Below are 144,179 nucleotides of genomic sequence, written 5' to 3' on the forward strand. Positions count from 1 at the left end.
AGGAACCAGGAGCTTCCTCAGGGTCTCCCATGCAGGTGCAGGGTCCCAAGCTCTTGGGCCGTCCTCAACTGTTTTCCCAGGCCACAGGAGGGGAGCTGGATGGGAAGCAGAGCCGCCGTGATTAACCAGTGCCCATCTGGGATCCCAGCAAGGCAAGGACTTTAGCTACTAGGCTACCATGCTGGGCTCTATTTGCATTTCGTTATAACTGATGATGCTGAGCTTCTTTTCACAAGCATATTGGCCATGTGTGGATCTTTGTCCATCTTCTGGTAACTGCAGTGAAATACTGGAGGCTGCGTACTTTACAGGAAAAGAGGCCTTTTTTTGAAGTAATGGAAGCACATTGCCACCATCTTCCTGAAGTTGCTGGCACTGGTGTGGGGATGACGCGCCCTGCTGCACTGCTGGCCCAGGGCCCTGGTGCACACGAAGGATGTGTCTTTTGTGGCAAGGCCTTGTGGACTGCTTTTCTGGGTTGTATCTGCTGGCAATCATTGGTGGGCAGCCAAGGGCAGTGAGCTGTTCCTAGTGTGAACATCTTCGCCACGGCATCTTCCTGTACTCAGCCGTGGGGGGAGGTGCTGCGGCTCTGTGACCGAGGGTGGAAACATTATAATTCTTGATTACATCGATTGCATTTGCATATTTATTTGAAAGAGTCACAGAGAGAGCAGACGCAGAGAGAATCTTAAGTCTGCTGCTTCACTCTGCTCAGGTCTACAGCAGATGGGACTAGAATAGGCCAGTCAGGCACCAGGACCTTGATGTGGGTCTCCCACACGAGCAGACAGTCCCTGCAACCCACACTTGTTAGCAAGTGGATCAGAAGTTAAAGATCCCAGGCAGTGTGATGGAGGAGGCAGATTTCCCAAGTGGTGGCTTAACCCTCTGTGCCACAGCATCTACCCTTTGCTTTGCTAAATTCAGAGTGAATCTCTTCTGAACAAAGGTTGGATTACATACCTTGTGTCACCCTCTGTGATTGGCCTGGAGATGTGGGAGCTACAAAGCGTGAAATCCTTGCCATGTGTAGGATGATCATCCAACTTGAAATTCCCCTCCGAGGGTAGCTGGGCAGGGACAGACAAGGTTTTAAATGCTGCTCTGTTGCGTTCCTCGGGCCTGGAATGGGCTGGTCACATGGTGCGCCCTTAGTGAGAATGTACTGAAGCAAGGCTCCAACGTGATCCTGCACACAGCACTGCAGCACCAGCATTTCCGTTTCCCAGGTGACGGACCCAAGGTGAGGAGAGGCAGCAGGGTTTGTTTCAGGTTATCCCTGATAGTTCTTGGTGAGACAGCCTGCTGCGTGAAGCACGTGCCAGCCCACCAGCTCTTTAGCATCACAGCCTTTTAGCGCAAGTAACATATTTCAGGTTCCTTTGTTGTTGTTAAATCATCCTCGGAGACCCAGCTTGGAGAGGTTTACTTTCCTAATGGGACGGGGCTGGACGGCTGTGCTTTCAGAGATGGGGGCTTGGAGTAGCAGAGAAAGCTCACTGGAGAGATTTATGCCAAGGAGTTACAGCGAGCTCAGTCATCCCGTCTGCCTAAGTGTGGCTAGAAAACAGGAAGGGGGAAAGCAGGGTATTGTGGCAGCGCACAGGCTTAATGGAATGTCAGGAACAGATGGGCCGCGCTGTCCTGGGAACTGTCAGCCGAGCAGCCAGAGGCGGCTGTGGAGGAAGCCCCGCACAGGCGCAGGTGAACTGCGGATGGCTGCCTGGGTTTCCTGTGCACTCGGAAAGGGTCATTAGGGAAGCTTCCAAAGGACCAGCAAAGGCCCCTTCTGACTCCTCTCGTGAGGCAGAAGCAAGTAGGGGCCAGGACGGCAGGGCGGGCACTTTCAGTGGCTTGGCTTTCATTGAACAGGTAGGTTGACTTTGGAATTTTAGGATTCTGACATGATCAATTATGCAGAGATGCACATCTCCTAAGCTCCGGCAGTGTCTACTCTGGGAAATGAGCTTGTCCACAGAACCCCAAAATAACGGGGACTCAGTGAACAGTGATGTTTCAGGGTGAACAGGGACACAAGAATCAAACATAAGGAAGGAAGGAGCAGCGTCTCGGCTCAGAAGGTTAAACTGCCACTTGCGTCGCCTGCATCGCATATTGGAGTTCTGTCCAGCTTCCTGCCGGTGTGTCTAAAGACCACTTAAGTACCTGGACCCATCTCACCCTATGTGGTTGAGCTGGAGGGAGTTTCTGGTCTAGCCCAGATCTGATTGTTGCAGGCATTTGAGGCAAATCTCTTTTTTCCTTCTCTGTTCTTCTGCCTTTCAAATAAACAAATCTTTTAATAAAATAGAAAAGGCAAGTTCTTGTCAAAAACCTTTTTGATTGAAAACTGTTATTTTGACTCTTCCAAGCAAGATTTGTTGGAAGACTAACGAATCGGTCTCCGCAAAGAGAAGCAATTCTGAATGTTGCCGATGAGCTCATTTGGAAAAGATGCCATTTTGTGGAAGCGTTGTATTTCCTCACGCTCATCAAGAGGCTGTCGCTGGGGAAGCTCTAAGTGGAGCAAAGGAAGATGCCGGCCGCTTCCACGGAGCTGAAAGCATGGCTGGGCTTTCCACTTTAGATAGTATTTAGGTAGTATTGTACAGGTCGCATTGCAGCCAAGCATCTGGATGCTGGATAAATCATGCATTTGAATTGCATGCCAAACTTGCTAGGGACCAAGAGCAGCCTGCTAGCCAGCAGCTGTGTGTTGAAGAGCAAACAGCTGCAGGAGGCAGAGGCAGGAACATCAGGCCACTCTCTGTGTGCCATGTTATGCTGGCAGCGTGGACCCTCTGCAGACTGGGAGTCGCTTGGCCAGCAGCTTTCTGCCAAGGCCTAATGGTGCCTTTCACGGCTGAAGTTGAAGTTGCGCCCTGCTTGTTCGTGTCTGATCACTCTGGTTTTACGTTATCCCACTGAGGGCTCTCCAATGGCAGCTGACTCTGCCTGGACAAGCCAGCATTTAGTCTAAAAGATCCCAGCACCAAGCGGGCAGGACCTGGTCTCAGAAGTCTCCTGGGCTTCAAACTTGTCTTTCTGTTTCCCAAGCCCAGATAGACCAAGGTTATTATCTGAAATGACTGTCACATCATTGTTACTTTTTTGCTTTCTGGTACTTTTTTAAATTTTAAAAATGTATGTAATGGGAACACATTTCATGTACTTCATGAGTAAAGTTTTTTTTTTTTTTCCTAAGATTTATTTATTTTTATTGGAAAGGCAGATACAGAGAGGAGGAGAAACAGAGATCTTGCTTCCATTGATTCGTTCCCCAAGTAGCCACAATGGCCAGAGCTGAGCCAATCTGAAGCCAGGAGCCAGGAGCTTCTTTCCAGGTCCATGTGGGTGTAGGGTCCCAAGGCTTTGGGCCATCCAATTCCCTGCTTTTCCAGGCCACAAGCAGGGAATTGGATGGGAAGTGGAGTAGACAGTACATGCCTACAAGCAAGGCAAGGATTTAGCCACTAGGCCTCATATATAATTTTAAGAGCATAATGATATATGCTAAGCTGGTTTCCAAAGTTAAACACACCATTAAAATGACTGCTGTAGTTTCTAACAGTTTGCAGTATCATGTCTAGAGTCCAGTGTAAAATTATGAAATTGACAAAATAACTTCCTGTAATGAGGTAGGACTATGGCTGGACTCGGGCTTCTAGCTGGTACTTGGGGTGCCATTCAGAGAAAGGTGCCCTGTGATTTCAGAGCCCACGGGTGTTTTCTGGTGGAAGAGCTGGTCCTCAGTGAGTGCCTTTAGCAGGGAGTACCCACTCTGGGATTGCTTATGGTGCCAGTAACTCACACATTTCCCATGAGATATGAAACATGGCTCTCTGGACAAGTTCACACAGCTCTGTAATCTTTTGAAAACAGAGATGTTCCATGACAGAAATGATTTCTTGGAGCCAGGCTTATGGTGTAAAGGTGAGTCCTGGCTGCTCCAGTCCAACTCCCTGCCAATGCACTTGAGAAAGTAGCAGAAGACGGCCCGAGTGCTTGGGCTCCCGCGCCCTTGTGGGAGACACAGCTGAAGTTCTGGGTCCTGGGCCTGGATGGTGGAGTCATTTGAGGAATGGAGCAGCAGATGGAAGGTATTTCTCTTACTCTCTCTTTTAAAGAATTAGCTTTTGAAAGAGATGACTTCTTCCTGTGTAACCGATGGAGATGCAGAGCTGCAGAAGTTTTTAGGGAGCTTGTGCGTCAGCCTGGGCACACACAGGTCCTTCCGAGCGAGGATCTGGGGAGCAGGCAGCCATGCAGGGCCTCATGACCCATTTGGGCCTCATTTATGCTGTGAGGGGATTAGGAGAGCTGTGTGCTGGGTGAGAGCCTCAGTGCGTGGAGTCTGCCGACACACTTGATCTTTTGTGCTATTGTGTAGACGTGTTCTGAGGATGTCATACTGGCTTCTCATGAGAACATGGGAGTATCAAGAGCCAGAAGTGGGCTACTGGGACGAAGAGAGACTCGAAAAGGCAAGGCAAGCTCAGGAGCAGATGGAAGCCACTCCTCCCTGGCCTGGAAGCAGGTGAGGGATGCCCTTAGTAGGATGCCTTCTGCCTTGGTCTGTCCCTTAAACTTCAGAAGCACTTGGGTGAGTTTAACCAAGATTCCTCTGTGTTCATTTTCGCTGGGGTCTCGTGCTAACACAGTTCTTGATGTTTTCTCCATGCGGTATTGAAACCTTTAGAACATCTATTTCATCTTGAGTCTTAAAACACGAAATTAGTTAATCATAGTCAACTTTGTAACAGTGACATTGAAATTAAGAAGTTAATGTAAAGTACCTTAAAGAAAACGGAAAGATTAGCCATGTGTTGTGTTTGCTTTACACTACTAAATGTCAAAGAAGAGTTCTCAAACATTCCAGATAAGAAAAAAAACAAGGCGTAAGTGTTGGGGAAACAGTTTGGTGTTACCTTAGCAAAGCTGAAAATATACTTGTCCTCATAGTTGTGCCCAGGGCCAGAAAGTTGGGTGATTTCTAGTGTGTAGGGATGGGTACAGGGGTGAAGACACATTGATTCTCTTGCTTCTGAGTGGGGGAGAGACAGAATCTTCCATTTCCTGGTTTACTTTCCAAATGGCCACACTATCAGGCTGAGGCTGGCTGAATGAAGCCAGGAGCCGAGCACTGCTCATCCTGCGGATTTGTTTGATTCAATCAGGAGTGGAGAGAGAGCACTACGTCCTAAACAGGCAGTACAAGAACAGAGTATATTTCACAGCACAGACCCCCACCAGAGCTGAAACGGGTGCCATTTTGTGTCAGGAGGCAAAGTCTCTGAGGAAGCACTGTGTATACATTAAGCTGGGAAAGAAGTCATTTCTGGCTCAGTACAACGCACAAACATGGCATACTACAGGTTCCATCCAAAACAGGTTCTGGTAGCCGCCAGACATAATTGCCAGCAGATCAAGAACTCCTCCAGTGGCACATTGGGCATCATTTTGTACAGTGTGGCAAAGGCTGTGAGACTGAAGGACAAAAGTGAGCTATGCATGCACGGAGCTGGAAACAAACTTACTACCAGCTCCATGCATTGCACTGGTTGCACAGACAATCATATGAATATGACTATGTATGAGTTAAAATAGGTCAGGTGGCTTTTCAGCCTAATGGCCAGCAGGTTCTAGCAAGATCAGTACCACCAACAGCCTGATATTTAGGACACCTAGGGTCTCCCTAATCCTGGGAACTGCTCATACTGGAAGTGGGAGAAAGGTTGTACAGACAATGGTGCAGCCACAGCACAGGATCACAGGAGGTGGAGAGCAGTGAACCAGGAGCAGGGGTATGGAGACTATAGGAAAAGCCTAGCACAAGAGCCCAGATCTGAAACTTGCTGGAGGGAGTGGCACAAGGGACTGCAAACAAAGAGCTGGTACCAAACACAGGAAGTAAAATCAAATTACAGACCTGTGGGTGACACAGCTTAGAAACCTGCCCCAAGGAGAAGAATCTACTGACCAGAAGAAGTACGATGACCAAGAGCAAAAGAAGAGACAGAGCACAGTGAATATTACTGAAGACTCCCCAGCAAAGGAGCAAAAGCCTTTGCCGACCTCAGAGATAACTGAGGAATATATTGAGGAAATGGGGGATACAGAATTCAAAACACTTGTTATAAAGCTTCTAATCAACACTGAGACACACATATGGGAGTTCAAGGAACTTAAGGAATATATCACACAAGAGAAATAGCAACACTGAAACAAAATCAAGTCGAATTATTGGAAATGAAGGATACAATAGAGCAAATTAAAAATTCAGCGGAGGGCCCGGTATTGCAGTCTAGCAGCTAAAATCCTCACCTTGCACAAATGGGGATCCCATATGGCACTGGTTCTAATCCTGGCAGCCCTGCTTCCCATGCAGCTCCCTGCTTGTGGCCAGGGAAATCAGCCTTGGGACCCTGCACCTGTGCATGGGAGACCCAGAAAAGACTCTAGGCTCCTGGCTTCAGATTGGCGCAGCTCCTACCATTGCACCTCCTTGAGGAGTGAATGAATGGATGGAAGATCTTCCTCTCTGTCTCTGCTCCTCTCTGTATATTTGATTTTACAATACAAAATATTTTTTAAAAAATTCAATGGAAAGTCTCAACAATAAAATAAACAAGGCAGAAGAAAGAATCTCAGATTGGATGACATTGCTTGCCACAACGGGAAAACCATGAAAGTGTTAGAAACAGAGCTGGGTCAAGCTAAAAAAAGTATTCAAAAATTAAAAGACATTATTGAAAGGCCAAATGTAAGAGTAATGGGAGTTAAAGAAGGCACATAAAGAGAAGCTGGATTTAAAAATGTATTTAATGAAATAATAATAAAAATGCATAATCTGGGGAAAGAATTGGGAAACAGAACACAGAAGGGGCATAAAACTCCCAACAGCATTGACCAAAAGTGATCTTCACCATGATAATCAAGCTCTCTTCAATTAAACATAAGGGAAAAATCCTGAAATGTTGCCATGAAGAGTTTGGCCTTGGCGGCTCTGGTGACAGTAGCCCTCCGCAGTGGTGGCGGCCTGCTTGCAGAGAGCACCTGAGCCAGGTCAGACCCAATGCCTGGGACCCAGCTCATGGGCACCGTTGCCACATGGTGAGAGTCCGAGGATTTGGGCCAGGCTCTGCCTGCTGGTCGCCCGGCGGCAAGCTCTAGGGTTTTTAGGGTATGTAATTGCTGCCTAGGGACAACCATGGATAAGGCCAATGTGAGTGTAGGTGAGCGATGAACCCTGTGTGACTTCCAGCGATGGGGTCACAGAACCTGTTGGCAGACATGGGGACTGAGACCTCGTGGCTTGGAGGGGAGAGGGAGTCCATAAGATCTATTTGGGCCAGATGATTTACCAGCCCACATGGGAGTTCTGAGATGTGCTGTTGGTGTAGAGCATCACTGACTGCCACACACCAGTCCACAGGAAAGCGATGGCTGGGGGGCTGTCTGGCAGGGCTAAGTACCATCTGGGGCTCTGGAGAACCTGGGTAATGTAGGATCGACTAGGCTAGGTCTTTGACCCTACTGAGCCATGTGTGAGCAGTGTCTGGGTATGGACAAGCCTTGGCTGGGCTGAAACATCCAACAGTAAGAACTGGAATGGGTTGAAGGCCAGTCAGGAAAGGCCACAGTTCCTGCCAGGACAGGTGGACACACAGTCCCTATAGGTGAGCACAAGAACCATGATAGGGATCAACCCAGACCAGGACAGAGAAAGATACCCACCAACATACATTCAGCATAGTTCAGGGCAGACCAGGCTGAACACATTCACATCACCTGTTGTCGAATCTGAGCACCAGAACAGAGTGTGGGTCTGGCCAGGCTTGGTGGCAACACATTTCAGTGTACATTAAGCCTGGGATTGGGTGCCTGCTGGACTGGCTAGGCTGTAACCCTCAGCAGTGTCAGCTTGAATTGCGGTGGGGCCGAGCTGAGCCAGGCTACAGCACACACTGGCAAATGCCAAGGTGATGTGGGCTGTACCAGACTGGGCCGCAGCACCCAATCAGCACACGTGAGAACCCAGCTAGTAGGAGGACTGTGGAGGACTCGTCTGTTGGACAGCCGCTCCCACTGGAGAGCGTGAGCTGGAATAGGGGCAGGCCAGACCAGGCAGGGCAACACCTGTGGTCCTTATGTGAGCTAGATTAGGGGAAAGCTAGGCTGGGCAGACTGTTCCTACTCATGCAAGCAAAAATTAGAGTGGGTGAGGGTTGATTGGGCTTTGCCACAGCGTCATCTGACAGATGCTGGCACAGGTGGCAAGTTCTGTCAAGTTCACCTACAGAACCACCTGAAGTGTGCAAGATCTGGGAGTGAGAGTGGACCCAGTAGGGAAATAGTGGGTACCTCCCTCTTGGGTTGTCACTCTCAATGGTGAGCACGAGAACCAGGACTGGGGCAGGCATGGCTAGACAGAGTGGCGCTCACCGGCACATGTGTGGGCTGGATAGTGGGGCTGGTTGGGTTGAATTAGGTTTCAATGTGCATTGAGATGTATGAGAGCTGAACGGGATGTGGGACAGACTGGACAAGTCTGCTGCATGCTGTAGAAATGGGAACCAGGGCAGGGGGCAGGCCTTGTTGGGGTTTTTGTGGGTCGCTCAGACTAGGCTGCAGCTCCCATTAGTGTACGTGAAGGCCAAATGTGTGATGGCAGGATCACACTGGACTGCAACACCCATCAGTTTGTGTAAAACACAGAGCTCGAGGCAGAACTGACTCAGCAATTGCAACGAGCATGTGCATATGCTGAATGGGGTGCTAGACTGTGTCGGACCCTGTATTGGCAAGCACACACAAGAATCAGGTCTGGGATCACTTCAGATGAAGTTTTTTTGGAGATCACCCCCAACTGCATCACTGGACTCAGAACCCAACCATGGAAAGAACTGCAGGTTCTAAGGTCTGATTGTGGAGTGCATGTGTCAGAGCTGGACTCCCTCAGTGGCTTAGATGGAGCAGGGAAGAGCATATCCAGGTGCACATGGAGGATACTGCAGGACATTGGAGTCTGTAGGACACCTGATACCGCAACAGAGGATGGAGGACAGAACAAGTTGATCAACTACCCCAGTCACCTGTTGGCAGTGAATAACTGGCCAAACAGAGACTCTAAGTTGGACTACATCAACCAGTGGATTATGGAGAGATTTCATTGTGCTTGGAGTGGCAAGATCAGCAGCAATTCAGAATTGTGGAACTATCAAAACCTCTTGAGCAGGACTCTCAGAGTATGCCCCACATCGGGGACCCTGGGGTGGTGTTGGGTAGCTGAACCAAGGGCACAGAGGTGTTTGGGAGGCTGGTGTGGCTTCTCTCCTCTTCTCCCCCTTCTCCCAGACACTGGAAGGGGAAAAAAAAGAGAGAGAATGTGGAAATGGTGATCTCACTCACCTTCCTGTAGCCCTTGACTCTTATCGCCTAATCCACTATGTAAAAGTCATCAAAAATAAAAATAATTTAAAAAGAAAGTAAAATGATTCTATCCTTCACAGAATGTATTACATGTCTAACAGAAGAAAGCCTGCAATGGACACTAAGACCAATGCCCTGCTCTTATAGGCTTTATTTATAAATCCTGGGCTGGAGATTGAAAAGTTTTGTCTAATGCTGCCACTCACTTACCATACCTTGTTAGGAAGGGGGTCTGTTGGGATGGTCAAGGCAAGCCTGAGTGGGTTTTGCCATTTAGGTCAAGGTGGTGAGGGGGCAAGTGGTATAATCCTGAGGACTGTTGTGGAATACTACCTCCAGCACACAAGGACTCTGCTGGACTTTGGGAACCATAGGGCCCTCAGCTACAGGCTGTTCCACTACTGTGAATCAAGCTTGCCTGACTGTCCCTGCCTTGTTTCAGCTCTGTAATGGGAAAGACGGTAGACAACAGCTGAGACCCTTCATTGAGCAGTGGTGAGGTGGTAGGGCTGCTGAGATCAGGGAAACGTTCAATCTGGAAAGGTGTGTTCTCGGTGCTTCTGGGAGGTGGAAGGACGTGTTTCTCGAGTTGACAGTCCTGTGCACTGCAGGAGGCTTCCCATTCCAAGCTTCCTTCCTTCTACTAACTGCTACTCTGATCAAACTGTGGTGATGACCAAGAACTGCTCCCATGTATGTAACACACCCTGCAGTCTGGTTTCCCCTCCCCCTGGCTTTCCAAACCTCTGGAAGCTCGTAACGGTCTGGCTCATGTCCCCATCAGGTCTTCACAGTTCCGCTTTAGTCCCAGTCTTGCAAAGAGGCAGCATTTCCTCAGTTTGATGCTCCGTATGAGGTCATGTTCCCAGCAGGCCTTGCTAAACTTTGTGCCATGGGTCTTATCCTGAGAATATACAAATAAACTTCTAAATTTCTGCTTTCCTTCTGCCTTATTTTCTTTTTCAATATGTATATTTTTAAAGATTTATTTTTATTGGAAAGGCAGATTTACAGAGAAGGAGAGACACAGAGAAGTCTTTCATTCTCTGGTTCACTCCCCAAGAAGCTGTAACAGCTGGAGCTCCTTAAGGTTCCCCCACACAGGTGCAGGATCCCAAGGTCTTGGGCCATTCCTGATGGCTTTCCCAGGCCACAGCAGGGAGCTGGATGGAAGCGGAGCAGCCACTGCCCATGTGGGATCCCGGTAGTTGCAGGGTGAGGATTTAGTCACTAGGCAATCATGCCAGGGCTCTCTTTTTGAATATTTTTATCTGAGGGGGAGAATTACAAACTCCGCAAATGGCTACAGCTGAGCTGGTCTGAAGCCAGGAGCCAGGAGCCTCTTTTGGGTTCATCACATGGGTGCAGGGGCCCAAGGACTTGAAACATCCTGACCTGCTTTCTCAGGCCACACACAGGAAGCTGGATGGGAAGTGGAGCAGCCAGGACATGAACTGGTGGCCATTTGGGATGCTAGCACCTCAGGCAGAGGATTAGCTTACTGTGATACACAACTGGCCTCCAGATCTGGGCTTCGAATGAGCTAACCTACAATAGGCCTGTTACTTCTGTCCTTGGCTAACCTTTAAGACAAGTCCCTTAAACTTTTGAGCTCTGGAGAGAATTCACACTTATTTGCAAGAAATGGTTGCAAAAGAAGACATTCTAAAGTATGGAAGAAAAAATCTTACAACTTCAGTTTTGGGAAATATTTTGTAATTTATATATAAAAATCTCAGTAAGAAACCATGTAAAATGACAAACATCCACCTTACATTAAGAGTAAAAAGAAAAACCCCACACACACATTGATTGCAAATTTTAATTATAAAACAAGATTATGAACAAAACATTTTAAAGTAATCTCAATTATTTGGCAACTTATCACATCATCGCAAGAGACAGATTTGTAAGAAAAGTTTAATCTTATGAAAAACTGAAGTTGGACAGTCTGCTCATATGGGAGTTAAAATATGTTTAAAAAAAGAAGCTGGCAATAAAGCCAGTTTCTATCCTGAAATAATTGTGTATCAAACAACATAAATCCTGAACCTGGACAGACAGGAGCGACTTTGTCGTCACTGACGCAGTACGGAGGGAACATGGAGAGAAGCATGGGAGCAGGACAAGGAGGGGGCGGACAGGGGACCCCGCTGCAGGCGACATGGCATCACGCCGCCTGGTCCAGGGCCCCTGCATCCACGGGGCTGGTGGGGATGGCACAGATGCAAGGATACTCTAAAAACAAGTTCCATTCTGAATGCAAAAGCAACAGGACCTCCCTAAGCTAAACTACTTTACTGGGCTACATGCGAGAGTTTCTGGATTTCCTGCCGGGTCACATTCAGATAGTTACAGGGCAGGCAGAGTCCTAAAAAAATTTCGACTAATGACTGCATAGCATTAAAACCCTTCTTTATTTAAAAAAAAGAGAACATAATAAAATAAAATAAACAGATACATAGTGAAGTTCACAGATAAGTTTTCTCTGTAAAATAAATAAAGTGTTCATTGATTAGCTTCATACATAGAGTAAAATACAACCTATTTTTACATGTTTATATACTATACAGATTATCGTAGGCAGCCTGGTGCCACAGGAGCTGCAAGGGCCTGTGTTAGTGATGTGTCACATTGGGAAATCCCAACTTTGAATGTTAAAATATACAACTACTTTGTTTGGAGTTCAGATACAAAGTAAACTTATTTTCCTTTATCTGAAATAAATGTACATGATCTCTTCTATGAACAGTAGTTTATAAAGCTGTTTGGAAACAAAACAAGGAAAAGCTCACACCTAGGAACTTACAGCACATGCACTTCCTTTTTCAGGTGGAGAAAAAAGCCCAAGGCCCTGGGGCCTGTCCCTTTCTCGTCAGGGCACGGGTGGCCTCTGAGGCCTGTCCCCTTCTTGCCAGTGGCCAGGATTATCGCTTCGCCTTCTTCACAGGGGCTTCCTCCACTCTCTGCTGGCCTCTGGTTCGGGCCCCAGGAGGGCTGACTTCTCTCTTGCGTTTCGTAGAGGGAGAGAGCTGTGTTTTTGATCTGCATTAATGAAAGTCAAGGTAAGTGAGGTTAGTTCCAACCAGCTGCTTCAAATAATTGGGGAGTTTCTTAGAAAACGGATGATCTGAGAATCCTCCAGAACCATTTCTGCAGGAACGCAGCTGAGCCCCATGGCTGACTTCTGCCAGTCTCACACAGGAACACAGAGTCGGGGAATATGGACACTTGCACCCCAGGTCCAGCTCCTCTAGGTGCTCATCTTGGTCAAGTAAACTTCCTGCTCTGGTTCCTAACTATTCTATGTGTGAAGTTAAGTCAACTGCTAGTCCTGCTGATACTGTCCAAAGTTAACTGCTATTTCTACCATGCTGACCAAACTGAAAACGTCAGTAAGAACACAGAGGGATTGCAACCTAGTGCAAAATCATGTTTTGCAGCACAGAATCAGAGAAAACAGTAGGCAGCGTTGGAAAGGGCATCAGGACATGAGGACAGCCTTCTGATCAACCTCCCAACTCCACCAAATCATGCTGCTGTTCGGTGCCTTCTGGCTGATGCTTTAAGACAGGGCGTGGGCATCTGCCTCCTGCAGTACCCTGGACCACAGGCCCGCCAAAGTACTGCTACTCTCACATACAGGATGTCTTTTTACATTTCTGTGCTTCAAAATATCAATTTTTGTCTTGCTTTTGCTTGTTTGTTTTGGCTTGGCATCACTCTATACCAGTCCTAGGATGAACTCCTTTAATCTTAAATTCCAGTTGCACAGTCACTCCTTCAGGAGCTGCAGCCTTTTGCATTTCAGAGCAAGCTCTCCTCTGAAACCCTAGGGTGCTTCAGTTCTTCATCCCAGCATTTACAATTGTCATTTACCCATGTGTCTTTTCAAACTTTAGGTTCCTGTATTTTAATCAATTAACTTATTTTAAAAGGTTTATTTATTGAAGTGGAAGGCAGAGTTTCAGAGAGACACAAAGAGGTCTTCCATCTACTGCTTCCCTTCCTGAATGGCTGCAATGGTCAGTGTAGGCCAGGCGACAGCCAAGAGCCTGGGACATCATGGACTCAAGCTCTTGGGCCATGTTCTGCCGTCTTTACAAACGCTTTAGCAGGGAAGCAGATCAGAAACGGAGCAGCAGGGTCTTGAACAAGTGCTCCCATTGGATCATGGCCTCGTAGGCAGTAGCTTAAGCCACTGAGCCTCACAGCATCAGCCCCTATAGCTGGCATTTTAAAACAATGTATTACTAGAACACAAGGGTTTGCCCTGACAGTACATGCCCCCAACACAGCAGTGATGGCTTACTCACCTGTGAGACCCTCTGCCCTCATTAGACCCTGGCTTTGGCGGTGGCCTTGGCCCGGCCTAGTTCTAGCAATCACAGGCATTTCAGGAAGAACCTGCATATGGGCGCTAACTTGCTTTCTGTCACACACACACACATCCACCCCTACTTCATAATATACCAAATCTGACTCATGCTGATTCTGTTTCTGTTACAGCAACAGCTATGTGATAAGCTGTTGTGCAAAGACATTCTTAACATGGTCTGCTGTCAGGAGGGTCTGATACACACATTTCTTCTCCACTAGAGAAGAGCTTTTCCAGGGTAACTGCTGAAATTAACTCATCTTTCCGATGGCACTGCCCAGAACAATGCCTAACATGTGGTACGTAAGCAGTAAGTGTTACAATTGAATGAAGACTTGGAAAATGAAAACTACAAGAGAAATAGAAATGTGATTTTACTGATACAAAGACATGCTCCACTTCTTGTTTCTCTCATGGCAGAAGCAAGCATCAGCTGTCTTGAATTGAGCTGCAGATAATGTGGTTTTCGGCAAACTGTTCTGAGAAGGCCCACACAGCAATGCCTGCTAACCACCTGCTGCTGGGAACGCCTGCAGACTCGCGTGTATCAGGAGGCGCGTGGCAGGCCACAGCCTTGGGCTGGCCTGCTTCTTCCTGGGGAGGGACACGACACATCCCAGTTGCTCACGTTCCCTGGAGTGTGGCCACCGGGAGTCTGTTGGACAAGCAGATTCACAACATGCACTTTCTAAGAGCCTCAAATGACTCCTCTTCATGCTCAGTTGCAAAGTCTGCACTCAGATCTTCCTAAAATGCTTCCTCTCACACATTAAATAAGAACACAGAGTACATTTGACCTAATAAGCAGTGAGTCAGGGAACTCAGAGTGCCCAGCACTGTGGCTTGCTTTCCTTTCTGTGACATGGAGCTGACAGTGCACCGCCGGCACGCTATAAAGATCAAAGCTGGACAGGCGATCAGAACACTGGCTGTACACAGTGAAGTCTCCTATTCTTGAATGCTATCATGTAGAAAGGAAGACTAGTTCTGATCTAAAGAAGAAACTTCTAGCTCACAGAGAGAAATAAAACTAATATACTTAAATCAACAGTATATTTCATTCCTAGCCACACGTGCAACAGGAGGGAGATGAGTAGGGGCAGAGGCAGGTGGGTGATGAAGCATGCTAAAGATTGTGGACACTAGGGAAGGGAAGGACCCGGATTGCTGAGCACTGATGGGGAGGGTGTTACCCTCCAGCACAGAAAAGGCAAGGTAGGACCCCGCACGCCCATGGGAGCAGTGAGAGCAACCGGCCGCACGGAAGGTGCAAGCTGGTGGTGTGCCTGAGAGGGCTTTGTTCACCCTTCACCCTATGCTCTCTGCAATGCTCTAGTTATGCCAGAAGTGAATCCTGGCTGCTATATGCTTTAGTGTGCTGCAATGACTGAACCAAGCATTCAGGCCTGTGACTGCTTAAGAACAGGCCTTGCCTTTAGTCTTGGTTTGAGAAGAGCTGGCAGATGGGGCTGCTGGGTGCTCCAAAGCAAGCCTGCAGTGTGGGCCCTGTCAGTGCAGCCCGTCCAGGCACCTTCAGCAACTCTTACTATTCCTCTTGGAAACCAATGCTCCCTGGAGACAGTTACTTAAGTGACAGAAGAATCTTAAAGGACATTAGGAAGAAAGCAATACCATACCAAAGAGTCTCAGCGGGGGTTAAACAGGACTTGGGGTGTACACAGGGATTTACCTTCCTAATGGGGGAGTCTTACTAACTTTTTTGCTGGTGAATAACTTCTGTTTTGCTAATTTTTGGTGATTTCTAGGATAAACTGTTTCTAGGTTGCCAAGTTTGGATGCTGCACGTGGCGAATGGCTCACTAGGATGCTTTCTGAAACAGGTTATAGAAACACTGGGCAGTGACAGCTGGAACCCTGCAGGCCCTGAGGCTCCTTGAGGGGAAGTCAGAGCAACTGAGGCCTAAACGCAGAAAAACGGTTGCTTTCTTTGACCCTGCTGAATGAGCAGCAACGAACTTGGCTTGCACAATTCTTTGTTTTTATTGTGCACATTTGATGACAATGGAGAAAAAGATGAATCTGTGAAAAACAGAAATACAGAAGCTGGTGACATAAAGATCCCAAAAGAGCTTATCAGAGTAGAATAGGGCACCAAGATCAATGAAAGTATAATTCAAAAGGCTAAATGTGAAGATCCCAGAAGTCACAGGAAATTAATTAAGAGTCAAAACTGTAAGAATAAGAGCGGTTCGGCTGGGGTATGGTTCAGATAGAGGACGCTGAGCGATCTGAATGCATATTAGCAGTATCCGGAGGATGAGGGAAGCCAGCCCTCCTCTGTTCTGATGTGGAGCTTCTGGCTCTGGGAGAGGCTACACTGAGAACTAACACGGGTGATGAGAGGGCTCCGAAGAGAAGACCTGCAAGACATCCTCCAAGATGTAAAGGAAAGTTACATGGAAGGTACCAGAAGCAGGACCGGAAGCAAGAGGAGCTGCCGGCATGGGGTACTTGCTTTTCCCAAGCAAAGGAGGAGACTTCTGAGGAGGTGGGTGGCTGTCCTTGTTACTAATGTCCATGTGAGTGTATGGACATGGTGCCACCACTGTGTGCCCATTTAACCCCGGGAGTGTGCAGTTAGGAAAACAAAGATAGCAGTGCATGGAACCAATCAAGTAATGCCAAGGAATCTAAGCCAAACAGAAGAGAATTCATTTGTAAATCCAAGTTCCCACGGCACCTAAAAGCAGAGCGCAAACACTCTGGGTGACTAAGGTGACTACAGAGCTACGTGAGCTAAACAGAATTTATTTTTACAGGATTATAGAAGGCAAAGTTGATGTCTATTTACTAAATTTATTGGAAAAGCAGAGTGAGGTTGACAGTGACAGTGTGAGAGAGCTTTGCCAAATGGTGGACACAACTGGGATGGGGTCAGGTAGAGCCAGAAGCCAGAATCCCACCAGGTCTCCCATGTGGGTGAGAGGAGCTCATGTACTTGAACCATCCCCTCCTGCATCCCAGGTGCATTAGCAGAGCGAAGGAGACAGCACTGATAAGGGATATGAGTGCCCCAAGGGGTGGCCTTCACAACTTTACACTGTAACGTCCAACCTGTGATAGCTATTGAAGGGCGCGAAAAGGCCTAAAGAGCCTTCTCCAAGTAGAATCCTGCTGTACTAGGTAAGAGGGAGGCGGCGGGACGTTAAGGATTTGCTGAACCTCAGTGATGGATGCTGACCTCCAGCACCCTATACTCTGATCAGCAGGAACCCTGACTCCGTGACATCTCTCTATCTCGGTTGCCTCATTAAACAATAGCATGAGGTACCTTATTTTTAGCTATGTGATCCTCTTCAGTCTTTCGGCTCTAAAATCTGATTCTCTGAGAAGTCAAACCATGGTACAGACAGCTAATGATGTACTATGTTTGGAGGAATTAGAAACAAGATGTCAGTATCTGGCACTGATGAGTTTTTGGCTTTGTTCATGTTAAGTCTGGTACTATTATTGATAGATTATTTCTGTTTTTTCATACAGTTCATATTTTGTTGTGACCTTCAATAGTCAATAATGCTTAAAAAAGATGGTTTTAAGTCTTGGGAGGGTATGTGAAACAAGGCACTATTATTGCGACATCATTACAGGTTACAAGGACTTGAAATAAATGTTATAGGACTTTTTGATTGATTTTTGATAATGACATAGATGACACCAGATTCACACCGTGTGAATTGCAACAAAGGCACATTTTGGCTTAGGAAGGGGTTATTAGCCATTAGAATGAACTGACATTGTCAAGACAAGCACAGAACACTTGTTGATGGGAGTGGGAGGACCCTGGCTGATGGGAGTGGAAGGACCCTGCCTGATGGGAGTGGGAGGACCCTGGCTGATGGAGTGGGAGGACCCTGGCTGATGGGAGTGGGAGGACCCTGGCTGATGGAGTGGGAGGACCCTGCCTGATGGAGTGGGAGGACCCTGCCTGATGGAGTGGGAGGACCCTGGCTGGTGGGAGTGGGAGGACCCTGGCTGGTGGGAGTGGAAGGACGCTGGCTGGTGGGAGTGGGAGGACCCTGGCTGATGGAGTGGGAGGACACTGCCTGATGGAGTGGGAGGACCCTGGCTGATGGGAGTGGGAGGACCCTGGCTGATGGAGTGGGAGGACCCTGGCTGGTGGGAGTGGGAGGACCCTGGCTGATGGAGTGGGAGGACCCTGGCTGGTGGGAGTGGGAGGACCCTGGCTGATGAAGTGGGAGGACCCTGGCTGATGGAGTGGGAGGACCCTGGCTGATGGAGTGGAAGGACCCTGGCTGGTGGGAGTGGGAGGACTCTGGCTGGTGGGAGTGGGAGGACCCTGGCTGATGGAGTGGGAGGACCCTGGCTGGTGGGAGTGGGAGGACCCTGGCTGGTGGGAGTGGGAGGACCCTGGCTGATGGAGTGGGAGGACCCTGGCTGATGGAGTGGGAGGACCCTGGCTGGTGGGAGTGGGAGGACCCTGGCTGATGGAGTGGGAGGACCCTGGCTGGTGGGAGTGGGAGGACCCTGGCTGATGGAGTGGGAGGACCCTGGCTGGTGGGAGTGGGAGGACCCTGGCTGATGGAGAGGGAGGACCCTGGCTGGTGGGAGTGGAAGGACCCTGCCTGATGGAGTGGGAGGACCCTGGCTGATGGAGTGGGAGGACCCTGGCTGATGGAGTGGGAGGACCCTGGCTGATGGAGTGGGAGGACCCTGGCTGGTGGGAGTGGGAGGACCTTGGCTGATGGAGTGGGAGGACCCTGGCTGGTGGGAGTGGGAGGACCCTGGCTGATGGAGTGGGAGGACCCTGGCTGATGGAGTGGGAGGACCCTGGCTGATAGAGTGGGAGGACCCTGGCTGATGGGAGAGGGTATGATGATGACCTGTGTTTGGGGCAGAGGATGGAAGTTGAGAAAATGGGAAAAAATACTTGTTTAAATAGAGTTGAACAGGCTTATTTCCTTTAGGACTTTCCAAGGCATTCTGAAATTCATTTGACCACAGCACTCTGAGACACAGTATCTGAGATAAAGCAGATATTTGAACATATTTGTAGGAGTGGGCATTTAGCTTGGCAGTTAAGATACCTGCGTGCCACTTTGGAGAATCTGGTTTGATTCCTGGATCTGGCTGCTGAACCCAGTTATTGAGTTCCTATACTCAAGAGACCTGGGCTGCGTTTCTAGCTTTCTAGCTCCTGGCTCTGCCCTGGCAAATTACACGTATTTGGTGGGGAATGTACCAGTAGATAGATGGTTGCTACCACTAATACATTTTTTAAAAGTTTTACACACACACACACACACGCACGTGCGCACACACACACAGAATGGATTCCACTAAACACACACTTAAAGTCTAGCAAGGACTTTGAAGTGACCCCCAAAGAAAGCACATTCTTCAAGAACCAGAAGGGCAGAAGGCCAACAGCCTGGACTTTCTGCTGTAGATAAAATCAAACAGCCTCCATATGGCACAGCCAACTTGGAGATCCCATGAAACCGGATGCTGCCTTCCGACAGAGAAGCCAGCGAGGCTCCATGGTGGCTCCGCGTGACCCCGTTACCTCTGGGCCTCAGATCTCGTGCTGGACCTGGTGGTAGCTCCTGAGGGCTCATCCTCTTCCTCCTCTTCCTCTTCCTCATCAGAGTCCTGATCTTTTTTGTCCTCAATTCCTTCAGAAACTGATTTCTGGCGTTTTCTTTCTGGCTCTGAAGAGTCTGTTGAAATAGAAACACCTGGATTGTACAATTCCAAAAGACGCTTCCCATAGACTGTCATAAAGTTTGGAACTTGGGATATTAGGGGCTTGGAGGCAGAAGAAGTGCTTTTGCACTTCCTTTTTGCTTCAGCACTTACAATTCACAACTGTTTAACTTAATCTCAAACACATTTGGGATAGTTTACTTATATAGTTCACAGCCAGCAATCATGAAAAATTCACATGTACTCAGAGAAGCATCTGGGATGTACCACTTCTGACATGGGATTAGAGCTATTTTACACATATTTATGTAGTATTAATACTAGCTGTACCCCACTGGGTTTGTCCTCACCCAGAGGAATACTGACTCTGTAATTAAGACTGTGCTAATGAAATACCCGCATCATCTGACAGCGTGAGCGACCGCTTGGGCTTTCTCCCCCTCCGACGGACACTCGCCGCTTTCTCTTCGCCATCATCCTACAAGGAATAAAATTGAAGATGAAAAGGTGGCCAATGAAGCAGTTATTAAAGTCATTTTCAAAGTATTTATCTTGATAAGGAAATTAACTTACAGTGCTTATATTTCTTTCATGGAGGTGAGCTGTCTCTTTACTGGACTCATCTTTAAGAAAAGAGAAGCCTGCATTAACACTTTATGGCTATATTAAACTGGAATAGTCTGGCTTGTAATCTGCCAATGTACTTATGCTGCTTAATGCCCTGTTGATCACTATTTTATATTAATCAAGCACACAGAATCAAACACCTAATAGAGAGTACATCAAGATGAAGGGCAAGGGTTTTTGTTTCAGAGTTGTAAAAAGCAAGCTACATGACTGGGGGCAACTGCTGAAATCCCACCAGTCTCATCTGTTTACCAGTAAGATGGGGGTGGGTGGTCTGTGCGGTCTGCTCGTTGGAATGTTCTGAACTCAGAACGAGGAGGAAAATGGCAGTGAACCCAAGATGAAGCAGGAAGTGCAGGGCAAGATGATTCTTGTTGTAAATTTCTCTATAACTTAAGTATTACAATCCCAGTTTATATTTGTAAAAATCAGGCTGGAGTAATTTGATTCATGAAATTTGTTCAAAATCACATAGCTAACAAGTAGAGCAACAGCTGGAATTTTTTCAACTTTGAACACTTATATCACTGCTAAGTAAAAAAATATTACAAGCCTGTCAGTAGGTTGTGTATATGTGTTTTGACATGTGTGCTTTTTGTGCGTGTGCAACTTGCTCATAAAAGGAAGGTTAGCGAAGCTACAGTTACGGAACTCAAAGCAGTTGTTGCCAGTGATGAACAGGGCAGCATCTGCCCTTTTCTCCAAGTCCAACACAGCAATCATAAGCATGAGCAGAATCGCATTCCCCTGCCTACAAATAACCTTTAATTTATCAAAATAGAAGTTGTAGTAAGATCACAATTAAGTGTGAAAAAAGTATATACTACACATTTACTTAACCTTGTTGATTTTTATAACATGATCATGTCAATTCACAGAAAACAGTTGTCACAGTCTTCTTTTAAAAAAGTTATTATGGGCCTGGTGCGAATGCATAGTGGTTAAGAAGTCTTCACCTTGCATGCACTGGGATCCCATATGGTCACCGGTTCTAATTCTGGCAGCCCTGCTTCCCATCTGGCTCCCTGCTTGTGGCCTGGGAAAGCTGTCAAGGACGACCCAATGACTTGGGACCCTGCACCTGTGTGGGAGACCCGGAAGAGCTCCTGGCTCCTGGCTTCAGACTGGCGCAGCACTGGCTATTGTTGCCACTTGGGGAGTGAATCACTGGACGGAAGATCTTCCTCTGTCTCTCCTCCTCTTTACATATGTGACTTTGCAATAAAAACAAATCTTTAAGAAAAGTTATTACTGCATATTTTTTATTTCTTTCAAGAATATTTATTTTGTTTACTTGAAAGAGCAACAGAGAACCTGAGACAGATCCAGATGTGTATCCTTCATCGGCTGGTTTACTCTTCAGACACCCACAGGAGCCAGGACCAGGCCAGTGGGCACACGAGCTGCCTCCTAGCACGCGCTAGCAGAAAGGGGGGCCGGAAGTGGGGGGGGGGTGCCAGGACTCAAATGGGACTCTGCCACGGGATGCAGATGTCCAGAGCGGTAACAATCTGCTGTGCCACACACTTGCCTTGTGCATCTGCATATGCATAAAACAACATGAATATTTATTTATTTGAAAGGCAGATGTACACACTGAAGGAGAAGGAGACAGATTTTCCATGTGCTGCTTCACTTCCCAAAAGGCTGCAATGGCCAGAGCTGAGCTGACCTGAAGGAAGTCAGGAGCCAAGAGCTTCCTCCGGGTCTTCCATGTGGGTGCAGGGGCCCAAGGACTTGAGCCACCTTTGGCTGCTTCCCCAGTCCAAAAGTAGAGGGCTGGTCCAGAAAAGAGAGCAGCCAGGAGTAGAATCAGTAGCCATATAAGATGCCAGCACCGCAGGCAAAGGAGTAGCTTGCTGAGCCACCGCCCGAGCCTCCCATGCCTATTTGTACTTATTAACTTATTGAGAAGCAGAGAGCGGGAGAGAGCAAGCAGGTGCACGTGCCTTCTCTCATCTGCCGGTCTGAGCCGCAAACGCCCACAACAGTCCATTGCCAGGACTGAAGCTACGAGGAAGGGCTCAATCCAGGCTCCCACGGGGATGACAAGGGCCACTAATCTGGACCACCACCTGTATCATGCGGTGTGCAAGGAAGTCGGAGCTGCAGCTAGCGTGAACCCAGGCACCCTGGCTGGGCATTTTAACCGCTGGCCAAATTCCTGCCCAAACATTCACCCTTTTTACTTACGCCAACCCTTTAAAAAGACCACCAATTGCAATTTTTGCTTTCATGTGAAAATTTTCAAATCATGAAATTTAGACACATGTAAAAAGTTGGGACAACGTGTGCGACAGGAACAAATAATTCGGAATGTGTCTACCTTTCTGCACCAGGACCCGTCATTATCAACACTTTGGAATACCTTTTCCTCTTTGGAATGATGACAAAACAATTCAAAACAACTTTACCTCTTGAGTCTTGTGCACAGGCTGCTTTCAAAATTACTACAGCCCTGAGAACAGCAGGCTCTTGAACTGAGCTTGTACCTTCCTTGTAACAGTTTTTAATTCCCGGTCAGTTTCTTTCCTAAGTGACGGTTCGGATCATGTGCAGGCCAGTTACTTCCTGGCACATCTCCACCATTTTGCTTTTTCTTGCCTTGCCTGCCTTCATGAAGGCTACTCAGACAGATTAAACCAGGAAATACACAGGTCACAGAAAAAGCTACGTGGTACAGTCTCTCCTGGCTGTCAAGGACCCTGCTGTTAGCTAGGAGGCCATTCATTTTAATGAGAAACAAAATCAAATTCTAACATCTTTTTGCAAAGCCAGTTTCCCTTACCTCTAACATCACACTTAGTGGAAAGCCGTGGGTCTCAAGGCCCAAGTTTCAATGCTTACCTGGGGGCATTGCTTTCAGTTTGCCACTAGGTGGAGATTGTTCTACCTAAGTTTAAACAAACAGGAAATGGAAGTCAGCAGTTTATCCCGCTGAAAGACAACCAGTAACATAAAGAAGGTTGAGCACCTCTATTTGCAATGTAAACAGAATGTCTGAGACCTGTGCCAAGCAGGCGTAAATGCCAAGGTCTCTGAACACATGGTCTTCCTCTGTGTTGGCGGAAGAACCCTGAAGGCGATGCAGCATGCCCGAGCACTGTTTAGGTCAGTGCATGCATCCGCGTGGTTCTCTGGTTTTGCCTTCTTTTTTTCTTTTAAAGATTTTATTTTTATTTTTATTGGAAAGGCAGATATGCAGAGAGGACAGAGAGGAGAGACAGAGAGGAAGATCTTCCGTCCAATGATTCACTCCCCAAGTGAGAGCACAACAGCGGATGCTATGCCGGTCCGAAGCCAGGAGCCTCTTCCGGGTCTCCCACACGGGTGCAGGGTCCCAAAGCTTTGGGCTGTCCTCGACTGCTTTCCCGGGCCACAGGCAGGGAGCTGGAAGGGAAGCAGGGCTGCCGGGATAGAACCGGTGCCCATATGGGATCCTGGGCGTGCAAGGCCACCGTGCCGGGCCCTGGTTTTGCCTTCTTACAAGTCTGTGAATGCATGAATCCACTGTAATCCACGAATCACAGATCTGGGAGAAAGTGTCAAAGCTGACACTCGAATCAGGGCAGGTGACATGCCTGTCCTCATTAGAATGCTGTTACTTAGATGCATGCTACAAAAACTGATACAATGATCTCACTGGACAGATACTCCAGAATCAAAGTAAAAGAATGCCCAAGAAATAAAACCAAAACCAAATAAAGTTATCCCTAGGGAGCGCTCTGCATTAAAAGCAAGGTATATTTTAGTATAAAAGCAATTTTATAGAAGGTGGTGAAGCATCTCAGAGGTCTTTACAAGAAAGTTACCATCTTAAAAATCACACAAGACAGGTCATCCAGGGCAACCACAGAGGGCGAGTCCCCAAGTAATTTTTATGTAATCCTATGAGTAAGGATAGAATCAGGCTCAAGAACTAATAGAATCAGTTTATCATTAATAATAATTAATCACTGATAAAATACTTAACTGGCTACTTAATGTTTGATTTAATCGAGTCTTCCAACACTCAAGTGGTTGAAAATATCATATTGTGTAGTATACCCTTTCCAGGTCAAGAATAAATATTTGAAGATAGCTCGGCTTTTACAATTACTTACAGGAACTATGCCAGTATCTGTCTTGGTGTCATCTTCTAGAAAAAGATTAAAAAAAAGAAGTTTAACTTAAAAAGTACTTGGAGAATTTCTTGCCTGTGAACTGAAAACACACCAAATACTTACTTGCTCTGAATGCTGTTTCTACAGGGTATTTGCGAGGTCTTCCTCTTTTTCTTTTAATAACTACTGGCTGATCTTCCTGGAGAGAAAATGGGAAAAAAGAAACAAACAATAAAAATCAGTAATTGCATCTTCTATCATACAAGTAATTTGTTTTCTCAAGATGAGAGATTCCTAACAAGCTCAAATCCCAGCTTTGTCACTTAGTAAATAAGTGACTGCAAGTTCTACATATTTCTCCCATTCAGAAATGCTGGTAACTCCTTCATGAATTCAAGAAGATAAGAAGAGCATGAGGCCATGAGGTGATGGACATGAGCGCTCAATGAGTCCTTCTTAATTTGGTAGGAAATAACATGTCCATTTCAGTTGGGATAAGTCTTAAGTTACATGTGACTAAATGTTATTCCTTATAAAGTAAGTAAAGGAGTCTACTGATTTTCTCATCATTAAAAACTGGCAAATGCAGCATGGTGAGCTATATACAGCCTGGCCAGTATACAGCCTGTGTCCCTCGAGTTACAGTGTCTGTGTTGGGCCACTGGTTCTCTGCCCCAAGCCTCCGCTGCTAATCTGAGTCAGGCTGGCTGTTGTGACAGCCTCCCTGGAAGCCACTCCCTTGCCTCAGGAAACTGTCCCCCGTCTTTCTGGCTGGACCCCATGTTTCTGACAGTCTGAGGTCCAATGCCCTGTGCTGGTGCCCGCACCGGCAGTGCTAAGACGTGAGTCGGAACCCGAGTGTGTCACTCATGCAGAGTTTTGGGTTGATCCTGTCTGGCCATATAAAGTAGGTCTCATTCAAATGTCTGAGGAAACCAAGATGAAGAGAGCAAAATTAATCATAATGACACTGATTAAATGCACTGTATGAAACGGTGCCTCACTGCACTAAATAAAGACTTCTAAGAATACTTCAGAAAAACTTCAAGCAATGGATTGAAACACAATTTAGTTTTAGTGCTTAAATTGTGGACAGATCAAAATGAAACAGTTCTTACCTCCTGAGATTTGAAGCTGTCCTCTTCATTCTGCTCTGTCCTTTCGCTGGCAGCTTCGCTATTGCTAAATTCATCTGCAAAGAAGGCAGAACTCCATGCACTGCCGCTCACCAGGCAGCCTCGCCCACAGGACTGCAGTCACAGCGCGCGCGCGCGCACACACACACACACACACACTCTCTCTCTCTCTCTCCACCGCAGGCTGATGAACCTGAAGTAAGTTAGCTGAGACTCGGCACAGTTTGAGTGGAGTAGGATCCAAATTACAAATGCTTCGGGCTCTAGCAATTAGAGGCACAAGGTACAAGGAAGGCAAAGCTGTGTCTGAGAGTGAAGCACGCCGAAGGCCGACCACTGGGGAGGCGGTCTCAGCTCTCAGGGTAACTGACTCACCCTTCTCCTCCACAGCCATTGAGCTCAGCGTCTCACAGCTCATCTGAGGGGATTCTTCTAGATCTCCAAAGTTCTCTTCCTATGGAAAAATTGAACAAAGCAAGGGGGTTTCTTTTACTCTTAATCTTGCCTCCAATTATTCTCCTCCAAATTTGTCTTTCTAGTTCAAAATCAATTCAAACTCAGTCATCTTTAATAAGCTTGCTGGAAACTGTTTTTGAAAAACAACTTCTGCAAATTCATTTAACCCAGCATCTGTCCTCTTGGCTCCCAACATGCTGATGGTGACCAGACAAGGGGAGGCCACTCTCAGGTCTTTGTATCGTGGGACTCCCAGACTCCCTGGAGCACGCTCACAGGATTTCAGGCAGCAGTGACACGGGAAATCCCAGCCCGCGACTGACACAGGATGTCGGGGCAAGCTCACTTGCAGTGAGGCCCCCAAACCTAATCCACTCATGTACATCTGAAAAGAGTTGCTTTTTTTGACTTTTACATAAAAGGCACATGTAAACACATTCTACATCATTTTGTTTTCACACCTCAATGGCTCATCTTATACCCAACTTGGTACAAGGTGAGAAAATGCAAGTTCAACCCATTCGGAAAAGCCCACTGCCTTATTTGACACTGACTGTGAAACTCCTGCTGTGATTTTTAAGCCAGAATCTTTTCATGTGCTGAGTGAGAGTGTGCGTGCTGGGGCGGTGGGGAGCAGGCAGGATTCCTGGTACCCTTCATTTCAGTCTTAGCATTTCATCACTTTTTTAGGCTGGGAAGCTGAGGCACTATTTGGAAGTTTTCAAACCACTGGAAAGCCTGCATTTCTGATTTTCACCTGGTTCTTTCGGAGCCAATATTCAGTCCCTTAAGCATTTAATCAGATCCTGATGACATGCAAGCAACTCACTTTTTATTCCCTGCTTTTATTTTTCCAGTTCTTGGTTTTTTCCATCTATCTAATTTTGGTCTTCTTTTAGTCTTGCCATATATAATTTAGAGAAATGACTTAATTGCTTTTATAAAATGATACATGCTTCTTACATAGAATCTGTAATAAGAATGATAAAATCATTCTCAGCTTACTATCCCCAAATCACTCTTGATATCAATGTTAAATGTGATATTAAATGATTGCATACAACATTCCATGCAAGCAAATATTCTTCTGTAACACTGAAAATCTTTTGATTTTTAAAATGAAACTAGGTAAGATAGAGTTTATTTCAATTTAACATTAAATATATGAAGCTGAAGGGAAAACGGAGACATTATAGTTCTTGGGCAAAAATGATCTCTGAATGAGTTGTAGTAATATAAGTCAGCTTATATATTTTTATAGCATGATTTAAATGCTTTGCGGGCTGGTACCAAAGCTCTACAGGTTAATCCTTCATCTACAAGTGTCAGCATTCCATAGCGGCGCTGGTTCCTGTTGCCACTGCTCCACTCACAATTCAGCTCCCTGCTAACGGCCTGAGCAGACACTAACTGAAGTCCTTGGTCCTGCACCCACATGGGAGATCTGGAAGAAGCTCCTGGCTCCTGGCTTAGGATGGTCTCAGCTCCGGCCTCTGCAGGCATTTGGGGAGTGAACCAGCAGATTCTTCCCTCCGTCTTTCCTTTTCTTTATAAATCTGCCTTTCTAATAAAACTTTTTTTTTTTTTAATTTTTGGAACAAGGTGGGAGAAATAAATTTGGAAGGCAAAAGCAGGTGATGGAGGAGAATACTAGTATAGAAAGACAAACAGAAATATTAGAGTACCAAGTCTCACAAATGGAAAAATCATTTAAAAAAAAGTATTTGGAGTATTTGGTAGGAACTTGGGAAATTTGGAAATATAATACAGAGTAAAAGAGATAGTAGGGGCAGAAATAAAAATCTGTAAGCTGCTTTTATGAGTCTTAAAACAAAAATAAGACCATGGGGAGCAGAAGTCAAGGGCGACAATTCTTGACTGCCTGTATTTTTTGGACAGGGCCTATACTATCACTAGCATGGCAGTGTGCCAATGTATGCTAGAAAGTGGTATGGTCACTGAATTCAAATATTCTGGGGCAAGTAAATTATTCATTTATTTATTTATAAGATTTACCTTAATTTGAAAGGTAGTGTTAAGAGAGGAGAGCCAGATATCTGCCATCACTGGCCGAGTCTGCCCAGTCTGAGGGTAGGAGCCGGGAGCCTCTCCCAATCTCCCACAGGGTGCAGGGGCCCAAGGACTTGGGCTGTCCTCCTCTTTTCCAGGCCATAAGCAGGGATCTGGATTGGGAATGAACCAGCTAGGATTCAAACTGGAACCCCGTGAGGTGCCAGTGCCAAGGGTGGAAGCCTAACATGTTAAACCATGGCACCTACTCCATGTTTATTTCTCAACGGATTTAAAAAATTTGAAATGCAGAATTACAGGGAGAGAGGAAGGCGAGGAGAGTTGGAGAGATGTTACATCCACTGGTTCACTCCCCAGAGGCCAAAAGGGCTTGCGGAGGTGCCTGGGGGAGGTCAGGAGCCTGGAACTCCATCTGGTTCACTCACGCAGGTGGCAAGGGTCTGAGTACTCGAGCTGTGTACCTCTGCTTTCCAAGGCACAACAGCAGGATGCCGGACTAACGCGGAGTAACCATTAACGGTAACTGGTGTTCATATGGGCTGCCAGCCTTGCAGGTGCTGTCCTACCCGCCACACCATGATGCTGGCCCCATAGTTCTATTTAGGATAAAGCACAGGACACTTCGGAAAAAATATAAAGAAATCTGAAGACATCAATATATTACTGAACAAAATCCTAGGTAAAGATTACTAATTTGGCTTTACACATTTGCTTTTGAGGAGAGAATAAGAGCTATATATCTTTTATAACAATGTGATTATCAGAGATATATCAAGTAAAAAACACAAAAAGGAAAAACATGCATCATAGTAAGTGTTCAGTTATTTCAACAGGTTACGTTCAAACTTAAGTTATTATATAGGAAAAAATACCTTTGTGTTTTGTGGGTTGCTTTCAGAACATTGCCTCTGTACTGCTTCCATTTTGGTAGAATCCAGGATATCTGAATTATCATCTGTAAATCAGTTTGAATAGAATCACAAAGAGATAAAACCAAAATGAAAAATGAAATGTAGTTTTATTTTAAGACAGTTTGATACTTATTGTTTAGGTTTGTCAGAGTGAAGCTGAAATATATCATAAATATACTTATCATTGTCATGTTATTGACACCAACAAAGTGGAAATTCTGCGGAAAGGGTTTGGCGCACACAGAGTTCCCAGAAATACTTTAATTTCCACTTTTTGTTTGAGTTATCACCTATAAAGTAGAGTTTAGTAACTGATACCACGACTCTGGACTCAGATTCACTTGGTGGAGGTAAAGTTACAATGCCCCAGAACCTTAATTTTCTGTTTGTATAATGGTGACAATATCTAACTCAGAATTATTGCTATGGGAGTATACGATAAAGAACATGTATTGCACCTAGATGCAATATGAACTGAAAAAACACATGATTATAAAGTATGCTTCCAACAAAACGTATTTGACTAGCAATTCTCTGTGTGCTCTCATTAAGTATTTATTGAGTTTCTAATTTATGCCAAGTATTAAAATTTGAAAGCCCTTGTACTGCCCACAGTGGCAGTTATTAGTCACATGTGTCTGTCTAAATCTAAGGTGGAAATGACATACAATTACAAACTCAATCTTTCTTTCCCACTGACCACTTTCACACACTGAACAATCACATGTGGTTAATAATTACTGTATTAGAAAAAATAAAACTACAGCCTTTCCATGACTGAAGAAAGCCTGTGGGATGGCACTGCCACACACCACAAGTCTCAGGCTAAGGCCAGAATAGCCGTCTCCACACTGACGGGCACGCCTCACCCGACCTGAGGCAGGCCACCTCCCAGGGGAGCCGGCACTGGGGCGAGTTCCAGAGTCTGGGTCTTCCAAAAGAAACAAGCTAGCTCCCAGAACAAGGTCCAGAAAAGATCCTAGATGTCAATTCAGTTGGAAACAAACCAGCCTCAAAAATGATGAAGTAAACAGTTACTATCCTTAAGAATCCTCTGTTACTGGCTTTTTGGGTGGGAAATAATTAAATTTTCAAATATGCCTTAAACATGTATATTCTAGATACCCAATTCATCTTCTGAAGGGGGATAATGCTTCTTTCGTTTTCTTTTCAGCATTTGCCTTTCTTCCTCTTCAACCTGGAATTAAGGATGAAGATATTAAAGGTGACAGAATCAGACCCAAAATTAATGAAAATGGGAGCACAGATTACTAGCTTCTAGTCTTTGGACAAAATGATACATAAATTTTAAATTAACATTTAAATTTTAAATTGATATATACATTTTAAACTCTACACTAACACTAGTAAGGCCCCTGGGTTTGCATTAGGTAAGATATTTGTATTTCTAACTTGAAAGCAAAGATCATAGAAAACACTCAATCTGTTTCTGTCTCTGTAACAATTCTGAAGCACATTTTTTAAAAAAAATAAAGAACGCTGCAATTTAATTGGTGTTTCACTACTTCCTTTGCTTTTGGGGCTAGCACAGCAGTGCAGCTGGCATTCCTGTGAGCACCAGTTCAGGCACAGGCTGTCCCACTCCTGATGCAGCCCCCAGCTCCAGTCCCTGGGGAGGCACTGGAGGATGATCCAAAAACTCAGGCCCCTGCTACCCAGGCCATCTGGCCCTGGCCACTGTGGTCACTGGTGGAGTGAGGCAGCAGTTGGAAGATTCTCTGTCTTTCCTTCTCTCTCTGCCTTTGAAATCAATCTTTAAAACAAACCAACAAAAAACCCCAAAATGAAACACAAACAAATGACTTTTTTTGTGGTTTATGAAACAGAGTATACAGAAAAACATTATTATTCATCACATGGATATTTTCAAATAACCCCAGAACCTGCAAAATTACCTAAACATCACAAAAGTAAAACATGCAGAACTCTTGATACATCCTTCTAATAATTTATATAAGGAAGTCAACTTTTTCTCAGACTTCTTGTGTACAGGTGAAAATGACATGGATAAAACATAAAAATGCCTCAATTTATTAGGATAATGTACCTCTTTAAGACTTGCTTCAACACTGTCACTTCTTACAACCTCGGTGTTGTCTTTTCTATCAAATATCTCTGAGAAGTAAATAAAAAAAATCTTAAATACAGATTTAAACATTCTTTCATTCCATGCTTGCTTTAGGATGTTTATGTGTGTCTGGGAAGGTGAGGATAACGGTCAGTAATTTCATTGGGTACCAGTAACAAGCCAGGGACTACAGTACTTAGTTCACAAAATGAACTTTGATGGGTTACTCTCAGTAACAATGTTATGTCAGCTTCATTTTATATGTAAATACATGGGATTTCGAGGAGGGAAGAACCACGGCCTGGGGCACCACACTAGACTTTACACAGCAGAATTTAAGGCCCTTTCTCTCAGCATATAAAAGAACATAGCATTAAGAAACACGCAAGGAAAAAAAATGAAACACTGAATTTCAGTCACTAGAGTAGCAAATATCCACACAGTTAACAAATATCAAACATGGCAGAAGGCCTGCTGTGATGGGCACAGAGCAACATGGGGACACTATGGTGTGATGGATAAGGCTGAAGAGATGAAAAAGCACTTTTAGAGACACAGGTGCCGGGAAACAGGTAACAGGAGATGCTGAGCAGCTCTCTCTGTAATTTGGAAAAGCTTCCAAAACTGACTATAATTACACAAATCTACAGGTCAAAATCTCAGAACATATGTAATGCGAAATTAGGGATCTCAAACAGGCAACATCTGCTGTATGTGTGAGCACCTGCATGTACCCAGTGCTGATATGCTGTGTGTGTGAGCACCTGCATGTACCCAGTGCAGATATGCTCTATGTGTGAGCACCTGCATGTACCCAGTGCAGATATGCTGTATGTGTGAGCACCTGCATGTACCCAGTGCAGATATGCTGTATGTGTGTGAGCACCTGCATGTACCCAGTGCAGATATGCTGTATGTGTGAGCACCTGCATGTACCCAGTGCAGATATGCTGTATGTGTGAGCACCTGCATGTGCCCAGTGCAGATATGCTGTATGTGTGAGCACCTGCATGTACCCAGTGCAGATATGCTGTATGTGTGAGCACCTGCATGTACCCAGTGCAGATATGCTGTATGTGTGAGCACCTGCATGTACCCAGTGCAGATATGCTGTATGTGTGTGAGCACCTGCATGTACCCAGTGCAGATATGCTGTATGTGTGAGCACCTGCATGTACGCAGTGCAGATATGCTGTATGTGTGAGCACCTGCATGTACGCAGTGCAGATATGCTGTATGTGTGTGAGCACCTGCATGTACGCAGTGCAGATATGCTGTGTGTATGTGAGCACCTGCATGTACGCAGTGCAGATATGCTGTGTGTGTGAGCACCTGCATGTACGCAGTGCAGATATGCTGTGTGTGTGAGCACCTGCCTGTACGCAGTGCAGATATGCTGTATGTGTGTGAGCACCTGCATGTGCCCAGTGCAGATATGCTGTATGTGTGAGCACCTGCATGTACCCAGTGCAGATATGCTGTATGTGTGAGCACCTGCATGTACCCAGTGCAGATATGCTGTATGTGTGTGAGCACCTGCATGTACGCAGTGCAGATATGCTGTATGTGTGAGCACCTGCATGTACCCAGTGCAGATATGCTGTATGTGTGTGAGCACCTGCATGTACGCAGTGCAGATATGCTGTATGTGTGTGAGCACCTGCATGTACCCAGTGCAGATATGCTGTATGCGTGTGAGCACCTGCATGTACCCAGTGCAGATATGCTGTATGTGTGAGCACCTGCATGTACGCAGTGCAGATATGCTGTATGTGTGAGCACCTGCATGTACCCAGTGCAGATATGCTGTATGCGTGTGAGCACCTGCATGTACCCAGTGCAGATATGCTGTGTGTATGTGAGCACCTGCATGTACCCAGTGCAGATATGCTGTATGTGTGTGAGCACCTGCATGTACGCAGTGCAGATATGCTGTATGTGTGAGCACCTGCATGTACCCAGTGCAGATATGCTGTATGTGAGCACCTGCATGTACCCAGTGCAGATATGCTCTATGTGTGAGCACCTGCATGTATCCAGTGCAGATATGCTGATGTGTGTGAGCACCTGCATGTACCCAGTGCAGATATGCTGTATGTGTGTGAGCACCTGCATGTACGCAGTGCAGATATGCTGTATGTGTGAGCACCTGCATGTACCCAGTGCAGATATGCTGTGTGTATGTGAGCACCTGCATGTACCCAGTGCAGATATGCTGTATGTGTGTGAGCACCTGCATGTACGCAGTGCAGATATGCTGTATGTGTGTGAGCACCTGCATGTACCCAGTGCAGATATGCTGTATGCGTGTGAGCACCTGCATGTACGCAGTGCAGATATGCTGTGTGAGCACCTGCATGTACCCAGTGCAGATATGCTCTATGTGTGAGCACCTGCATGTACCCAGTGCAGATATGCTCTATGTGTGAGCACCTGCATGTACCCAGTGCAGATATGCTGTATGTGTGTGAGCACCTGCATGTACCCAGTGCAGATATGCTGTATGTGTGAGCACCTGCATGTACCCAGTGCAGATATGCTGTATGTGTGAGCACCTGCATGTACCCAGTGCAGATATGCTGTGTGTATGTGAGCACCTGCATGTACCCAGTGCAGATATGCTGTATGTGTGTGAGCACCTGCATGTACGCAGTGCAGATATGCTGTATGTGTGTGAGCACCTGCATGTACCCAGTGCAGATATGCTGTATGCGTGTGAGCACCTGCATGTACGCAGTGCAGATATGCTGTGTGAGCACCTGCATGTACCCAGTGCAGATATGCTCTATGTGTGAGCACCTGCATGTACCCAGTGCAGATATGCTCTATGTGTGAGCACCTGCATGTACCCAGTGCAGATATGCTGTATGTGTGTGAGCACCTGCATGTACCCAGTGCAGATATGCTGTATGTGTGAGCACCTGCATGTACCCAGTGCAGATATGCTCTATGTGTGAGCACCTGTATGTACCCAGTGCAGATATGCTCTATGTGTGAGCACCTGCATGTATCCAGTGCAGATATGCTGTATGTGTGTGAGCACCTGCATGTACCCAGTGCAGATATGCTCTATGTGTGTGAGCACCTGCATGTACGCAGTGCAGATATGCTCTATGTGTGAGCACCTGCATGTACCCAGTGCAGATATGCTGTGTGTATGTGAGCACCTGCATGTATCCAGTGCAGATATGCTGTATGTGTGTGAGCACCTGCATGTACCCAGTTCAGATATGCTGTATGTGTGTGAGCACCTGCATGTACCCAGTGCAGATATGCTGTATGTGTGTGAGCACCTGCATGTACCCAGTGCAGATATGCTGTATGTGTGAGCACCTGCATGTACCCAGTGCAGATATGCTGTATGTGTGTGAGCACCTGCATGTACCCAGTGCAGATATGCTGTATGCGTGTGAGCACCTGCATGTACCCAGTGCAGATATGCTGTATGTGTGAGCACCTGCATGTACGCAGTGCAGATATGCTGTATGTGTGAGCACCTGCATGTACCCAGTGCAGATATGCTGTATGCGTGTGAGCACCTGCATGTACCCAGTGCAGATATGCTGTATGTGTGAGCACCTGCATGTACCCAGTGCAGATATGCTGTATGTGTGTGAGCACCTGCATGTACGCAGTGCAGATATGCTGTATGTGTGAGCACCTGCATGTACCCAGTGCAGATATGCTCTATGTGTGAGCACCTGCATGTACCCAGTGCAGATATGCTCTATGTGTGAGCACCTGCATGTATCCAGTGCAGATATGCTGATGTGTGTGAGCACCTGCATGTACCCAGTGCAGATATGCTGTATGTGTGTGAGCACCTGCATGTACGCAGTGCAGATATGCTGTATGTGTGAGCACCTGCATGTACCCAGTGCAGATATGCTGTGTGTATGTGAGCACCTGCATGTACCCAGTGCAGATATGCTGTATGTGTGTGAGCACCTGCATGTACCCAGTGCAGATATGCTGTGTGTATGTGAGCACCTGCATGTACGCAGTGCAGATATGCTGTATGTGTGAGCACCTGCATGTACCCAGTGCAGATATGCTGTGTGTGTGAGCACCTGCATGTACCCAGTGCAGATATGCTGTATGTGTGTGAGCACCTGCATGTACCCAGTGCAGATATGCTGTGTGTATGTGAGCACCTGCATGTACCGAGTGCTGATATGCTGTATGTGTGAGCACCTGCATGTACCCAGTGCAGATATGCTGTATGTGTGTGAGCACCTGCATGTACCCAGTGCAGATATGCTGTATGTGTGTGAGCACCTGCATGTACCCAGTGCAGATATGCTGTGTGTATGTGAGCACCTGCATGTACCCAGTGCAGATATGCTGTATGTGTGAGCACCTGCATGTACGCAGTGCAGATATGCTGTATGTGTGTGAGCACCTGCATGTACCCAGTGCAGATATGCTGTGTGTGTGAGCACCTGCATGTACCCAGTGCAGATATGCTCTATGTGTGAGCACCTGCATGTACCCAGTGCAGATATGCTGTATGTGTGAGCACCTGCATGTACCCAGTGCAGATATGCTCTATGTGTGTGAGCACCTGCCTGTACGCAGTGCAGATATGCTGTATGTGTGTGAGCACCTGCATGTACGCAGTGCAGATATGCTGTGTGTGTGAGCACCTGCATGTGCCCAGTGCAGATATGCTGTGTGTGTGAGCACCTGCATGTACCCAGTGCTGATATGCTGTATGTGTGTGAGCACCTGCATGTACCCAGTGCAGATATGCTCTATGTGTGAGCACCTGCATGTACGCAGTGCAGAATGGTACTTGCCTTTGTAGTGGTATAAATGACAAATGGCTTTCTGTTTGTCAACAGAATCACCCGGCATTGGTAATCTGCACTGGTTCTCTGCACTGAGACCCGGCCCACGTAAATGTGGTGATCCCAAGCTAGCATCTGGAGATGGCCCATCACAAGTGAAAAGGCGTGACAATTCTCTGTTGCAAACCACTGCAGACTATGCTGTTTTCTCACGGGACTGAGTCCACTTTAACGTTTCTAGCAAACCCTTAGTAGCTAGTTAAGGTAGAGAGCTGATAAGAAGCTGCATGGCTTCCAACAAGTCATCAAGTATGGGTCAGTTGCAATTTCATTATAGATGTCATAGTACTAATACTCACTTTGCTGGGTTATGATAGAAAATGTGTGAGTTAATTAGCACAGGGTCTGTTACACCAAAGGCACCAAATGGTTAATTATAGCTAATACTAGAATAAATGTCTTGAAATTGGTTAACTTACCTCCTTCGTTGCAAGATTTGCTGTGCATATCTTCATCTGCTCTTGGGTCTGAATTTTCGACCTAAATATACAACATGAAGGATTATTTCTGGATGACCTCACAAAAAGCTTAAATGCAGGGAAGAGGAACTGCTGTTTATAATCTGTACAGACGCTGAAGAAGAAGTGACTACACATTCTTTTTCATTTCATCTGGGGCTCACGGGGACCGGGCATCTTCCTTCTGAAAAAATTTTAGCTCAGCCTATTAACTTTACACTGTGTTGATTATTGTCTTTAAAATTATCTCCTAATATTCCAAGTCCTTGCTATAGAATTTTTCTTCTATTTGGAAAGGATGGCTGTGTTCATCTGGGGTGAAGGCAGCTGCTGCAGCATTCAAGGAGGGAGGTGGGACCAGCGCATGCCAGTTGCATCTGTAAAGCAGCCCACTTTCAAACCTCTCACGGTGAGTGGAGGGCAAGCCTAAACCGCGGAAGGTATGTGCTTCCAGTCATAAATGGGGTGGTTCAGTGAGAGAGATTAGCCCCACAGTTACCTAACAGTAAAGCCAAGTCCTACTGTTTTTTTCCAGGAAACCTTGGAAAGTCCATAGCTGGTTGTGATTTTTCAGGTATTTTACCAAACATTCACTACCAATGACAAACCAACATTTGACAATAGCAAAAATAAATAAGTAAATAAAAGTTACAGTGACTTACATTTAGTGACTCATCTTGTAGTGTAGCTGTTCAGAAACACAAAAATAAGACATAAGGAAAGAATATACTTCTGAATTTCAGAGAAATATATCTCAAGATTTTTCAGGGTAGCTAAATAATGTTACTTAACTGCGGCCTAGCTGCCTTTGTGAATTATAAAATTCTGACCAGTCTGTGTTCTGTCATAATACCAAAACAACGGGAATGCACAGTGTCTCCATTTCTACCCTGGTGGCGGCAGTCCATCCCATTGCTACAGTGATTTAACTACGCTGGTGATCTGGAACTTAGTGACGACCTGAAGACAACTGTTGAGCTGCAACGTGACATCAATGCCATCAAATGCAGTGCAGCCCCGTTCCCTCAAACAGCAAGGGTCTGTTTATGTTCTCTGGAAACCTGAAGTACAGGCTCTACTGTTTATGCTCAACAATGACAGAACACACATTTTTCTTTTAAACAACTTCCTTTTACGTAAGTAGATCTCTTATTGAACTGTACCTAAACAGAGAACAGTCTAAAATATAACTGTGGGAACAAAGCACTTCAGAGTCTAAAAACTGTTACTTTTTGACAATTAACAAATGAGAAATTAATAATTTATACTATGAAACACACATACGCATGCTCACTACTGTGCCTGTCCAGGTTTTGCATCGATTTGTCAACTTCAGGCTCACGTGTCGGCATCAATGACTTACCACCTTGCTGTGGCCTTTAGGAGGGCCTGAAGCATTTCCGCTGATTCCATGAAGGTCTCCAACTGCTGCCAACCTCCAACTTAGTCATGGGTCAGGAAGTATACATAATACTCCTTGAATCTGAACGTGCCACCTCTCTAGTCCTTTTCTTTCCCTTGTCTACCTAATGCACTTCTACTGATCCTTCATTATCAAAATTCAAAACTTGATATTGATATCCCAAATCACTTTTCAATAGAAATGCTTAGACAAGCACATGAAGTGATTCACACACACACGGCTATATCACGAGGAGTGCTAAACAGCTATGTCTCACTATATATTTCATTTTCTATAAACAAAGGAGAGAGAGAGCGCGAAATATTGGTTTAGCCAACACAAGCTTTCTCCTGTTTATCCAACAGACACCTTGTGATCCCCAGAGACATACACATCTCTTTCATTACAGTACCTTACTCATTTGCAGTCTGTCTTACTAAAGTGTATATTTTCACAGTACTCACAAGTATGTGACTTAAGAATGTTTGTCAAGAATCTAGCGAGGCAAGCTGCTACAGCACATATGACAGCTGCCTTCTTGGTCCTTTGTCCACAAGACTACACTGTGGTCAGGGACATAACGTGGTTCTAAAAACAGAGACTTTGAATTAATTTAAGTAAACCTGCAACAACATTCCTCTTGTCACAGTATTTTTTTCAGAGTGGACATATCAATCCAAGTTTAATCAGAGTAGGTCTTGGGATTTTTGGCCAGAAATGATAGGATGGAATTATTTTCCTACAAGCCACGAATGAAAAAGGAATGAAAAAGGAATGAACTATGTGTGAAAATGATGAAGAAACTGAGTTTCTGGAGCTGGTATTGTGGGCAGAGGGTTAATGCTACTTGCAACAACACCCCATTTAACTGCTGTTTTGAGGCTCAGCTATTTCACTTCTGGTCCGGTTTCCTACAATGTACTGGGGAAACCAGTGATAAATTGCCCAAGTGTTCAGACGCCCAACACCCACACGGGCAGCCTGGATGCAGTTCTCAGCTCCTGCCTTTGGCCTGGCCCACCGGGCTGTGGCAGCCACTTGGGGAATGAACCAGTGGATACAAGTTCTCTCCCTCTGTAACTGATTTTCAAATAAACAGACAGCGCTTAGGGGAGGAAAAAAGATAATTAGTTTCTACAAATTAAGAAATTCCCCTTTAAGCAAATATATATAGATTTTGTTATCAGCAAACAAAATCATTTTTATTGTTCTACATGACTTGCATGAATATTTTAGTTTCATATAAAAGACAAAAAGAGCAGGCTTAAAATTGGTCACAAACTTAAAATCTTCTGGTACTACCTTTGTTAATGAATGAATCAGAAGAAAGTAAAGCATAAAGACCAGAATACAAGCTAGGAACAATTTTCCACCATTGTATTTATTCCCATTTCCATTTTCTTAACCCAGTGATACAGTGTTGTGCATTTCAATCAAGAGATGTGCAGGTCAGACTCCCATCGTGTCAACAGCACTACTGGTCTGGCATCTGGTACAGAGGCTAAGCCACAACTTGGAACATCTGCATCCCTATCAGATCACAGGGGTCAAGTCCTACTTCTACTTTGAGTCTACCTTCCTGCTGATGTGTAATCGAGGAGGAAGGAGGTCAGGAGGCTGGGTCCTGGTCAGCAATGTGACAGAAGATTTGAGAAACTTGCCTGCTTTCAGTGATAGTAGCTACATTTTATAAAACAAAATTTAGTGAAAAATGACATTGTTTTATATTTTTGCAAATTATCTTGTAAGAAATAATGCTAACTCAGCGGATTACACATATTGAGTTAATACTGTTTTATTTTCTTATTTAGTAAATGTCAATAGGTACAATTCATCAAGCAAAAGCTTTTAAGACATGATGTGGTCCTGAGAAGAAAAAGTTTGAGAGCTATAGCTTAAATTCATTTTGAAATTGAGGCTTTTCTTAAAAGAAAAGCTGTCAATGAGAAATGCTGCATTCAGAAACTGAGGGGTGGTTACAGCTAAGAGAAATTTCAGTGCAGCTGATGGGCCAAAGTCTGAGTCCAAGGGCTAAGAATGAACAGGTGCAGGTGGACACGGGACGTGGACCAGCATGGCCTTTCTGAAGACAGCCATGGCAGTAGCTGGGAACTGGGATACCGAACGTCTGCTCTCAGCTTGCTCTGCCATTACTCTTTGGAGACATCAGATTCAATCACCTGACATAAAACTGACTGGTATTTAATCAGAAAAAGTATACACAATTCTATTTAGAAATTAAGAGACAGATTCATATGTTCTGTTTTAATATGAATCAGCTCTCGGTTTTAAGAGGTAATGTAAGGTAAAGTGCATTTCAGTAAAACTAACGTGACTAATCACCGAAGGAGCTTACCTATTCCACTTCCTTCTTCCTTGTGGGGACTTCCTCCTGGAGTTAGATTATCGTGGCTTTTCTCTTCTTCTGAAGGCATAAATGTCTAAAAAAAATCCAAAGCAGCATAAAGTTAATGAAGCTTCTATAAAAACTAAAAAAGAAAACTGAATCAAATCCTGTATATCAACCCATCACTGGCTTTCCTATTTTTTCAAAGTGAAACTCCAACTCAACAAACATACATACCCCTCCTCATTGGGGCCCATTCCCTCCCCAGGCTTAATTCTTTAGTTTTGTTTTTAAAGATTCATTTTATTTGAAAGACAGCTGATAATTTCACACACACACACACACCACCACCACCACCATCATCCATCTGGTTCGAACAGCCAGCGATGGACTTGGTCAGAGCCAGGAGGTTGCAGCTCCACCTGGGCTTTTCACTAGGACAAGGGCTCAAGCTTCAGGGCCATCTTCCACTGTTTCTCCAGGTGCGTTATCAAGGAGCTGGGTGCAAGTAGAGCAGCGGGGACTGGAACCTGTGTTCATGTGGGATGCCAGTGTTGCAGGGAGATAGCTCACTGCTCCACAACACTGCCACTGCCTCCAGGCTTAATTCTTACTACAGTTCACACAGTTCACGGGAACCAGCTGAAGGGTCTGAACATACTGCACGCCTTCTCCTTTCAACATGTTCCCTGAAGCCTTTGTTGTTCTTCCAATGAACTTCTTCTCCTCTCTAAGTGATCCTCAGAATCCCCTCGCAGGCTCTCCCACCCTCCCAGTGCTCGTTGGCCACTACTGTGCTGCTCCAATCCCCAGGCTCACTGTTATCTTGTCACCATAGACACAAAACGTGCCATGAAGTCAGGCTGGAAGGAAGGCATGGAGACTAAATTGTGTGAGGCACATAGGCCAAAACAAACAAAAAAACCCCAAGATTTTATTTTTCATGTGATGAGAAGCCACGGGAAATCTGAAGCACAGCAATGATAGAGGACTTAATTGATGTTTTTAAAGACTACCTGCATGGCTGTATGAATCACACACTGGAAGAAGGGCTGGAGCAGAAGTAGAATTCTAATGGGATGCTACTCAAGTAGTGGTTTAGATGAGGGTGATAGCTGTAGAAATAGATGGATTCATACATTTTAGCAATGGATCCTGTAAGAATTGGCAATGGATTAAATGTTGGATGATGGGGAGAATCTGAAGGGTGATCCTGGGTTTCTGGAGTTCAGAAACTGAATTCATGATGCCACTATTTACGACAGTTACAGATTTCTTCGTTTCTACACCCCAGCAGGATACAATAAGAATCATAAGTAGAAGAAAATTAGGAACGATATAAACCCTAAGCATATATACTTATGAGAGGGTTTCAAAAAGTTCATGGAGAATTTGAGTATTTTAAATTTTAAATTTTTCAAAATCTTTTAATAAAAAATAAAAGAATCATTTGAACCATAGAAAGAGACACTATCTACTGGAACGTACCCTAGATACGCAGACTCACTAGAGTAGATCAGGGTGAAACAGCCACACGGCACAGTATCTGTCTCCCACACCAGTGGCAGGGACGCAGGGATCCGAGCCACTGTCCACTGCTGCCCAGCATGCTCAGCGGCAGGAAGCAGAACGGACTGTGCCACCCAGGCACTGGGACACGGGAGGCAGGGATCCAAAGAGAAGGCTTAACTCCTTTCCCTCCATCAACTTGTTGAAGTTCTCTCATATGTATGTAAATAAAGATGTACAGGGTGAAAAGGTCCTTAACAACTTACAATTTTGTGTAACTGAATTATTAGTCATACCTCATTTTTTAAGTTGGTTTTCAGTCCCAATTCTCTCAGAACATCCAATGGAGACTCTTCCTGGCCTAATGAAATTCAAAACATTGAAACAACTTTAACAATTTGTTTATAAAGAGTAACAGAATATTGTTACCTTCTGTACCATACCACCTCCCTCTGTTGATTTATTTTCTTGTCAGCAATAGAAAACCATGAAAAATACGTTGTGCAGAAAGGATCTAGATAAAAGGCAGGCACCATTCATTCACTGTGGGGAAGTGAAACTGCTTCCTTCCTGCACAGTGACGTGGCTGCCCAGGAACAATAATAAAAAACGATTTATGGAGACATCATACTTTCAAGTACTCTTTTGCAGTGATCTCCAATAAACTCACCCCAGACGCAACCATGTGGAGTCTGACATGTATCCCCATCGAGTGATCAGTGAATAGAGTCACTCCGTTTGTTTCATGCCAATACAGCAAAACTGAATATAAGGTCAAAAACTGAAGCAGACAAAAAGAAAATGGGACTTTCAGGTAGAGATTCAATCCTACTCTCATCCTCCCTCCTCCTTTTTTCTTCCTCATCTTCATGTGGCCTATGGCTTTTCCAGTTTTCTTCACCTGTGCTAATAAGTTTCCAAAGAAAAGTTTTCCTTTCTTTGAATGTCTGCAGGCTTTTTCAGTCACCTTGTTGCTAAAAGTCCTTCTAGGTTTGCTCCTGGGGTTTATAGGGGTAAAGGGAGAAAGGAATAATAAATTACAATAAAGACTAAGTTATAAAAACTTCTAGGGCCCAGCTCTGTGGCCTAGCGGCTAAAGTCCTCGCCTTGAACATGCTGGGATCCCATATGGGCGCTGGTGCTAATCCCGGCAGCTCCACTTCCCACCCAGCTCCCTGCTTGTGGCCTGGGAAAGCAGTCGAGGACAGCCCAAAGCCTTGGGATCCTGCACCCGCGTAGGAGACCTGGAAGAAATTCCTGCCTCCTGGTTTCAGAGCGGCTCAGCTCCAGTCACTGCGGTCACTTGGGGAGTGAATCATCGGATGGAAGATCTTCCTCTCTGTCTCTCCTCCTCTCTGTATATCTGACTTTGCAATAAAAATAAATAAATCTTAAAAAAAAAAAACTTCTAAAGCATTAAATGCACTCAAGTTACATTCAATGCAAAATATTTAATTTTTATTAAAGATTAATTAATTTATTTGAAAGGCAGAATTAAGAAAAACAGAGGGAGGGAGGGAGGGAGAGATACCTTCCATTCTATGATTTATTGGCCAAATGGCTGCAAAAGCAGGCTGCAGCGAGGAACCCAGAAACACAGGGAGCTGGATCAGAGCGGAATAGCTGTCCCACACGGGTGGAAGTGACCAGGTACCAGGTACATAAGCAGGGAGCTATACCAGAAGCAGAGTAGCTGTCCCACACGGGTTGACATCAGGTATATATGCGAGGAGCTGGATCAGAAGCAGAATAGCTGAGACTCAAACTGCCACTCTAGATTCTGGCAATGCAAGGGATGGCTTAAATAACTGTACCACAATCCGTAAAGTTATTTATTTCAATCTTTGTTTCAACCGTTATAACAGGACTCACTTTCCTGAGGCTGGGTTACATAACAGTCAAGATCTGTTTCAGTTTGGAAGTCCAGGATGCTACAAACCACACAGCCAGAGTGAAAAGATATCACTGCTCCCTGCCCTTTTCAAGTCATCACAGCGTTGTGTGGATTACACATTCTTAGCACCTTTCACATCACCTGTCACATACATGGCTTAATTAACAGCTACTTCCCCATCTTAACGACCTTGCATGCTGAAGTCTAATACAGCAGGATCTGGCGTAGAGCACCTGCATTTGTACTGTAATGATGAATGCCTGAGATCATATCTTTGAAAGCTACCAACTGCTTCTAAAAGATCAGAACTCTGAGACCTTCAAATGGGAACATGTTTCCTTTCTCTTGGAAACATATTCCAAAGTGGAAATTAATTCATTTTACCTAAATAATATACAGAGCTAAAAAAATTATACACATTGGGCCCGGCGCGGTGGCGCAAGTGGTTAAAGGTCCTCGCATTGCACGTCCGGGATCCCATATGGGCGCCGGTTCTAATCCCGGCAGCCCCGCTTCCCTTCCAGCTCCCTGCCTGTGGCCTGGGAAAGCAGTCGAGGACGGCCCAAAGCTTTGGGAACCTGCACCCGCGTGGGAGACCCGGAAGAGGCTCCTGGCTCCGGATCGGCATAGTATCGGCCCGTTGCGCTCACTTGGGGAGTGAATCATCGGACGGAAGATCTTCCTCTCTGTCTCTCCTCTCTGTATATCCGCCTTTCCAATGAAAAAATAATAAAAATAAATCTTTAAAAAAAAAAAATTATACACATTGTTCTCCCTTAATTAGAAGTAACCAGCAAACTGAACCAATACATATTGCAAATCTATAATAAATCAAATGAGGGCAGGAATGATGGTTGTTGTTGTTGTACTATTGTCCCTTACTATTTCCATTTTATAAAACAGAACACTGGAGCTCAGGAATTAAGATTTTTTTTTTTTCCCTCTAAAGTACCCAAATGCTATGACATTATTTAAATTTTTTGACCCTATTTCCTTACTTAAAACATGAGGGCAATGGAGGATATGCATTTTAGAGGGCTGTAGTAAAGAATTCTTCAATTTGATTAGCAAGAAACCTGAGGGTACAGAAATTCAGGGACTTGCAAGTCGTTCGCTTCCCAGGCTTCTCTCCTTGCACATACGAAATAGGTCTGACTTCTAAGCAAGCCAAGTTTCAAAGCTCAACATTCACATTTGATAAATTACTATGTAAGGAAAAACTTGAACCCAAACCATGCTTGAGAAGGCTGTCTTAGTTACGTGGCTATACCATCTCTGTAACACAGTAAAATCAGAAACAGGTTCTTACCTCTGTCACCCAAATTCTCTTCAGAAGAAACGGTGACATTGAGGTGTCCTTCCTCATGCAGTGATTCCCTCGAGCCATTTCCATCTCCATCTCTCTCTGAAGGGGCCTGGTGTGTCCGTCCGTTACTGGAATCGCTCGCCATAGTCAAGTCCCGCTGACATGGAGGCACGGCCACAGCTATGTGGTGGGCAGCTGGAAGGATCTCAGTGTGAGAAGGAACCATCTTTGACTCTTGGTCAATAATACAATCCATAGTGGATTTCAGGCTATTCTCGGGTTCCTGCTGCACAGGGTCAGAGGAATCCTCTGCTACATTGCCTTGGACAGGTAGCACACCGTCAGTTCTTTGAGCACCAGTATTTTGTGTTGCCAAACACTGAGTCCTGACAGATGGCTCCTCAGGAATGTGGGCGGACACCTGCTGTGGTCCTCTGTGATGTTCTGGAGAGTTGGCACTCCTCTCCAAGTCCTTTCCTGCCGAACACTCAGCTGTGCTGCTGCCCCCTGCCAACTCCACCTCTGGGCTTCTGCCCGCAACATTCTTCTCTTCATTAGCTCCGGGGCACGAGGCACACTCCTGTCGTCCTTGCCCTGTACACACAGCACTCGGCTGCCCTGCCCTGGCAGAGGGCTCATGGAGCAATGCTGGTTTCCCGTGTTCTCTCTCGGTGCTCAGAGCCATCCCGGGGCCTGTTTCTTTGCCTCTTGGGAATGGCCCAGAACACTGACAGTTATTTTCAGCAAGGAGGCTGGGCAGAAGAACCTCGCATTTGCTCGTTATTATTGCTGACAGGCTGTTGTTTCCTTCTGGGTTGTTTGCAGTCAGCTGATTGTCTCTGTGTGTGTTTAGGCTGGCAACCACGAGCACACACTCTGCCGTGCTGGTAGAGATGATGGCAGCATCACTCAAGTCTTCCACTCTCGCAGAGGTGGCCTGATCTTCATCCCGGGTGGCAGTGCCAATCATAACTGCCTCGCATCCTTCAGATGTACTTGTGGAAATCATGGCTAAGTCACTCATCTCTTCTGCTAGTGTGACCGAGGGATGGACTTCCTGAGGCACGGCACTGGACACGGGACCCTCGCAGTCTTCCCCAGAGCTGGTCGAGATAATGGCACTCCCGCTTTCCCCTTCAACGCCAGCCCCGGAAACAGAAGCTTCACAGTCTTCTGCTATGCTGGTGGAAATTAGGGCACATTCATCTTTTTCTTCTTTGCTGGTTGAGGCGAGAGGACTTTCCACTTCTGCGGGTGCACTGGGCGTAGGAACCTCAAAGTCATCAGCACTTGCCGAACTTGGGCTTTTAGCTCTTTCTTCTGCTGCTGCCACTGGCAGCTGAGTCTCAGCACCTGTGGCGGTTGTTGCACTGGAAATAGGCACTTCACATTCTTTGATGCTTGTGGAAATCATGGCACACTCATCCTTCTCTTCATTTCTGTCAGCACTAGGTTGGCTTTCATCTCCTGAAACTGCACTGGGCATGGGAGCCTCAAATTCTTCCAAATTAATTCTGTTACCTTCCAGATTTTCTTCAGCTCTCAGAGTACCTGAGTGACCTTGACCCAAGTCAACCACTGCACTTAACTGATGGGTGTAGTCACTTGTACTGGTGGAAATCACTAAGCCTTTGCTTTGCCTGTCCCCGCCAGCCAGGCTCTTTGGGTGAGGAAGGTCCTCAGTGGCGGTAGTAGCCATGAGACCATCACGCTCCTCATTCTCTACGGAGGTGATGACGCCCTCATCTTCTTTCCCACTTGGTGAGGTGTGGTCAACTTTACATTCTGGGACTACACCAGATACAAGGTCATAACTGCCCCCAACCACGCCCGTGGAAATGGTGGTGTCTTCCATCTTTCCTTCCCTGGTGAGCTGACTATCACTTTGATCAGAAACTGCACTTGTCATGGGATCCTCACAGCCTTTTGGAATTGGCATCACTTCACGCTTTCCTGCGACTGCACTGGTCACACTGCTTTCCACAAGCCCTTTTGCACTGGAGCAGATCTCTGGGTCTTTGATTTCCTTCTCAGCACCACTCATGCTGTCAACATTACTTTCGTTTGCATTTGTGATGGCTGCTCCAGCCTCAGCTTCCACCTTTTGTACTACAGGACCAATCTGATTGTCCCCTTCTGCACTTTCACAAATCAGTACTCCTTCACTTTCTTCTCCAATCCCTGTGCAAGTTGAGGCATGGACAATTTCATTCCCTCTTCCAGTACTAGTCACAACACCCTCCCCTTCATCATCCTCCTCTTTTGCACCTGTGCTGGTCACAACGCCCTCATCATCACATGGACCAGGGGCAACTAACAGTGCGTCGGTGACTTCCTTGGCCACTGTGCTGTCCATTGCACTCTCTCTACTTTCTTCTGACTCAGAACTTATTGCAAAACCTTCACTGCCATCCTCTGAACCCGTGCAACTTGCTGGCCCCTCTCCATCTTCTTCCGTGATTCCTGTGCTGGTGACGGCACTCTCTCCTGTGCCATCATTCACCGAACCATCTCCGTCCTGGGCGGTGCTAGTTCCGGGGGGCATCACATTATCTACCAGGACCACGTCGGCACCTGTAACCACGCGCTCCTCCTGAGGTCCTGCCCCTGTTGCTGAGTAGATGACAAAGTTATCACTTCTACTTTGTGTTCCTGTACACGTTACTGTGCCATCTGTTTCTTTTTTAGGACCCATTCTTGTCATATTTCCCTGGGACTCATCGACATCTTCACTGCTGACGGATCCCACTCTTACCTCGGTCCCAGCACTAGTAACTGCCCCATCACTTTCAACTTCACTGATGAAAGCAATGGTTCCCTCCACTATTTCTGAGGCTCTATTTGAAGAATCACCACATTTTTCCTCAGAGCCGGCACTAGTTACAGCATCATCTTTTTCCTCACTTACAGCTCTATTCACATTAGCTTCAGCTTTAACTATATGCACAGCCACTGGCTCTGCTGGCCTATCTTCAGATTCTGCCACAGACCACTCTGCACTCTCTCCTTCCTTCGTGCTGGTGAGGAAAGTCTCACTTTCAGCAAATCCTTCTGTGACAACACCCCCACCTTCTTCAGCTGCAGCAAACACAGTGCTTTCCCTGGCTTCGGACCCACTCTGAACATGATTGCTTCTCTGGCATGCTCCTACTGTGAAACCTTCGTCTGCCTCAATGCTGGTGCAAGGCAAGGCCACCTCACTCTCCTGTGTTTCCGAAGAAGTGGAAGCAACATTTCCAGCCTCGCGTGGATTTAAAGTGACACTGTTGTCCTTCCCATCACTACTGGAAGCGACAGAAGTCTTTTCTGTCCTGACAGATCCACCTGCAGCACTCTGTGTCTTTCTATCCCTTTGATGGGACACAGAAGAGGCAGCATCTCCAGCACTGGTATCCACCTCATTGCTCTCACTCCGTTTGTCACCATCCACGGACATGTTTATTATGTCACCTGCATTTTGATTACATTCAACAGATTCAGCACCCCTTTCTGTATTCATGCATATCACATGATCAACAGCAATCTCACCCATGTTTCCACTTTCGACTGCAGCTATACATCTCTGCTTTAAGATGGGCTCTGCACTCATGCCACTTGTTTGGGTCATATCCATCAAGCTATCTTCTTTGCGAACACACTCATTTTCTACAATCATGTCTGTTGCCTTGCTAGCAAGAGACTGGTTTACTTTTCCTTGTTTAGTATCTAATAAGGTGGCTTGGTGAGCTTCTGGAATGTGTCTTTTGCTAGTCATGTCTGCTTTTGCTGGAGTAGCAACTGTGGGACATTCACCACCTTCTTTGTTGTTACTTATTCGAGAAACTTCTGATTCCTTAACAATCAACCTTTGGTTAGGAACAGCCAAGTGTTGCACAAGCAAGGTGCTGCCTGTGCCGAGTTCTAAAACAGTTCTTTTGTCAATGACAGGGGTCACATCTGAATCACCGGCTTCTTTCTGAGGTACAGGAGTTCCTGAACTTAAGGACAGTGAAGGGCCTACATTCATGGAATGTTCGAGAGCAACACATTCTTCAGTGGGCTTGGTTGTGGTTGTGCTTTTCAAAGTCTTTTGTGTCCTATCATTTTCTGGCAGGGTGTTAGGTGGCATTCTCTGACTAGTTTCGCAGTCCACAATCATTTCACAAGTTCCCTGTGGAACAGGTTCTTTCTCTCCGGGGTTTGGTTTGGATACAGCGTTTTGGATCTGTGCTTTCTTGGTCAGGATACTTCTATGATCAGTATGCTTTTCAGAATTACCAACTCCTGCTCCACGCCCTGATTTGCAGGATGGAGCTGCTGTTTTTGAATCTACTGTTGAAGTTCTTAGTTCATCCTTCAGAACTGTGGCAATAAGTTTTTGTTTCATAACATTTTCAGAGTCTATGTCTGCTTGAGAACCATTATTGGTGTTGTTTTGGGTTTTACAAATGTCTACTATGTTTTCAACAGCTGGCTCGGAATCAATGTCCATTGGCTCTCGCTCGGGGATCAATGCGCCATCACTACTCTTTTTTGGTCTCAGAAGGGAAGAACTACCAGGAGTAGCGGGAGTGTTTGCTAATTTTTCTTCTCCTCTGGTCATTTCTTGTGATACGCTTCCTCTCCGATTTTCAGACAGCCTTTTACTTAATTTCTTTTCTACGGCTGAACTATTTCCTCTGCTCTTTCCAGGATTACCACCCTTGTCGTCTGATTTACCTTCCTCCTTCTTTTTCACGTCTTTACTACTATGCTTTAAGGTTCTGTTTCTGTGCCCATCCGACAACTTTCTCTCAAGTCTTGACGAACTCGAATCTTTATCCCCCTTATACTTCTCCTTTGCCGAAGCTAACTTGGCTCTGTGGCTAGACTCTTTCTGTGTGGTATGTGCTGTAGCAGCAGCACTCTCCAACGCAGGTTCAACAACAGTTTCTTCTACAGTTTTGTCTTCAACTTTCGACTTCCGTGGTCTTTCCGACTCATTTTCTTCTGTGTTCTTCTCTTTCTCTGGTTTGGAAGGGGTGCACGGTTTTGTGATACTTTCTTGTAATTCTGCCTCAACAACTTTTAACTGTTTGCCTTGACTTTTTGATTTAGATTTTAACCCAAGTTTTTCATCCAGGAAGCTCTTTGTCCTTCGCTTCTCCTTGTGAACATCTTCCGGTTTTAAATTACTGTCTAGGTGGGCAGAGTCTGCACCACACTTGTCTTCTGAGTAACTTTCGCTTCGTCTCTGTACGGCGGCACCGTGCTGTTTGGAGCTGGGAGAATCTTGATGGATTTTGGAATCACTTGACCTTCTTGACCTGTGTCCTGCCTTAGTTTTTTCAGCTGACGTGTTTCTCTCCTTTTTGTTGCTTTCTTTACGCACATTCTCATCTGTTTTTATAAGATACTCAGAAACTGGCTTCCCATCTTTGCCTAAAATCGACAATTTCCTTTCATTCCTATGTTTGCTTTTCCGTTCGCTTTTCTCCTCTGAAGGAAGCTTTTGCTGACTTTGCTTCTGTAGATTCTCCTCCGGTTTTCCTCCTTTCTCAGACTGAAGCTCAGCTTCGTCACCTGTTTTATGCACACCGTCGCCTTTACATTTATGCTTTGCGGACATTTTGTCTTCTGCTAGAGCTTTCTCTTTCTCAGGCTTCTCCTTGGAGGACTTGGCATCCTTCTTAGGTAGGCTTTTCAAATGCAATGTTTCAGAATCATCTTTCTTTACATGCTTTTCATGTTTGAGTGTGCTCTTCTGCCGCTGGAGGTCGTCAGGGACACCCTCTGCACGCTCTCCTTGCCTCTTCGCCTCTCTTGACTCAGTGTCTTCCTGCATCCCCTCCAACATGACAGGCGTAGACGTGCGTCTCTTATGTTCCCTCTCCACTTTGGATTCATTTTTGCTGTCGTCGACTGAGTGTAAGCATTCTGAGAGTCTCCGCACAGGTTTGCTTGCTTCGCTTTTTGCGTGAGCATGCTTGGGCTCCTTCGAAGAAGATGCCTTATCCTTTTCACAATGCTGTGACAAAATCAGGGTTAGAATGTGAAACACCAAAACTAATTTTTAGATTCAGATTTAACAAGAGCACATTTAATATGCTGAGCACTGCTACAGGTGTTATCCAATGCAAGCTGCCTACAGTAGGTATCACTATCCCAATTTTATGCATTTGGAAACTCAAGTTCAGTGTTACTCAACAGATCGATTCAGGGAACAAGGACGTGTGCGAGGACCGAGTTTGGATGTGCTCAAACACTGCAGACATCTTCAGAGATGCTGATTTTCCTGCGAGTCATTCATGTGTTCAGGAGACTGACTGACTACCAACATGATCATTCAAATAGCGGGGAGAAATCCTTAAAGACTGTGTGGCCGTGGGTGAACCCCACACTGAGTTTCCTTAACATCAACAACAGCATTAATGCACTTCTACTAGGATACATAGGGACGTGGACATTCTGAGACCTTAATGAATCTCTTAAATTCTAAAACAAAGCTAATTATTTTAAATATGCCATTAGAATACCAGGATATTTTTACAAAATATGACTCTAACTTTTGAATACAAAATTAGGAGTAACTTATTACCTATAAAAAACATTAAATTATTAATTTTTCCTACTGGACATTTTGACATCTAAATATTTCAGTCACAGAATTATGACTATGCTTGCACAGATAATTATTTAAATTCAGTGTCAGCAAAAATGTATCCTAAGAATATAATTGAAAAACCAGGAAGAAATGTATTCATTTTACATATTTTTACCAAATAAAATAATCACTTCTTGGATACGATCTCCTTAAATAATAGAAAATGCTTAAATAAATTATAATATATCCATGCAATACAATAAGATCCAATGATGAGATATTATGAACCTCACAAGGTAATATGAAATGAGAATTAGCATACCAAAAGGAATTCAGGCCATAATAATAGGGAATTAGAAATGCTGCACATTTAGATCTCTTATAAAATTTGGGGGGAAAAAAAAATCAAACTATACCCAAAGTGTCACTATAAGGAACTAAATGACCCAAATCTTAAAAAGAGTTATTGGAAACAAAGTCTTATTAGGACACACCTCACTTGCTTTGAGGCTTTCTTTGGAATCTTCTTCAGACTGCTGTTTCTTTTTGGAATTCTCTTCCATATTTCTAAGGGGACAAAAGTTCAAAATGAACTGTGAATACAAAGTTATGATTTCTCAAGAAGGCTGTAGAAAACGCTTTCTTTTACTACAAATACTTATTTGATAAAAACGGTCTTGTTACATTTCAATTGGTATCCTGTTCTGGGGGCTGGCATTACAGAACGGGAAGCTAGCACTCACAACACCAGCAGCCCATACTGTTCCTGCTTCCTGCCAACATGCCAGGGTGGCAGCAGAAGATCCACAGGCCTGGGCCTCTGCCAGCATGTGGGTAATCTACATAGAATTCCCGGTTCACGGCCAGAGCGAAGCCAGGAGCCAGCAGCTTCACCACGTCTCCCACAGTTGGGTCATCATCTGCTGCTTTCCCAGGCACATTGGCAGGGAGCTGGATTGGAAACAAAGCAGCTGGGATGTGAACTGGCAACAATGAGATGCTGGCATGACAGGCAGAGGCTTAATCCACAGGGGCCACTCTACTGGCCCCCAACTCAGTCTCTTAATAAACACAAACAGAATTAACAACAACAATAAAAAAAGCATTTCTTGCCAACAGAGAACACAACCCCAAATGTGGCATGAACTACTCTTGAAGCTGAAGAGTAAAGCATAATTAAAGCCAAAACTGACGTGTGCAGGGTGACAAACACTTTATAGGTAACAATTCCATTTTAAGAGTTTACCACTTCTGAGTAAACAGGACACTCTGCATTTATTGAGATCAATAGGACTGAAGGATAATAATAAGCTAATGCCTTTTCTACTGCTTTTAATAAAAAACGAACTCCTTTTACTGTTTAATTGATCTAGCTATTTTTAAGTCTGTTACTAATTCATGTAATTGTAGTTTGATAAAGCTATAAAATGTAGCCCATGGCTCCCATGACTTCACAGCTGCTTCTCAGAAGTACTCTGGCTTTTTAATTCTCACACATTTAGCAAGGTTCTGGCTCGGTCTTTACCAGATACAGAGGCAGGATACTGGTATACATGCATGTAGTATACATAAATAAATACAACAAAGACTGCAGAATGGACACAATCACTGTGAGTAGGTGATGACGGCAGGACCAGATCAGAGCACTTCCTGGGGCCCCTATGCGCACTCAAGTTTGGGGGACAACTGTAACACTCATGTAGATGCGCTGTTCAGAGGGGAGGAGCTAAACCTTTCACCAGATTATTAAACAGATCTGGAACTCTAAGAAGATTTAAACGCTGCCTTTTAAAATATTAGCAGGACAAATTACAACACTGAAAACGAAACTCTAAGATCCTTCATAGCATGCAGTAATGTACTGATCAGGGCCAATTTATTTTCTTTGGAAACACAAAGAGACAGAGAGAGATCGTCCACCTGTTGGTTTACTCCCCAAGCGACCACAATGGCCACAGCTGAGCTTATCTGAAGCCAGGAGCCAGGAGCCAGCCAGGTGGGTCTCCCACCTGGCCCAGCCTCCACTGCTCTCCAAGATGCATCAGCAAGGAACTGGATGTGAAGTGGAGCATCCAGGCCACTAACTGGTGCTTGTCTGAGAAGCTGTGCCTGATAAACCACAGCACCATTTCTCTGAGGGTCAATTCTTTACAGCCATTTGCAACGCCTCTCCTGTGAGAGTGAGCCAGCAGACAGCCAGCAGGGCGACTCGACGGGAACACACCAGGTAAAACATGTACCTGGAATCTTTTCTTCTTTTTTTGCTTAAGGCTACTTTTTTCTCTAAAACTTTCCGTTCTTTAAGTACTTCTTTAATTCTGGGGACTTTGGGTTCTGAACTTTTTGTTGTTGAGTCTTCTAATTCCATGCTGCTTTCCCCTAGTGAAAAATTAATAAACTTTATTTCAGAAGACATTGTTATAAACAGCATATTAATTTTCATTCATAGTCTCCAATCACAATAAAAAATGCAAAATGGTACTAATATTCCTAAACAATGCTGGCATGAATGTCATATTTTAGATGGAGAAATTTTACTTTTCTATCAAATGATCACACATGTACATATGTGTTTATTCCACAGAAACAATGTTCAGAGGGAGCTGAATTTTCGTTCAACATCCAGATAAATGTCTGACACTTTAGTTAACACAGATCATGCATTAACTTCATTGACTTCAAAGCTTGAAGAAGTTTGTTAAAAAGTTATTTTCCAGTAGAACTTTGTTATGCCATCGCTGGAAAATAAACTGCTAACACATGAGCTGCATGAGTAGCTATTTGATAGACAATGTTCAATTACATCAATGGAATGTAAAGAAAAAAAATGACCAATCGCATCAAAAAAATAAACCAACTCTTCTACACTGGAGACAAGATCACTTTACCTTGCACTCATTCCTAGATGCTAACGGAGGACAGAAGACAGTTTAAATACTAAAAGCCCACAGCCACTATACCTCGACTCTTAGCTTTGGAAGACTTTGTCTTTTCTGCTTTCTGTTTTCGTTTTTCTTCAAGCTTCTCTCTATTAATTTGCCTTCTTAAAAGCCTCTCTTCTTTTTCTTTAGCCTAAAACCACAGAACATACAGACAGATCACCAGGCAAAACAAAGACATTCTCACTTAAGAAAAAAAAGATAAAGCTGTAGCTTGCCCTTCCCATGTTCTTACACATCATACACATCTGGAGGAGAACAGAAAAATGAAAGAGATTAATACGGAATCATGCACAGCTGGCACACAGGTTCGGCTCCATAGCTGCTTGACTATTCTTAGGCTTTAATTTAGATTCAAGTGACAGACTACGTAGAAGCTGGTCTTCAAGTTGGGACTTTGTAACATCTTATATTCTAATGTTTCTGAAATTTTAAGTCATTTTAAAATTGATATAAATGTACAATGAGGTAGAAATTTTCTCCAAAATTTTGCCATTAATTCAATTTCATATCTGATAACTAGAAGTATTTTCAAGTTAATTAAGAAAATGTATGGACTACATTTACTCTTATTATCATGATGGTTGCACACAAATCTTTGACTGGATTCATTCTTCATGTAAACATTTTCACACCGTGAATCATTAACGTAAGCAGTTTTCCACTACTGTTCACAACGACACAAACATGTGTATCTTAAGTGTAATCCTACTGCACTGACTTAAACGATGAGGTTCCTGAAGGCAGTCTGCACATCTGGGCTGTGTACTTGGCACACAGACTGTCCCAGGTTGTTAACAGTACACTAAGCCAGCAACAGACGAAATGGGACTTACAATGGACTGGCGCCGCTGTTCTACAGTCAGTTCATCGTCAGAATCACTGTAATACTTTGAGTAAAGATACGGTTTGTGAACATAGGCATGCCGTACACTCTTTGCTTTTCCTTCATTACACTCAGAAGTTTGAGTTTTTGTTTTATTCTGTTTGTTTTCTTCATCTGGAACAAAGTCATCAGAAAGAAGAGCTGTGAATGAGCAATGAAATCAACATGATGCTCCATATATGTAGCAAACTAGTATCAATATAGGACAAGTGTAAATGTAGCATTAAATGAAGAAATACCAGTGTGAACATTCAGAAACTGACATTTAATGAAGTTATCATCTGTGTTTTATTCCTTAGCAATCAGCTGCTTGCACATAAAAAGAAAGGAAATGGAAAATTAGCCCTAACAGTTACTTAGATTGATAACTTTAATAGCTTTTTGAGCAGAAAACAACTCACAAATGTGGTAGCACTCAGAAGCACAAGACGTTAAGAGCCAAACCTGAGCAGTGTGAGCAGTCAGATTTAACAGGGTGAATATGGAAGCAAAGGCAACAATCTGAAACTAAAGTAAAAGGGCTACCTAAGTGGTGAAGCAGGACCTCTGATGCTGGTCCCCAATATGGGTGTTCTAGGTCCTGGCCACCCCACTTCCTAACCAGCTCCCTGCCAATGCACCTGGGAAAATAGCAGACCTACTGTTTGGGCCCTGGCACCCACATGGGAGACTGGATGAAGTTCCTGGCTCATGGCTTCAGCCAGGCTCATTCCTGGTGGTATAGCTACTTGGGGAATGAACCTGTATTACAAGATACCTCTATCTCTATATAACACTTTCAAGTTAAGTCTATCTCTTAATTCTTTCAAGTAAAATAAAAATAAATATTAAGAAAGTAACAAGAAGACACTGGATTTACTATGGCTAGGCATTTGCCTGATTAGGTGGAAAATTGGCAGTTTCTGACTAATGAAGCTTCAAACTCTTTCATTACTATTTTAAAAATTTACACTGAGTTCCACGGCACTCCATCCCCAACTGAAGTGTTTTGTTTGCTTGTTTGTTTTGCTTAAGGAGTCCTGGAACGATGTTAGGGTGAGAGCTTTGAGAGTGAAGGAGTAGTAACCTGATCTCAACAGCCAGGGGGGCAAGCAACTTGGGACCACACGCTGGACCCTCCACAAGAACTTGCAGAAAGGCTCGGTGAATGTTCCTGACTGGCAAGACTCGTGCCTACTGTCAAGGGAAGCAGCACCACGCACAGCTCCACAGGGAAGGACGATGGAAGCTCTCCACCAGAGACGTATCCAGACCATGCCCTTTGTTCCTATACCTCGGGCGATTTTAATCTGTGTCACTGAGCTGTAAGAAATTGTAACTGTGACACTACCTTCCAGTAGGTTCTGCGAATCCTTCTGCCACAGGAATGAGCTGAAGGGTGGTCTTGAGAATCCCTGAATTTACAACTGGTGTTAGAATGGAGGATGTAGACAGTGTTTTCCCATCTCTCTCTCTCTCTCTCTCATACACACACACACACACACACACAAATAAAACCATCTCCACATACACTAACTGATGTAACCCTCAATGATCCTAGCGAAGAGAATTAAGATATGGACCATCAAGGCTTGTTTGTTTAATAAAACAAACTCAGTATTCTCGCTGAGACAGATCACCTTGCAGCTTAGGCTCAGAAGCAAATCTTCCATCTATAAACTCTCATGGCTTTTCAGGATATAGCCATCAGAACACACCACTATGTGTTCAATGGGAATTTGCAAACAGGCAAAATGCCTCACCATCTGATGTAATTTCCCCTTCTTCCATGCTATCAGACATCACAACTTCCTCCTCAGTGTCTTCTTCAAAAGACGAGAGGTCACTGGTGTGCACGGAGCTCACGGTGATGTCTGTGAGACCATCCACATCCGAATCGATCAAGGAGCACTCTGCGAGAAAACACAGACAGCAATCATTACGCTTGTCAGAATCCAGTTCCTGAACCACACTGAAACTTGTCTGCTTTAAATACACTTCAAAGAAATTCAACTACCAAATAAAATACAGCTGTTTCCCGGAAAAAAAAAAAAAAAAAAAAAAAAGAAAAAGGCAAACTAGTATCCTGTAAAAATGTTTCTGATGTGAGTGGAATGCACAAAAAACAAATCTTAACTTACTGAAATATCTACTACCTAATATTTCTGCCACCTAATAGATTTAACACACATACATAAAACTGTGGATTAAGTTACTTGAAATAATGTGTGCAAATATATTACAAGGCTTAAATGATAAAGTTAGTTTCTCTTTTAAAAGATACATCTGTATAGAATATAAACCAACTTGTAAAAAGTTGACCACTTTTATTCATTTATTTTTAAAGCTTACATATGGGCCTGGAGCAATGGCTCAACTGGGTAGCCCCCTCCCGCACCCTGCAAGCACCAGGATGCAATATGGGCACTGATTCCTGTCCTGGCTGCTCCACTTCCCACCCAGCTCTCTGCTTGTGGCCTGGAAAAGCAGCAGCCCAATGCCTTAGAACCCTGCACCCACATGGGAAAGCCCAAGGGAGCTCCTGGCTCCTGGATGCAGATCGCCTCAGGTCTGGCCGTTGTGGCCATTTGGGTGGTGAACCAGTGGATGGAAGAAAACTTAGTCTTTCTGTAAATCTGCCTTTCCAAATAAATAAATAAATAAATAAATAAATAAATAAATAAAATTAAAAAAATAAAAAAGAAAAAGAGAAGGTGAAGCTCTCCTTTCTTTTTGGACTGATGGCATCCATGCACATGTGTACTGAATTAAAAAAAAAGTGTACATATGTGTTTAGTCCTGAAAGAAAAGTACTAAAGTTATTGAAATCTGAAGGACAATCTGGCGCTCTCCCTTCCCCCAGATACTCTATTCCTTAAGCGGCTACTGCTAACTGTAGCTTTGTGCATACCTTCTTTTGTCCCTTCACCAGTTTTAGTTTTATTATTGTTCTTTTCCAAAGGAAGTTTTGTGCTCTCCACTTCTTTATCCTTGATTTGTTTTTCATCTTTTCCTTTTTGTGTATCTTCACTTCTCTTTGAGTAATCAAGTTTCTTTTCCGTCTTTTCTTTCTTTTCTTTCTTTCTTTCTCCTTTTTCACTGGGATCTGGCTTTTTTTCTCCCTTGTCCGTTGATTTGTTTTTTTGGTCACTGCTTTCCTGCTGAATGTCCTTATTTGGCAGAAGTAAGCCATTATTTTCTTTTATGTGATTCTTAATTTCTTCAACTGGACAAGGGAGATCACTGAACTCTTCGCACTTGGAGGTTGCTTCCAGCCCATCTGCTCCAGCATCGGGAGTACATTTTTCTTTATCAGCGATATCCTCTGAAGTCCTCTCTCTGTCCGTGCTGGTATCCGCGCCTGGCTGAGATGGCACTCTTTTTGAAGCTCTCTCACCTGTCTTGGCACTTGATGTTTCTGTTGAAGCCCTGGCAGCATTAGCTTCTTGGTTAAGAGAAGTGATGGTTTCCAAGATTGACATAGCATCATTGGCTACATTAACACTGGGTCCAGGAGCAGGGATGCCTTAGAGGAAAAGACAAGTTTTAGAATATATATTTATACAGAAGGTAAACACTTCTGCTGAATCAATGCTACACGCCTGTGTCATCCTTATACTATGTATACGCTGCTTGTCTCTAGCCTCCCAAATACCAGTGTTAGTACACGTTAGGCAGTCTGAACTCTATCTTTCTCCAATGGAGCACTGCAGGAGGGTATCATGCAAACGCAACAATAGTCTAACTTTCAGAAAAGCAATATATTTTCTAATTGTTCTCTGTACCGTAACGCACATATATACCTGTAGTCTCTCACCATTACTAAGACAGGCTTTTCATCTTACATTTGTGTAAAACAAGAAAAATAACATGCCAGTTGAGGAATCTGGATGATATTTACATAGATATGATTTTACCAACACAGGCAAATACAGAAATGTGTTAAAGAAGCACAAGGCGTTGGCTAGGCCCCTGCTAAGAGACTGCTGCACCCCAGGCCAGGACGCCTGCGTTGTTAAGTCCCGACTCCGCCCCTCATCCCAGCTTGCTTCTGTGCTGACAGGCATTGGGCAATGGCTGCAGCTCCAAGGTCACTAGCACCCATGCTAGGAGACCTGCACTGAGTTCTCAGCCTCCTGGCTTTGGCCTGACCCAGCTCTCACTATTGAGAGCATTTTGGAAGTAAATCAATAGTGACAGCTGCATGAGAGATCTTTCTTTATCGCTACAGTTCTTTGTCTTTCTGCATTTCAAATAAGTTAGGGGGGAAAAAAAAAGAATTGAGTTTCCCTAATTTGATACTCAATCCAAGAAGAGCATTGAAACTGACAAAGAATAAAAGCAAAGCACCTTGTACAACGATGGAAGAGTCTGTCTTCTCCTCTTCAGGCACGGTGCTGCCACTAGCTTCCTCTCTGTGATTTAGTGTGGCCAAAAACTCATGCACAGCTTTCTCTACCTGAGGTCTGAATGTGTGGTTGATCTTTGGATCCACAACCTGAGAAATAATTCGGTCGATACCAGACTCCAACATTCCTGATCTGAAACACAGCATGGTTTATAAAAAGGTGAGAAAGTTTTATATCATTTGCACTTACTACTTTGAAGTAAAACTGTAAATATTATCCACATATATGTTCAATGTGAAATGGCCTCAGTTCATTCATCTGGACAGAAAGAGGAGACAATTGAAAACAAGTTAAAACGACAGTGGAATTTGGCTATATTGTAATGAAAATAGCCCATCTGTCATTAGCGGAAATCCTACAACTGACAAAAGAAAAACAAATCTAAACAGCCTCGGAATCAGACCCAGCACACTAGAGGCCAGGAGCACCACACCCTTTCCCCCATCCCTACAGCCTGGCCCAGGACACGAAGGAACACATTATGACCGAAAGCTGAGTTCTGGGCATAAGATAAATCTATGGACTTTTTTCAAAATGAAAAGCAAATCTTTTATAACTTCATGAAACCAGAACACATGTGAAGTGTAATTTCATCAAAATAAAGAAAAAAATGTAGGAAAACAAAAGTAAAGCTTGAGACTTCTGGCGTTCTTTTTACTCTCTCTTTGCTATAAAAACCAGATGATTTATTCATTCCACAGTTACGTTATGAATGTCTTGTACATAACAACTGCCATGCCGGCCCCTGAGCAGCTACAAATCAGATCTGGTCCCTGTTTCTGGATAAAAAGGCAGAGGCAAACAAGTTTTTGTATTTACAAGAGGATGAGCTCTAGTATACTATGTGTATGACAGGAAGAAGGGATGATCACATATGTATAAGATGGCTTGGCAATGCTTCGTGGAGAAGACATCTGAGCTGAGTGTTGACTTCTGTACAACAGAAGGACGGAGTTGGCTCATCTGGTTAATTCTCGGCCTGCAAGTGACGGCATCCCCTGCAACTGCCAGGTCATTTCCTGGACACTCCACTTCCTATCCACCTGCCTGCTTATAACTTGGGGTGGGGTGGGAAACAGTGAATGATGGTCCCTGCACCCATGTGGGAGAGGCCCTGAGGATGCTTCCGGATCCTGCCTTTGGATCGGCACAGCTCTGAACATTGCAGCAAGTTGGGAAGTAAAGCAGTGGATGCAAGATCTTTCGCTTTGTCTCTCCTTCTGTCAATCTGCCTTTCTAGTAAAAATAAATCTTAAAAAGAAGTAAAAAAGGAAAGGAAAGAAAAGAAAGAAAGGTGCTTATGTCACATTTGAAAGACAGAGGAATGGTGAGAAAATTAATGTCCAAAAAGTGCTTTTGAATCATGGCAGGAGTCTAAACAAAATAAAGAATTCATTTCAAAACCATTTTCTTCCCAGGACTGGTGGAGTAGAAAGCCTCAAGACGACATAGGAAGATGGAGTGTTGGTCACTTCCATCCTCCAGGTCCCAGTCTTTCTCCACAGCAGGGGTGAAAAAGCAGCTGCCTTTACGTATAACAAATGCTATTTTTAAGTGTGGTTCTGTCTAGAGTGGAGGATGGATTACATCTTCATTTCCTGAGGCACCTTGCTACCTTAGGATACTATAATTCTATTATGTGGGTCACAGAGAAAAACGAGCCAACACAGCATAAACTAGGTTACCTGCTTTTCACAGTTCTAAGATTTTAACAAAAGCAAATTTTGCAACCATTCTGAAGCCTCAGAGGTATGTTTAAAATGTGGCAGAAGACAAATAAGGAAAGGCAATGTTAAAAGGTGTTTTAAGGTGTACGCACAAAGCGGTGGCTAACGTCCTCGTCTTGCACATGCCAGATGGCATCCCAGTGGCCCTGCTCCACTTTCCATCCAGCTCCCTGCTTGTGACCTGGGAAAGCAGTTGAGGACGGCCCAAAACCTTGGGACCCCGCAGCACGTGGGAGACCAGGAAGAAGCTCCTGGCTTCATATCAGCTTAGCTCTGGCCATTGTGGTCACTTGGGGAGCAAATCAGTGGATGAAAGAGTTTTCTGTCTCTCCTCCTCTCTGTATATCTGCCTTTCCAATAAAAATAAACAGAAATCTTTAAAAAAGTCAAAATAAAAAAATCCCTATCCATTCCAAAATTACTGTTTCAGGCTTTCTTTGACTGCCTAGGCTTCTGCCTCTTGCCCTGCAACAAAACAGTGTACTTGCGACTGCTGCTACGGGACTGCTGCAACGGTGTAGCAGCTAAAAGCTACTGCCTGTGACACTGGCATCCCATGTGGACACTAGGTCAAGTCCTGGCTGCTCCATTTCCAATCCACCTCCTTGCTAATGCGCCTGGGACACCTGAGAAGGATGGTCCCAGGGACTGTGCCCCAGTATTCTAAGTGACTGAGAGACCTGGAAGAAGTTTCTGGCTGCTGACTTTGGATGGGCCTAGCTCAAGCCACTGCAGCCAGTGCATGAAAGATCTGTCTGTCCCTCCTTCTCTTTCTGCAATTCGGCTTTTCAAAAATAAATACATCTTTGAAACAAAAACACCACTGAACTTCAGTCCTCTTTCATAGCAGTCAGCTCTAACATTAAATAAAAGAGTCGAGAGCCCAGTGCAATAACGTAGTAGTTAAAGTCCCCGCCTTGTACGCACAGGGATCCCATATGGGTGCCGGTTCTAATCCTGGCAGCCCAGTTTCCCATCCAGCTCCCTGCTTGTGGCCTGGGAAAGCAGTCGAGGATAGCCCAAAGCCGTGGGACCCTGCACCTGTGTGGGATACCTGGAAGAAGTTCCTGGCTCCTGGCTCCGGATAGGCTCAGCTCCAGCCACTGCAGTCACTTGGGGAGTGAACCATTGGATGGAAGATCTGACTTTCCAATAAAATAAATAAATCTTTAACTGGAAAGGCGGATATACAGAGAGGAGGAGAGACAGAGAGGCAGATCTTCTACCCAATGATTCACTCCCCAAGTGAGCGCAACGGCTGGTGCTGTGCCAATCCGAAGCCAGGAGCCAGGAATTACTTCTGGGTATCCCACATGGGTGCAGGGTCCCAAGACTTTGGGCCGTCCATGTCTGCCCTCCCAGGCCACAAGCAGGGAGCTGGATGGGAAGCAGAGCTGCCAGGATTAGAACTGGCGCCCATATGGGATCGTGGTGCGTTCAAGGAGAGGACTTCAGCCGCTAGGCCACGCCGCTGGCCCCCAAAATAAATAAATCTTAAAAAAAAAAAAAAAACCAAAAATAAAAGTCTAGTGCTAATGACAACCTGGCTCTTAGAGGTTCGGTGACTGCGAGGGACCCCAAACTCCTCAACAGCGGGAAGCCACAGTGCTAAGCTCAAGCACAAAGCCAAAATGCCACTGGCTGGTGTTTCCTTGTTAGCTTTACTGACCTTTCTTTTAAAGTCTGTTAAGATCATTATTCAGAACTTTGTAAGATTCTCAGACTTTGTACAAATCAATGCCCAAGTAGAATAAAATTCTCCCTTCCTACTGAGTCAGCAGATTAACTAAGTTGAATGATATTAAATTACTGATGTTAGACCACTTCTGTCCTACAAAAATGGCAATTGCAGTTGGATCAATCTGAGCCAAGTGAGTATTTCTCAGGGTAAACGTATGAAAAACCTATAATCATTATTTCCACCTCTAGACCATCAGTTTGAATATAAGCAAAATAATCTCTTTAAGGGAACTTTGTAATGTTGCTTCAACATCAGAAAACTTTAATTAACATCCCAGAAGGAGGACAGTCGAAACTGCCCAAGAAAAGCCAGCTGTTTTCCTTCTGAAGATGCCTGCAGAGGGAAGGCTTCCTTCTCACCCACAGGGAGTGCTCCCGCACGGAAGCATGGGCCCAGCAGGAAGGCCTCTTACCACTCGGCAAACATGATTTTCTCACAATGTCTGATACTGATACACGCAATTTAAGTGCTTGATCTTCACATGTGTTATGTTGAGTTTAGCTGTCTTTTTAAATTAAAAAACTAGCTTCCTTACCTTATAGATGTAAAAAGAGTACATTTAAATTCCAGGGAGTAAACCTACAATTTATGACTCCTGACATGTGAGGAAAATGAACGCAAGATCCCCTAAAACATGCTTTTAAAGCAACGCAAGTCATATGTGAAAAAGGAGGTAGACACACTTGAATGAAGGGGCTTTGCCTGTAAGCAGCAGGGCTGTGCACAAATGAGAATGGCCACGGTGGGTAAAGCACTGTGTCCGCCAGCTTGCGTCAGCACTGCCTCCCTCCCAATTCCTGCTCCATTTTGGTTACGGTTCTCCTGATTTCTTCATGGAAATAAGTAGCCCTCCAGCACTGTCACCCAACAGACCTCTTTTGTCTCCTCTTTCTTCTGGAAATAGCACTGACTTTTTCCCAGCAGGTGTCATTATGCAGCCGTTTAATGGCATCTTTGGATCTCATCTAGACTCTTTTACAGGTTCCTCACACGTCCTTTAAAATCTAGACAACAAAGCTATTGTTGATTTCTCTTTTCTCTTGTACACCAAGTTCATGTTTCCAGTATTACCTGTGGCTAAATGGATCTGTCTTTTAGTTAAAGTGTCAATGCTGACTTGACTTCCTGTGGCTTAGAACTATTACACCAGATCTGTTGGTAAGATTACTACAGGACTGGATGGAATTAAGAGGTGGTGGATATTAAACAAACTTGTTTAACTGTTTAAAAACCTCATTTCATTCTCAAACATAAGTATTTGTCAAAGCAGGAAGACTGAGTGTTCTTTAGTTAGCTGTGAAATAGGAATGGAAAGTCGACACGTCTTGTCAAACACTTATATTCAAGAACAAGCTGAGATTACGAATCAGAGGATGGGGTGGGGGTCACTCCGCATTCCTGTAAAGACCCCAGCTCTTCTCATTCTCTTTATCTCACTTCACTCAGAATGACTGACAGACTTACATTTTTTCCCTTGCTGTGTTATCACTAACCAGCTAAAAGCTACAATAAAATGAAGGGGGGAAAGGAGGGAGAAGACTGTATCAGAAAGTCTGGACTATAATCGGGGATTTTTAATGTCTTTACAGAACAATAATAATAAAGTATGTACTTTTAGGGTCAAGAAAATAAGTATAAATGTAATTGTGTAAGATTTGATGGCATTTGCCATCTATTAATACCACATCCAGATTTCTCAGTTACTGTCAAAGTCCTATTGTTATTTCTTTCCTTCGAAATACTTCTAAGGTCTGTGAGAACAAAGTTATTACATTTTGTAAGGATAATGCAAAGTAATATGGCTACAAACCAAAATTCTACTGCAGTACATGACATAACCACACCAAACCTGACAGAATTAGCAATGTTATATTAAGTCACCAAACTTTTCAATAGTGTCTCTGTTTTCAGGCAAAATGGTTGGGTCACTTTCAAGCCTGCCTAGGAATTCTGTGAGACTTACTTGAGGACTTGTTGTCTAATATTGTTTCTTAGTTGATTCTTGTTGAGATGAGGACTCCAGGTATGAGTTGCCAAGTGGTTTGCAACAAAGTTGTCTACACGCTGTCTCAGATTCTGATAGGCTGGCTGGAAAGAACAAACACACACTGATGTTAACAATCCTCCCTGTGTTATACTGTTATACAATATGGACAGTCTCAAGCATCTCCAACAGTGTTAATATTGTTCATGGTATCAATATGGCAACAAAGAAGCACCGCTCAGGAAACCCTGTTTATAACTTCATCTGCCTGGCAATGTACTGCATGTTTTGTTTAAAACAAGCTGTTTCAAAATATTAAGAATACAAGAGAGGACAACATAAAAAGACAAATGCTGCTGTTAGATGATTTGCAACAATGAAAGGGAGAGGAGCTGAGGAAGTAAGCCTTCTTTGTGAAGGTAGCACAGAGTTGGAAAAATCCAACTTCAAGTTTCACAATGTAGCAGAAAAAGGGAACAACTTCCTTTGCAGATAAAGCCAACAGTGTAAGACAAGACCAAGGGGATAAGAAAATGCATGGGCAGGAACATTTGGGAAGCCATCTAACTGGCACCCCAATGTGGGTGGAGAAGAAAATGCAAAATATCAGAGAAAAGAAGCTGGAAGCCTAGGTTAAGGCCAGCTGGAAAGCTTTAGAAACTTCCACAACTTGAAAATATTAGGGTAGAGAATGGGAACGTATTGCAGGCATGAGCAAAGGGATACGGTAACTGAGCTTTCCGAATTAATCCTATGTGAAGAAGGAATGCACTTCCCAAAGCATGTCATAACCAGTGATGAAGGTCTGTACTGAGCAGGCAGAACTGGGCTGAAGGGCATGGACTCCAGGGAAAGGCATGCCAACTTGAAGTGGGTATTTCTTGTGAAAGGCAGTGGCACTCAACCACGAATCATCTCATCCCCACTCTGAGCTCCCAGAGGACATTTGGCAATGCCTGGAGACAATTTTGGTTGTTACAACTGAGAGGGGTGCTATAGAAATCTGCTGGGTAGAGGGTGGGATGCTGTTAGCACAGGGCACCCCAAGGATCACGGGGCCATCCTGTATGGGAGCCATTTTGAGTCCCAACTGCTCCACTTCTGATCTGGCTCCCTTATGATATTCCTGGCAAGCAGTGGAAACAGCCTGAGTGCTTGGACCCTGCGCCCATGGGAGACCTGGAGGAAGTGCCAGACTCCTAGCATCACACCCATGCCAGGCATGTTAAAAGCTGCTCCATGAAAGTTTTCAGACAGTATCCAAACACTGGCCTTTACCATTTGGGGAGGAAGGAATCACAATTGCTTGGCAGACGCGCTCTTGCCTGTGACAGATTACGCTCTCTAGATCCTTGCTCTTCAGCCAGTAGCTGCCAGTTAGCACAAGCAGCCAGAATGCCTTTGTAACCGTTAGGCCTGCTCCAGCAGCGTGAGAGGTGGTGCTCTATAACAGAGAAGACGTACCAGTAACTGGATCTTGGACTACCCAAGGCACTACTTTTTGGGGTGAGAAAGGTTGATCTGATCTGCTAAACTCAAATCTCTCTTTGTTAAGAATCCTCAAAGACTGCTCTGGTTTAAGTGCACTGAGCTGCATTAGTCTTGTTCTTGGAGAACATCTGGCAGGTCTCAGATGTGTATGTGAAATGTAACCCAGTAACTGCCACAACCCTATATGGCACAGGGGAAACTTGATCACAGAAGGCAGGAGGTCCGAAGGCACCAGGAGGCAGAAGAGACTCAAGGATCCCATTGGTGTGTTCCTCCTTTGTATAACCTGAGACCATTAGTGCTATTTTGGCCTATTTAAAACATTGATCTGAATATTAAGTGCTTATGAACAAAACTTTGGCTTTCATTATTTTTTGGGACTTCCAAACTTATTTATTTTTTTTAAATAGAAAAAAGGAGAATACAACAGTACTCAGTAAATATCAGTATTTTTAATTGAATCAATCACCAAAACTTCTACCCAAGAGAGAAGAAAAAGAAGGGTACAGAAGGAAGGAGAGGACCATCATGAAGGGGTCAGGGGAGGAGGGTCTTCAGACCCGCGAAACTTCTAGTGAGCACCTGACAGCTGAGGGATGAACATCAGCCAGCCCTGCCTCGGGAGACCGGGTCATTTCAGTTCTACTCTATTCTCCACCATGGTAACAGGGAACCTTTGGCCAGTGTTGTGGCACAACGAGGTAAGCCACTGCCAGTCGCACCGACACCCTACGCGACAGCTAATTCGACGGTTGCTCCAGTTCCAACCCAGGCCCCTACTAACGTGCCTGGAAAAGCAGTCATACAGGCCCCTCATATGGGAGCCCCGGACGGAGCTGCTGGTTGCTGGTTACCGTCTTCAGTCTGGGTCAGCCCAGAATGTTGCGGCCATTTGGGAAGTGACCTTGTGGATGGAAAATCTTTCTGTCTCTCCCTCCTTTCCTTGCCACTCTTTCAAATAAAAATTAACCCATAAAAAACAAACATGGGGACTCTATGATTCCTGAACTTCCCCAAACAACATAAAAGGGCAAACTACATGAAACTGCCCATAGTCAAACTGAATTTTCTAAGAGCATTTTAACACGCCCACGTGTATTTTCCTTGCTAGAAGGTCCAAGTAACTTTCGCCACCCCCCCGAGAAAAGTTAATATTATTAAAATGAATTTATCTGAATGGCAGAGACTGAGAGATGTCTTCCCCCTTTCGTTCACACCCCTATTGCGTTGTCTGTAACAGCCAGGACTGTGTCAGCCGGAAGCCACGAGGCTTGACCTCAATTTGGGTCTCCAATGTGGATGGCAGGGACCCAGCTACCTGAGGTGTCCCTTAACGCCTGCAGGGTGGGCGGCAGCGGGAAGCTGGAGCCAAATGTAGGGCTGGTCCTCCAATGCGACACTGTGGGACGGGATGCAGTGTCCCAGGCGACCTCGCCCCAATCACTGTGGCAAACTCCTGCCCCACAAGCAAGGCTTTAACGTCCAGTTTTGAAAGGTGCCGGCTGGACTGTCAGGCACACAGCAATGACATTTAGTGAAGGCGGAAGGAAAAAAAGTGAGGCCTTAGACCTTGTTGGTCCCCATCAATCAGCATTTAACAGTCACATATTTGCAGTCACAGTGATAACACTAGATTCCTGTGTTTCTGACAACAGCAAAGTGTTGTACTGGATACGAACAATCAGCTTTATCTAAGTAACATTTACCTAATCTTTCCCTATTGAAAAATGACAAAAAAAGGCAATTGGCACTATTTTTTTAGAAAGTCCCTAAAAATTCCCAGGTGAAAACTAGACAAGAGGTTTTTATAAAATTCATGCAAAATGTGTATTACTAAAAACAAACAAACAAAAAACCCAAACAACTATGCATGGATTTGAACATTTTTAGCACTAAAATAAGCTTATCTTTTAATCCCATTGCTTCATAAACGCCACAGCATCGCTGCAAGACCCGAGTCGGCCCCTTCCACAGGGGGGACCTGGGACCTGCCCAGGCTCTTACACCAGGAGATGGCCTCACATTTTTGGAAACTCTGGAATCCTATACATCTCACCTTAAACTCCCAGAAGAACCTACAGGTGCTGTAAACACCTCTTTCTCCAAAAAGCAAGCCTCCTCAGCAGAGTGAAACATGTCTGCTGTCAGGAAACCCGGACCCTCACTCTATGCAAGCTGAGCTGACCGGGTCTAAGGAGACTTAAAGAAGAAACAAAGCAGGCCCCCGCCCCGAACCCGAGGACTTGTCCACCAATCCTGCCTTCCACAGAGAATTCCACTGGTTTTCCATCCCACCTCTCCGACTGCTCCTTCCTCCTATAACTTTGCTCACTCCTTGCCAATCCAGCTCAGTTGGCCCGCTCCCGCGGGGGTATCTGGTCTTCGCTCCAGAGCCATTCCTTTCCCCCTGCAGCCCCTCTTGTCCCTCTCCATCTACCGTGCTGAACTTGTCCTCGTTTCCTGTTTTTCCTCCAGCAGCTATCTGCTCTCACCGGGGCATCCTCTCTTGCTCAACGGTTCAGTTCCCTCGGCAACCACGGGCCTTCGCCACCTAAACCAGGCAGCCACCAAAGGCCCCGTCTCCCAACCCAACTTTTCCCGCGGCCACGCTTGTGCCTTTGTATCCTCAGTGCTAATGCCCAGCAAAAACACAGTGCAACTATGTCGTTTCAATTACCACTGAAAGATTTCTCCAAAAGCCAAGGCCCTGGTCGCCTGCAGAGCCGGCAAAGAAAGCAAAAGCCAACTTGGATACAAAGTAAACCGGGTCCGCGGAGGGAGAACTATCCGGGACGAGAAACGAATCCAAAAGTCAACACCGCTCGCACGAGTGTTTCCGAAGCAGTCTACGAAAGGAACCAAGACTCGCTCCGACTCCCCGTAGGGGCGCACTTCCAGCGCCCAAGCAGTGCCCGGCATCCGGTGGGCATCTCCACACCACGAGCCCTTTTACACCGACGACAGGACCCCGCGAATGAATGAACGCCCGGCGCCCGGCTCGCCCTGGTGCGCGGAGAGGGGCGCTGGCCCCGCGCCCCGGCAGGTGCAGTGGCCGCCGGCCCGTGCACGGCCGCGGGACACCTCCCGCTGCCCGCCGCCCCGGCCCCCCGCACCTTGGTGTCCACGTCGGCCAGGCAGTCCCTGCGGAACTGGTCGAAGAGCCCCTGACTCTTGAGGTGGTTCACGATCATCGCCACGAGCTGCGGGTCCCCGGCTCCGGCTCCCGCGCCGCCCGGCCCGCCCGAGCCGCCCGTGCCCGGGCCCGGCGGCGGCGGCGGCGGCTGCGGCTGAGGCGGCGGCGGCGGCGGCGCCGGGGGCGGCGGCTGCGGCTGCGGGTTGGTCGCCATGGTGGCCTGCGCCGAGGGAGGCTCCGGGGAGGCGGCGGCCGCGCAGGTCCCGCCGCCTGAGGGAAGCCGACTGGATGTTGTTATGGAACCAACAGGGGAGCCCGCGCAGCCCCGGAAGTGAAAGGGAACCGGGGGAAGGGAGGAAAAGGCGGCGAGAACGGCGACGAAGGTCCGTGGACGGGGGCCGAGAGGGGCCAAATCCCGTGGCGGACGGGGGCGGGCGCCCTCGCCAGGCCGGGCTGCGCCGGAAGCGGCGCCGAGGCGGCTGAGGTGGCCGCCGGCCGTGGGCGGCAGTCGACAGGCGGCTGCCGAGCAGCGCCCTGAGCCGTAGAACTGTTCGACCCGAGGCGGCGGTCCTCGGCCGCGGCTAGGCCTGAGGGGCCCGCTGCGGCGCTCGGAGCAGCCGGGACCGTACACGACCACGGTGCGGAGCGTTGCAGGAGCTTGCTCTCCCAGAGCCCTCCCCGCAGGTGGCCCTCCAGCCCGCTCGGCCGCCTCGGGAGGAGGACACCCCGTTTGGGAGCCTCCGGGGTCCCGGTGGTGGTTACCATGGTGATGACAGGGCGCGGGAGGACAGCGTGCTGTACCTGCCAAGGTGTGGCCTCCAAGTTACTGTCCGGGCTCTTAGTGGTTCGATTTTTGCAAAAACACCTGGGCTAGGTCTGATTCCTATTTCCAATTTTCGATTCAGGGAGCTGAGGCAGAGAAATTAAGTTGTGCAAGAGTACCCAGCCGTAAAATTGCCTGAGTTTGGACTGAGTTGTCTTTAAAATTCAATCAAGGCAAGGTAACTATTACACATTCTTATGGTTATTAAGTAGCATGCAAACTTTATTGGATGATACGATAAACAGGTGAGGTGCATTGTTTTTTAAAATTGATAAATAAGGATGAGTATGTTTTATTGCTAGAAGGCTCAAACATCAGCTCTGCCCCCTTTTAATAGTTTTCGTAGACCTGGAGGAGACAGCTCTCAGAAACCTGTTCTGACAATCTAGGATCCACCTGGGAAAGGTGGAGGTTTTCATTGACTTCGTAATCTCAAAAAACCAGATTGAGGACCTGGGAGTTGATCCTTCCGTCTGGGGTGGGAAGCCTTTTTCTTCAAGCCGTTTGGGCGTTTATAAAGGCAGTCGCATACATTTCTATGTCTTGTACAGAAGTATCGAATTGCCAAGTTTGCCTGCTAGAGAACGGGTAGGTTTTCCGGTCCGTTCTGTGGTCTTCGGGGCTTTGACTTGCGCACCCGGCACCCGGTGTTGCCACACTGCCCATGGCAGCTCCGAAATGGCAGCAAAGGAGCCAACACCAGCTGACTTGCCAAAGGAATTGTTCTTTTTCATCCATTGACTTCAGTTTCGGAGAAATAAGCTTTATCAAGATGCCACATTACCAGGAACTAGAGGTGTTTTCTTTTTTCAATGAGAGGTTTGGGGAAAATAGAAGTATTGGTAAATTTTGTAGTTTTGCAAGGTGGTTTTTATTAATAGGTGGTTCAATTATGTTTTTGCAGCTGCAGATTTACACCTTTCAAGTTAAAAATGTCAAGAGTGAAAAATGTTTATCCAATAAGCCTAATTATAAATATTTTCATTTCCACCAAATCATGTTTACTTTCCACCCAGAAGTTTGACTTCATTATTTCAATTAACGTGAAAATCATGTGTTTTGAATGAATAGAATGAAATTCACAGAGAGAAAGTAGCAGGGTGAATCTTAAAAGGCTTCATGGCTGAGTAGTTGAGATTAAAATATAATTATTTCGTTCATTTTCGAGCTTAGTTAAAAGAAAATCAGTTGAGATGGCCTGGTGCCATAGCCTAGTGGCTAAAATCCTCACCTTGCACAGTCCCATATGGGCCCTGGTTCTAATCCTGGCAGCCCCATTTCCAACCTGCTTCTTGCTTGCGGCCTGGGAAAGCAATGGAGGGCGGCCCGAAGCCTCGGGACCCTGCAGTTGCCTGGGAGACCAGGAAAGAGCTCCTGGCTTCTGGCTTTGGATCAGCTCAGCTCTGGCTGTTGCGGCTGCTTGGGGAGTGAATTATCAGATGGAAGATCTTGCTCTCTGTCTCTCCTTTCTGTATACCTGTTCATAAAAACAAATCTAAAAATCAAGATGAGAATCTAACATTTTTTTTTACTTAATTGCCAAGTGCGTTACAATATGTTACTGTACTTGATACTAAATGTAATAAAAGGCATAGCATTTTTGCAGTACATATGGATGTCTTTCAAATTCATGTAGGTTTTTAGGATTAAATAAGGATCATTGTAAAAATTCTGTAAAGCTGTGATTTAATTACACACAGTAGTCAAAACTTTAAAAACAATGGAGCAATGTGGTATTTGTTGGTGAAACATTTGTTCAAATGTCTCTAATTTTTGTGACAATGTATATATTCTAACATATTTTCTAACATGAAATAAGGTGTAGTTAAAGTAGATAATTTCCATTTTTCTGAAATGTATAGCTGCCTTTCTGAATAGCATAGCAATGAGTCTGAAAGAAATGCCATAACATTTATTCAGGAGTTCAAAGTTACATTAGTTACACATGTTATGCTGCATAAAATGTAACTTGAACTTTGCAGCCTTGAAGAACATTCTAGATGCATTGTGATGTTTACTGCTTTAACTGTTCCAAGATGCTTTGTTTCCATTTGAAGACCAGTCATAGGGATGCTTATTGCAAATACCCAGAGGGAGAAAAACACATACACTTTTTTCTTGAAAAGCTATTTTAAGCAATCAACATTTCATTGCTTTGTTCTCCTGATTTTCTCCCTAGCGAGAGTAATATTATAAAAACATTTTATTTATTTTGTTTGAAAGGCGCATTTACAGAGAGAAGGAGAGCTACAGAGAGTTCTTCCATCTGCTGACTCCCTTCCCCAGTGGCTGCAGTGGCCATGGCTGAGCTGATCTTATGCCAGGAGCCAGGAGCTTCTTCCAGGTTTCTCACATAGGTGCAGGGGCCCAAGGCTTAGAACCATATTTATAATAAGTAGGGAGCTGGATGGGGAGTGGAGCAGTCAGGACTAGAACCTGCGCCCAGGGTCAACTGCTTTCCCTCCCACAGGCTTGGGAGTGAGAACAATAATGGTGTGACATTTGCTCCTGGTAGCCCTTAGTGTTCCTGGGCACCAGGCTCCTGCCAAGTGCTGTACCCTGGTGTTTTGTCTTCACCCTACAGTCCACTCCGCCCCCTGCTGCTGCACAGTCCTCCACACCCTACCACTGGGTGTTTCATCGATGAAAGTCAGATGTTGGTCATGTGGCCCTGGGGGTCCATCTGATTGCTAGGCGGTTGTCTACCCACTTTGCTTTGCATCTCCACCCTGGAGTGAGGCATGAACAAAAGCCTGGGGCATGCCATTTCTTAAATGGATCAGTGTAAGGCCCCCCACTCTTTTGCCGTGATAACAGATTAGAGGCAGGGCTAAAAGCACCACTGGTATTTTCTGTAAGAAGGAGAGGAGATGATGTGCCATTTGTCTTTTCACAAACAAACTCTATAGTAAGAACTGTTTTTCTATTTGTTGTGGTATAAGGTAGCCTATGAAGATGAAAGTGGTGGTTGGGAGAATTAACCAATGCTAATATGAGAAGCGGGATTGGTTTTTCTTTTGAAATAATTTTTAAAAATTGTCACTTGCTCTGGGGTCAGGACATGGAAAGGGGGTGATTCAATGAGGACAGGAGTAGTTGGGGCGTTTGACAACACTGTAAACTTATTTTTTGCCAGTCGTCATGAGCCTGAGAGTTGGGCTATACTTGAAAATAGTGCTGTGTGAGATTGTGTTCCATTGAGAAGCTGCAGAAATGGAGTGAAGACTGTTGGAAGAAGGGAAGATGAGCCTGCGGCAGTCAGAGAGCAGTCATGGCAGTGCTGACTGGGAGGAGGTTACGTAAGATGTTGTACTATTGGGATCAGAACTTCAAAGGAGAAGAGGACACCGAAGGAGCGGGAAGAAGGAAGCTTTCTGATGGCGTTTCAGAACAACACTGGCCTTTGCTAGTCATGCCCTATATGAAAGGAGGTGTGTGTGTAATCGAGAAAATAAATAGCAGGACTCAAGTATTAGGATCCACTTCAATCTTCTGGCCAGCTTGTTAAAACACAGGAGTGCTGGATCTCGTCTCAAGTCTTTGATAAGTCTGGCATAATGTTCACATTTTAAGCAGATGCATTTGGTAACCTTTGATAGGTCACCCTTGGAGAAACACTGAACTGGACAAGGACAGCTCACAGGATAAAGTTTGAGCATTTGTGTCTTTCTTTCTTTCTTTCTTTCTTTCTTTCGATTTCTTCCATTTTTTATTGGAAAGTCAGATATACAGAGAGGAGGTGAGACAGAGAGAAAAATCTTCTGTCTGCTGGCTTACTCCCCAGGTGACCGCAACAGCTAGAGCTGAGCTGATCTGAAGCCAGGAGCCAGGAACTTCCTCCTGGTCTCCCACGCAGGTGCAGGGTCCCAAGGCTTTGGGCCTTCCTGGACTGCTTTCCCAGGCTATAAGCAGGAAGGTAGATGGGAAGCAGGGCCACCAGGACATGACCAGATGCCCATATGGGATCCTGGTGCATGCAAGGTGAGGACTTTAGCCACTAGGATATCACACTGGGACCCCATATGTGCCTTTCAATAGATAAGTTTGCTTTTCCAAGCAGTGAAGATCATGCCTAATTCTCAGGGTTTGGGGACGGATTAAAGTCATGTACATGACAATAGTTGGTAACACATTTCCTGGATGAAATGGATTAAAAATAAGAATTAGGAAAAATGAATATAAGAACTATCAATTAAGGTGCTGGTCATTTGACTCAGTGCTTAAGGCCCTGCTTGGGGTGTCTGGGTTTGCGCCGGCCGTGCCTCTGATCCCAGCGTGCCGGGTGCACAGGGCGGGCAGCAGCAGGGAAGCTCCTGCAGGTGCGCTCCGCCATCCACGGGCTCCGGCTTCATCCTGGCCCAGCCTCGGCCGTGGGAGGGTCGGGGTTAGGGTCAGCGATTCAATCACTGGTTGGGACATCTCTTGCTTCCCCTCTCCCCCTTTAACACAAATGAAAATGAATTAAAAAAAATTTTTTTAAGTGGGTGGAATTTGTGCAAGGAGAGGGGGACCAGTTTTCTAAGGGGAGGAAAGAACAGGGTGAAGGTCAGAGGCTCAGATTTTGCATTTGTTAGAGTTTCTGGTCATGTAGGATTTCTGGTATGTGCTTGATCAATGCTCATTTCATATCCTTCATTGCTGTTGGGAGTACTTTCAGTTGGACCCCACTCATTTTAACTCCACTGGTACACTCGCACAGCCCGTGGAAGGCTTGTCCTCTGCCTTGGCAGATGTGTTGAGATTGTATTCCCAAACAGAGCTTGTCTCTGTGGTGTGTGCAGAGCCCTGGTGGCTGTGGTTCCCTCAGTGATTGTACCTTATTCCATGCTCCTAGTAGGAGCTTTATTTTTTTTTTTAATAAGAGGATACTTTTTTTTAATGCAAGTAATCTTACATTTTTCTTTTCTTTGCTATTGACATTTGAAATCTGAATAGTTTCAGCCATTAGATCTATAAATTTAGGATTTAAACATATGTAAGATTTGTTGTTTTAACAATTTATTTATTTTTATTGCAAAGTCAGATATACAGAGAGGAGGAGAGACAGAGAGGAAGACCTTCTGTCCGATGATTTACTCCCCAAGTGACTGCAACAGCCGGTGCTGTGCCGATCTGAAGCCAGGAGCCAGGAACTTCCTCCTGGTCTCCCATGTGGGTACAGGGTCCCAAGACTTTGGGCCTGCATTGCTTTCCCAGGCCACAAGCAGGGAGCTGGATGGGAAGTGGAGCTTCCAGGATTAGAGCCTGTGCCCATATGGGATCCTGGCGCCCATGTGAGATCCTGGCACATTCGAGGCGAGGACTTTAGCCACTAGGCTACCATGCCGGGCCCCAACATATGTAAGATTGATTAGGTGGTTAGATAATGAGACCATCCAGGCCTGCTGAGGTCTTGCCACACCTTCAGGTGGGCGGCACCATCGTTGCCCACCCATTTCCTAACTGATTAGGAGACCACCAATGGGGGAGGCTGGAGCCAGGAGCTTCATCCAGGTCTCTCACGTGGGAGCAAGGACCCAAGCGCGCAGTCTGTTTTCTGCTGCTTTTCGGAAGCAGGGAGCTGTGTTGGGAATGCAGTGGTGGGCACTGCAGCTGGCACCCACATGGGATACGGTGTTACAGGCAGTAACTTCACCCACTATGCCACAACCCCACCCCTGGAGCAAGATATTACAAAATATTCTTGATCATACATTGTGCTATGAAAGCTGCAAGGCACATTTTTTTTTTTGGAACAAAATCAGAAGAAATAGAAATTGGAAGGAGATCTGTAGAAATAAAAAGACATTATCCTGAATTAATTCCTGGTCATCTAGGTAGAAATTCTGTAAGGAGTGGTTGAATAGTGATTGTAGTAACAGCAACAACAAAACTGTGTCTAAATTACGATGTTTTTCAGTATTTGAAGAAAGAACTTTCTCAGAGGGGTTGTGGCTGGAATAGGATCTATTCCAGAGAGGGATCCGGGGGAGGGGAATCCCATACTGCACAGAATTGTACGAACAATTTCAAGAATTAAAATTTATATATAATTAAAATTTATATATATTATATATATCATATATATATTAAGAGAGGGATTTGGGCATCTGGAATTGACTTTCTCAATGAAAAGTAGCATTTGCTGTTGGGAGCCAGTCGTTACAATCTTTCAGTTTATTCCTCCTCTGACACTGTGACCGTTAGGTTCCTTTTGGTGCTGTGCACACTCACGTTTTGATTTGCCCGTGGAAAGAATACTGGGAAGTAAGTAAAAGAAGCTGCCTGCTGGCCTCTCTCCCTATGGATGATTTTCTGAAGTGTAAGACTCCTAACAGCTGTGTTAATTGTGGAGCCACCTTGGACCCAGCGCCATCCTTTCTGTATCTATCTGTTCGCTGTGCTGCTGCGATGGACTTGGTGCACGAATCCCATAAGGACACTGACTTCTGGTCAATAGCCAAAGGTTTTTTTTTTTTTTTTTTTTTTTCAGCAGCATCAGACTTTTAAAAGAAGGTTGTCAGGTAGGCATCCAGGGAGAGGCTTGCGCCGTTTACATTTCAACAGCAAGGGATAGTCCCCCAATACACAACTTGTTGTTTGAACCAGGAGGTTTCCGTTTATTCCTCTCCTTCCCGGGCCTTCCAGAGGAGATTCAGCTGGCTCTGTCTCCCTCAACAGCAAAGATTCTGAGTGTCCTTCTACACCTGTAAATCGGAAGACTGGGCATCCTGCTGGGGTCAGCAAATGATCTGGTCTCCACGGGGATCGGTCTTGGGTGATGAGCTGCTTAGTCTCAGGTAACTAATTGTATCGGCCGTGTTCCTAACTCAAGTTATGGTGATTCTAACTAACACTACTAGTTTCTTGTATAAAAATAAAAAAACACAGAAGTGAGACCATCCAGGCCCTTGAAATCTTGACCACACCTTCAAGTGGGTGGCACAAGCATTGTCCACCCATTTCCCAACTGGCTGAGAGGCCACCGATGCGGGACCTTGTAGTTGCAGGTGTCTGCCCAACAAGGACGGGTCAGGGAACACTTAAAATCTAAAGATTTTCATGAGAGATATCTTCCGTCTGCTGGTTCACTCCCCAAGTGACTGCCATGGCTCAGGCTGGGCCAGGCTGGAGCCAGGAGCTTCATCCAGGTCTCTCATGTGGGAGCAAGGACCCAAGTACCCAGTCTATTTTCTGCTGCTTTTCAGAAGCAGTCTAGGATGGCCCAAAGCCTTTGGACCCTGCACCAGTGTGGGATACTCGGAAGAAGTTCCTGCATCCTAGCTTCAGATCAGCATAGCATCGGCCGTTGCACTCACTTGGGGAGTGAATCATCGGACGGAAGATCTTCCTCTCTGTCTCTCCTCCTCTCTGTATCTCTGACTTTCCAATAAGTAAATAAATCTTTAAATAAATCTAAAAAAAAAAGAAGAAGAAAATGATCAGCTGCATAATAACTTTGTGATGCCTGGCAGCATGGATGGATAGAGGAATCCAGCCTACGTGGCCTCCCAGGAAGTGGTGGGGAATCTTGATGAATGCCTGAAATAGAGCTGGTGTCCTGCCCCACTGCTGCATGGTTGTCCTGGCCCTTCCTGGAGCCTCTCTTCTCTCGCAGACTGCAAACTTCTCTCCTGCTGTCTGTGGGACTGCAGTTGTTCCCCTGCTCTTTTCGCCTCCAAGTTCAAAATCAGCACATCTCTTATTGCTCAGCATCTTGGGTCTCACTATCTATCAAAACTTTGAAAGAATGCTATATTTTCAGGCATGAAATAGAACTGAGGTTTAAACTGAGAAAACATTTCCATAGACATGATTGCCTCTGAAATATATTGGGTGGGGCAGTCTTGGATATTGTGTTGAAGGGTATCTCTCTGCCTTTCAGCCTTGGAAAATGAGTGACTACTCTCATTCATTTCCAAAATATTGTGAAGCCCCTGTCCCGACGGTCAGAAGCATGGTTCCAACTCATTTGACAGAGGCAACGCTGATTCCCTTGGGAAAGGATTTATTTATAGGCCAGAGCCACGGTTCCCTGACTGCTTAGTCTAAATCAGGCTTCTGTCTAATGCAAGAATCACAGCTGGGCCTAAGATGATTCAAGTACATTTAGGTTCTAGTCCTAACTCTGACCTTGGGTAAATTGTGTCAACTTTCTGAGCCTGTGTTTCATTTGCAAAACTGGAATACTCAAAAGTAACATTTTCAGCAGTCCCTCTTTCTCCGAAGAAGTTCCACCTTTCAAAATTTCAGTTACTTGTGGTCCAAAAAAGTGCAATGGAAAAACCTGGAAATTGGCAATTCATAAGTTTTAAATAGTGTTTATTATGGTATATGTTAACATTGTCCTTTTTAGTATTAACTATTATTAATCTCTTCATGTGCCTGATTTGTAAATTAGACTTTATCAAAGCTGTGTACGTTGGAAAAAACAACATGTAAGTTTTGGTCCTCTCTGTGGCTTCCACTGTGGGTCTTGGACATATTCCTGCAGCTAGCAGTGGACTGTCACATCTGGAACCATTGTGGACATTAAGGGAGACTTTGACTTAGTGGTCTAGTTTCCAAGAGTGTGGAGTGTGGGGCTTTAGGCAGAAAGGGGAGGGGGAAGTACTGGATCAAGGGCTGACATTCCATCCTCCCTTGAGCTTGTTATTCAAAGGCTGTGCGGGCGAGCTCCTGTAGAGGCCGGCAGACCACCTCAGACATAGGGCCTTTAGAGCCTAAGAAACCACTTTGAATCATATCTTCATGATCTGAGAACTCTCCTTGGTAATTGCAGATTCTCCACCCAGGAGAAGAGTTTGCTACCCTCTTCTGAACATACAACATACGAAGTTGTATGTTTGCATATGTGAGCAGGAGCGACCTTTCCCTTTCTGCACCTGCTGCTTGTTGGACCTTCTAGCCTGCTCTAAAGCCCTTGCACACTGCCTCTCAGGGGACTCGACCTTCCCACGGCCTGTCGCAAGTATAACGCTTGCCTTCACAGGAGGCTGGCTAACTGGGGACACCCAAAGCAACGGGCCCCTTGTGTACAGTAACCAGCTCTCAAAGAACGGCATCTACCGTCGCAGTGTTTGTTCCTCCTTTAAAGCCTACTAACGTGCCAGCAGAAACTCTCATAACTGCGCTACAACGTCTCTGTTCAAGTGTTAGTCTGCAGAGAAAAACTCGTTGAGCATTGATTTGTAGTGTTTCAAACAGTCACTTTCCATGGCCCAGTGTTCTTGTAATCACATTCCCTCCTCCCATCCCTTCCCCACCCAGGCTACAATTAAGGCCAAAATATTTGTGCACCTGCTTTATTTCACTCTCATTTACAGGAAGGAAGAAGGAATTCAGGGGCTGCGATCCGGCTGGAAAAAGGGGAAGAGAGAGGACTTTTCTGAGCACTTGTCTCAGATACACTGTGGGTGGCCTAATTTAGGCATGTTTCACTCACACTGGTGGGAGCAGTGGGACTTTGGACCACCACAGTCCTGCTGTCTGGGCTGACAGACATGGTCTTGATTTGAGTGCTTTCCGGAGTTGACCCGAGACAAGCATTTGAGCACAAGCAGTATATTAGGGAGGTGTATTTGTCACTGATTTTGTTACCTAACCCTTTAATCCCTCAATGTATTCGCTGTGATAAACAAAGGAGTCCTTTCAAACATGGCATTTCTTTTCCCAAGTGAGTGGTGCAAACGCTCTCGGTAGAGGGCGCTGGAGGCTGTCGAATTGCAGGAGGGTCCCTGCGATCTCCGCTTGGAACTGGACCTTAGCTTTGCGGTCCGGCATGACTAAGAGCGTGTCCTGGGCATCAGTCCCAATGTGCTGCTTCAGCGACTGCCTGGTCTTGGCCGGGTGATAACTTTGGGGCAGTCCCCTGCGCCCTGGCAGCAGCGGAGCCCCCACAGTCGCCTGTACATTGCTTAGGGTAAGGTGCCAGGTCTCCCTGCACACTCTCTAGTCTGAGCGTGGTTCTGATGCCAGCCTCCTTCTGTAGGCTGCTGCCCTATGTTGCGGTTGCCTTTTGCCTGGAGGGCCCTGTGCTGAATGTCAGGTGCCCGCAGTGCAGCACTCCGGAGGGCCCCAGGACCAACAGCACAGGCTCCATCTGAAAGGCTGGGAACATTCCCATTGCTTCAGCAAGGGGCAAACCTGGGAGCAGGGTACTGACCAACTGAACTCAGTCTGAAGCTTGCTCTTGGGAAACCTAACTCCTTGGCACATCGTTTTCTAAATGCTTTATTATTTATTCAAAAAAGTGATGAACACTTTTCTCAAATAAATATATGTTCTATCTGCTATCACGCCCCAAATGGCTACAACCAGCAACTAGGCGAGGCAAAGTCAGGAGGCTGGAAGTCCAACTAAGTCTCGCATGAGATTCTAGAGGCCAGGTGATGGGACCATTTTCTGCTGCCTTCCCAAATGCAGTAGCATGCAGCTGAAGTGGAATTAGTGCAGCTGGAATTAGAATTGGAACCCATATGCGATGATGGCACCAGAGGTGGCAGCCTAACCCACCCCGGGACAGCCGTGGCCTTTGGCACTTTTGTCCTGACCTTTATTCCTGGGCTGTAGAGAGCAAACTTTGATGGCCAGAAAATGCCCCCAGGCAGATTCTTGCTGGTCAGAAGCTTGTGTATGTAAGAACCCACACTGCAGCTACTGCTGACCTCTGGGGTAGTCAGAGAGGGCATGTGGGCGCAAGGAAAGTCCGCTACAGCTGTGCAGAAAGATGTGGGCGCCAGAAGGGAACTGCTTGGCTGGATGCCAACGAATGGCCCAGACTAAGTTGGAATGAATTTTCTGGAGAAGTCTATTGCAGAAGATCAAATATTTTCCAGATTGTTGTAATATAATTGTGCAGTCGGTGTTTGCTATGGATAATTGGATTTTTCTTTGTCCTTGACGGTCTTGCTGCCTCACTCTCTGCATTAGAGGGCAGTTTTCTAACTCTCTGTAATGCAATTAGCCAAGCCTGGCTTCTGTCAAGGGCTGGCAGACCTGTTGTCTTCAATAGGTGCCAATGGCTGTGGCATCCAACCGACTCTCCAAGGAAGCAGTGTCTGCATCTTCCATTTGACTTTCTGTAAGAATGTGTCAGTGGATGCCAAACGCTTTATCTCGCCTTGAGCTTTGCAGCAGAAATCCCAACGGTATAGGCACTTGTAATTCTGAGCGGTGAACTCTAAGGGTGGACAAAACTTATCTGCTGCAGAGTATGGTATGCCAAGCTCAGAGTCTTTTTGTTTGTGTTTTAGAGGCAGGTTTTAAAAAAATATATTATTTTTACTTTTTATTTGAAAGGCAGATTTACAGAGAGAAGGAAGGGCACATAGGAAGATCTTTCATCTGCTGGCTCACTCCCCAAATGGCCACAATGGCTGTAGGTCAGCTGATTAGAAGCCAGGAGCTAGGAGTTTGCTCTGGCTCTCCCATGTGAGTGCAGGAGCCCAAAGGCTTAAGCCACCCTCCTCTGCTTTCTCAGGCCACAAGCAGGGAGCTGGATCAGAAGTGGAGCAGCCTGGACTTGAACTTGCACCCATCTGGGATTACTACGCCACATTGCCAGCCCAAGACGTGAGAGTGTATTTAGCAGGAGCACGAGGGGAAATATAGACAGATGGAAGTGTTGAAAAGGTTGTGGGCAGCTTGTGGGTAATATGGTTCCAGAGAGAGTTTTTCTACTTTAAAATGTTTTAAGTATTCACAGACTACAACAAAAAAGGTTCTCAAGTCCTCCCACTTAGCACACCCAGTGAAGAGCAGGTGTATGCATATCCTAGAGTGGAAAGATGTGAGGTATGCTGCTAAGTGGCAGAAGTGACAGAACAAGTGATAAAACAGCATTGAGTAGCTAACACGAGTAAGAAGGAAAAAATTTACGCAGTCCCATTGGCTTTTGTTTATATATAAAAACTAAAAACAGGTAAAGAGGGCAGAATAATGTTTTCCGTTTTGTGATTTTATATCATTTTAATCTTAATGTCAGGTCAATATATTTCCTGTTCCAGTGAGGAAATAAATGGTAAAATGTTCACTGAAGAATACAGTACTCATTATAATAATGATTTTGAAGTATCTTTAGATGTGAAAATGCCTTCCACAAATTCAGGTACCTGTACACTGTGAATTTTGCAAACGTTTGGGGATATTTGCCTGATTCAGCTTCTACAGCTGTGCTGCTTTCTGCCATCCAACCAGCAGGGGGAGGTGTTTTACTGTTTTTCTTTGTATTTTCCTCCATCTTCCCAACTTTGTATGCAAAGCCAGCTAAGGAACCTCTAATTCAAATCTATGCGCAAAATGCACCACATTTTCTAGAATCACGTTGTTGCTCTGTCATCCCAAAGATCTTCAGAGGACTTTGAGCTTCCAGCAGGCTAATGATTATTCAAAAGGGGCTGATTATTGAGTTTGCTTCTCTTTGTCCCTCCTTGTCATTCTGCTCGGCTCCCATACACCACTTGCCATCATCAAGCCACAGAAAACAAAACTCAGATTATGGAAATTCACAGCTTAGTTTTCTGTTTTGCAGGCAAGACTTAGATTTTGGGAGGCAAAACAAACAACCAGCCAAACAAAAACAGAGTAGAGACCTCTGAAGTAGTCCCTGCCTCCCAAAATGGCAAAAAGGGCAGAGGCATAACACTGGGTGATGGTTTATCTATACATGTGGCATCGTGCCTGCTGGCAGTACTTCTGTCTTTACAGCACCGTGGTGAAGTTACATCATAAAGCCATTTTAGTAAGATACAAAGAGATCAGCAGCTTGCACAACTTTTCGTTGCTAGGACATGGTAGAACTGGAGTTGGAAGCCAGATTGGATTCAAAGCCGAAACATTTAAATATTGCCTCTATGTGCCATCTTAGATAATCAGAAGGCAATGTCTCTCAATGCAGCTAGTCTTCATTCCTGCTTTCTTACAAGAGCAGAGCACCTGCTTCCCAACCCACCTTGTGCCTACAAAGAGAGAAAAAGAAGCAAGAGGAGCTGTTTCAAGAGTTCCCCCAAACTCTCAGTGGAAGCTGCTCATTGTTCTGTATGTGTAGCAATTCTGTTGGAAAAGACAGCAGCAAAGAACAGTCAGGGTCAGAGATTCCTGGATCTGTGGAATTGGGAAGTGCCTGGAAAGGCGTTGTGCTGATTAAACAGCTGTTTCGAAACATTTTGTCCTGCGAGTGAGTTTCTAGGTATTACTTTTTTTCTGTCCTATCTTCCTGGTAATGCCTACAGGCGAACATGATGGAAAAAGATGCAGACAGTGGCAATTTGTGGTATTGGATAAGCTAATTACAACAGAGAACCTGAAGAACCGTTGTCAAGACATTTCTTGGGGGTGATCTTGGGTGGTGCAAGGCTCGCTATTAAGTAACATGCCAGACTGTCCCCTTTCAACTTTGAGCAAGATCTCCTTTGGTGCCTGTCACCTTGTCTAAACTCTTGCTGTGCCACTATTTAAATTTAAACAGAGGTACATACAGCTGCCTTGGTCTTTGGGCAGCCTGAGTTTCCAACCAGAATTATGTGAGGATTAATTCTTTGAAGACATTTATTTTTACTTAAATGGCAGAGTTATGCAGAGAAGGGAAAGACACAGAGAGAACAGTCTTTTTATCTGCTGACTCACTCCCCAAATGGTCACAATATTCATTGCTGAGCTCAGCCGATCCAAAGCCAGAAGTCAGGAGCTTCTTCCAGGTCTCCCACAGGGTTCAGGGGTCTACGGACTTGAGCCATCCTTTGCTGCTTTCCCAGGCATAAGCATGGATCTGGATTGGAAGTGAAGCAGCCAAACCTTGAACTGGCATCCATATGGAATGCCAGCACTACAAGTAGACTATCTCCTTTAAATAGAGGTTTTAAAAAGTAAAATGTGAAGGAAAGAGTAGCGTTATTGCTACGAGGGTGGCATAGAGCTGTGTCAAAAGCGATGCCAGTGATCTGGGATAGGCAGGGTAGGCTGACCAGGCTGGCTGAGCTGGAAATTGTGTGCTCCCCTGTACTTCCATCCTCCTGCCTTTCAGTCAGAAGCCCTCTTTCCAGGGGTGCATCCGTTTCCTCCCGGGCCTGTGGGGAAATGCCATGAAATGCAGATATTTATAGAAGGAAGAAGAGGAGGAAAACAGTCTTTGGAAAAATGAGAGTTCCAGGATAACAAGGGAAAAAATCCTTTAAGTTACTCGCATGGTCTGCAGTTTCTGCAGCAAAGAGCTGGTTGGTTTCCCACAGTAAAAGCTGCAGTAGCTCTTTGCAGTGGAATGTGCCATTAAATATAATGGGTCAGCATTAAGCTCGAACAAAATGTGGTGACTGATTAGGAAATCAATGGTATGTCACGGACTGCAAACTCTGGTTGGGGTGATGGTGATCACATCCCCACCGGAACAAACAAAGCTGCAAGCTGTGCGTGCAGGTTGACAGACTTGGACCCAGATATCCTGGCCTTGGGAATAGTTTCATTGTGGCTATGGAAATTATTTAAGAGGAAATCAGACATCAGAAGAGGGAAGGGCTTTGAGCCTGTCGGTGTGAGGCTGTTACACATAGCCTCCTCACCATGAGTCCTGTTTCCCTATGAATTTATGGGGATTGCAATAGTGAGATGTGACTCGGGATTAGAAACAGCCTCTCCCTGAGCACAGAGCTGCATGACTTGGAGAAAAACTTAAAGCATATTTGTGGAATTAATGCCCAGAAGGCTGGGCACATCAGTGGACCTTGAGATATCCCTTACCCTTCCCCAAGTTCCCCTCCCCTCCCCACTGAGTTCCCCCATATTATTAACTGTGGTATAGTTCTTCATAGACAGGCGTATGTCCATCATTGTGGACATGGATAGTGGCAGAGTTCAGCATCCTATTGTCAAGATATAACAGTTTCATTGGGAGTCCATCTTTGATCTGGAAGTAGAGATGCATATTGCATTGTATCCTCACATCTGAATATGATAGTCACCATTACACAGTTACTATACATCCCCTTAAATGAAAAACCACAATACAAAATCAACAACAGGAAGAAAAAAAAGAAATTAACAACACCATAAAGTTAAATAGCATGCTACTGAATGACTAGTGTGTCGCTGAAGAAATGAAAAAGAAAATCAAAAATCTTCTTGAAGAAAATATGGTACTGAAAGATCTGTGAACCAATGAAGAATTTAATGAGAAAGTGTTTTGAAGAGATGGAACTAAAAAAAAATATCAAAATCCATGAGATATAGTTTCCGCTGATCTTTGTTGGTGAGATGCGTCTCCTGTAGGCAACAAATAGTTGGGTTTCTCACTGTCACTATTTCTTCATTCCTCTAGTTCTGTCAAGCAACTGCATTCTAGTGATGCTATACCCCTGTATCCTGCACTTGGGATACAGGGACAACGGGTGTTGAATGGAGTAGTTGCCCTTTCCTTACCTTATTAAACCCTTCATTCATCCAAGTAGTTGATACTTCTTAAACACCTAGTGGTGATGTAACCTAAGTGTCATCTTACAGAAGTTAAAATTTGGTCAGATAACAGTGACATAAACAGGCAACTAAGAAAACACTCTCAGAATTCTTTTCAAAGAGATCTGTTTATTTATATTGGAAAGGCAGAGTTACAGAGAGGAGAGATGAAGATCTTCCATCCACTGGTTCACTGCCCGAGTGGAAACAACAGCTGGAGTTGATCCGAAGTCAGGAGCCAGAAGTGTCTTCCAGATCTTCCTTGTGGGTGCAGGGTCCCAAGGCTTTGGGCCATCCTTGACTGTTTTCATGGGCCACAAGCAGAGAGCTTGATGGGAAGCGGAGCTGCCAGGACATGAACTGGCATCCATATGAGATCCTGGCATATGCAAGTCAAAGTCTTAGGCATTGAGCCTTTGTGCTGGGTCCTACTCTCATAATTCTATTCATGCTGGAATGAAATAATAATTCAATATAAAGCCAACACTTATTACATACTTTTTACAAAATAGTGTTCTCAACATTTAGCTGAATCATACATTGAATTCCTACTTTCATACTATAATATCCGTATAATTGGAATAATATTTTATACAGAAAAATGGTAAACAAAGCTAGAAATTAATGGATTAAACTATGAATAATTTTAAACTCCATGGTTAAGAAAAATTTTCATGGGAGAAAATATTTAACCAATGCGAAGTCGTGTACATTTCTTGGGTATCTCTAAAATCCAAGTTTTCCCCTTGCTGTCTCCACCCCAACACAACGTTGAAGATGAAGATCACAATGTTTTCAGTGTATTGCAGCTACCTTCTTCCTAGGAGCTGTTCACAAAGCCAGGGTGGTGGCACAGCTCCTGCAGGTGGCAAGTTAGCTTACCACATCTGTTCCACTTACTTCCATGTTGACCTTCCTAGGATGCAGCTTGTTGGTGTTCCCTGAATTTGAAGGGTACGACGCTCAGACTTCTAGGACGATGTGACAGGGAGTAATGACTTGCCACTATTTGTTTTAATTTAGTTTATTTTCTTACCTCTGGGGAGGTTGGGTATATTTCCTCCCTCCTTCACTGTGATGAAGGCAGAAATGGAGTAATCTCCTCTACACACATTCACATTCACACACACAGAGCACAGCAAGTTTCACAGCCTTTCATATTCCGTGTTCCACAGGAGGTCACCAACAACTGTGTAAGACAGAGATTGTTACGTGTGTGAGAGAGATTGTAAAGCAAAGGCTGAGGTGCCTCGGAAGATTATCTGAGGCCGTACAGCTGCTGGGGGACAAAGCTAGTGCTTGAACATTTTGGAAAATGAAAAAGTTGGTAACCATATGTCCACAGGCTACAGCAAGGTGAATATTTTGTAAACATTTTTTCCATTCAAAAGTCAGAGTTACAGAGAGAGGGAGAGGAAGAGAGCAAGAAATCTTCCCAACTGCTGGTTTATTTGTTAGATGACTGGGATAGGGCCATGCTGAAGTCAGGACCAGGAATTTGTTCTCCAGATGACCGGGACAGGGCCAGGCTGAAGTCAGGACCAGGAGGTTTTTCCAGGTCTTCCACATGGATGTAGAGGTGTAAGCACTTGGGCTATCCTTCACTGCTTTTTCCTAGTCGTTAGCAAGAAGTTGTATTGGAAATGGAGCAAGTAGGACATGGCAGCACCCATACAGAATACCAGGATTGTAGGTGGTAGCTTTACTAACTGTGTCTCAATTCTGGATCCAATTCTTTTTTTTTAATTTTTATTTTTGATGATGATTACATGGTTGATCAGGATGGGAATTAATTGAGATTTAGGGGAAAGTGGGTGAAATTGTTGCTTCCAAATCTCTATTTGTTCTTGTCTTTGGGGGAAGGGGAGAGATAAAGAGGGAAGCCACGTCTAGCCTCCAAAATGCCCAGTATCCAGGGATGGGGGACTGCCACCAGATATCAACGCAGAGTTTCAATGTGTAGATGTTCTGAGGTTTCTGACCAAGTGGTTTGGATAGTTCTGAAATGCTGTTGATTTCACTGCCAAGATGTCCTTCTTAACAACAAAAACAAAAGCTATAGCCATAACAACTACTTTTAATTTTTTTTTTTTGAGAGAGAGGCGGAGAGAAAAAGAACCAGAAAAGGCTCCCATCCTATGGTTCATTCCTCAGGTACCTGCAACAGCCATCTGTGGACTGGGGCCAGAGGCAGGCTCTGGGACAGAGAGCAAGTCTACTGTCTGGGTGGTGGGAATGCAATTGCTTGTATCATCACTGCTGCCTTCCGGGTTACATTTGCAGGAAGCTGCAGGCAGGAATCAGTGCCAGGAATCCACTCCCAGACCATCTCAGGTGAATTACACGACTATTCTAATTCAGTCTGCACCAGATCTTAGTTTGCTGGGTAGCTATAAACAACAGAAATTGATTTATCACAGAGACTGAGTTGTACAAGATAAAGGTTCAGGATAAAGTTGTTGATGTCTGAGGTGGTCCTGTTCTCTAGTGACACCTTCTTGCTGTGTCCTCACATAGTGTTTGGAACAAGGGCTCTTTCCTGGTCCTCTTTTATAAGGCCATTCATCCCATTTGTAAGGGTTCTTCTCCAGCGACTCAAACCACCCTTAAAGGCACCACCTCCTAATACCTTCACCTTGGGAGCCTAGCATTTCAACATTTGAGTTTTGGGAGGACATAAATATTCAGACCTATGAATTCTGCCACGTTTCTCCAAAATTCATGTAATTCTCACACAAAAATGCATGAATTCTAACCCACTGTCCCCCCAAAATCTCAACTAATTTCAAAATAAAGCCAAAAGCTTTACCTAACTGTGATATTGTTTTATATATGGATGAGACTCAAGATACAATTCATTTTGAGACAAGTTTCTCTTTTGTTGTGAGCCTAAAAAAATCAGTCAGCTGTGTGTTTCCCTAACATGATGGTGGAACAGGCTTCTCAAATCAGGCATCTAAAAGGCATCACAAAGAATTATAAATAATATTTGACTCAAGTTTCTGCCTCTAGGACCAGTACCTGGGACAGTGGTCCTGCCCCCGTTTGTTGTGGGGGAGCCCTGCTTGGATCATGTTCCTGAGGCTCCAGGCAGTTGTGTTCCTACAAATTCAAATACGTTGGGCTATGTCCCATAGCCCAGGCACTCTGGGTGTTGACAGGAAGGGCGCCTCATGAATATTGCCATGATTCATCATCTGAGCCTTTTAGGGTAGCCTGTGCTTTAAGTGGTTCAAATGGGAGCCCTACATGAGGTGGTTGAGGAATACTGTGCTACAATAAAAGGAGGTGCCAACCAACCAGTACTGAGGTTGTGTGGGTACCTATAACCTTGTCTTTGAAATCATTTTGTTCTCCAAGCTGTGGAACTCGGAGCCTAATAAGAGAGAAACAGCCCTAGTGATCTCTGTAATGTCTTTAGTTTCACTCTACTATTGTCTTAGACAACAGTCCTGGATTGTCAACACTAATCTTTTTATTTTGATCACTTGAGGGCTAGCATTGTGACATAGTGGATACAGTCACCACCTGTCATGCCAATATCCCACTTGGGTGCCCATTTGAGATTCAGCAACTCTACTGCAGATCTAGCTCTCTGCTAATGCACCCGGGAAAGCAGTGAAAGGTGTCCCTAGTGCTTGGGTTCTTGCACCCACATGGGAGATCTGCAAGAAGCTCTAGGCTCCTGACTTAGCCCAGGCCCAGCCTCAACATCTGTGGCGATTTGGAGAGTGAACCAGTGTTTGGAATCTCTCTCACTTTATCTATATCTATATCTAATTTATCTATATCTGTATCTGTATCTGACATTCAAATAAATAAATCTCAAAAAAAAAAGAATGGGAGCTCTTGGTCTGTTGAGGAGCTGTTATTGTAAAAATTATAAAACAAATAATAAGCTAAAAATCCCAAGAAGCCATTTGATATAACATTTTTTTCTCTCCAGAATTATACTCATTCTTTTCAACATGGATTGGCTATGAACTTTTAAAATCTTTTTTTTTAAAAAATATATATTTTATTTTGTTTTATGATACAGTTTCATAGGCTCTGGGATTTCCCCCAATCCCTCCAAAAAGCCCTCCCCCATGTTGGATTCCTCCACATTGTTATAGTAGTACAGTTCATATCCAGTCATGATTCCTTCATTGAGGACATGGACCATGCATAGAGTCCAGCATCTTAGTGTCCAGATAAATTAAACAGTTTCATTGGGAAACCATCTCTGGTCTGAAAGTAGAGCTGGCAGAATATCATCCTAAAATAATATATGTATTTTTAATTTTCACGTCTTTAAATTCTGCTTCCCTTTTGAAATTTTTTTTCAGCCAGTTCTTTTCTTCTTGTATTTGCTATAAGCATGCAAGAGAGAGTCAAGCTACACCTTAAGATTTTGTCTTGAAATTTTTTTAGACATTTTATTGCTTGGAAATTCTACCTGTCACAAAACACTAGGACACAGACGCAATTCAGTGAAGGTCTTTGTTAAGAGAAAAGCATCCCTTATTCCAGTCTCAGTTATAGATTTCTCATTTACATTTAGTACCTCGTCAGAGTGTCTGTCCCCATCTGTGCTTCTACCAGCACCGTGCCCATGGCCTCTTCAGTGTTTCAGATTCAAGCTCCCTGTAGTCTTCCTCTTTTCTTTTTCAGAAACTGTATCTCAAGTCTGTTCATCGTTTTAAAAAATTTTTTCATTTATTTAATTTTTTATTTAAAAATATTTATTTTTATTGGAAAGGCAGCTATATAAAGAGGAGGAGAGATAAAATGTGGAATATGTACACCATGGAATACTACCTAACTTCGAAAAGAATGAAATCCTATCTTTTGTGAAAACACAAAATGGAGGCAACTGGAAAGCATATACTTAATGAAATAAGCCAGTCCCCAAAAGATAAACATCGTATGTTTTCTCTGATATGTGGCAACTCATATAGAAATGAAATGGTCATTTGTGATGTCCTTGTGGATTTTAGCCCTTGTTTATTCTCCTGTAAAACTGTGGTCTTCCTGTCTTTTACTTACTGAATATTGTGATTCATGGTTCATGACCTCTTTGAATATTGAATATTTTAAAATTTTGCCTTTACAAAAACCACTGAGGATCAGGAAGGGAGGGAGGTGGATTGGGAGGAGCAGGGGTGTGAGAGAAGTGTGGTTGTCTGCTTGGCATTGTACCTATGGAATGCATACATGCTGTTCTCATGGTTACTAAAAAAAATATGATTTATTTAATTAATTTATTGTATTTGTGGGGAAAGGGAAACAGGCCCAGAAAGAGTAATTAACTTGTGCAAGGTTATGCACTCAGTAAACAATGGGCTGAGGTTTGAGTGCAGGCCCTATAGCTACGGGACCTTGTAATCATCAGTGTTGTGCATTGCCTCGTGCCTTGAGGTTGGGCATCTCGTGCCTCAGTGTAGGTTAGTGGAAAGTACATGTCGGATTTTGGAGACTTACAGCTTGTTACTGATAGCACTTAGCATTTCTTCAGTGTTTGAATTACTTTTGGAAACCATTCCAGCCTCTGTTCTCCAGCTCCACATACATCACTGGGACTCTGGCTGGCCCTGCGATTCCTCCTAAGGACTGGTCCATTTTGTCCTCACTCAGCAAAAACTGGAGGAGGGGCCTGTCCCTCAGCGTGCCTGGAAGATGTTTCCTGGAAGAGTCTGGAGAGTTCCCTTACTATGAGCATAATTGAATTTGAAATTCAAGTTATAAGGCTTTCCTGTTTTGATTTTTGCCCAATTTTCAAATATAGAGCTATTTCCTAAGTGACAGTGTGCTGGCATGCCTCCATCTGTATTTGTGGCTGTAGTTTCCTGTTCACTTTGTTTCATCTCAAGAGAGGTTCTGTCTGCTGGGCTTTGCTCAGAAGCATAGAGAAAGTAAATGGAGGAAGATCTGGACTCTGCCTCTGGTTCTCTGGGTTATTGCAAAAAAATGGTGAATGATTGGAAGGCTTTGGCAAGGAGGTAGGAACTTCAGCCACTTCTGGAAAGATGTTTGGATTTTGATGAGAGGAGAAGGGACTGCAGTTCAAAGTCCAGAAGCATCTGAGCTCAGGTAGGTGAGAAGGTCATGGTGACAAAATGGAACCCCAGAAGGTTTCAGACAAGGTTGAGGTCCTCGTTTGCGACAGAACAAAGAGGAGCCCTTTAAATGCTTGAGTGCTCTTTTCTCATAGTAGAGTTACAGAGCATGGGCTGCTCCTTTTTTTTCTTTCTACTTGATGTCACCAAGAGGAGTTTTTATCTGTTGTGGTGTCACAGAGGCTGAAAGGACTCTGTTTCTGTAAGACAACGGTAGGAGCCAACCTTTGTTATGCACTGTCTTTGCCACTCCAGGCTTATAAATAATAGGCTTATAAATCGTATCAAGATACAATAGGACAGGTGGCTTATAAATAATAGACATTTGTCACTGCTACAGAAGTCGGAAAGTCCAGAACAGTGTGCTGGCAAGTTTGGTGGCTGGCGGGGGGTGGGGGGGAGGCTCCATTTCCAGATTTGTACATGGTGGGTTGTTTTCTAGGTTTATATGACAGAAGAAATGAAGGATCCTTCCAGGGCCATTTGTACAAGGAACTAATATGATTTATGAGGTTCTAATTCCTGCCTAATGACCCAACCTCTCAATGCCATCACGTTGGGATTAGGATTTCAACATTTAAGTGTTGTGAATGACTTGAACTGAGGTTATGCAGCAAGGTGGAGGAATCCACCATGGGGGGAGGGGTGTGGGAGAAGCGGGGGAAATCCAAGCACCTATAAAACTGTATCACATAATACAATGTTATTAACAATAAAAAAAACAGGACATATAATCTTTCTTTCTCTTCTTTCCTATGTCTGCCTCTATGTAACACTCTAACTGGAAAAAAAAAATTCCTCCTTAGAAAATAATATAGTGATCACAGGAAATTAAAATATGTAAATTGAAAAGAAAACGTTCACTCTCTAGCCTGCGCCTGCCCTGTGTCGGAGACAATGCTGAATGCTGGCAGTATTCACATTTCCCACTTATAGCAGAGGAAAGTGGTGTCGTCAGTTCTGTGTCATATGCCAAATCAGTGTGGAAGTTGGGTTCCCTCTGCAGGTGTCTTGATTACCACTGCTTCTGTTCCTTGCACCATGTTTGGTTCTAGAGGAAGGTTTCTAGAGCTGTGGAGAAGAGAGTACAGTTGTTGGCCCTTGAGGCAAGAATGGAGTGGTGGTGGCCACCTCCACCGAAGACTTCAGATCAACACTGCCCTTCAGAAACAGGATGTCAGCCACTCAGGCAGTGTTAGATGTTCTATTGGCCTCGCTAGAACAAAGAGGGACCATGTGGTGTTCATTTTAATGTATATCCAAGCTAGCTCCGTGTATCCAAAATACAGTTTCAATGATGATAATACTAAAAGGTTATGTATGAGAGATGTACATGTTTGTGTTAAAACTTGGAAATTTTTATGGATTTTACATTTAACAGTACTCACATTTCAAGTGTGTACATGTATGGCCAATGGCTGCCACCCTATGTGGCACAGGCTCAAATCATAACATTTATAACAATACAAGCCTAATACAATCAAACACTTGTTAGGTACTGGATACTGCATTAGTTTTCTGTTACAAAAGACCGTAGATGGGATGGCCCAAACAACAGAAATGTTATTTGCTCCTAGTTTTAGAGGTGTTAAGACCAAGGCCAAGGTGAAGTAAATCTGATTTTTCCTGAGGCCTCTCTCATTGACATAGAGATTGTGCCTTCTAATTGTGTCCTCACATGATCTGCCCTCTGGGTACAAACACTCCTGGATTCCCTATGTGGTAAAAATTTTCTCTTCTTAAAAAGATACTAGCCAAAATACATTACGATTCATTCTTTTAGCTTCATTTTAACTTGATTACTTCCTTTAAGGCTCTATCTCCAAATATGGTCATCTTCTGAATTATTGGGGCAAGGACTTAAACACATGAACTTTTGGGAAGGACACAATTCAGCCCATAAAAGACATCACACTAAGCATTTCACATAATTATTTTAAAATTTCATAAGAGTTTAAGTCAAATGCCAGAATCACCTGGAAAGTGCACAATCCAGGAAGTTTGAGTGGCCTAGTAGGGAGATAGTGGGCACCTCCCTTATGGGTAACCACTCCCACTGGAGAGCACGAAAACCAGGACAGGGGCAGGGCGGCGACAGAAAGGGACCTGCTAGTATGTGTGTGGGCTAAATAGTAGGTTGGTTGGGTTGAACTAAGCTTCAATGTCCATTGACAAGTACCAGAGCTAAATGGGATGTGGGACAGACTGAACAAGCCTGCGGTACATACTGGCATACATGGGAACCAGGGTAGGGAGCAGGCCTGTTGGGGGCTATGGGGAGTTGCCCCAACTAGGCTGCAATTCCCACTAGTTTGCGTGAGGACTGGGTATGAAGTGGGTAGGATCGAGCTGGACTACAACACCCGTTGGTTCAAGTGGAAGAAAGGGCTGGAAACAGAAATGATCCAGCAGTTGCAACGACTGGCATGTGCATAAACTGATAGGGGTGATGGGCTGTGCCAGACCCTGTACTGGCAAATTCACACAAGAACCAGGTTTGGGATCATCTCAGATGAAGTTTCTTTGGAGATCCCTCCAACTGAACTGCTGATCTCAGAACCCCAACCATGAAGAGACTATGTCAGCCAGTGGATTCTGAATAGGTTTCATTGCAATTGGAAAGGCGAGATTGGCAGCAATTCAGACCTGTTGAACTATCAAAACTGCTTGAGCAGGACCCTCAGAGCATGCTTCACATAGGGGACATGGGATGGGTGGGAGGCTGGGTGGGGCTTCTCCCTTTGTTTCTCCCCTGACTCCAGAAACAGGGGGAAAATGATATTAGTGTGGAAACAATGGTATTACCCACTTTCCTGTAGCCTTTGACCCTTTGTACCCAAATCAACTAAGTAAGATCATTTAAAAAATAAATTCATCTAAAAAATTTTCATAAGAGTCCTGTGAGTGGTTATGGTCAGTTACTGAATTTGGTGAATATCAAATCTGAGGCAAAACAAGACTTAGAATCTCATCATAAGTTCACACCACTGGTAGTACAGATTGAGAATTTATCTTGTGTGCAGCTGTTCTTTTTGCTAAGTTTTCATTCTCATCACTCACTCTGGCTAAATGGGTTATGGCTTCTTCATAATAGGAGTATCTGGGAGTGACCAAGAACTTGCTGTACTTCCCAGGTTTGAATGTGCTGCAAAACTCATGCTTTGTAAACTTCAGCCCCAATAAAACAGTGTTGGGAAGTGGGGTCTGATGGGTGGTGTTTCCAACATGAGGGATTTATCATGATGAGTGGGTAAGACCTAGCCAGAAATTGCTGCTCTGTTCCTGGTATCCCCAGCCTCCAAAGTTTGAACGAAATAAACTTATGTTCTTAATAAATACTAAGGCTGTGGTGTTCTGTTACCACCACAGAAAATGGACCAAGACATGCTTCTTACCAGTTGCTCTTAATTACATGTAGAAGAACAGCACCCCCAGGGCAGGGTCTGGAGAACTTGAAAAGAAAACTGGAGAACTTGAGGAATCAGGTAGGTTTTCAGTGCTTCTTCTGAAAGACAGTTTGATCTTGAAATGGAGAAGCAGGTATATGAATGGCAAGGCTGGCTGTGTCAATGGGGTTGAACAGTAAGATTTCATATTCCGAGTGAAGGAGGAGATGGTGATGGCTTTTAGACTAGCTTCCTCCCTGAGAGTGAAGTGAAAAACAAGTCATTTTTTCCCCTCTGAGGTTCAGCTGACTAAAACTGCAAGAATCTAAGGTGAATATGAATGGGTTGAATATCTCAATATAAGGTATCTGGGATTCCTAATCCTGGTATCTGGGAATATGAGTATTTGGAAATACATTCTTTGCTGGTGTAATTTATTAGTAACTTGATATTCATACAGAGTTAAGATGACCCTAAATCCAGTGACTGTGTCTATATGAGGAGGCCCTGTGAAGACAGAGACGAGGTGAAGAGCATGCAGGCAGGGAAGGCAGTGATAGGAGGGATACACCAGTAAACCCAGCAGCTCTAAAGATCATCCATCCTCACACTCATGTGAGATAAACCAACCAGTTCCCTCACTTACACTTGCAGTTAGTACCCTTCCCAGGACCCTCGCTCCTGGGGACCACTCACCTGCTTTCTGCCACTGGAAATTCCTTTTCTGTAATTCTGTGTGAATGAAATATTACATATCACGATAATGTAAAAAAGGAGAAAAGATTTCCAGCAACAGCTAGAAGGTGAGAGAGGGTCATAAAAGAGATTGTCCCTTCGTGCCCATAGAAGAAATCAAGCTAGCTGGTACCCTTATTTTGCACTTCTACTTTCAGAACTGTGACACAACAAATTGTTTTGCCATTTTTAAGCCAGCAAGTTTGCAAAACTTCATTACAACAGCCCTAGGGAACTAATGCAGATGGGAAGAGAGAAGCATTCATGAAAATAATTGCTTTGAATAATAGTAAGTTTGACTCAGAGAGAAGAATGGAGGTGCCGAATGTGTCTGGGGACTTCAAACAAATAACAGGTTTAGAGGAGAATGGGAATTATAGTCTCACACTCTTCATATAAATGGCAACAGCATGAGAAATTAAAAAAAATAATGGCAAAAGATGGTAGATTGGCTGTTTTGGAGTCACCAAGGCTGGAACTGGTGTTGACATAAGCTAAAACAAAGGGATGTATTTATTACATGGGAGATGACTTGTATCAATAACCAAAAAGGCAAACACAGATAGTCACAGGAAGTGGAGAGCCTGGGACGGGAATGTGGCAGCCAAGTTTAGGTTGAGTACACAGAGGTGCACAGAGGCTGATGTTCTTGAGAGTGTACTGAGCTGCGAGCACCTCAGTGAACTGATGTCTCCAAGTGTACATGGAAGGATACTGCACTAGCCAGCACTCATCTCAAGCTGCTGTAATGTTTATCCTGTGATCACGGGAAGCAGGACAAGGTTTTGTCTTTATTGACGTTCTCACTCCAGAGGGAACAGTGATAGAGGAACTTTTTTCTCTGAACCCAATTATGAGCTGCTAAATGGTCAGTGAAGTGGAAGTGACAGGAATAATGTTTTTTTAAAATTAATTATATTGCATTATGTGACACAGTTTTATAGGTACTGGGATTCCCCCCACCCCTCCGAAAACCCTCCCACCATGGTGGATTCCTCCACCTTGTTGCATAACCACAGTTCAAGTTCAGTTGAGATTCTTTCATTGCAAGCATATACCAAGCATAGAGTCCAGCATTTTATTGTCCAGAGAAGTTCAACGGCTTGTTGGGGAGACCTCTGGTCTGAAGGTAGAGCAGGCAGAGTATCATCCCGATCAATTAAAAGCCCCGACATAACATCAACAACAATTTATAACGTTATGGAACTAATTGACACAGTATTAAGTAACCAATATGTTAAAAAAATGCAAGTTCTTAACCACATCCTGTGACTACTTCATTGAGATTTCAATTTTAGTTTATATACAGCCGGGTTCTATACATCTTAAAATGGCTATTGATTATTGTCCAGCTGTCTCGTGTCTATTTTCATTATAATATTTACCATTTTATAAGCATTGAAGCATAACTTTGCTGAACCTGGCTGTTTTTCGGTAGTCTAACTCTATAACTCTAACAAGACATATGTCAACAGTTTAGGTGTAGAACAGTTTTAGGAGGAGTGTGCAGAGAAATCCTCAATACCCCAGTGAGGAGTAACTAATCTTTGTGTTCCACCCAGTAAGGTATAAGTGAATCCATGCTGACCATTTCCTGTCTGATTCTAAGCTTTCTTTGTTGTTCTCTGTCTATCTATTCTAGATTTTTTGTTTGGTTGTTTGTTTTGAGGGGTTTCCAGAGCGATCCTGATGGTCATTGCAAGAGAGGGTGGGGAACCCAAGTTGGAACCGAGAGGACCAGAGAGAGCTCCCCTCCCTAGTCCCGAAGGAAGTTTACTGTTCTGTTTCTGCGGATTGCTCAGGGCTCCTGGCTGTTGTTCTGATGCCCTTGGATCCTGTGAGGAAGGATTTGGGCTTCTTCAATCCCATGTGGTAGATCCAAGCGGGAGTGGATGACCTCAGAGTTCTTGGCCTCCGAGTGACAGGAATCTTAAAGTCAGATGGGACTTTGCCATTTAATGTGACCATGGCCACATATAGTTCATGAGAACCATTGAAGAAAAGACAAACTAATCAGGATTGCACTGTGAGCTTTGAGAGGAATGATTTTTCTAAGAGCATCCTTCAGTTCTTTCTGCTAGATGATGCAAAATCCCATTGTCTTCCCTTTCTTCTCTTCTTCTCCCCCTTCCCATAAATGAATGTCAGGCACTTCTATCTTTTAAATACATTATGAAAGGATATTAAATTTTGACATTTAAGCATTGAAATTTACCTGTTGCAGAGTTTGTGGAAGCTAGAGCTGGCATTCTGGCAGAAGTTGTGCATGGGTACATCCAGGCAGTGGATACTCCCACTGTTGCCAGAAGGTTCTTTAGGTCCTGTTCAGGATGGTGTGTTGGTTGTGCTTCGTATGTGCTGCCTTTTATATTTGTTATGTCCTCACATAAATGGCAACTGCTAGTTTCGTCATTGTAGATTGCTATATAGCTAGGTAAATAGCACAGTATTTTGTTAGCACAATTGTACATAGCAAAAATATTTACATCAATTTTATTTTGAAAGCATAACCTTCCAACAACTGTATCTTAGGAAATGTAAATATCATGGATTATAATATAAAATAGCAACATACAGTGCCAAAATATAGCAAAGTATGCATTATCTTCATCATCTCCAAATTATGCATTTTAGCACTAACACTAGCAGGAAGATCTAAGGTTTACCACTGTGACTCATGGGCTCATTGAAGGTATTTAAGGTTTGCTTTGTTTATCTTTAAAGTGGGAATGAAAGGACTGTGTAAGTGAGGATTATTATTTAGGCAAAGCTGAACAGGTACAAGTTACTAATGCTTGGTGCAGGCATTGTGCGACAGCAGGCTAACCTCCCACATCAGAAAGCAAGTTTGAGTCCCAGCTAGTCCACTTTTTTTTTTTTTGGGATGACTTTTACATAGTTGATTAGGGAGATAAGGGTCAAGGGTTACAGGAAGGTGGGTGAGATCACCATTTCCACATTGTCTTTTTTTTCCTTCCTGTATCTGGGGGAAGGAGAGATAAGGAGAGGAGTCATACCGAGCTTCCCAAATGCCTGTGCACTCTGGGTCCACCCACCCGACACCACCCCAGGATCCCCAATGTGGGGCATGCTCTGAGGGTCCTGCTCAAGAGGTTTCAAAAGTTCAACAGTTCTGAATTACTGCCGATATTGCCACTCGAAGCACAGTGAAATCTCTCCACAATCCACTGATTGACATAGTCTACCTTAGCGTCTCCATTTACTTGGATATTTACTGCCAACACTTGGCTGCGGTAATTGATCAATTTGTTCTGTCCTCCATCTTCTGTTGTGATACCAGGTGTCCTCTGCAGGATCCGATGGACTGTCACATCCTCCATGTGCACCTGGATATGCTGTCCACTGTTCTGAGTCTCTGAGGAGGCTCAGCTTTGAAACATGCACTCCTTGGTTAGACCATGGAGCCTGCAATACTCTTCATGGTTGGGGTTCTGAGATCAGCAGTTCAGTTGGAGGGATCTCCACAGAAACTTCATCTGAGATGATCTCTGACCTGATTCTTGTGTGTGCTTTCCAATACAGAGTCTGATACAGTCTGTTGCCCTAATCCGCATATGTACCCACTGGTTGTTGCAATTTCTGGGTCAGTTCTGCCTCCAACTCTATCTTCTACATAACCAGATGGGTGTTGTAGGCCAGCCCAATCCTGCCCATCACACACTTGGCTTTTATGTATACCAGTGGGAGTTGCAGCCTAGTTGGAGTGATCAACAGTAACCTCCATCAGACCCGCCCCCTACCCTGGTTCCCGTGGCTTGCTCCCAGAGTCAGATCTCACACATGCCAGCTGGTGTTAAGCCAGCTGGTGTTAAGCCCTTGCCTGGCATAGCCTGCCCCTCCATCCTGGCCTATTATTAGCTGGTGAATATTGTAGCTTGGCCTGTCCCACACCCTGTTTGAGGATGCACGTGTGGGTGCTACAGCCTAGACCTGCTCAGACTATTCTTGATCCCTGTAGCAATGAGTGATGGCAGGTTCTATGGTCACACTTAGCTTAGCTCATCACCACCCCAACTCTTGAGCTAACCAGTGGGACTTATATTTCCACGAGGTTTGGCCCACAAATCTCCCCAGAATCTACTCTTGGACCTGGTTCTCTTGCGTGCTGGTTAGTGTCATGGCCCTTCCTAAAGTGACCTTTCCCTTGTTCTGACATTTAATCAGGTGCTGAGATCTAATGCTGCTAGATAGGTCCCTAGCCCTTGCTTTCGCATGGACTGGCCTGTAGTGGTCTACAGTGTTTCATGCTGATAAGCCCAACTCTGGATTCCCATGTGGGCTGGTGCATGAGTGTTAACTATGTGGATCTTCCAGTCTCTCCCCTCAAAACCACCAGATCTCAGTCCCCTGACTTACCTGCAAGTAGAATGGCCCTGTCATTGGGAGTCCCTCAGGATTCATTCCTGACCTACACTTACAGTGGCCTTATGCATGGATGTCCCTAGACAGTAATTCCACCCACTCAAGAGCTCAGAGCTTGCTGCCAGGTAACCATCAGATAAAGCCAGGCACTAATTGGTGGTGTGGCTGCCCCCAAGCCCTGAATTCACCCACCACTTGGTAGCAGTGGCTGGGGCTAGGGTTGCAAGCATTGAGTCCGACCTAGGTCAGATGCCCCAGCAGTTGCCACGCTGTCAGAAGGTCTGTTCATCCAAGCCCCAAAGATGAACTCACCTGGCACCCCCTCATGATGGTGGCGATGGGTGGAGCCAGGGGTCTGGGCTGAGATACTCTCACAGTGTACTCTTAGGCCCAGGATTTGCCCACTGGTTGGTAGTGGTGGCTGTTGCTAGGGCCCCAAGCATTGAGTTCGATCTCCTCTGCTATTCCGCTTTTGATTTGGCTGTCTGCTAATGTGACTGCAAGACAGTTGACGGTGGCTCAAGTACTTGAGTCCCTGCTGGCACTCTGACTTCTCAGAGTCTCATACGGAGCTCCTGGCTCTTGGATTGGATTGACCTTGTCCTGGTATTGTGGACATTTTGGGGAATGAAGCAGTGGATGAAAACCCTTTTTATCTATAGCTCACTCTTTCAAATGAATGAATGAGTGAAAGAAGGAACAGATTTGTTTGTTTTTTACACTAACACTTGAGAGTTTTCTGGGAACTATATGAAATGGTGGAAATACCCTGACCGTTTAATCCTGTAAAAGTAGGTATTACTGGCATTCTTCTTTGCAAAGTTAAGGAAAAGCTACACAGGGCGTTAGGTACCAAAATCCCAGAGGCTGAGAAGCGATTTGAGTGTAGGAGAGCAGGTTGTGAACTAGTCATTGGTATTTGCCATCTGTGTCTGATAAAAGCCAGAATATCCCTTCTTCTTTCCCAGGAAGGTCTTACATTGAGATCAAGGCCACATGAATGGTCTCCGTTAATTTGCAGACCTTTTCTCTCTCCTCTTTCCATGGACATTTGGTGGGATTGTTTCTTACTCAGCCTGAACTCAGCACTTGTTGACTTAGTGGCTGGGTCAAGACAATCACTTCAATGAGCGTTAGAATCATCAAATGGTGGTGGCCTTTTCTGATAATGTGTATAAAGCATGTTGTGTCTGGGACGGATATGGAATAAGCAGATAGCTGGACTAGGGCCATGAGCTGGAAGCACACGTGCTCTGTACAATGCAACCCCATCTGCTCAACTGTAAGTCAAATAACTTGTCTTCCAGTATGTATCTTCGCCTGGTACCTGGTGTAGATAACACGTACCACTCCCTTCGAACCTCACAGGAGGCCGGCAGCTGGGCAGGGCTCTGTCTATGCAGATAAGGGTGAGACAAGGTGTTGGCTGACAGAGTGCTGAGGCACTGTCTCTCTACTTCCCTCCCGCCTCTCTCCATCATGGCCAACTTCACTCTCCAGCCATGCCCACTGGCGTGTGCTTCTCACATCTTTTAAATTAGTTTTATCACTTTGTGCGTGGTAAATGTGCCTGTTCTTAAAATGTAAGGACCTGAATAAACTTCAACTCCATTGCTCTCCCAACAGGAATACCACCTGGAAGGGGAGAACTCAATTAAAATAATCATAATGAAATATTGAACTGGAAAAGAAAAGGAAAAGAAAGTCTCTGTAGATTCCACTCTGAGTCCAGGGGATCAGTTTGGGTCTCCCACATGTATAGCAGGGCCCAAGCATTTGAACCACTATCTGATTACTCCCAGGATGTGTTCACAAAGAGCTGAATCAGAAGTGGAGTTCTGAGACTTGCACAGACACTTCAGTATGGGTTCCCAAGCAGTAGCCTAACCTGCTGTGCCTGTTTTTTAAAATCTATCTTTTTAGGTCTTATCCAAGGACATTTAGAGAATACTCATGGACAGTAGAGCTGTGGCAGCATTAATTATGACACTTGGTGAGACCGTGACTGAAAGTTCTGTACAGCTTGCGTTTTATTTTACACACCATAAATCAAACAAGTGTTCCATAGAAGATGAAAGACATTCAAGACATTCAGAAGTGGATCATTAATGTAAATTGCTAAGCATGCTTGGACCAAACAGGACTGTGCTCTGTAACAGTGCAAATAATCTTGGTAATGGAAACCTTAGGAAAGAATTTTAGTCAAGGGCTCTGTTTGAAACCAGACCCATTAAAATATTACCTTAAAAGATGAACCATTTGTGAATTTGAATTTTCAAAGAAAAAACTTTGCATATTTTGAATTGAGTAGCTTATGGTTTTGCTTGGGAAAGATATTTGTGGATTTAGGGGAAATATTTCCTTCATGACAATATTAGTAGTGGTCAGTTAATGATTTTTAACTAAACAATGGTAAGCATTTAGTAGATGCATGAGCCCCATGCACCCATTACTCCTTCCTCAGAGCTGCCTCTGTCTTTTGCACATATTTTAGGTATGCTAATAATCTCCATGACAGCAGATCCAGGGATCTGGCTGCCCATTAAAAATTGTTCAATGTGCCTGAACGGGAGGGATGGAGGGATGGAGAGAGAGAGAGAGAGAGAGAGAGAGAGAGAGAGAGAGAGAGAGAGAGAGAAAGAGAGAGGATTGGCATCTCCCATCTGTTTATTCACCCTACAAATGTCTGCGACCATAAATGTTTGCACCCATTTGCACCAGCATGGGCTGCACGGGTCTGAAGCCAGGAGCTCCACCTAGGTTTCACATGTAGGTGACAGAAAGGAACCACCTGAGTGGCCATAACTTGCTGCACAGGCTGTGTACTAGCAGGGAGCTGGAACTGCGGATGAAACCAGAACTTGAGCCTAGGCCCTCCAGTATGGGAACACTGACTTTCCAAGTGGCATAACTGCTACTCCAAATGCCTGGCCCTGTTACTGTATTTTAAGCAGGTAATATGAATTATTCAGTTATCACTTATGAAATGTGTGGAAGACCGAGGATTAGGATTCAGATCCTTTAACTTCCAGTTCTGTAGAAATAAGTAAAAACTGAACAAATGAGAATAAGCAAATGCTATTTCTTTTTTTTTTTTTTAGATTTATTTATTTTTGTTGGAAAGTCAGACATATAGAGAGGAAGATCTTCCGTCTAATGATTCATTCCCCAAGTGACCACAATTGCCAGAGCTGAGCTGATCCGAACCCAGGAGCCAGGAGCTTCTTCCGGGCTCCCATGCGGGCACTGGGTCTGAAGGCATTGGGCTGTACTTGACTGCTTTCCCAGGCCAAAAGCAGGGAGCTGGAAGGGAGGTGGCCCCGCTGGGATACGAACTGGCACTCATAAGGGATCCTGGCACATGCAAGGCTAGGACGTTAGCTGCTAGGCTACTGTGCCAGACCGGGAAAAGCTGTTTCTTGAGAGCTTACTGTGAAGTTGTCCATTGTCGTTTGTGTTTCCACAGATTCAAGGGCAGGAAGAGGAGTGGGGAAGCTTCATAGTAGAGCAAAGGGAACATGTTGTGTTTTCCCTGATTTGAGGCTATTAGCCTTGAGCGGCTGCAGACAGGACATCCGGTGTGATTGATCGGAGTGGGTATTCGACCTTCTCTGGGTCTAAGTGGGAAGCAGGAACAAGAATGAGGAGAGCTGCCGGCTATTAATCAGGTCCTGGCTGATTTGGGACAGCTTTCCTGAGTTTTGTTCCTGTTTTCGATTGAAAATCAGACAAATGACTTTAACTCTGTTCCAATAAAACTTTAGTTTCAGAAGTAAGCAGTGAGCTTGACTTTGCCCTATGAAGTAGTTTACTGATCTCTGTCCTTCAGTGACGGCTTTGCACAAAATCAACAATTGTGCAAACAACAGCTGTCTTCAATGCGGTGACTCATTCTCTTTTGGCTTTTGGCTGTTGAAGCTGTGCTCTCTGTGCCCTAATTTCTGAGTGGTGTCTTATTTAAGAAGTATCACTTAGCCACCACCAATTTCAAAAGTCCCATAATTTTACCTGTCTCTCAGTGGATGTTACATAGCACCCATTTAATGATGTTTATATTGTGTTTTTTCTGTCTCCTTCCTCTGTAGCTCTCACTCTATTTCACAACTTCTTAGTTGCCAGAACTCCCTAGTAAAGCCTTTGGCACACTGTGAAACAGCAGTGAGCCATCCTCCACTTAACACATCAGGCACAGGAGAAGGGCCACAGTGGTACATTGACAAAAGTGGTCCCCTCATTTTTCCAGAATGGCTGCCACCATTCCAGGCATCATAGTATAGTATCCTGAGGAAATTGAAACCATTTCTTGTGTGGATACACTTAAGAGCCCCATTCCAGAGTTTTCCCAGTAGACTCACTCTCATGTTGCATTGAACTGACTGATCAGGCTGAAGTCAACGCTGCTAACGGCAACAGATCAAGGATCAACAGCTGGCTTAGATCAAGGAGTAGTTATTTGCTCAGACGGGGAACGTGTTCTATCTTGTATGAGGCGCTTGGCTTTAGGGGATAGATATAAGTCATTGGATTTGAGATTCTTCATAAAGATGAAGGAGAGGCAGTGGTTATTGAGATGTCAACAAACTGTATCTTCATGAAAAGGCAAAGGTACCAAATCGGTAAAGAGCATCCTTGTTCTCTCCATCCCCTCTCATTTTTCTCACACAAATTCCACCTTGTTGTGTACCGAGTACTTTTGCATATCCCTTCATGCATGCTATAAGCAGAGGGAACTGCTGGTGTAGAGATGGAAAGACACAAGTATGAATTTGGCTCTGCCACTTCCTGGCTTGTGACCTTGCACCTGACATGCCTCTGTTCACTTGGGATGAATATTACTTGCTCTGTGTAAAAGGGATTGTCATGAGGATTAATGAACGAAATGATATTTTTTTTTAGTAAAGTGTCTGGTGCATAAGCATTGAATAAGTATTTTGTATTTCCTTTGGATTAACACATTTTATCTACTCATTATTCCTTGAACTCCTCGTTTTATGGTGTTCTGCCTTGCGAGGCTGTTCAAGGCCATTTTTTTGCCTTCCATCTGCACTCTGTTTTCCCTGCATTTTCCATCAAAGCGATGTTTATCTATTATTGAAACTCTGGTTTGTCTCTGGATTATTTATGAAGCCCTCTTCTCTATTTCAAACCCGGATGCCTTTCTCTGAATGAGTCACCACGTTCAATGGCAAGGAGGACGCTTGAAGAAGTCCTCATGTGTCAAAAGGAGCTGCAGAAGTCAGCATTGTCCAGGCGATAAGCAAATCACGAGGGTAGTGTAATTAGGAGCCTGCCATTAAGGGATTTTAAGGAACAGTGAGGTAGGTGCTCACAGTTAAGCCAGTGAGAAATTAAACAAGGTCCTTTTTCTGCAGTCTTCTGTTACTGTGTTATTTTTCATCATTAATGAGTGATATGGATAATTTGGACATGGATTCTTTAATATTTCTTATTTTAATTAGAATTATTAGAGAGAAGAGATATATAGAGAAAGAGAAAGAAATACTCCCGCTAATTGTTTGCTTTCTGAATGCCAGTATTTCCAGGGCTCTTGGCTGAAGCCCAAACCCAGTGTGCTGGGAATTCAGTGCAGGTATTCCACATGGAAGGCAGGCACCACCTGCCTGAGCATCACCACTGCCTGTTAGACTGTGTTGTCAGGAAGCTGGAATCAGGATTCGGAAGTGAGAAGTGAACCTGTGTGCTTTGATTTGGGTCATGTGTATCTTAGTTATTTGTTTTGTACTATTTAAAAGGGAGTCTATACTAACTCTATCTCTTGTCTATTTATCTGTTTACCAGTTACATCTGGCTCTTAGTATGTAACCTGGCACTTTGTAGGCATAATAAATGCTTATTGAAAATTGAATAGAAAGAAAAATAGAAATTTACAATGCCATGAAGTTAAATGACATGTTACTAGATATGACAGTCTCCATTACACAGCTACTATACATCCCCTTAAATGAAAAGCCACAAAACAAAATCAACATCAGGAAGAAAAAAGAAATTAATAACACCAAAAAGTTAAATAACATGCTATTAAATGACTAATGTGTAGCTGAAGAAATGAAAATTAAGAACCTTCTTGAAGAAAATTATGCTATTGTATGATCTAGGACTTTTCATTTAAGGGGATGTACAGTAGTTGCGAAATGGAGACTAACATCCAGACGTGAGGATACAATGTAGTTTGCATTTCTACTTCCAGACAAAGATGGACTTACAATGAAACTGTTTTCTGTATCTTGACAATAGGATTCTGGACTCTGCCATTGTCCATGCCTGCAATGATGGACATATGACTGTGTATGAAGAACTATATGTTAGTAATGATATAAAGGAACTAGGTAGGGGAGAGGGAATTGGGGAGGGGATAAGGAAAATGCCAGAAGCCTATGGAACTGTATCATAAAATGATTATAATAATAATAAAATTTTTTTAAAAATGAATGAACATAAGCTAAAAGAGCTCAATGTAGATACTTGCCAATGATGAGTAGGAACATTGAGTTGGCAGGTAGCTAATGTAGGCTGACACATTACTCATATATATATATATAATATTTATATATATTATATATTCATATATATGTTTAAGATTTATTTATTTGTTTTGAAAATCAGAAGTATAGAGGTAGAAAGAGAGACACACATACACACAGAGGTCTTTCTTCTCTGGTTTACTCTCTTATTGGCCGCAACAGCTAACCCGGGCCAGGCTGAAGACAGGAGCTTCATTTGGTCCTTCGCATGATGCAGGGGCCAATTACTTGGGCCATCTTCTGCTGCTTTTCCCAGGTCATTAGCAGGAGCTGCATTGGAAGTGGAACAGCTGGGACATGAGCTGCACACATATGGGATTCTGGATTCTTGGGCAGCAGCTTAATGTACAATGCCACATTGGCAGCGCAAAGTTGTTTTAAAATCAGAATCAAGAATCTCTTAGAGCAGAGAATGCCAGTCTTTTGCCAGACGATCACCTGTATTTCTTGCCTAAGGATTGCCTAATGTCTAATGGTGAATTGGTGACACACTTGACCCTCCCTCTCTCCTTCATTCTCAGGGTGTGTAACTGGTCACGATGCTTTCACATTGAGCCTGGACACAGTATCCACAGTCTGGCATTAAGCACTGTAGCAGGCACCTAATATCTGCTGATTAGAATCCACTCCTAAGTTGGTCTGTTTGTCATTGTTCATCTTAAAGTTCAAGAGGATTCCACCTTTTTTTGTATGTATTTTTCTGAAAATTTCCAATATGCAGGCAGAGTCTTCTTTTGTTGATAATTTCTTTGTTCTCTTTTTTTGATAATAAACTTCTTATATCAAACACAATCTCCTCTGCTGTAAAAGTAAGACTATCATTATCCTTCAACCTGAACAAGTAATTCAAAGAAATACATTTTGCTTTTGCTTCTACAAAATAAAAGAAACATCAAAGGAAAAATGACTCAACTCACCTCAGTTGAGACTGGTGTGAAACTTATCAGAAAAATCCCCATGCATACAAAGCTCACACCTAGAGTGCAAAATCAATTTAAAAAATTTCATTTATTTATTTGAGAGACAAAGGGAGAGAGAGAGAGAGAGCAGGTAGCACTTCTGTGTGCGGATTCACTCATCAGCTACCCACAATGACTAGTTGTGCGAGGCCAACTCTGAGAGCCAGTCCGAGTCACCAACGTGAGTGACAGGAAAACGACTACTTCAGCATAGCTACCACTTTCCTGATGGTGCAATAGAAAGAGGCTGGCATTGGGAGTGGAGCCAGGCCTCAAACCAGGCACTGTAATGTGGGAACATGGCCATCTTACCTAGTGGGACAGAACCTGTTCCCCAGATTCACTTTTGCTGGCATTCCTTCATTTCTATAATGTGTTTGCTTTTACACATCCCCCCCTTTTTAAAAAAATTTCATTTTATGACACAGTTTCATAGGCTCTGGGATTCCCTTAACCCCTCCAAAAAACCCTCCCCCCATATTGGATCCCTCCATATTGTTACAGTAGTGCAGTTTATCCCCTTTGTTTAAAAAATTTTTTTTAGATAGTTTTTTTTTTAAAGATTTATTTATTTTTATTGGAAAGACAGATATACAGAGAGGAGGAGAGACAGGAAAACCTTCCATCTGATGGTTTACTCCCTGAGTGGCCACAGAGCTGGAGCTGGAGCTGAGCCATTCCGAAGCCAGGAGCCAGGAACTTCCTCCAGGTCTCCCACGCAGGTGCAGGGTCCCAAGGCTTTGGGCTGTCCTTGATTTCTTTCCCAGTCCACATGTAAGGAGTTGGATGGGAAGTGAAGCTGCCAGGGTATGAACTGGTACCAGATGGGATCCCTGTGCATTCAAGGCGAGGACTTTAGCCACTAAGCTATTGTGCCGGGCCCTAGATAGTTTTTTTTTTTTTTAAAAAAAAACAGATTCAATGTTGTTTGTAGAAATAATTCTAAGAACATAATGTAATCCCCTTCTTCCCTTTCCTTCCTCCCACCCTTTCATTTTTAAATCACTTGAAGTACTTTACAAACATTTCTTAAGTGATTTATTATCCTGGAACCAGTTCAGAACAAAGTAACAAGAGCGATTAAAAGGCCAGAAAGAACAAATTAATGATGAAAGATTAAGAACCAAATTTGATGTGAAGCTTGACCAAGCAAGGATTCAGGGGCAGACATCTTAGCCACCTCTGATGAACTGGCAGTGGGCAAACTCCAAAGGCAGAGACAAGTTATTTTACTTGGTTTCACAAGGGAAAGTTTGTTTATTTACTTATTTAAATGAAGAAAAATTCGGTCAGGGGGATTGATTCTCTTGGGCTGTTCCTGGAAACCACAGCCTCAAGGTCGCTCCAGGGTCAAGGTCAAGAGCGGAGAATGAAGCTGTTCTAACCCAGGGGGAAAAAGCCAAAGCATCCTTCTACCCAGACTCTCAATCCTCCTCTGTCCTCTGGCTCATCCTTATTTAATTTAACATCTTGAGATACATTATTCTTATGGCTCTGGAACTGTATCAGATTCTGCAATAGCAGATATAAGAAAAATTACAATCTCATCTGTCCGAGAGTATTTCCTGGCAGTAAGATTGTGTCTGTTCATTATTGGCACCAAAATTGGCAATAATGTGATTGGATCGTCCAGGTTTTTGTTTAATCACTTTTTTTCAGACTTTCAGAAAATGTTCTAAAACTAATAGCAACAAAAATGACAAATACAAATAACAGTTATGCTTCAAGATAAACTTCTTACTTAATTTTTGTTTGTCACTTTAAGAATTAATATCTGTCAATTTAAAATAATGCATTTCTAGCTTTGGCTCCTGATTAGCTCATAAATATATTTACTTCAAAAACCTTACATAACTATTATGTATACATATAATTTAACTGATTTTGGGAGACAGAAAAGTGTTGAAGTATCAGAAACAATGGCTGCTACCTGTAAAATGGCAGGGCAAGACAAAGGGTGACAAACTCTTCTTTTTAAAAGATGTATGTTTTTATTCATTTAAAAGCCAGAATAAAAGAGAGAGAGATTTCATTTCCTATTTTGCTCCATAAGTGCCTGCAATAGCAGGTTCTTAGCCAGGAAGACATTTGGAGCCAGGAACTCTATGTTGGTCTTCCACATGGGTGGCACAGGCCCAGGCACTTGGGCCATCATCTGCTGCCTTCCCCAGTGAACTAACAGGAAGTTGGATGGGTTGTGGAAGAGCTGGGACTCCAACTGCCATTCTGATATGGGAGATTGACTCCCCAAAGCCATCTTTTACTATGTCTGTCTGTCTGTCTATCTATCTATCTATCTATCTATCTATCTATCTATCTATCTATCTATCTATCTATCTATCTCCTGTTTGAGAGGAACACACAGATGGACAGACAGAGAGATAGAGATGGATAGAGCATACACTGGTTCATTCCTCTAGTCTGTCATGGTCAGGACTGGTCCTAGCATGAAACTGGGACTTGGGAACTCAATACAGAACTTCCATGTGGGTGAGCCGTCACTGTTACTTGCTAGGGTCTGCCTTGGCAGGAATTGTAGTCAGGCCCCAGAGCTGGGAACTGAACCTAAGGGTTCCAAACTGGCACAGGAGCATTTTTTAAAATTTTATCCTATTGTTATTATTTTTTAAATTTTATGGTACAATTCCATAGGGTCTGGGATTTCCCTACCACCTCCCTAAATTCGCACCCCCATACCCATATTATTACAATAGTATAGTCCTTAATAAGCAGTCATAAGCCTATCGGTCTGTTATTTAAGTATGCCCCGATATTGTTGGTACAGACAATGACAGTCCAGCATCTTATTGTTCATATATGTCCAGCAGTTTCATTGGGAGTTCATTTTTGATTTGGAAGTGGGGAGGCAAACTGCATTGTATCTTCACATCTGATTATGATAGTCTCTATTATGCCATCACTAAACATCCCCTTAAATGAGAAGCCATGAAACTGTCAACAATGGGTATGAAGTTAAAACAAAAATTTTACAACACTGTGGAGTTGAAAATGCACCATTGAGTAACCATTACATGGGTGAAGAAAAATGTGAAATTTCATTGTGTGAAATTATGCCACTATGTGATCCGTGAGCTGGTGATGAATTTGACAAGAAACAATTTGGAAGAATTGAAAATGAAAACAAAAACATCAAAACACTTGGGATGCAGCAAGAACAGTATGGAAAGGGTTATTGAACTTACAGTTTGCATGATGGTGCCCTTAGAGAGAATATATGATGTTTGTCCTTTTGGGATTGACTTATTTCATTGTATATAATGGTCTCTAGTTGGGACCACCTAGTTACAAATGTTATATTTTCATTCTTTTTAATGGCTGAGTAATATTCCATGAAGTAGATATACCACAGTTTCTTTAACTACTCCTTTTTTGATGGGCATCTGGATTATTTCCACGTTTTTGCTATTGTAAATTGTACTGCTGTAAATGTAGGATTACAGATGCCCTTCTCAGATGCGCTTTTCATTTCCTTTGGGTATATTCCTAGGAGTGGGATAGTGTGTCATGTGGCAGGTGTGTTGGAGTTCTCTAAACACTCTGCTACTGATTTCTCCAGTGGCTGTACTAGCCTACACCTCCACCAACAGTGAAGGACGTAGGTACCTTTCTCCCCACATCCATGCCAGCAGGTGTTGTTAGCAGAGTTCTGAATGTAGGCCAACCTCACTGGAATTAGGTGGAACCTCAGTGTGTTTTTCATTTGTATCTCCCTGACAGATAGGAAGCCTAAACCTCTTTACATATGTCCGTTAGCCATTTGAATTTGTTCTTTTGAAAAATGTGGTTTGTTTCATTTGCCCATTTTCTCCATAGGCTATTGTATGTGTGTATGTGTTTGTCTTTCTTCCTTTCCTTTCTTTCTTTCTTTCTTTCTTTCTTTCTTTCTTTCTTTCTTTCTTTCTTTCTTTCTTTCTTTCTTTCTTTCTTTCTTTCTTTCTTTCTTTCTTTCCTTCCTTCCTTCCTTCCTTCCTTCCTCCTTCCCTCCCTCCCTCCCTCCCTTCTTCCTTCCTTCCTTCCTTCCTTTCTTTCTTTCTTTCTTTCTTTCTTTCTTTCTTTCTTTCTTTCTTTCTTTCTTTCTTTCTTTCTTTCTTTCTTTCTTTCTTTCTTTCTTTCTTTCTTTCTTTTATTGTGCCTAGGTTTCTGAAGCTCTTTATAAACTCTGGAAATCAGTCTCCTATCAGTTACGTAGTGTGCAATGATTTTCCCCACTTTGTTGGTTGCTTCTTCACTTTGTTAATAGTTTCCTTTGCTCTACAGAAGCTTTTTAGTTTGATGTACTCCCATTTATTTATTTAGTCTTAACCACTAGGTTAAATGCCTGCCATATTCCTTCATGGAGGAACTGAAGTTCTGATCATGTATGTGCAGTACTCTCTGTCGTTCTTGGATACGGCTCTAGTAAAATCAATAATACTGTTCCAGGGAATATTGAAACTTAAAAACTGCTGGAAAAATGAAAACGTCCAAATTCCAAAGCACAGAGTTTGTGAAAAGGATTAGCTTAATAGAGCAAGAAGATGATCAGATGCAGAGGAGACTCACAGGCAAAGGAGGGGGCTTCACTAAGGCGCATGTGCATTAGTGAAATGCTTGCCATGGGGACATAAGAAAGGTATGGGACAGGAGGTTAAATCCATGATTCATCCACTAAGCTCAACACAAGTGTTTGGCACAACTCCAGGGAGTTCTATGTGAATGATGCCTTCTAGACCTGGGACACATAAGCCCTGAAGAGGCTTCAAAGCCCTGAAGAGTTTATGAGGAGGTGACAGGAGCTGCTTCTCACAGGGGCTCACAGAGTTTCAGAAGAGGTGATGTTTAAGTTAATTCATGATGATGGGGGTGCTAACAAGGAGGACCGGGCATGAAGCAAATTTCAGCCAGAGGAAAAAGCAGCTGCAAATGTAAGGAGATCTGGGAGGCCTCACGTGTCTGGGTGTGATGTGCAGGACGACACAGGAACATGCAGGTGGAAAGCTGCAGTCGGCTACTGGAGTGAGAATCATTCCACAGACAGCGAGAAGCCATTGCAGGCTCACATGCCAAGTTCTACCAGAGAACGATTTAGAAAGATCACATTGTCAGTGATACGGAGGATGGAGGTGTGATGAGACTGATGTCAGGGGAGCAGTTAAGGGGGCAAAAAGTTACAAAAGTCTTAATGAAGAAATCAGCGTTGAAAGGTGTGGACAGGGTTCCAGACGCATTTCCATCACACACGTGTCAATGTTTGCCTTCGTGTGCATAAATCGGTTTGGATATCTTATGTTGTTGAAGTCATTTGGCTAGCATATGGAAATACCTGGAATTGATTTATTGTTAACTTGCTCAGACACAGAGATTGACAAATATGTAGAACAACAGAACCTGGCATGTTCTTCATCATCTGGCAAAATAGCTTTGCTTTTAATAGTGGAAACCAGGTTATAATTCTTTCCTGACTTCATTTCTTTGTTTACCAGTAGCATTTTGGTGCATTTCATAAGTTTATGTATGTATAGGTGTGGGTTTTACAGAAGTGAGAATATCCTGGGAAAATAATTTTACGTTATACTTACCACCTCCTTAAATTTCTGTTAGAAATATTTTCCATCCCACAGCAAATTCTTAGAAAATGCAACTTGAGTGATTATAGTTTCTTTCGTATTATTATTTTAGTGCTAGTTTAATCAATCCATTATTGTAGAATAATTAAGTCATTTATAGTTTTTAGCTTTTATAAATAACTTCATAATGCACGTTTTTACAATAATGTTTCACAGCAGCTTTATTCATAATAGCCCTAAACCAAAGCAGCCCAAAGCCCTGTCTGTAGAAGAATAAACAAATTGTATATTCACACAATGGAATACTACTCAACAATATAAAGCAACAAATCGTTGATACACAAAACAGCAGATGAATCTTACAAAACATTATGCTGAGTGATATTAGACTCAAAAGAAGACATAGTTTATGATATCACTTGCGTATTTTGTGGACTAAGTTAAACAAAACTGTCGGAACAGGCACTAGGAAGGTGTTTATCTCTTTATGGAACTTTCTGGAATGGTGAACTGGTCTGTGCCTTGATTGACATGAGTATATACATTTATCAAAGTTCTTTAAACTGTACTGTTAAAATCCATCACTCACATTGTGATATGAAATTCACAAGTTTAAAAAATGCTTCTAATGAATACTTTTCATTTCTCCAGGTTAATGAATTTGATACAAGTTTGAAATAGTATGGAAAAATATGTAGAGCATATAGCACATGCTTAGGTCAAGAACTGGGCCTAAGTTACAAACATAAATAATCTCTCATATTAGGAACAGGACCCCAAAATACGACAGCATATATCAAGCAGTAGGCTTATTAAAATTTCTTGAGTTTAAAGCCCTCTCGTCAGACATCTAATATATAAGATTGTTGTATAAGCTATAAAAAAAGACCTACATTCTGTTCTGAAAACACAGCACCTCAATTAAATAAGCAGAGGAATTAGGATATTAAAATATATATATATATACCTTTAGAAAGTCAACAAAGCCTGAAGAGATAAAACTCAGTAGTTCAGGGACAGACAGAATTGGAATGGAGTTTTCTTGGTTTTAGATAGGAAATTACAAGGCACTGTTAGAGCTTATAGGTGGAGTTGGACTAGACCCTTATAGGAAGGCAATTTACTTTCCAGCTAGGAATCTAACCCACCACATAAAGGAAACAGGCAGCTAACACTTTGTTGGCTTTTCACGGTAATGAGAACTGTTCCACCAGCAAAGGGAGTTTTGAGGGGCTGGGAAGCATTCCATGTCCTCTTTTGGTGGTTATTACTTGGGGGCATGCAATTGTCAAAACTCACTAAATTGAGTGTCTGTAATGGATGCATTTGACTGACACTTGTAACTTGATCAAAATAATGTAAGTGCAAAGCAAAGGAGAAGAATGTAATTATTCTTATATTTGCCACTGTCCCAGTGGCAACTTGAAATCCATCAGGCACTTGTTAGGTCAGTCCTGGGATGACTGGAAACAGGCCCCTTGCTGGAAGGAGTGATCTAATCTGTTTAATACAGCCATAATGGATGTTATGCATGTGTACAACACTTAACCAGCTCCTGAATCAAGCTATACATTTCTAGCTGCATTGCACCCTGAGCAGTTTTCTCTTTCATCCTTCCCCATCTACAGCTTCATCTTCTGTGAGTTTGTCTGAGACTAGGGTACCCGGGACTGAGGGATTTCCTGCACTGTGGGACTTTTCCTGTAGTCCTGATCAGGTCATTCCAGTCCCCAAAGTTCTGACTTCAGTCAATCCTGATTAATGTTGCGTGATGTTGAACTGTGTTTAATGGGAATAGATGCTCTGCTCCATTTTTCCACGTAACACCACGTAACACCCTATCTGTGCGAGGTAGGTTGTTTGTTGTATGTACCTGTAATTTTCTTTGGTTTTTGACTAGTATTTTATTGTCTGAATATATGCTTCCAAGTGCCCATTCTCCTGTTGAAAGGCATCTTGGCTCAGGCACCTTCTGGTGTGAATAATAAACACGCTAGCGAGATGCTTGTCTAGACGGATTCCTGTCTTTCTTACACATCTGTTTCAATCCTGAGGAACTAGGAAGTGCATTGTAAGTGCATTGCCTTCATCCATTGGGCTGCCATCACAGAATCCCATAAATGTTGCAGCTTACAAACATCAGCATTTTATTTCTTTCATGTCTGGAGGCGTGGAAATCCAACATTAGGGTGCTGGCATAATCAACTTCTGGTGATATTCCTCTTTGAGACTTCAGATTGCCGACTTCCTTTTGCATCCCAGCATGGTGGAAAGCTTGAATCAAGTCTCATTTGACTTATTTTGTAATTCTAGTTCATTACAGCTCTGCTCTCACGACCTTACCACCCCTCAAATATACCACCTTTAAATAACATCACGGTGGAATTGGGGTTGCAATGTGAGAAATTGGGGCAGGGAAAACAGATATTCAGACCATTGTGCATTTCTGTAATCTAGTAAAAGATTAGTAATTACTCCCTTTTTCTTGAAACAGTTTCAGAGATCATACCAGAGACTAGGTAAAGAGCTTACTTATTGGATTTCCATGGTAGCCTTATCATTTCATTATCTGTCACTTAACAGAGAGAAAACTGAGACACAGAAAGGCTAAGTCACTAGCATAAACCAGAGTCAGAATTTGGATATGGCCAGAGAGGTGAATTTTCTCAACCACATCAATGTGTGCTACAGAAGTAGAAAAAATTGCACCAAAAGGGGATTCCCACTTAAGTCTTTCTGAATATAATATGGAAATCTGCATACCCTTGTAAATTGAGGAAAGCGTTTCTGTTCTACAACTCATGGTTATGTGTGGTTGCAGACTTGAAATGGTCTATAGCAATGAGATTGCAGATACTTTCTTGGTAGCTAGCACAGTGGTCCAACCCTCCTATGGCCACTGACTAGAGATCTGGACACCTTGTTCCCTGACTTGTTGTCTTAAAGCCTAGGGCAGTTGTCGCAGGGTTAATGATTGCATTTGTTCTCTGGTTCAAACAGCTAGATGATGTCGGAGGCAAGAGAGGAAGAAAATGGAGATCCCGATTACGTTAGCAGTGTGGCACTGTCCACTTCCCACTTTGTGCCTCTGGGATTATGAGTACCTGGTGACTGTCCGTTTCAAGAGGAGAAAGTTTTGTTCACAGGCCCCGGTGCTTGAGGGTTTGGAGAGAAGGGCCTGGTGGTGTGCACTGAAATGAAGTTAATCAGTACCATCTTTAACTGGGTTGTTTTCCACATAAACTAAGGGCTAAAGGTGAGGTGGACAGATAACACAAATAATTGCTTTATTTCAAGGGTGAGTCACTTCTGACCGAAGGCAGTAGGTAAAGATTTTGGTTTGATTTCATCACATTTCTATGGTCACTCCTGCTTTCGCATAGAGATTACTTTCTAGCCTGATGGACTTGTGTGGGGAAACCATTACATGAGCAGTTTAAAGGTTTAATAATTAAAGCAGATGAATATCTGTGAATACTTGAAGGTGCAAAGCGCTGTGACATTTAAGTGCTAAACCCTAACGAGCACCAATCACTTAAAAATCATTTAAAAAAATTCTGAGCTCTCAAACATTTTGTCTGATCTCTCCACAACTTCTTTATTCTTCTCTGTCTCCTTCAGCCTTCAATCTCTTCTTCACTTTTTTGCCTCATTAGTATTTACTAATTCATCATATATTTGATGGAAAGATTCAGCCCTAGATAGGATGAGCACTGCCCGTATTCTGTGTATAAAGAAACAAAGTTACAGAGTTTTGAAGTAGAGACAGAGTGGGAGTGTAGCTCCTGGGTTCACAATCCAATGTTCTGATTTAGTGTATGACAAAAATATTTTAAAATATTGCTTACTATTTTAATCTTTTTAAATAGAGATTTAAAAATACAGAAATTGTAAAGAAAAAAATAGAAATGATCTACCTCAGAGATAGCCTCCATGGACAATTTAGATATATTTACTTCTAATCTCTGCACTGAAGCAAATAGAAATTACATGTATTTTAATGAAAAAGGTTCTATTGTGCAAGGACATTTAAATCCTGTTTTCTATGCTTAACCTACTCTTGCTAACATTGAAATTTGGGACACAGATTTGTGATCTATGGGTATATCATATCTTGTTTAACTATTTGGAACACTGATTGAGCAAAGTTCCTACTTTTTTAGAATTTAAAAGCCGGTGAGACAAATGGACAGGAGAGTTCTTCAACTATCCTGAATGAGTTGCTTTTTGTTTATAGCTCTCAATTGATTTCTGTTCGCAGGGTTAGACACCCTCCCAAGGGAGAGGAAGGGCACTTCTGGACTCAGATCGTGTTGATTTAACGGCATCATTGTCTACTGACTTCCTTTGCCCTTCTTACTTTCCCACAGCTGGTACAGAATCCACTTCATTGTATGCTTCCTCTCTTTGCTACCAACCTCGCTTAAAGCTGATGGGTTGCTTGTGTTGCCTGCCTTGTTTTTTGTTTTGTTTTGTTTAAGATTTATTTATTTTTATTGCAAAGTGAGATCTAAAGAGAGGAGGAGAGACCGAGAGGAAGATCTTGCATCAGTTCATTTACTCCCCAAGTGCCACAATGAGCTGTGCCAATCCAAAGCCAGGAGCCAGGAGCCAGGAGCCAGGAGCCAGGAGCCAGGATCCTCTTTCTGGTCTCCTATATGGGTGCAGGATCCCAAGGCTTTGGGCCGTCCTTGACTGCTTTCCCAGGCCACAAGCAGGGAGCTGGATGGGGAGCGGGGCTGCAGAGATATGAACTGGCGCCAGTGTGGCATCCCGGTGTGTGCAAGGCAAGGACTTTAGCTGCTAGGCTACCTCGCCGGGTCCCACTTACCTTATGTTATTACCCACTCCACAAGCTATGCTGTTTGTGTTTTCTCTTTCAGTTTTTTTAAAATTCATTGTATTTCCCTCCCTCTTTTCTTTCCCCCCTCTCTTTCTGGAACCTTTTTGGCTGTGTTGGCACCACAGCAGAGGAAAGTCCGGGTTTTGAGGGCAAATAGATGTCTCTGCCTCGTCTTAACTTGTCATATGACTTTGGACAGGTGATGCATGTAAGCTGAGCTTCCGTTTCTGTGTCTGTAATCCTGGAGTTACAGTCATCTCTAACCACTATGTTTGGGCGAAGATTGAAAAGTGTAACACATCTGAAGGGTTTGGCACACTCTCTTGCAGGGCCAAAGCAACTCGGAAGTGGTAGAAAGGACCCTCATTTACTCTGTGCTGCCCTCTTTCTTCTACATCCAAGGTCAATGCTTTATTGGCAATAATGAATGGAAAATGAAAAGTAAAGTGATTGTCATATTAGGGTCCTTCATGTGCACATCTAGTGAATGTTGATATAAACAACAAAGCATGGATTTGCATGAAGAGAATCTTTGATTACTGGAATCTGATGAGGAGTTGTGGATCAGGTTTCCACTCATGTTGGTAGACATATTTAAGACCTGCACTATAGTTTCTCCCTGTCTCGGTGTTTGGAATGTAGAGTCCCAGTTCCTGGCTTGGAGGGCCTGGCTTTTGCTCACTGCTTTTTGGACAGCAGTCTGCTTCTGGGCAGCCACACCATGGAGCTTTCTGGTTCCAGTGAGCAGGCTCATTGCCCTGGTGTTTTGGAATGGACTGGAGCTGTCACATCCACTCACATGGACTGACTTGACCTTCATTCCACACCTGAGGCTATTCTCTGAGAACCAAATATAGGTGTACCAGGTGCAGTAAATCAGTTCTGAACTGTGGAGAACGATTTTGAGTAATATGTGCTCACAAGCAGTCATTTCCTAGGAAAGTGGTGTTAGCAGCCTGCTTGGCCACTCTGCACTGCTCTTTCCAGCTGGATGGCAGTGACACCTGGTGCTTCTTCCTGGAGGACCTTGTTGTCACAAGTTTGCTAATTACTCTTGGGCTGCCAGGTCAGCCTCACTCTTCCCGCACAGCCAGGTGACAAGTCTGAGTATGAGCACAGCTGGCAGTCTTCCCCTTCGCACTTGCTCCGATCCTAGGTTTCTGTCCTTCTTGGAACTGGAAGCTGTATTCTTTTCCTAGAGCTGCCATAGTAAAATGCCCAAAGTAAGTGGCTTTTAAACAAGAGAACTTCATTCTTTATGGTTCTGGAAATGGGAAGCCTGGAACCACGAAGCCAGCAACCTCACCGTCCCCTCTGAAGCCTGGAGAGGGAGAACTTGTCCCATTCTTTTCTCTTGGCTTCTGCTGCTCTAGTCTTGGCTTGCAGCTTATTCATGCCAATGTTTGCCTCTGCTGTCTTATGGCTCTGCCATCAGTGGTTCCTGTCTATTTCTTTTTATAAGGACATCATATTGCATTAGGATCTGCCTCTATTCCAGTTTGGACTCATCAGTTTTACCTCTGCAACTGCCTTTTTTCCAAATAGAGACACATAAAAAGGACCTAGAGGTTAGGATTTCAGTATGTGGGATTTTAGCAGCACACATTTCAAATCATGAGAGAAGGTATCCAAGGACACCTCATCTGTGTATCCTTGGGGCATTATTTCTTATAATTTCTCACTGCTCATGTCTGGTAGACTGCTGCTTGAAGCATGTACCTTGTAGACAAGAAGGGGTGGCTTAGGTCCAAGCTTCTATCATTATATACACACAGATTTTAAAGCTTGCCCTCTGCCAGCTACTTTTTTTATTTTTGGGTAAACACACCGATCTTAGCATCTGGTAATATAATGTTTCAACAGCTTCTAATTGTATCGAGATCTATGTTTTTGGGGATTTTCTCACTCCTATGGAAAAAAACTCTGGCTTCCAGCATGGAGGATTCATTTAATACAATCATGGTAAAAGTACCCTAGAGTTGATCATCTCAGAAAAATCCAAATTCTTTTGAAACTTAATGATAGGTGTATTATAATGTGAAATATGCTATTCCTTTAATTTATTTCATAAAATGTGGGCATTTCTGATGACTTCCATCTTAAACACCTTGCTGTTGTGCTGATTTTATGGATTATTCTCCCTACGTGACTTCCACAGCCTGCACACTTTTCTTACAAATTTCTAAACCCTGTAAAGGTGTAACACCCTCTGAGATTTGGGTTAAAGAACTTTGTACAGTAGCAATTCTGCTTTAAAAAGGCATTTTCAGACTTGGAGAATCTTCCATCCTTTATTTCTATTGCTAAGAAATGCTTGCATAGTGGAAAGAAAAACAGATTTGATTTAACTTAGCAAATCTGGGCTTCAGTTTCCTCAACTGGAAAATGAAGTGTTTAGATTTACAACCTCTGACGTTCTCCTAGTCAGACTCTGAGGAGTCTATGGGTTGCAATGACTTTTCTAAATTGCTTCAAAACATCGATGAAGGAGTTAACCATGCTTTCAGAGAACCGTCTGTGACTTGGTGTTCTGCTGACAATATTCTGTAGCATGAAGGATCTCCCTGGTATTTGACCTTCCTGTTCTTACAACTTGTCAGTATTTGCAGCATAGTAGTGACCTTGTGGAGTGAGGCAACCACTCTGCAATTCTTTCTGCAGCCTTCGTGCTCACCCAAGGCTGTCCTGGAGGTTATTGATGAGGTGTACGGCCCAGAGTGAGCCCTAATATTTGCATAGCTCTTTATACTTTTCACAGTGAATTCATGAACATTCATTTATTTAATTCTCATGATATGCTGGAAATAAACTAGACTGGCATCATTATTCTCATTTGAAGAATGAGAGAGCCAACAAATGTTGAGGTTACATTACCTTAAAGGTCACAGAATAAATTAGTGGCAAAGAAAGAACTGGAATACAGATTTGCTTCTAGTTCAAGTTTCCTCTCACTACAGTACAATCTGGGTGAGCTGTCTAGATGGGGGAAGGAAAGAATATACCATTATATCTGCAATGTGTTGGAAATTATACTCAATGGGATCAAACTATTTATTGGATTCCAATGACTGAATTTTTTCATTCCTGAACATTTCCTCCTTGAGCAGAAATATAATGGAAGCATTAAGTGTTCTTGTAATGTCAGATTGGCCTTATTGACAGGTTGAAAAGTCATTGGGCCACATAAGGTACTGCGGGAGAATTGGCCTCCCAGGATCCTCAGGGAGTGTGGGGAGCTGAATAGGAAGCATGTTGTTTCTCTCTGTGAGACACCCATGAACGGCAGGGAGATCCAGGAATATCGTTCCCTTCTGCCCTGACGTGAGGTTCAGAGGTGTCAGGAATTCCTCACAGATTCCTGAAGCCTTCTTCCCTCTTAGCTGAGTCCACAACGCGGCTTCTTCCTGGAGGATGTATTGTCAGATAACTATTATTGTCATTATTTTTTGATTGGCTGGTGCAAGGGTTAAATGAGATAACATACTTGAGTGTGTTGTACAAACACATCTATTAGAAGAAATACAATGCTAAGTTTTTGCAAGAGAGTGGATTTGATGTGCAAAAGCTATTTTGCCACCTACTATTTCTTGGTTTTGGTCTCCAGCTTTACCATGTTGCCTGATGGAGGTTCTGAGGCATTTGGAAGATGATTTCTGTAAAGTGCCAGGCATAGGTCCTGCTTTTACTATGAGTCCCAAATAAGAAATTCCTCTTTCTTTTTAAAATTAAAAAAAATTTTATTGGAAAGTGAGATATACAGAGAGGAGGAGAGACAGAGGGGAAGTTCTTCCATCACTCCCCAAAGTGGCTGCAATGGCCAGAACTGAACCGATCCAAAGCCAGGAGCCTGGAGCCTCTTCTGGATCTCCCACACTGGTGCAGGGTCCCAAAGCCTTGGGCTGTCCTCTGCTGCTTTCCTAGGCCACAAGCAGGGAGCTGGATGGGAATTGGTCCACCAGGATCGGAATCAACACCCACATGGGATCCCGGTGTGTGTAGAGCAAGGAATTTAATCACTAGGCTACTGTACCTGGCCTGAATATTCCTTTCTTTTCAGCCACTTTGAGTAAATGACTTGGGTCCTGTTCAAATGGTCTCTGATAACAGTTTTTTTCCCCCAGTGGTTTATATTCTTCAAGGACATAGGATCTGCAAATATTGCTTCTTTCTTTAAAAGCAACGTTTCAGGCTGGCACTTTGTGCAGTGATGAAGACACTGTTTAAGATGCCTTTGTGCCAATTTGGAGCACCTGGGTCAAAGGACCAGCTCCACTCCTGATTCCAGCTTTCTGCTGATGCATGTTCTAAAAGGCAACCCATGGTAGCGTAAGTAGTTGAGTTCCTGACAACTTCCTGAGAAGGACAGATTGTGTCGCAAGCTCCTGGCTGTGGCCTGGCCTAGTTCCATCTGTAATAAGCAGGTGAGGAGCAAACCAAATGATGAAAAATCCTTCTTTCAATTTATCTTGTTTTTCTGCCTTTTAAATAAATGAAAAAATTTAAATCCACAGAAATTATCAAGCTTATACGAAGTTAGTTTCTTAAGATGGTGGAATAAGGCAAGCACACATTTAAATAGATGGAGAATCATTAACCAGAGTGAAGCAGAAAGGGCACATTCCAAGAAATAGAAGAGGACAGGTAGATGGCAGAGGGCATCCTGAGACTGATGGACACAGGGAAGCAGTGGAGACAACAGTGTAGTGTTGCAGTAACCAGATACCCTAGTGGCAGTCAACAAGCGGTGACCTGAGCACCAACAGTGGCCAGAGCTCCATCAGCAGCCAGGAGCTCAGGAGGTAAACCCAGGCAAGAGCTGCCTGTCCTGTTGATTTGATTTGACCAGGAGCAGATACAAAGCGGCAGATCCCGAAGAGGCAGTGTAGGAACAGGGTGTATTTCATAGCCCAGACCCACACCAGAGCCACATCGAGTGCCATTTTGTGTAGTGAGGCAAAGCTGTGGGACTGGATTTCTGGTTCAGTGCATTAGACTAATCCCATGGGGGAAAACAGTACTGACGTGGCATGCTACAAGTTCTACCCAAAATAGATCCAGGTAGACCTGAGACCTAACTGTAGGAGACCCAAAACTCCACCAGTAGCACATCAGGTGACATTTTTGCAGCATGGCAAAGGCTGTGGGACTGGAGGTACATCATTAGTTGCACATGTGCTAACCTTGGAGCAAGCTCACTTGCAGCTTAATGCATTGCACTGGTCCCACAGGGAAAATAGTACTGACTTTGGCATCCTACAGGTCCCACAGAAAATAGGTTGGGGTGGCCCTCAGACCTAATGGCCAGCAGATTCTGGCAAGAATCAGCACCACCAACGACCTAGTTATTTATGACACCTGATGTATCCCTAATCCTGGGAACTGCTCGAACTGGAAGTGGGGGAAAGGTTGTCCAGGCAATGGTGCAGCCACAGCATGGGATCACAGGAAGTGGAGAATGGCGAGCCGGGAGCTGGGGCTACGGAGACCATGGTGGAAATCTAACGTAAGAATCCAGACCTGGAACTCGCTGGAGGGAGTGGCACAAACAAAGAACTGGTACCAAACACAATCAGTAAAGTCTGACTTCAGACCTGTGGGTGACACAGCTTAGAAACCTGCCCCAAGGAGAAGACTCTGCTAACCAGAAGTACAATGACCAAGAGCAAAAGAAGAGACAGAGGCACAAACAATATTACTGAAGACTCTCTTGCAAAGGAGCAAAAACCTTTGCTGACCTCAGAGTTAACTGAGGAAGACATTGAGAAAATGGGGGATACAGCATTTAGAAAACTTGTTATAAAGCTTTTTATCAACAATGGGAAGTACACACAGAACTTAAGGAATACTTCACATGGGAAATAGCAACAGTGAAGCAAAATCAAGCTAAATTATTAGAAATGAAGGATGCAATGGAGCAAATTAAAAATTCAGTGGAAAGTCTCAACAATAGAATGAAGGAAGCAAAAAAAAGAATGTCAAAATTGGAAGATATTTCTTGCCACAATTGGGAAAGAGTAAATAAGCTGGAATTAGTGCTGGGTCAAGCTAAAAAAAGTATTAAAGAATTAAGAAACACTATTAAAAGGCCAAATATAAGAGTTATGGGAGCTGTAGAAGATTCAGAAAGAGAAGCTAGGTTTGAAAATAATTTAATGAGGGTGCAGCATGTTGACCTAGCGGCTAAAGTCTTCACCTTGAATGTGCTGGGAACCCATATGGGTGCTGGGTCTAATCCTGGAAGCTCCACTTCCCATCCAGCTCCCTGCTTGTGGCCCGAGAAAGAAGTCAAGGACAGCCCAAAGCCTTGAGACCCTGCACCTGTGTGGGAGACCTGGAGGAATTTCCTAGCTCCTGGCTCCGGATCGGCGCAGCACCGGCCTTTACGCTCACTTGGGAAGATCTTCCTCTCTGTCTCTCCTCCTCTCTGTATATGTGACCTTGTAATAAAAATAAAGATTTTTTAAAAAAGAAAATAATTTAATGAAATAATAAAGGAAAACTTCCCTAATCTGGAGAAAGATTTGGGAAACAGAATATAGGTAGGGCTCAGAACTCCCAACAAGGTGGACCAAAAGTGATATTCACTACAACACATGATAATCAAGCTCTCTTCAATTGAATGTAAGGAAAAGATCCTTAAATGTGCACGTGAGAAAAATTAACTAACATATTGAGGAATGGTAATCAGATTCACAGCTGACCTCTCAGAGGAAACTCCACAAGCCAGAGGAGAATGGTGTGACATATTCCAGATATGAAGATACAATGCAATATGTATTTCTACTTCCAAATCAAAGGTGGACCCCTCCAATGAAAGTGTTCAATGTATCTTGACAATAAGATGCTGGATTTTCTGTCATTGTCAATGACCACAGTGTCAGGATACACCTAAATAACAAAATTCTGGACTTATGACTGTTTATGAAGAACTGTACTATTGTAATAAAATAGGGGAAATCAGTAGGGAGAAAGAAAAAAGGAAATTCCAGAGTGTATGGAACTCTATCATAAAATATTTTTTTTAAATGCAAAATTTTTTTTAAAATTAAAAAAATATTTTTTCCTCATATCAGGCTTTAAAGACAAAATACTTGTTAGTACTTTGCCTAATTAGTTAGAGATATATCCCTTACATCTCTTCCTTTTAGGAACTTTCCTTCTTGTATGTGTTTCTGGCAGAGTAGACAGTGGTCTCCCTTGCTGTAGTGATTGGTCCAGGAATGGTCATATGACCTTGTAAAAGGCCAATCACAGCCCTTAGGTTTGCCATTGTCCATGGTGAATAAATCTCAGTAGTCTTCTCAGAGACTGCTAGTTGTGAGCAAGGTTTGGCCTCGACTGCTCCTGCCTGTCCTTGATGCCTTTTGGAAGGGGCCTCTTGATACTGAAGCCCCCATCACAGAAAGCAAAACAAAATAACATCAGAAATAAGAGTCCTTATGGTGTTTTGGAATCTCTATATCTGTTTGATCATGTTTAGGCACATCCCTGCCTTTAGTCTAATCACTTCGTTCCTAGTTAATGTGTGACTTAGGCTGGTTTGAATTGGATTTCTCCAATTTTAACTAAAAATTTCCCTAATTTAGAGAAAGAATTGGGTACAACATCCGGGAAGCACAGAACTCCCAACAGACTTGACCAAAAGTGATCTTCACCATGACACATGATCATCAAGCTCTCTTCAATCAAACATAAGGAAAAGATCCTTAAATGTGCACGTGAAAAAAAAAATCAGCTGATATATAAAGAATGCCAGTTAATCTCACAGGAGATCTCTCACAGGAAACTCTACAGGCCAGAAGAGAATGGAGCGACATATTCCAGATTCTAAAAGTAGAAAATTGAAATTTTCCTTCCTCTGGTTATAGTAAGTTTACAGACCAACTTATTCAGGCAACATAATGTCCTTTATTTGAGGAACCCTCCGACTATATTGACTCACCTAGGAAAACGTATTCCACCTTCCGAACAACCCACACTCACAAAGGCTGGGAACTCAACCCACTTTTCAGTAGTCCAACACTCTATTTTCACAGCACATGTTATCACTTAAGAAAGGGAGTACGCCAAAGGTCTCACTTCTAAAGGAAAAGCCAAAACAAAGCTAAATGCTATACTCTAGGGGCCTCGGTGATGATGAGGAAACTTGCAAATTCCATCAAGCCAGCTCCTTTTTGTTCTCTTCTCTGTACATAATAACCCCTACTTAGACTGTCTTCTTTTCAAAACCCCAACCATATAGGGAGCAGAAATATTTCTGAAAGAAAAACACTTGCATGGATTGTGCAACTATTCTTCTGTTAGGGCTCTGTACAAAGCCAAGTGCTTAGAGAAGCAAGGGAGAAAGGATTTACCAAGTAATTCCCCCAAAGAGCTAATTTGCTGTGCTCTGCTTTTAGAGATCAGCGCCCCTACTTTGACTCATTGCAGAACAGGACGCATTTCTTTCTACCTCCCTGCATACATGAGGAATATGTCCCAGGTTGCGATCTGGTTGTCTCAACAGAAAATATTACTTGGAGAAGGGGAGGAACTTGAGAGCCCTGATTTGTTGAAGGAAACATGTTGTCAAGTGGTCCCCCCAGATAGCAAACTGGGTGTTAATGAAGATCCATGGGAACCAGTTTTGTCTAGCCACCCTGCTCGGGAGCTTGCTTGCCTTCCTGTACTGGCTCAGAGAACCAGGTTGTCCAGATGACTCATGAATCCCGATAAAGTTATACAAATGACAGATAGCTTTGAGGAATCTGCCTCCAGGTTAAAAATCCTGGGTGATCTTTGGTCCAAACAGGGGCAACTACAAAGTTTTGCTTGGCAGTTTCATGGGGGAGAGATTACCTTTGCCAGTTCAGATTTGGTGAACAGCCCAGGCATTGCACTTGTTTTCAGGGAGATGCAGTCTCAGCACCTGTTGCCAGCAATGCTTATTCGCAAGTCTGCATCCCTAGATAATTACCCACATTTAGAAGCATTCTCGTCAGAACTTTGGCAGAGGCACCTGCTTCCAGCTCTCTGGGTAGCTGTGTACCGCTGGCCCTGCCCTTCGCCCCTCTAGCTGACAATCCCCCCAAAGCAGCACCCTTGTGTTCAGGGCTCCTCCGTGCTGAGATTGTTTACCCCACTATACTTCATCCACCCGACCCTTGAGCAGTGCCGGTTTCTTAAGCAGAAGTGGACCACAAGGAGCCAGCACCTCTTTCTGTCATTTTGCCTGAAGCGCTGTGGTAAATGAGCAATGATTTGTTATTTTGAGTTCGGTTCATTGTCCTAATTGACCACCTGGACACCTGGCACCTCTACAGTTTTTTTTTTTAAAGATTTATGTATTAGAAAGTCAGATATACAGAGAGGAGGAGAGACAGAGAGGAAGATCTTCCATCCGATGATTCACTCCCCAAGTGAGCTCAACGGCTGATGCTATGCCGATCTAAAGCCAGGATCCAGGAACTTCTTCCGGGTATCCCACACGGGTGCAGGGTCCCAAAGCTTTGGGCCGTCCTAGACTGCTTTTCCATGCCACAAGTAGGGAGCTGGATGGGAAGTGGAGCTGCCGGATTAGAACCGGTGCCTGTATGGGATCCCGGCGGGTTCAAGGCGAGGACTTTAGCTGCTAGGCCACGCCACCGGGCCCACCTCTACAATTTTACATTAAATTCTCTGGATGCTTCTGAATGCTATCACCCATAATTATCCAGACTATTCAGCAGCAGAAACACATAGCTGAGAGTGGACCTCAAACTCTGATGCTGAGTTTTCAACCTCAGCTGTCTACTTAAAAATTGTGATGCTTGTAGCCCATCTCCCAAAATGGTTAGATGAGGATTTCTGTGGATGCAGTTCATATAAGGCATTTAAAAAACTCTATGTGACCTAATATTTGCCAAGGTTCTGATTACTACTTTAATGGACACCAACTTTCCAGACTAGAAAAATGATAGCATAATTCCTGAACTCCTTTTGACATAGTAAATAAGAATTGTGCAAGAGTCGAACTTGAGAAACTGGGGCGTGTAAGTGCTCTAAGGCAGGTGGGAGCTCATTGGAAGATGGTTGAAAATGGTGGCCAGATGCATGAGTGTGTGCTTGCGTGTGTATGCTCTTGTTGAAGGCGAAGAACCAGAGAGAAGGTGAATAACAAGCCTAAAGTACCAGGAATAACATCAAAAGAATTTCGTATTTGTTTCCCCACCCATCTACCCAGTAGAGTGGCAATATAATGCAGCAGTTAGGAGAATGGTGTCCTATTAAAAAATACTTACATTTGAATCCTAGCTTTGGCAATCACTAATTCTCCTGGGTAAATTGTGCAGCTCTCTCTCAATCTCAATTTCTTCATCTGAAAGATGGGTTATTATACATATATTATGTATATATATTATATATATACATGTAATATATACAGATACACTTACATGCATATATGTATACATATATTAACATCATATGCAATGTAGAATGTATATCATTATATGTATTTGTATATAGACACGTATATAATATTATAAGATTAATAAGATGCTCTTGTAGATTGGCATGATGGTTACATATAAAGCATGCACATTACTAAGGATTTCAAGCCAATACTCTAGTTAGTAGGCATACATGTCTACTAGCACTTAAAATGTTACCTAATGTAAACATAAAATATTGTGTTTTAAAATTTTGTTTGTTTGTTTTTGTACTCCTTGACTGTCATGATTATTTTCCCTGTTATGGTCCCATAGGCATGGGGACTCACCCCTCCACCTTGGCCTCCTCCATCTTTTCTCCACATAACCATAACAGTACAGTCTCAAGCCCGGCACCCTGCTACCTAAGTATGTCATGGCATTGCAGGCACAGGCAATGGCATAAAGTTCAGTATCATACTGTCAAGGTATTTTCAACATTTTGAAAACTTATGTTTGAAATCTTCCTTTTATTCTGGAGTAGAGATTCATACTGCAATGTATCTTCATTTCCTGGTGTTAGTCTCCATTATACAGTTTATCTATGAGAATATATGTATATACATGCTTAGTATGTATCTATTTGTTTTGTAAAATACTAGATATTTGACTCTTGGGAAAAGAAACAAAATGCAAAATGTCTGGCTAAGAATTAAATATTTAGAACAATGCTTTGGATATGTGAAGTTGAAGCTGTAATATTTTAGACATATTAGGTTAGCTAAAATTATTAAAATTAGTTTAAAATTATTTTTAAAAATTATTAAAGTTAATTTAGCTTTTTCACTGCTCATTTTATTTATTTATTTTTTAATGTGGCTGCAAAAAGATTTGACAGTAGCATACTAGGCTTGCGTTATGTTTCTCTTGGACAACGTCAACCTAGAACATGATAAGCTTTCAGTTATTGTCTCGTGTTATTGGCATTTTTTTCATGTATTTAGTGTGGAAGTGGCTGGTGAACCCTTGCTGAGAGGAATGTCAACATCATTCATTCCTTAATAAGATTGGGGTTTTTGCCCTGCAGTCACTTAGCATCCAGTTAAGGCAATTCAATTGATGTAATCAGACTGTGTGAGATTTGGTTCATCCTAGAACTCAAGGGGTGTCCCTGGCATAATCTATATTTGTTCAATAGATGCAAGTAAGACACTGCCAGAATCAGTCTTAGGATATCCAGTTGGGGGTGATAGTGTCCAGTACCCCAATGTATGCAGTGCTGAGTGACATGATGTTGCTCCAAACTGATACAAGAGTTGAAGAAGCTTATTGACCTGCCAGCAGTGTTTATAGAGAACCAAGTGTTATGTGTATCATGAGGCTGATAATCTCTCTGCTTCCTGCTTATGAAGAAATGAATCAACACTACTTAGAGTGCTGAGTTGATTAATTTCCTTGCTCTCAAATTCTTGTCTACTTGAAACCTCATCAATGATCTTATTTGGAAATAGAATCTTTGCAAATGTATTAACTTCACAGGGAGTATTTTCTTAGGAAGCGTTTTAATGCTTTGACTCGTGTCAATGTAGAAACAGAAAACAATCATGGCAGACATCCAGGGAGCACATCTAGGCAGTCCAAGGCCGAGATTGGTGTCAAGGACAGTGAAAGATGGCTGAGGACCAGCAGGAGCTAGAAGGGTTATCTCAAGAGGTATAATCCAGCTGCCCTACTAGTACCCTGAGTTGGAATTTATAGCCTTCAGAACTTTGTGAGAATATGTTTCTATTATTTTAACCTACCCACTTTGTGGTAATTTATTTTAAAATGACAGTCCTAGGGAACTAATAACTTGAGTATTCACTTGAGCCAGGCTTGGTCTTCTTAACATTTTGTCAGATAAATACTAATATTAATGTATTTTTTTTCTGGCACTAGGACCTGATGGGAATATTTCAACTTGTTAGTTTTGGTCAAGGTGAGGAAGATTATGTGAAAGACCAAGGAATGTCAAACCCATTGGCTAGAGGGAGTCTCCAAAATAAAGATGAAGTGACAGGCTAGGAGGGATGAGGGATGATCAGTTGAAAAGAGTTAAATTGTGGGTAAGCTGGCAGAGAGTGACCGAGGTCAAGAAGGAAAGTTCGGGAATAAGGCTACTGCCAGTGTTGGAGTGACCGGGTGCCATGTTGGGTTGTGCCACATATGTGGGAGAATGATGATGCTTAAGACATTAACTTGGCATTGGTGTTTCTACCAACAAGATGTGACTCTATCTGGTTATCTAAACACACAGAGCAGGCATGGTGCATGTACTTCTGTAATTTCAGGACAAAAGCAAGAACAAGTTTGGGAATAGAATATGAAATTTCCATGAACTCATACTTTAAAACGTGAGGTTGTAAATGTTTTCCTTTTGTGTCATTCATTTTTTTGGCTATCTTTAGAGTTTCCCAGCAGCACACAACCATTTCAGTGAACTAGCATGAGAATATCAAGTATTAGAAAGCGTGAGATGTTGTGGCACCAAGAACCTAGAAGAAAACAAATAGTATTTCCATTATTTTAGATATGTCCTGAGCCCTATGCCCATATATGTAGGTGTTATTTCAATATTTGTTGACCTATATGAGAGTAAAAGTGAAAACAAATGTGGTACATTTCTTGTGAACTATATTTTGGTGCAAACTTTTTTTAAAAAAGAATTTCTTTTAGTTTTATTTGAAACAAGAGTTACAGAAAGAAGAGACAGAAAGCTCTTTGATCTGCTGATTCGCTTCCCAATTGGTCACAGTGGCTGTGTCTTCCAAATGGTTACAGGGGTACAAGTACTTGAACTGTCCTTGTTGCTTTCCTGACCATAAGCAAGGAGCAGTGGATGTGAGCCAGTGGCCATTTGGATGCTGGTACCACGGGTGGAGGCTTAGCCTACTATGCCATGGTGCAAGTACAAGCTTTATAAATGGAAGAGGAAAGTATACATATTGAGGGTTTAGGGAACATTTATTTGGAGATATCTTGTGTATTTGTGGCATCTTTATTTGGAGGAGTAGGGAGGCGTGCTTAGAAAGGAGCTCTTGATGTTTCCCAAATTTACCCAGAAGGAGCATGTCAAGCTGAGATGAAATTAAACGAAATGCTGATTGGCAACATGTGCTTTTATCGAGAACTGGTTTTCTAACTATGAAAAAAAAAATTCTAAATGCAGTGGACTGTTTGTAAATTCCTGCTAGAACCCTTTGGGTGTCTGTCTCTGTGTTTTTTTTTTTCTGCCACAAATCTGTGCTTATATTTACATTAGTCTTCTTGAGGTTAAGTATATGCGGTGTGAGATTTAGTCTCTGGATCATTAAGAGCCAGTGATATGAGTCATGGCTTCTGTGCATAGCTGAGCTACTGCTCGCTGTTCATGTGTAAGCAATGGCAGGATGAGGATTTTTAAAAAACATGCCCAGAGTAGGAGCGTAAAACCATCTCAGATGTTCTCCCTTCTTTTCAATATCTCTGTAGTTACTGTGCCCTAAAATCTACCCAGACAGATGTCTCCATTCCTCCTACTCGCCAATCATAAATGAGTTTTGGCATTAGGGTACAGGCAGTTCAAGATTCTGGAATTTATATAGAAGGTGAAAATCAGAGACAGTTAAAATTACCCTTGATGGAAAGTATGGGGAAGAAATCTCTTAAATTAGGCCTATATCACTTCACCTGGAATATTTATAACTCAAAATCATAGAATAAACTGTATTTTTTTTGCTTTTGTAGAAGACATAAATCTTTATCTAGACCAAAATCTGATTTTGGCAAGGGGATGGATGATAAGGTGAATAGGAAAAATTTTCTATTTTCTTTCATTTTATTTTAGTTTATCTTATGTGCATGTGTGTGTGTGTGGGGTGTGATGGTCCTGCATGAGTATCCTGGCCAGACAGCAGTCCTTTCTGGAAGGACTTGCTAGCTGTGCAGATAAGGGTATTAGCCAGATAGGATTATATTGGCTGCAGCTTCTGTTCTGCCACAAAGTGTTATTTGGATCTGTGATATGAAAGAAAGCCAATATTAGATGTAACTGGGCCGGAAACACAATGAACCAGAGTGTAGGTCTTTTCCAGAGTGAGAGCGAATGTGATTAGCCATAAAGTACCTCTTGGCTTTCACCAGTCCCAAGAGCTGCCAAATGCTTGTTCCTGGGAGTCAGGATCTTGGGTTTTCCCTTTTCTCTCCCTTACGAAGTCACCAGGCACCAACTATGAACTGGTCTCCTTTTTAGGGTCCAGAATTCTCATAGTTCTTTCTGACAGAGACAATCAATATCAAAGTAATGAATTCACCAGCTTGAATTCCTTAGTGGAGGGATCCACTAAGGTCACATCCTGTTCCTGCCAGAGAATTCAGCATCTCTGGGCAGGTCACTGGACTAAACTGCTTCTTGAATCCTCTCACCTGGGTGTTTCTGCCAACTTCACAGAATTGCTGGCAAAAATTGTACATGCTGCTTTTAGAAGTGGCAAAGATGATTTTTCCCCTTTTCTGGGAGAATGTTCCTGGAGATCCTTGGAGGAGGATGTAGCCTGATGAAACCACCAGCAATGTTCCCCACTCTCCTCCTCTTCCCCCGTGCGTTATGCTTGCGCAAGTTTAATTCTGTAGATTTCTCCTGGAGAAAGTGCTAACAGACTTTAAAGTGCCTTGAATCTTCCTGAATGACAAGATTGCTCCCCAGTACTCAGGGATGAAGAATAGCCACTCAGTGTGGTTCCAGGATCCCCGAAGTGGAGCACCCTCTGAGGGTTGCTTAAGTGGTTTCAATTGTTCTGAAATGCTGTCAGTTTCACCACTCCAAGGGAGGAAGTCATTCCAATGTACATTGACTGACATAGTCTACCTTAGAGTATCCATCCATTTGCCCAGATGTTTTCTGTCAAAACTTGGCTGGGGTAGTTGATCAATTTGCTTGGCCGTCCTTTCTCTGCTATGGTATCAGATGTCCTCTGCAGGCTGCAATGGTTTGCCATATTCTCCATGCACGTTTGGACATGCCATCCATTGCTCCATCTTTTCCATTGAGGAGGCCCAGTTCTGACGCATTCACCCTACAGTCAATCTACTGATCCTGCAGTTCTATCCATGGTTGGAGTACTGAGTCTAGTGGATCAGTTTAGGCAGGTGGATCCCCTAAAAACCTCTGCTGAGGTAATCCCAGACCTGACTCTTGTTGTGCGTGCTTGCCAGTACGGAGTCTGGCTCAGTTTATCACCCATATCAGCTTATGCACACACTGATAATTGTAATTGCTGGGTCATTTCTGTCTCCAGCCCTTTCTCTTATACAAAGCAATGGATGCTGTGGCCTGGACCAACCCAGTCCACTACACACTTGTCCCACCATTGGGAACTGCAGCCTCGTTGGAGTGACCCCCCCCCCCCCATTAACCTGCAGTCACCCTGACCCTAGGCCTGGTTCCTGTGCTTGCCAGTATGTGCAGCAGACTGGTCCAGTCCGCCCCACATCCCATTCAGCTCTCACACACATCTTGCCACATTAAATGACTTACTATGTATTGAAAGTTAGAATTACAAACACATGGTGAGAGATAGAGAAGGCAATGGAGAGAGACAGAAAGAAAATATCTTCATCTACTGGTTCAGTTCCCAAACAAGCAAAAGGCTAGGGACGGGCCAGGCTTAAGCTAGGTGCCAGGAGCTCTTTCCAAGTCGCCCATGTGGATGCAGGGGCCCAAGCACTTAGGCCATCCTCCACTGTTTTCCCAGGCACATTATCAGGGGGCTGGATCAGAAGTGGAGCAGCTGGGACTTGAATCAGTGCCCATGTGGGATGCCCATGTTATAGATGGTGGCTTAACTGGCTGAGCTGCAACACCAGTACCTTTTAAATTTCTGATGGAAAAGTATTTCTCAGCCATATTTCTAATTTGCAATTCCGTGTTATATTAGAGGATAAACGGAAAAGAAGGAACGTGTCTTCTTTCCCCCTCCAATGTACAGCTAGCTGCCTATGTGAATTCAGGCTCTCTGGAGAGGCACGTAGGTCACAACTTGGAAGCCAACCCGATACACTTGTGGTGGGAAGGTGTCTGATCTCACATTTGAAATCCACAGGGAGATACAATTAATTGATAATGTCTTCTGTGGTTTGAATTAAAGGAACTGAGCTACAGATGTGACATATCTATATTCCATTCTTCCTTTAAGCTCTCTCTACCCCTTTATTTTGCTGTGGGATAATGTCAGAGAAGAGGAAGGAACTTTTGGAAAGGGTGATGAACTAGGAAACTTCAAACACTTTGCGAAAATATTTAATTAAAATGTTAGGTTTATTTTGGTGCAAAAATTTTCTGTTGCCCCTTAGCTGATACCTTGCAGTTCCGACTGCCATGTATAATAGGGAAGATGATCTGTGAAAAGTTAAATCCTCGTGACAGACATCTGACTAGCAGGTATGTGAGTATGTACAATGAGGTAGTAGTTGATCCTTAGGATGACAGAGTTTATGGAATTACGTTTGTTACGTGGAGGTAGTAATAAGTTATGATATATTAGGTGGAGCATCTCCGCGTGCCCCATGAGTGTGTTCCCCGGGGCCAAGGGCAATGTGACACACTGTTGAACGTGGATGTGTCTGTGTGCTTATGTTTGTGCTCTGTAGGTAGGAATGAATACTGGACTTTTGGGGGGGGATTTATTTATTTTTATTAAAAATGCAGCCTTACAAGATAAAGCTCTTCAATCCACTGGTTGCACTCCAGATAGCCATAATGGCTGGAGTTAGCCAATACAAAGCCATGAGCCAGGAGCTTCTTCCAGGTCTCGCTCATGGGTGCAAGGGTCCAGGCACTTGGACCTTCCTCTGATGCTTTCCCATGCCATAAACAGGGAGCTGGAAGGGAAGTGGAGCAGCTGGGACATGAACCAGTGCCTATGTGGAATCTGCTACTGCAAGGTAGAGGATTAGCTGCTTGAGTCGTCACACTAGCCCCTAGACTTCTTTTTCTGATTAATGTTTAAATAATGTAAATTAATTTTTTAAAATCATTGTCATCTCTTACCGTCTTGGCAAATGGGGAAGAATTAAGTCAGGCATGTGAGTGACTTAACCAAATACTGTTTAGTGCACCTCAGACTTGCTGTTACATGTGACCCTAAGTTTGCTGGTTCTATTTGGAGAATTAATTAATAAACATGGCACAGTAAATTGATTAGTTCTGTGAATCATAACCCCTTTCAAATTTCATTTTTACTGTAATCAAAACTCTGAAAGAAGATGGTATTCTCTACCAGTGTCACCCACTTGGAATTTGTAACAGCTGCCAATTTTGTATCTATAAAGAAAAAGACTCACCCCCCATTCTAGATCGAAACTTAGTAGTGCATGTTGCCTCATGATAATAGCTGTCCACGTTACGCTGCCAGTTAGTGACATTGTCATGTGGACACTTCTGTGTTCATCAGGCAATTGCCTGTCATTTGGACGTGGCCAAGACCTTCTCTTGTTCCATTCTGTGATTCTCAGTGGTAAGGCTGAGGAGCCATGATCTTTGCAGACAACGGTCACCTGTCAAGGTGAGTGGCAGCTGGTTACCTAGTTACTCGATTTCTTGTGATGAGCCAAGTTTCATGGTCAGTTTGCTCAGCCAAGTTATTTCTCAGGGCTACTCAACTTAAAAAAAAATTTTAACATACAAATTTATTGGTTCCCATTTTTAATAAAATTATTTTCTATTATTTAAAAATAGTGTAAGAAAATTTTCAGGGTAAAGGATTTAAATAGTACAAATGATATAAAAAGCTGAAAGGTAATGTCTTCTTACTGCATAAATATGTCAGCACATCTTGTCTCATTTTAGAATTTTTGTTTATATATTTAGCGGCAAGTTTAATGAATTCATTTAGTTGAGCAACCTATGCTACATACTTACTGAGTTATGTCTTTCACTCTTAACATTTTAAACACAAAATTTGTGCACTTTTCCTCCCAACTCTCACCAAGTCTTTATAACTTTCCAGATCCTAACTGGTTATCCAATGATTAATTCAATTCTGACACAACCCAGATTTAGTACCTACTCCACTGAAGTCAAAGGGTCACGGGGTTAATTCACACAAGATTGCCCTCACTTTAGACAACTGTCAGAATTGTCTGACTGTACAGTTGGAGGTTTCCAGAGCCCCTTTCTCAGATTTATAATTTACTGGAATGGTTCGCTGAATTCAGGAATGCACCTTGCTTGCCATTGCTGATTCATCCTAAAGGCTAGTATATTAGAATTAAGAGACTACATCTGTATCAGCTTACATATGAGAAGACATTTATTAGGGAAATTGACACATGTGATTACGGAGACTGAGAAGTGACCCGACAGACATGTGCATCGTGGAGACCCCAGATCTGATGCCTGCAGTGTGATTCATCTGTGTCCAAAGCCTCAGAACCGGCAAAGCCTATGCGGTAGTCCTCAAAGTGCAGGAGCTCTGAAACCCAAGGGCAGGAGGAGAGGGGTGCTGTGTCCCAGCTTTTCTGTTGGGTGGTGACAACCCCCGTGGAGGATGGATCTTCCTCACTCTTTCCATTCAGTTGCAGGTCACTGATCTCTGTAAACACTGTCACAGACCACACCCAGAGGTAGCACTTCCCCATGTTTTAAATATTACTTAACCCAATAAGGTTGATATCTAAAATTAAACATGCACAAATAAATCGGGCTAAGTAGTAAAGAAGGGGTGTGGAGCATGCGTGCCCTTTCCAGGCACACTGCTCTCTCCACAAATCCACCTTCTGAAAAGTTCTTGACTTTTAGGGTTTCAATGGAGGTGCCATTATGTGGCCATGATTGAGAAAATCACTGGTGATTGATAGTTAATTCAATTTCATGCTCCTCATTAGAGGTTGGGGTTTGGAGCTGAGAATTTTAACCCTCTGGTCACAAGGCTGGTTGCTCTGCAAGCAGTCCTATGCTGGACATCTGCTGGCTTGCACAAACACGTTAAGTTTGAAAAGGCTTTATTAAGAATAGTAACAGTTCTTCTCTTGCTCCTATGGTTGAGAAAGCTCCAAGGGTTTTATTCAATTCACCTTTTCATTTTTTCAAATGTTTAAATGAGTGTATTTGTTGAAACATATCTTAAAACTGTATTTTGTACTATTTTAAATTTGCAAAACAAAAATTGTCAAGTAGTATAAAGGATTCCAATATACTCCACACTCAACGTTCCCATTATTAACATATTAGTATGATATATTTGTTATAATAAATAAACCATGCCCATCTTTCATTCTTTAAAAAGCCATACAAGAAAAATTTTCTAACAATCTCCTGGAGTTCTTAACTACCTCTGATTTGTCATTGTCTGCTCTATCCTCAACTTGACTGACAGTGTAAGCACCAGATTGCTTCTTTAAAATTCCCTTCATCTTTGAGAACTCCCTTCATCTTTGAGAACTCTGTGGTCATGGTATGCTTTAAATTTCCTTTGGTCAATTTGTTAGTCCATATTTGATCTTCCTACAATTTAGCTACTAATACTTCTTTTCAAAATACTTAGACATGTGGTGTCTTGTTTTACCATAGAAATACTCACTATTTAATTGCTACTTTGAAAAGCTACAGTTTTTATCTCATTCTCATTTTCATCTTTGTGTTTGTGTAAGAGGTTCAGGGTGTGTTTTGGGTTATGAGATTTGTACCAATCTTGGAACAATCTTGTAACAAGGGTGGATTCTCATATCAATAGAAAATCCTTGTTTAACTTTGTGTCTTGCCCTCTGCACCAAGGTCTATCCTGGCACATCTTGACTAGATCCATGGCTCCTTCAGAGTACGTTGCTTTTCCTACCATACTGCAGGTGCTTATTTGATTCGTGACAATATGATCTGATTCTGGTTTTTAGTTTAGTGGGTTGGCAAGGGCAATGGAGAAGGACCTGTGAGTTGGCTAATGTTACCTAGCAAGACAGAGGCTTCTGTAAGATTTTTTTTTTTTTTAAAGAAAAAAAGCATGAGGCTCTATCATGGAGTAATCAGTGATTTATTTAGACCAAGAGGGACCAGCAGACTGTTAAGACTCAGGCTGTCTGAGTACAGTGAAACCAGCATCTTCTATCTAACCAGAAATCTGGCCTCGATGAATTCTCGGGCTGAGAATTCAGTGATGTTTGGACTCTGTGAACACTCTACTTAAACTTTGGATTTGAGTCTTACTCGTTAAATTTTATCTTTAAACATGTATTTATAAAAAGTTGATAAATCTCACCACATGGCAGTGCAGATTTAGGAGCTTAGTGATGATCCCCTCCCTCCCCTCCTTCCTATGTCTGCATTTCCCATGCACCACCCTTGTTCCTTATTTCTTTTCACCCTAGTTTTACAGTAACATACTTTCGTTTCACTTTCCACTCACAGGTTTGAGATTCTGTTAGGTGACGGCAGGAACACATGCCAAGAAGAATGGGATAACAAAAGAGAAAACAATAAAATCTCAAACCTTCTTCTCCTTGGGAGTATAAATAAAGGCTGCACACGATAATGAAATCCGAGCATATCATGTTTACACCTGCAGGTTGTGTTTTTTTTAATACTCTCTGTGTTAGGTATCACAGACTATGGAAAACATTTTTGTCATCTTGGGATTGGCACAGATTACTAAACATACTGCTTTCCAGGAGTATTTATTTAATTACGAAAGATTAAAGTTCATTCTTTGTTCCATAGTGTAAATGTAGCACATTTTCTCTGAGCTGCCTCCAGCATGCGGATGCAGATCACTCTTGTTGATCTCTTTTTGTTTGGATAAATTCTAGGAGTGAGATGATTGGGCCGTATGGCACTTCTATTTCCAGGCATCTGAGGAATCTTCATATTGTCTTCTATTGTAGTTGCACTAGTCTACATTCCTACCAATAGTGGATTAGAGTACCTTTTCCTCACATTAACACCAGCATATTTTTTTTAATGTTTAGATATTGCCATTCTAATGGGGGAGGTAAAGCTCACTGTGGTTTTTCTTTGCATTTCCATGGTGGTTAGTGAGCCTTAGTAATTTTTCATGTGTCTGTTGGCCCTTTGCATTTCATTCTTTGAGAAATGGCTGTTCATTTCCTTTGCCCTTTTCTTAACTGTATTTTTGCTGTTGTTGTGTTTCTTGGGCTCTTTATAGATCCTGGCTATTAATACTTTTATCAGTTACAAAGCTTCCTTAATCTATTTTATTCCATTCTGTTGGCTGCCTCTTCACTTTATTGACAGGTTCCTTTGTGGTCCAGAAGCTTCTTAGCTTGACATAATCCCATTTGTTTCATTTTTGTTTTGATCGACTATGCTCTTGGTGTCTTTTCCAAGAAGTTTTAACCTATATCTATGTCTTGCAGAATATCACCAATGTTTTCCTTTAGTAATTTGATGGTGTCATGTTGTAGATCCGGATCCGTGATCCATTTAGAGTTGATTTTTGTATAAGGTCTGAGTTCAGAGATCTTGCTTCATACTTCTGCACATGTAGATCCAATTTTCCCAGCAACATTTGTTCAAGAGACTGTCCTTTCTCTCTGGATTGATTTTGGTTTGCTTCTCAAAAGTTAATTGGCTGTAGCTCTGTCATTTCTGAGATTTTTATTCTGTCCCATTTATCTTCATGTCTGCTTTTTGCCAGTACAAGGCTGTTTTGAATTACAGCTTCCCTGTAGTAATCTTGAAGTCTGGTATTGTGATGCTCCCAGATTTGTTTTTATTATGTGAAATTGACTTAGCTATTCAGGATTTCTTGTGTTTCTATATGAAATTTAACATTCATTGTTTCTAGATTTGTGAAGAATATCATAGGTATTTTGATTGGACTCACATTGAATCTGTAAGTTGCTTTAGGTAGCATGGATATTTGATGGTATAGATTCTCCCAATCAAAGAACATGGAAAGCTTTTGCCTGCTATGGTTCCTTCTTTTATTTAATGTTTCACAAATTTTATTTTGCAATCTCTTATATCCTTGATTAAATTTATTCTGTTTAAAGATATTTCACAGCTAGTTCAAATGGGACTGATTTTTTTAAAAAAAGATTTACTTATGATTATTAGAAAGTCAGATTTACACAGAGGAAGAGAGAGAGAAAGAGAGAGAGAGAGGAGAGAGAGAAATCTTCCATCTGTTGGTTCATGCCCCAAGTGGCTGATACTGCTAGAGTTGAGCTGATCTGAAGTCAGGAGCGAAGACCTTCTTCTAGGTCTCCCATGAGGGTGCAGGGTTCCCAGGCTTTGGGCATCCTTAACTGCTTTTGCAGGCTTCAAGCAGGGAGCTGGATGGGAAGTGTAACATCCAGGACATGAACCAGTACCCATATGGGATTCTGGCCCATGCAAGGCTAGTTACTTTAGCCACTAGGCTACCTCACTAGACCCAGGATTGTTCTTACAAGTTCTCTATCAGTCATGAAGTTGTGTACACACAGATTACTTATTTTTGTGTGTCAACTATATCCTGCAGATTTACCAGATTCCCTTAGGAGTTCCAATAGTGATGAAGTCTTTAGGTTCCTCTATATAGAGACCTGTGTCATCTACAAACAGGAATAGCTTGACTTTCTCCTTTCCATTTGTATCACTTTGATTTTTTTTTTTCTTGCCCGTAGTTCTGACTAGAACTTCCAGGACTGTACTGAACAGCAGTAGTGAGATGGGTAATCTCATCTGGTTCTGGATCTTACTGGAAATTTCTCTTAACTTTTCTCTGTTCAGTGTGATGCTGGCTTTGGGTTCTTTTGTGTGCTGCCTTGATTTTGTTGAGGAGTGATTCTTCTAACCAGATTTGCTTAAGGTTTTTTTTTTTTTAAATCAGGAAAGGATACTAGATTTTATCAAATGCTCTTTCTACATGTATTGAGATAATCAGATGGTTTTTTTTCTTCAGTTTGTGAATGTGATGTATCACATTGATTGGCATTTGTTGAGCCATTCCTGCAAATCGGAGATAAATTCCACATGGTCTGTGTGAATAATCTTTCTGATGTGTGGTTGGATTCGATTAGCCAATATGTTGCTGAGGATTTTTGCATCTATGTTCTTTAGGGATATTGGTCTATAGTTCTCTTTGATGTTCCTTTTGCTGGTTTTAGAATTAAGGTTATGTTGGCCTTATGGAAGAATTTGGAAGGATTTCCTCCTTTTCAATTGCTTTGAATAGTTTGGGAAGAATTTGAAATTAATTGTTAAAATGTTTGCATGCATGCTATTACCTAACTTGATTTTACATTTAAAAAATCACTTATTGATGCACAAATGTTTTTATGGGAAAAGAATAATAAACCATTTCATTTGGTTATTGTATCAGATGAGATATTTCATCCAAAATTGTTCATAATTAATTAAATTTCACAAAAATCAAGTCACACAATCTTGTGGTATAGTAGAGAAAGCTGTTGAGGGACTAAACAATCATTACAATAGGGGGGAAATGAGTGGGGGAAAGGGAGTGGAGGAGGGCGGAAGAGAAATCCTTGAGCCTAAGGAACTGTATCATTAGAAAAAAAAATATTTAAAAATCCTTTAGAACCACTATTGTGACACGACAACTAAAGCTCCCGCCTGTGATACTCTTGCAAGTAGACCTCTTGTAAGCAGTGTTATACCCAACTTAGTCCTTCTTCCATTTGAATCTTGGCTTCTCTGTCAGAAAAAGTTGGGAATATACTTATATTGCAAAGAGTTTCAAATATAACACCTGAAAATGTTTTTTTTTAAAGAATCTATACAGCCTGTTTGCAAGGTAAAAGTTTTAGTCTGGCTAGGTTTGCGTGCCCAGATGGTTCTTGTTCTCTCTGTCCTTTGTTGTACTGCATATATGGCTTATAATACAAATGACAAGCTGGAAAAGGATATAGATTTTATTCAGTATGAAGGTTTTGATAATTTAATATCCCTTTTCTCATGTTGCAAATCTGTGCCTGAATAAAACATTTTTGAAAATGGAGTGGAAGTGCCCATATCACCAGGGAATGAAGGTAAGTGCTGCCTGCATAAGAACTCCAGCTCACTGGGCTGGTCACAATTGAATATTGAGTTTTTGCTTCCTCCATGGTCAGTGTCTGTCTTTCCAAGTAAAAGTCAATGACAATGAGACTGCAAGAGGAAGATCCAATTGCATTTTAAGAATGAGGATCAATACAACCACTATAAGTAAATTGTGTCTGACCTTATCCTTTGCAAGAAGGAGAGGAACCAACACGACATGAAAAGCGTCAGCACTTTCAGTTTTGGGAGGTGATAAAGGGAAACCGTTTGTGCTGTGCTCATTCATCATTGGACATCAGCAAGCTCATTAAGGTTAAAAACTAGAGGTAAACAAGTAGCAATTTATTCAGCTCTACCACTGAACATTTTAGAAACAATTCAGTTCAATTTAGTTCAATCCAATACAATTGAATTCACACATTTTTTTTTATTAAGTGTCAATATCCTGTATGACCATGCAAGCTCTGAAACACCCAAGCTGTGACTCCCCATTCAGTCTCCTTCATGTGAGATTCTGCAGGGAACAGGCAGGCAGAATGAATAAGATGAGCAGATATAGAAATACATTATAATCATACTGTAACATGTGGATGAAATTCTTTGAAACAATTGTGGAACTAAATAAATTACATGTTCATGGGAAAAGGGTAATTTTTGAATTGGGACTTATATGGGATGAGTAGTTTTTGCTCCTGGGTGTGAGAAGGTCGAGATTATTTCAACTAGACAGTTATCTATCGAGGTGTCTTATGTGGTACACCCTAGCCTTAACACTGGCAATTAGAAGGCTGGAAGAGCCTCGTTGCTGACTTCAGGAAGCTCATAAATGTGGCAACAGCAAGTGCAGTCAATGGTCACGAAGGGGGGTGGTGGTGGTGGTTATAATTGGGCAGAAGAGATGAGTAGGTTTATATACAGTCTCATTTTTCAACCTTGTTCAGTATATTTACTTCCTGAAAGTGTCTTGGCTCGTAGTTGTGATTTTTTTTAAAAAGTTTTATTTATTCTTCTAGAGAAAGGCGTATTTTACAAAGAGAGAGAGAGAGAGAGAGAGAGAGAGAGAGAGAGAGAAGGAGGTCTTCCATCCATAGCTTCACTTGCCCAAATGATTGCAGTACCAGGGCTGAGCCAATCTGAAGCAGGAGCCAGGAGCTTCTTCATGGGGCACAGGGGCCCAAGGACTTGAGCCATACTCCACTGCTTTCCTAGGCCGGAACAGAGTTGGATTGGATGTGGAGCATCTGGGACCTCACCTGTTGCCCATATTGAATGCCATTAAACATGGTACCATTGCCTGCTTATTTTTGCCCCAATGATATTTTTGATCATGGTAATGGCAGCAATATTTTCATAAAAGAGCTGGGTAAAAGGAAACAATTGAAAATGTGTAAAGCTTTGGTGACAAAGAAATTTTCTGAGTTCTTATTGATTATGGTAAATATGTGCAATGGAATGTTTTAAAACTGTAAGCAAAGAAATATACTATCATGTTGAAAATTATTTATGATATGCATGTATTTGAGTTGCAAAGTACTAATACAGATATGTAT

At 43.5% G+C, this 144,179-nt stretch overlaps 2 protein-coding genes across 3 annotated transcripts; both read right to left on the minus strand.

Moving 5' to 3' along the window:
- Positions 1–11,243: 11,243 nt before the first annotated feature.
- On the minus strand, positions 11,244–69,777 carry BOD1L1 (biorientation of chromosomes in cell division 1 like 1). Of its 2 annotated transcripts, none has more exons than XM_040966444.1 (26): positions 69,449–69,777; positions 64,824–64,948; positions 59,334–59,524; positions 57,895–58,509; positions 56,747–56,896; positions 54,955–55,118; positions 54,140–54,251; positions 53,420–53,558; positions 51,674–51,746; positions 44,621–50,603; positions 41,714–41,778; positions 39,918–40,002; positions 36,822–36,847; positions 36,121–36,181; positions 30,831–30,898; positions 29,888–29,960; positions 28,724–28,806; positions 25,740–25,818; positions 25,347–25,420; positions 24,352–24,427; positions 24,229–24,263; positions 22,973–23,018; positions 20,072–20,121; positions 19,895–19,976; positions 19,359–19,512; positions 11,244–12,480 (listed from the first exon to the last, which is right to left on the minus strand). In XM_040966444.1, the coding sequence occupies exons 1-26, from the start codon at positions 69,680–69,682 to the stop codon at positions 12,363–12,365; spliced, it is 8,961 nt and encodes a 2,986-aa protein (XP_040822378.1). In that variant the 5' UTR covers positions 69,683–69,777; the 3' UTR covers positions 11,244–12,362. The 2 variants fall into 2 exon arrangements, with proteins under 2 accessions (XP_040822378.1, XP_040822375.1); XM_040966441.1 differs by having other exon boundaries at positions 54,955–55,145.
- On the minus strand, positions 69,763–70,233 carry LOC121146756 (classical arabinogalactan protein 4-like). The gene has a single exon (XM_040966320.1). It carries the CDS (start codon positions 70,231–70,233, stop codon positions 69,763–69,765), a length of 471 nt encoding a protein of 156 aa, XP_040822254.1.
- Between the last annotated feature and the right edge of the window lie 73,946 nt (positions 70,234–144,179).

This window comes from Ochotona curzoniae, unplaced genomic scaffold (assembly GCF_017591425.1).
Source record: "Ochotona curzoniae isolate NIBS_2020 unplaced genomic scaffold, NIBS_Ocur_1.0 scaffold_4505, whole genome shotgun sequence".
Classification (NCBI taxonomy): domain Eukaryota; kingdom Metazoa; phylum Chordata; class Mammalia; order Lagomorpha; family Ochotonidae; genus Ochotona; species Ochotona curzoniae.

Coding starts and splice junctions, on each gene's coding strand:
- BOD1L1 (XM_040966441.1), bottom strand. CDS start 69,682: ATGGCGACCAACCCGCAGCCGCAGCCGCCGCCCCCGGCGCCGCCGCCG. Junction 58,510..59,333: donor CTCTTCCATCGTTGTACAAG/GTGCTTTGCTTT, acceptor TTTTCCTCTAAG/GCATCCCTGCTCCTGGACCC. Junction 24,428..25,346: donor ACAGCTTCAAATCTCAGGAG/GTAAGAACTGTT, acceptor TTTTCTCTCCAG/GAAGATCAGCCAGTAGTTAT.
- LOC121146756 (XM_040966320.1), bottom strand. CDS start 70,233: ATGGTAACCACCACCGGGACCCCGGAGGCTCCCAAACGGGGTGTCCTC.